At 44.7% G+C, this 120,650-nt stretch overlaps 3 protein-coding genes across 3 annotated transcripts; all 3 read left to right on the forward strand.

The window, feature by feature from the left end:
- Positions 1 to 472: 472 nt before the first annotated feature.
- Positions 473 to 92,177, forward strand: ERGIC1 (endoplasmic reticulum-golgi intermediate compartment 1). Its single transcript, XM_006270857.4, has 10 exons — positions 473 to 580; positions 35,844 to 35,905; positions 44,029 to 44,101; positions 58,096 to 58,190; positions 59,031 to 59,155; positions 63,283 to 63,387; positions 73,850 to 73,910; positions 75,164 to 75,264; positions 78,101 to 78,223; positions 90,237 to 92,177. The coding sequence occupies exons 1-10, from the start codon at positions 561 to 563 to the stop codon at positions 90,342 to 90,344; spliced, it is 873 nt and encodes a 290-aa protein (XP_006270919.1). The 5' UTR covers positions 473 to 560; the 3' UTR covers positions 90,345 to 92,177.
- A 2,283-nt stretch (positions 92,178 to 94,460) lies between these two features.
- Positions 94,461 to 103,142, forward strand: RPL26L1 (ribosomal protein L26 like 1). Its single transcript, XM_006270856.4, has 4 exons — positions 94,461 to 94,563; positions 95,870 to 96,042; positions 97,508 to 97,648; positions 102,811 to 103,142. Exons 2-4 carry the CDS (start codon positions 95,875 to 95,877, stop codon positions 102,937 to 102,939), a joined length of 438 nt encoding a protein of 145 aa, XP_006270918.1. The 5' UTR covers positions 94,461 to 94,563; positions 95,870 to 95,874; the 3' UTR covers positions 102,940 to 103,142.
- A 1,140-nt stretch (positions 103,143 to 104,282) lies between these two features.
- ATP6V0E1 (ATPase H+ transporting V0 subunit e1) lies at positions 104,283 to 116,607 on the forward strand. Its single transcript, XM_006270855.4, has 4 exons — positions 104,283 to 104,436; positions 104,831 to 104,878; positions 112,276 to 112,406; positions 116,086 to 116,607. Exons 1-3 carry the CDS (start codon positions 104,333 to 104,335, stop codon positions 112,367 to 112,369), a joined length of 246 nt encoding a protein of 81 aa, XP_006270917.1. The 5' UTR covers positions 104,283 to 104,332; the 3' UTR covers positions 112,370 to 112,406; positions 116,086 to 116,607.
- Positions 116,608 to 120,650: the final 4,043 nt, after the last annotated feature.

A 120,650-nucleotide genomic window follows, 5' to 3' on the forward strand; every position in this document is an offset into this window, starting at 1 on the left:
CTTCTCCTTGGTTCCACTTTCCGATGACAATGGACGGGCCAAGAGATTTGCAAGTGGGGGAGTGATGGTGGGAGCCAGACCGCGCTCGAGGCGGCGTCCAGAGGAGCTCTGTAGGACGGCAGAAAGACATCTCTGGACACAGGCACGTGTCTGGTTGCTCACTGGTCCCACTGGGACACCGGTCTCCAGGAGGGGAACGGGCTGCGCTGGCCTCGCACGCCGCGCACACACCTGCAGCGCAACATCTGCCCAACAAAACAAAACCTGAAGCCTCCACTCTGCCCGCGCACCCGCCCGCCCTTTGGACTTGAAGACTCTCCACGCACCCAGCTCTCTTGGGCGCCACGCCCCTGCCCCAGCTCAGAGCCGGCCTCCGAGACCCGGCGGTACCGCCCCCGTGCTGCTCCACGTGGGCTCGTGCGGCTCCGCCTGTCCCTTTAAGGGGGCAGCGGAAGCGGCGCCGAGCGCCCAATGGGGCCGCGCTTCTAGGACGTGTCACTTCCGGGCCCTTCAGCCGGCACGCGCGGGACCTAGAGCCGGGCCGGGGCCTCGCCACCACCATGCCCTTTGACCTCCGCCGGTGAGTGCGCCCCGCCCCGCGTCTTCGGCTGCGGAGGAAGGCGAGGAGGCGCGAGGGCCCCGGGCCCGGCGTGTGGAGGAACTTTGTGGCCGGCTTCTCTCGTGGCCCGGCCGGCGATTCCCGGCTTCCCGAGCGCAGAGGGGCCCTGGACGCCCAGCAGCTCGTTGCTGCTGCCAGGCTCCGGGGGGTGTTGGAGTCCGGGGGTGTGCTGGGCCCCTAGGCCGGGAGCTGGAGCCGGGCTGCACTGTGCCCCCGCCCCTGGGAGCTCCCAGCCGGGGGATACTTGCTGCTTGCTGGCTCAGGGGGAGCCCAGGATGCTGATGGAGCACCAGATCCCCTCGCGCCTCATTGCTGGTGCAGGGGGATCAGGATCCTGGGCTCGCCCTGCCCCAGTAGCGTGGCGTGATGGGGTCTGCTGCTCCGACCCACAGTCATGCTTTTCGCCACGCACGATTGCATGTCCGATCCCGTTGCACTTGTAATTGCACCTCTGCCAGGGCCAGAGTAACTTGGTTAATGTGGAGCTGTGGGTGCAACTGCTAAATAGTTTTCTTGGGGTTTGTTGTGTCTTTCTGAGCACAAGCGCTGAATCCCTCTAACTCCCTAAAGAAGCAGAAAATGTGCAGTTAAGATTCCCTTCCCTGCTGCACATGCACGGCTTCATCACGCTGCTTAGTGTTGTTATAATAATACTGCAAAACAAGTATTGGCGAATTGGGAAAATTGGCAACAAGAAGACACTTCCCATGTAAATTGATCGTGGAACTTTGTCTGTGATCCCCTCTGAAATGTCAAGATGACCTGGGAGAATCACAATGAATTAGTCCTCCCGTGCAAAATGGTTTCTTTGTGCCCGCTACTGTTCCAAATTGGGCCTTTAAATTATGCAGTTCGACAGGATCCTCTTTATCCATAAGGCAATACTGGTCCCGGGGATATGTGTTTGAATGAGAATGCTTGCTGAAGCACAACATAGCTGAAAACGATACGATTCATTATATCCACCTAATTTTTTGGTGGGGGTTTGTAGCTTCAGATCAGCTCTAGGCTCCTGTGTTTGCTGTGCATGAAACTAGGTAAGAAAATTCTTCCTCTGCTCTGGAGATGTTCAGTCAGTTTCAGTTCCGTAAGTCTCCATCTGCAGACTGCAGATGTCACGAAAAACTACAGTCGCTCTATAATAGTAGGTGAGAGGAAGTGAATTGCGTGCAGCTGGATAAATGTGTTTTCCTTTAAGGTCTCAAAATCCTTTTGAAAACAAGTTCACTAAAATGAATGGAAGGGCTGTTCATAGCAGGGCTCTGAAACAGATACATTTAATGAACCCCTCAAGCTGTAAGGCTTGGATCCATGTTTCATGAAAATACAGAAGTGTCAGCTTATATCTTTGTTTGAGAGATGTCAGAGTCATGGATAAATCAGTTTCTTTGTTTCCTTCAGCTAGAAGGACTAAAAATAGATTTTTCAAGGCATCTTCTTACATAACAGGAACTGGAAAATAAATTGTTTCTTCTCGATCCAAGCAGAATAGCAAAGATGCATCTAACCCTGCACTTAGGAGTTCTGATCCAGCGAACTTGCATCGTGTGTGACAAAACTCATCCCATTTTGGCAGCATGACCTGGGGTTATGGGCAGAATCCTTGTAGAAATTAGAAGATTTTGACATACATTTACATTGGCATGATAATTGTGAAGTCTGTGAAACAATTATTTGGGATTAAAAAATTATACTGGTACAGATCAGGCATGGTGAATGTATTCAAGAACAACAGTTGTCACAACCATATATCCTGTGGTGTGGTGTTCTGGAGAAAGTCATGTTCCCATCATTAAGAAGTCAGAGACAAAGAGAAAACATCAATCATCATCATCCAAGATGCACCATTTTAAAAAAGTCTTTAATGCTCCATGAGGCAAGTGGCTTTTTGTTTGTTTGTTTTGCGTTATCTTTTATTGGATGAACTACTACTAGTGTGTGACCCACAAAATCTTGGGTTTGTTTTGTATTATATGGTGGTGTCTGTGGCAAGAAATGAATAATCAGGGAGTTGTTTCTGTTTAAATTGTGCCCACACAGTTGGTGCAGATGGAAAAATAAGGTGTGAGAATGGAACGTTGTGGGATCTGTTAGACCTTTTGTGGGTATGAACTGCAAAACTGAAACCATGCCACTGCAAACACCAGGCCACAAACATTTTTGCCAGCTTTAAGTGGAAGGGGCATGTAAAGAATGAGTACACTTGAAGCTTTAATGACATCAAAGATGATAAGCAAGAACATTAATTATTCCTAACAATGAATTGGCAGTGAGTACAGACCTAGTGCAGTATGCTTTAGATAGAAGTTTGGGAGTTGAGTGTTTTGCTAACTAGGTCACCATGTAGTCTACCTCTAAGTAGAAAGGGTTATATGATAGTCTGGACCCAAACTGATCAAGGCACACATGACAAGCAGTGAGAACTGCATCTAACTGAAAAGGTTCAGCTGACAGTGAAAGAAGGCATTTCTGGCCATGGAGGATGGGTAGATGTTGAAGGACAGACCAGTGATGTCAAACATGGCCTGTGGGCTGTATCTGGCCCATGGAACTGTTGCATCCAGTCTACTGGTAGTCCTTTGGGCTACCAGAAGCTCACTGCCCCTTGGCTCCTCACTGTTGTATGTCCCTGGCACTGCTGACCAGCTAGAGCCCTGTGTTTCTGGGCAGCGACATCGAGTTGGAGGTGTGAGGCTGCATGAACGTGGCTCTGTGCAGCTGTATGCCGCCAGCTCTGTGCCACTGTCTGGCCAGAGCGCCATGCTGGTGCACAGTCCTGGCTCTTCATGAATGCACGCCCCAGACTCCATGCTGCCTGAACGCAACATGGTGTAGCTGTGCACTCCTGGTTGCATGCTGCTGCCCAAATTCAGCCCCACAGATCCAACCCCGGAGAAGCCCCCAAATGTTGAAGTGTAATTGGAACTCTGGTTGGAACCTTGTGATAGAATGAACCTTCTGTCTCTTAGGCTGCAGGTTCAAATATGGATCAGATGAGTAGAAACCAAAAGATTACTTCTTGTACCCAGTCTCAAATTAGTTGACAAGTATCAGTTTAGTTCCTTACCAATGAGAATGCATGTAGCAGATGGTAGGAGTGCTCAGAGGCCAAAGACTTAAGAGCCCGTGACACTTAAATATACCTCTTACACAGCTACAGGTAATCTTTCCAGCTCAGGGGTGGGTCCATGTTGGTGGGGGTCAATGGATGGAGAAAGCTCATGCTACTGCCCAGGCTGTATCTGTTGTATATAAGCACATAAGAGTTCGCTTTCATTAAGAACAAATTCAATTCATCTTAAAATTTAAGATGTGCTTCCAGCCTAAATGAATGTAGAATAAAGGAACAACCACCCTGGCCCAAAGATTCTTCTTGTTTAAAGTATGCTTACCACTTATCTAGTACTTTAATTCTTCAAGACACTTCATATACACTGTTTAATACCTTCTTTTCTGAAGTGGGTGAGCAGTTATTAAGATCATAGTTTCTAGGTTGAAGTCTTTGGTATGTCTCTTCTTGGATCTGCATGGCACCTGAAGCTCATGCCATTAAGTGTATGCCCTTTTACCAGTACAAATTTTGGCATCCATAAAGCACAGAGTTTTGCTGTTTTTTACTCTTAAAGCCCAAATTCTACCCATTCTTTCTTGAGCTGCATCCTAAATTAGGTTTGGATTGTGATGTGCAGGGTAGAATTCAGAATACCAGGGTTGCCATGTTTTTTACAGGAGGTGCGGGTGTCATTAAGATCTCAGTATGTCTCTGGGATGCGTGCGCTTTTGCATTTGCACAAGTTAAACTGTAATGCTACATGAGCAGTTCTCAACTTTTTTAGACTTGAGACATCCCTAGATAGACTCAAGAAAACACTTGGAAAATGCCAGCATTTAATTTTCACTTTTTTCTACCTACATAAAAATAATAGAGCAGTTTTTTGTTGCAAAGAACTCAGAAAGGCCAGAACTCTGGATTTCTATTTGAAAGCTCCAGCTTTTTTTGTAAATCATGTTTGTAAACCTAACAGTGCTAAACATTGTGTTGCCCCCCCTATGACATCCTGGTTGAGAATCACTATCCTACACCATCTTAAATGGGGATTGTGGGGCCAAATTGTATATAATTCATTCTAATTACTAATTAGACTTTGCTTCAGTAGCAAATGGTATCTCTGCTATAAAAAGACCCTTGCAATTTGAAAGGTCAGCTTCACTGCATTGTGAAGAATTATGAAGGTCAAAAACATGAAATAAGTGCATCACAGGCTGTATAATAAAGTGAAGAGAAACTTTGCCCCAGGTTTTATTTCCCTTGTAGTTGATGACTTTTCTAGCATCAGTCGATTTGTTAGTTACATTTGATTCTGTGAAAGCAACCAAAGCTTCCAAATTCTTTCAGTACTCTTCACCTATTGATGTGTAGCCTGAGAGAAACTAAAACAGAGTAGTAGCAGATTTCAGTTCTCATTCTAACATGAGGCAATTCCGAAGTTGTGCCGACTGATCATTTTGCAAAAAAAGAAAGGCATTGCCATGCAGCCTCTTATTTATAGTTAATTGAGGAATTTAGAATTATTTCTCATCATTTAATCACCTTGCTGGTTTTATGTTGCTTAATGCCATGAATGGAGTATTATAGCCTACTAATACACTGTGAATGGATTTTAGAGGTCATGGGGGAAGGAGCTAGATTTAGAAGAGATTTTGATTTAAATTGGAAATTGTAGCAGTGACTCTTATACTTTTTTTGTACAGTACCTAGTCAGCTGGGGCCCCATCTTTGTTACTCAATCTTAATAAACAGGCACCATCTTAATAAACAGGATTTTTTTTAAAGGGACTGTTTGTGGGGATGGGAATTGTAATCCACACCTCAAAGTTTCTGTTTTTGGGGGCATAGGCACATCCTTGCTTCAGTTCTTATTTATCTTTCCTGAGCTAGTTGGTCAATCCCTAATTGAAGCTGACATACTTTCAACCTAATTGCTTTGTAGCAGAAGGGGGGGCAGTGTCTGAGTTTCTAGTTTAAACACATCCATTGTGATTGGTAATAGGTGAAGTAATGCTTAAAGTACCCGGTCTGGAGTCCGAATTTAGTAATGTAAACCATCTCGGGAACCATAGAGTACTGTAATGTTGTGCTTTTGTTCATACACCCTGAATAATAAAAAACTAGCCTTAAAGCAGCAGATTGCTAACCACTTAAAAACCTTATGAAACATTTCTTCTAAATTCTGAGATATCAAGCAGTAACTTTTGTATTCAGTTCTGGGCACTGATGAAAGTTTTCTTTGTGATCCTCACTCTTAGGAGGAAAACAAACATAGCTGTCCTACCTGTTCCTTTCCCCGTCTTGCCCCTTGTGAGAGATTTATGAGGATTGAAACTCCAAATCCTGGTTTTATGACCCTCAGCATGGAAACTAGATGAACACACACCTTGCATAAATTCAACCTGGCTATTTGCTTATTTTAGAGCAGAGATTGTGACCAAATGACATGCCATTATTACAAGATCAATATAAAATGTTAATGGAAATGTACATATTTGGTCCTGTTTTAATTGGAATCCTCAGGACTTTTTACAGATTCAAAATGAGTTTGCAGTGCTGATAAGCCAGTAGCAGTTCGTACTGCACCAGTCTGTTTGTTCTTTCTCAGTGTGCTGTTTAACCAGCTGAATTAATACACAGTCGTTTATTTGCCAAAGTTACTAAGTGAACTTCTGCAAAGGAGCTTTGGATGCCTTTTGTGTAGAGCATAAGTATTGGTGCTGGGAATGGCCGTGTATTTCTTCAAGGGTAGTGCTTTATTTCTTGATTTAGCACCACTGTGTGTGAACACATGTGCCCTATACTAAATTATGCGTACTGGGACACTAACTTCAGTAGCAAATAAATCCTGATGTTCGTATTGTGCCTTTATGCAGAGGTCTTGGTGAAGTTTATTTATAGACTCTTGTATATGATCTGGTTGGAAACTGTATTCTTCACTTCCTGATCTAATTTGTATAGGCATAAATAATAACTGTAAATGATGGTCTATGTCAGTGGTCGGCAACCCCGGCATGCGTGCCGAACGTGGCATGTGAGGCCATTTTGCTTGGCACACCACAGCCAGCCCCGGCTCCGGGTAGCTGCTGCCAGTGACGGAGCCTGGGCTGCTCCCAGCAGGGCTTGCAGTGTCCCAGCTGCCTGCTGGGAGCAGCCTGGGATCCCGGCTGGCAGCAGCTCCCCAGAACCAGGGCTGGCTGCAGCCGGGAGGCTCCAAACAGCTGTGCTGGGCTCTGGCATCAGCTCTGCACCAGCAGGCACACCTTGGAGCGGGCAGTGGGGGAAGGGCCTGAGGCAACGCAGCTGTGGTCTCTCCCCCCCCCCCCCCCCCCCCCCCCCCCCCCCCCGCTCCCGGCATGGAGGTGATGAGCCCAGCGCAGCTGTTTGTAGCCAGCCTGGGCTCTGGGCAGCTGCAGCAAGCAGCAGACGGGCTGCAAACAGCTGCGCCAGGCTCCACAGCTCCAGGCTCAGCTCCATGCTGGCGGCAACTACTTGTGCACCTCAGGGCGAACAGCAGGGCAGCGCAGCCCGCTCCGAGGTGCCTGTGCAGTCGCTGCCAGCATGGAGCTGATGCCGGAGCTGTGGAGCCTGGCGCAGCTGTTTGGAGACTCCCGGCTGCAGCCGGTCCCGGCTCTGGGGAGCTGCTGCCAGCCGGGATCCCAGGCTGCTCCTAGCAGGCAGCTGGGATGCTGGAAGCCCTGCTGGGAGCAGTCTGGGTTCCAGCAGCTGCCCAGAGCTGGGGTAGCTGCTGGCAGCCACAGAGCCTGGGCTGTGGGGAGGGGCTTTGGATAGGGGGCAAGGGGCAGTAGGGCTGGGGGGCTGGGGCTTTGGGTGGGGGGCATGGGGCGGCAGGGCTGGGGGGGCAGGGGCTTTGGGTGGGGGGAAAGGGGCACAAGCAGGGCATCCTGCCATGTACCCCTTGCCCTCATTTTGTTTTTCTGCCATACTGGCACTCTGGCACCTTCTGAGAGAGGCATTGCGGAGTTTTTCAGCACTCTGGCCAAAAAACATTGCCTACCCCTGGTTTACGCTATTTGCTGGCATTTTAAACTCCAGAAGATTTTATTAGCTAATGAAGTAATAGTTATACACCTTGGAATAAAAGACACTGTGTCAATACCACTTAATATTAAAATTTAGTATCTCTGAGATGCCATGAGGCATGTGTATATTATTGCTGGTGAACAATGTTAAATGACATGTAGTTGTACCCAATACAGAATTCTCATGAAATAACCACAGTGTGTTTGTTTTTAAACCATGAAATTGTCTGGCCTATAACTTTATTTAAACAAGAGGTCTTTGAGGGAATTTAAAATAAGCAGTCACAGCAAATTAATTATCCATGTAAGACTGGATTATACTGAGAGATTCTAATGATGCTTGTGACATAGGTTGAGGTGTGTATGAGTCCAAATACAGTAGAATGCCAAACAAGCACACTCCATTCAACTGCATATCTTGTCAACCCTATTTAGTTTCTACAGTGCAGTTTTCTTCTTTTTCTCAGGGTTATGTAAAGAGTTCTTGCTCTCTTTGATCAGGAAATCCAGTGCTATTTGTGAGCACTTGAAGAAATATATTTCTAAATTCCTAGGAACATTTAAAAAGTGCTTTAAGGCACAATTTCTGGCTATAGACAACAAGAATTTTGAATTGCTTCAGAAGGGGAGGGGGCATTGGTCTTCCAGAGCTTGCATCAGCTGTTTTGCTGTAGTTTATGTCTGTGTGCTCCAGCAGTGTTACACATGAGCTAAGCCACTATAAATTTAAAACTGAATGAAACGGGGTTAAAGTTGCATTGGTTTTGCTACACTTGTAACTGTCACGCTAGCTATACAGTAGTAATACATTTTACAATCAATTCACTGGGGTGGTTTGGTTCCAATTAAAATAGGTGTTTGGTATTAGAATTATAAACAATTAGGGTTGGAAGGGACCTCCAGAGGTATCTAATCTAACCCCCTGCTCAAAGCAGAACAGCCACCAGCTAGATCATCCTAGCCAAGGTTTTGTCTAGCCAGGTCTTAAAAACCTCCAAGGATGGAGATTTCGCAACCTCTCTGAGTAACCTGTTCCAGTGTTTTACTACCCTCCTAGTGAGAAAATTCTTCCAAATATCTAACCTAAACTTCCCTTGCTGCAACTTGAGACTGTTGCTCCTTGTTCTGTCATCCGCCACCACTGAGAAAAAGCTAGCTTCATCCTCTTTCGAACCCCTCTTCAGGTAGTTGAAGGCTACTATTAAATCCCCTTGCAGTCTTACCTTCTCTAGACTAAATAAGCCCAGTTTCCTCAGCCTCTCCTGACAAGTCATGTCCCCCCAGCCCCCGAACCATTTCCATTGGCCCTGCTGAACTCTCCAATTTGTCCAGATCCTTTCTGTAGTGGGGGCCCAAAAATTGAATGAAGGACTCCAGATGTGGCCTTACCAGTGCTGAATTAGAGGGGAATAATCACTTCCCTTGCCCTACTGGCAACACTCCTACTAATGCAGCTCAGTATGCCATTAGTCTTCTTGGCAACAAGGGCACACTGCTAACTCAGATTCAACGTAATGTCCACTGTAACCCCCAGGTCCTTTTTTGCAGAGCTGTGGCCCAGCCAGTCGATCCCCGGCCTGTACTGGTGCATGGGATTGTTCCATCCTAAGTGCAGGACTTTGCACTTGTCCTTGTTGAACCTCATGAAATTTCTTTTGGCCTAGTCCTCCAATTTGTCTAGGTCACTGCCCCCATCTTGGTGGGACTAGCCCTACCCTCCAGTGTATCTCCTACTCCCCCCAGCTTGGTGTCATCTGCAAACTTGCTGAGGTTGCACTTTATGCTATCTTCCAGGTTGTTGATAAAGATATTGAACAAAACCGTCCCCAGGACTGACCCCTGGGGCACTCTACTTGATACTGGCTGCCAACTAGATATTGAGCCATTGATTACTACCCTCTAAGGCCAGTGGTCCAGCCTGTTTTCTATCCACCTTACAGTCCATTCATCCAGCCCATACTTCCTTAGCTTGCCTGCAAGAATGTGGTGGGAGACTGTATGAGAAGCCTTGTTAAAATTAAGATATGCCACATCCACAGGTTTCCCTGCATCCACAGAGCCAGTCATCTCATCAAAAAAGGCAGGCAGGTTGGTCAGGCATGACTTGCCCTTGGTGAGTCCAAGCTGACTCTTCCCAATCACCTGCTTCTCCAGGTGCTTAGAAATGGACTCCTTGAGGATCTATCTGCTCCATATTTTTTCAGGGACTGAGGTGAGGCTGTAGCTGGTCTGTAGTTCCCTGGATCCTCCTTTTTCCCTTTAAATATGGATACTATGTTTGCCTTTTCCCAGTCATCTGGGATCTCCTCATTGCCATGAGTTATGATGGCCAGCGGCTCTGCAGCTATACCAGGCAACTCCCTCAGCACCCTCAGGTGCATCTCCTCTTGCCCCATGGATTTGTATACATCCAGTTTTTGTAAACAGTCCCTAGGCTGTTCTTCAGCCAGTGTTGGACTGCTTACTTTCTTCCCTGCTCTGCTTGGTGCAGTAGTCTGGGAGCTGACCTTGCCTGTGAAGACTGAGGTGAAAAAGGCATTGAGTACTTCAGCCCTTTCTGCATCCTCTGGCATTAAGTTGCCTCCCCCATTCAGTAAAAGACCCACACTTTCCTTGATCTTTCTCTTGTTACTGATATACATGTAGAAACCCTTCTTATTACCCTCCATATCCCTTGCTAGCTGCAGCTCCAGTTGTGCTTTGGCCTTCCTGATTTCATCTGTGCACGTCCAAGCAATGCTCTTATACTCTGTGTTCTACTTATTTCTAAGTTCTTAGTGCCTCTTTCTCCTCCATTCTTGATGGAAAACAATTTGTGGACTAAGCAAACAGGAGACAAATGTCTCCTGTAAAGCTTAGTCCAGAAATTGGACTTCAGTAAATTGTGGCTCATTTCTTCTTGGCTTCACTTTACCAGCGCATCTGTCTTGCTTGATTCGTTTGCTAATTGCCACAGTCCTCTCCTCATGATATCATAATATGTTGCCCTGCAACCAAAGGATTGTAGCATCACTGAGCCAGCAGCTGTGGATAGTAAGCAGTCAGAGCTCATGGCAGTTTTGCATGTGTGTGCACTACTTTAAGTTGCTTTTTCTTTAAAAAATATCACAGACATTTTTTAAGGTCAGAAAGAACAGTTCGATCATCTTGTCTGACCTCTCGTATAAACCTAAGCTATTAAGCATTTAATCCAGCTTTTCCTATATTCATGGAAAACTTTATCTTCCAAAGGCCTGTTGAAATCTTCCTTTCACCATATACACTGCAAAACCTCCTATGTACTGAAATGGTTTTCTAAATGCTTTAATATATACGTAGTGATCAAGGCTCTGAGAATGGTCAACTTGTTACACTGAGGCAGTTTAATTACTGTACTGCAATTTAATCATTGTGCATGCAATCTGTTGGTTGGGTGTACTATTGTAAAAGGTGACTTCAGTTGGAGTGATGGTGTGATGAAAGTCGAACTGCTTTTGAACTGGTTCTGCAGGTGTTGCAGTGTTAAAGGAGGATTTTCTTAAATGAAGCATGTCTTATACTTATCAGGAACTCACTCAAGGAGCCAGAAATAAGAATTGGTTTTATAATGAATGGACATCTTGTAATGTGCACACATCCGCATTAATATAACATAATTACTAATTATAATGCTCAGCTCTACCTTTTCAATTTTTTAATAGTCAGATCATGAGACAACTCATTTTCCTGCCTGCCTGCCTTCTGTTAACTGCCTTAGGCCATTCTGTACAAGAGAGAAATTGGGTTAGGAGCCATGCTAAACATTGGTACAACTCATATATATATGTGTGTGTGTGTGTACACACTCTCTCTCTCTCTCTCTCTCTCATTATTATTATACTCATTTTATATATTCTCTGATATCTCTCTCTCTTTCTATTTCTTACTCCACTTACTCCAATGCATAATCAGTATCTGGTGCCCCAAAGACCTCATCCTGCTTGGCATATTCTCAGAACTCGCACTCTCTCTCTCTCTCTCTCTGTTTGTGTGTGTGTACATATATATGATCTGAGAATATGCCAGCCAGGATGAAGTCTTGGGTGCACCTGATACTGGTCATGAATTGGAGTAAGTGGGGAGCCACTCAACTGAATTGGGTCTGTGAACTGTTATAAGATCTGTAGCCTTATATGAGAGCACTAATACTGTAATTTCTTGCATGAAATACACAATTTTGAGCTAAACCAACTGGGGGATATTAGGGTACACATTATATTTGAGAAACATAGATCCCGGGGGTCCATAAATTTGGCTGTGGGGGAGTGGTGGGAGAGTTAATTGCTGTGGCCCTGGGAGCCAGAATAATTAGCTCTGCCACCACTGACCTGCCACCATGTTTCTGCAACTGTGGGGATCCCCCTGACCAGATGATAAGTTTTTGTGTGTTGGTTCAATATGGCACATGGGGTCATTTCACAGCCAGACCCAACATGCCACCCCGGACCCGAGTTATTTACTTGTACTACAAGGTGAGATCTCTTTTACCTCTTGCTGATATCCAAAAACAGTGTGTGTTTGTATTCCAGGGCATGTTATATGTGAGAAAAATACAATATAAACCTAGCTTATCTGTAAGCTGTAACTGTTTTTTCTCTCTCATGGACGTTCCTGTAAATTTTTCTGGAAAACTGGATCAAAAACAGGAAGCCAAATGCTTCATCTGAGCTAAATTAATCTTTGGGTAATGTAATCTACAAAAGAAATCAAAACTACTCCAACAGGCTCTGCCCACGCAACAGTGACAGCATTTGAACATAAATGGAATCTACTCGGAAGCAGATATCCTTGATGCAGCAAAATGTTATTATGGAAGTGCTACCCTAAGTCCATACCACATGGGTATGTACCTGCTGTGAGCTGGAGCAGTTCTTCATGTTCTGCTGGCTTCAGTGAATGAGTGCAGTGCAGCAGGTTCACTGGAGTGAGTTAAAGGTATGTGAGTTGTAGATTTGGTTTCAAGGCTTTGTAAAGTAGAGGACAGCAATGTGGAATCTAAAACTCTTTAGTCTTAGCTCTTAAAGGCCAAGTGCAAATCCTGCCTCTTGATCATGTTCTTTGAATCATTCAGCTACATTCTCTTGCTTTTAGTCCAGCAATGGGTTGGGTCCTTTTAAATACCAGTCACTTTACTTGAACATTTTTTCTTCGTGACACTTTTCTCCTGTTTTGATGAAGGCTGGTATGGTTTGCTCACTTTATTAAAAATACGTTTTTCTTCCATCCTTCATTTTGACACCTTAGCCTCACTGCCTAAAAGGGGAAAAAAACATGCTTGTTGGCATGAATCCACAGCTGACTCTGAGGCTAGAAATACTTTCATCCTCCCCCTAATTTCCACTGAAATACATTTATGCCTCATGCTTTTCTTGAAAAATGTGTGTGCTACTGTTTCCTTTTTCTCCTTTTCATTCTGTCCCACCCTCTGAAAGAGTTCGCTCTCTTGGCAATGTTGTGACATCCCTTTAGGATTGAGAGCAGTCTACGTGCTTGGATCAAAATTGCCAAACTTAGAACAGCTCTGACCAACCAGGCATAATGGAGAACCTGTGATGGGTAGAGATGTACCAAAATCGTGATTGAATGGATTTTGCAAAATCCAGCGTTGCCTAATCAAGTCCACGGAGGGGTGGGGAGAAGAAAACTTACTGAAAATAAAATGCTGACTCCCCAGCTAGCCAGGGGTGAGGGGCCCCTTGGCCAATCAGAGGCTGGGGGGGCATGGGGGAGGTTTCCATTGCCCACGAAATAGCTACTGGGTCCCATGTTCTGCCATGAAATCTTCAGGCAGCCGCCTCAAATTCACTCGGTCCCTAATAATGGGGCTGGGGAGTGGAGGAACAGAAAGGGAGCTAATTTTTGGCTGAGAAATCAGTTCAAGCAGTGAACAGAACTTCCTTTGCTTTTACAGCTTCTTCCTTCAAGTGCTGTGGGGGCAAATGTACTATTCTAAATGCTAATTGTTTGGTTATGTATTTTTTTTTAAATTCGTTTAGGCAGGTAACATGCCCCCATGTTGACTGGACAAAATGCGTGCCGCAATAGTATGTAGGCAGACAAGGTTCCTTGGGTGAATTTGATATCTTTTATTAGACCAACCCAAATAGTTGGAGAATAGTTATTAAGCAAGCTTTCGGGTTCAAAAACCCTTTGTCAGGCTAAATAAGTTTCAGCAGTTGGTGTGTGCTGTTCCTGGATGGACTTTTCTGAAGAGGCTGAAGAGTCCCATGGCTCTCAGCCTTTCTTCATAGGGCCTATTCTCTTTCCCTCTGATCATACATGTGCCTCTCCTCTGGACACTCTCAAGCTTCTCGACATTCTTCTTGAATTGCAGAGCCGAGAATTGGATCCAGTACTCCAGCTGCGTCCTCACCAAGGCTGAGTACAGCAGGAGGATGACATCCTGAGATTTACCTGAGAAGCATCTATAGATGCAAGCCAGGGTTTTGTTTGCTTTACCAGCTGTGACATCACATTGGTGGCTCATGTTCATCTTGTGGTCAGTTATGACGCCCCAAAGTTCAGCGTCATTGGCGAACTTAGCCAGTGCACTTCTGACACGAATGTCCACATCGTTGATAAAGATGTTGAAGAGAACTGGTCCAAGGATAGAGCCTTGGGGGACGCCACTGGTTACGAAGTGCCATAATGACTTGCTACCATCGACCACTACTCTCTGGGCCTGACCTTGGAGCCAATTTCCCAGCCATCGAACTGTGGTGTAGCCGAGCTACAGTTGGCCAACTTTTCCATCAGGAGGTTGTGGGACACCAGATCAAAGGCTTTTTTGAAGTCCAGGTATATGACATCAATTTCTTCTCCCTTGTCCAAGTGATACATCACCTGGTCATAGAAGGAGATGATATTAGTCGGGCAAGACCTACCCCCAACAAATCCTGCTGGCTATATCCCTCAGGATGTTGCCCTCAGCCAGCTTATCCTGAAGGGTCTCCTTGATAATTTTCTCGATAATCTTACCAGGGATTGAGGTCAAGATGATTGGCCTGTAATTCCTGGGATTCACTTTCCGCCCTTTTTTGAAGATGGGTGCCACATTGACTTTCTTCCAATTTTCAGGTACTTCACCTGAGCGTCACGAATTTTTGAATATTTTTGCCAGTGGTTGGGCTATGACTCCTGCCAGCTCCTTGAGTACCGTAGGGTGTAATCTGTCAGGACCAGCTGACTTGAAGTTGTCCAGCCTCTCAAGGTGATCCTTTACTACTAGATCAACACTGATGCTGGATATAAGTACGCCCTCACCCTGGCCGTCCTGCGTCTTGCTAGGCAGGGTGGTCCCACTGGACTGATGAAAGACTGACGCGAAGTATCTGTTAAGCAGGTTGGCCTTTTCCTGGGTGTCAGTTATCAGCTGTCCCGTTTGGTTCAGCAGGGGTCCAATGTTACCCTTGCTTTTTTTCTGACTCCCTGTATATCTGAAAAAGGACTTTTTGTTATCCCTGATATGTAAAGCCAGATGGAGCTTGGTTGCAGCCTTGGCTTTCCTGATCTGCTCCCTGCAGGTATGGACCAGTGCTGAATACTCCTCCTTGGTGGTAATTCCAACCTTCCATCCTTTATAAGTCTCTCTCTTGAGGCGTAGGAGGTCCTCGAGTTCCCTGGTGAGCCAAGGGGGTTTCTCACCGTCCTCAATTCGATTTGGCCTAATCCAAATCTGAACATTCGATGCTGATTCAGAGAATCAGCCATTCAGACAGACAGCTTTTAAATGTTTTTTCTACATACCTTCAGGTACCAGCGAGGCTTGTGAACGCTGTGATGCTAGGGTACATGGAGTGTCCCACAGGAGTGCAGGGGGGTCTGCCACATGCTCAGTGGCGAACCTGGAAGTGGACCGGAAGCACTTCCAGTCCACTCCCTGGTCTACTGGGGAGCACGCTGGTCCACTGCTGCCAAGTGTGCTGGGGAGCCTTCCCCCCCCCCCCCCCCCCCCCCCCCCCCCCCAATCTATGGGACACTCCATGCTCCCCAGCATTCGTGAGGTATGTAGGAAAAACATTTAAAGCTGTGTCTGAATCGCCGAATCTTTCCGATTCGATTTGGAGGGTCCTAATTCGATTCGGAGAGATTAAAGGGTCCTCTGAATCTATTTGGATTTGGAGATTCAGCCACCGAATCAGACCAAATCTCCACCGAATTGAATTGGGGACGAAAGCTTTGCACAGCCTTATTAAACGCATGCATTAAGCATAAGTACTGATATGAATGGGGGCTAGAACTTATATAGTACAGATATTATTGATTTTACCAGCTCTTTCCCTTTGATTTTCCCCTTTCTCCTCCTCCCCACCAAATAATTCTTCAAAATTATTTTTTAAAAAGGTTAAACTTTGGATTGGCAACTTTTTGTACACATACAGTGTTTGACTTGTAGACCTCAAAGTGCTTTACAAAGGTGCTTATGTAGCATCACTGCCACTTTACAAATAGAGGAGCTAGAACAGAGCCTCACCATGAATCTGTGCTGGGAAAGGCATAGAATCCAGATCTACTCGCTCCCAAATCCTGCCTGCTGTGAAAACAACTATATCACATCTACGTGTCCCAGCAGCTGTCCTGATCCCTTGCTTATACGTTACATTCTCATCTGCTTTTGGTCAAGAAAAACAGAAGCTTCATATAAACAAAGAGGATTGACACTTGGAAAATGAAATATTGACAACTAGGAACTTCTAGGTCCTTATCATGCTACTGACTTTTTGTGTGTTATTGGGCAAGTTACTTAGCATCTCCATGTGCATTTCACTGTCTGTAAAATGAAGATGACAATCTTTACTTGCTTCACTAGAGGAAGAAGAGTTTGTATTTATGCAGGGTTATGTCTAAGTCCTAAGCATTCTTCCCCGGATGTCAGAGCTGGTTGCTGCCATTGGTTAGGAAGAGAAGGAACTTCTTGTGAATAAAAGATCTCCAAATAGAATCTTGAATTAATGTTTTCCTTAATATATTGAGGAAAACGGAATTTCCTTTTGATGCACTGTTTAAATGAAGGCAATCGGGTTAGGCATTTACCATTTTCCTGCTGACTTTAAAAAAAATGAATACATTGCTTTCAAAGCTGTGACTTATTTGACAGTTCTGCAGAGTGAAAGCCTATATTTATCTCCTGAATAGGTACACATGGATAGTAGCAGACTGGAAAACGCATCAACAACTAAAAACAGCTTTTTTTCATGGAAGAGTCCCTCTATTGGCTTTAAAAGAAACCCCGTCTTCCCACTTAAATACAAAACAGGCTAGGAATAGTTCAGACACTCCACCTCTTATTCCTGTCAGATTGTGGTGTATTTACCTCCTGTTCTGCCATGGAAGGGAGAAAGTAGCTGAGCTATGCAAAGCAATGTGCAAATGAATGTTGCTTTGGTCTCCCCCTTGTGTCTCGGTCTGATCCTGCAGGCATCCTGACTCGATTTCCCCTTTAGCTCCTGGATGCCAGGTGCCAGAGGTTGAGGAGAGTATTCTCCCTTTTGTGCGAACTGCTTTAGATAGATTGCTTCACAAATGCACCTTCCTTGGGCCTTCATTCAAGGGTCTTTGTAACAATTCAGGTAGGGTCTCTTTCCTTAATTCAGGAATCCACAGACCACCTTTTCAAGCATTGATGTCTTCTCTCTAGCCCTGGGTTCTCCAACTGAAGGACTCTCTCAAATACACTCTTCTCATTAGGCTTCTCTGATTCACTCTTAGGAGTCTGTTAGCTAGTCCTCTTTGGGTTCCCTGTGAAATCAGCATGTAGCATTCTCTTGGATCAGGGAAATTAAATGTATGGCCTGTGGCCTGGATCCGGCCTGTGGAACTATTACATCTGGCTCACCACTAGTCCAGTGGACTACTGGAAGCTGGGAGGCATGGCTAATGGGGCATGGTCTGATGCAGAATTTGGAGTCCCTGGACCCTAATGGACATGGCTATTGGTGTTAGGGAGGTGAATGAGGGCTGTGAAGATGCAACTTGCCCTGTTGCTGCCTGATCCCCAACCCATGTTGTTACCTGAATGAACCTGGATCCACTGCATCTGCTTCTGGCTCCATGGATCTGGCCCAAAAGGAGCCTCCATGGTCCAGATGTGGCCCAGGACCTGGGGTGAATTTGACCCCTGTCTTAGATGATGTCTGGCTGCCTAATCACCCCCTTAGTTTTCCCAGTTCATCTGGTAGTAGCAAATACCTGCCATGGTTCACTGAGGAGAGAGGGGAGACTTGCCCTGTCAACCTGACAAGTGGACATGGGGCCTCTCTTAACGAGTTTTTCTTTTCTTTTCTTTTTTTTTTTTTCCAAGTATTTCTGTCCGTCTGCCTGGGTACAGACAACCGTGTAACTGGCTTTGCACATCAGCTCCTTGTCTTTAAAGGGCTGGTCCATTGTACTTGCTGTTGAATTTGTAAAGTGAACAACCAAAACCAATAGAGCAGTGGTTTTCAACCTTTTTTCATTTGTGAACCCCTAAAAAATTGAGGGGTGGTGCAGACCCTTTTGACTTGTAAGTGTGGGTATTCATGTACTTTTGATTAATCATGGTCATCTATTGCCCTTTACACACATGACCACAGGTTGAAAACAACTGCAGTAGAACAACCTTTTTCTTTTGAATTTTGGTTAAGTGATGTTGGGGGAGAACTTGTAAAAACGGTAGGCAAAAAAAGCTTCAGACAGAATTCTTTTTTTAAGTGATGATATTTTAATCCAAGTGAGTGTACTTGTGAATGGCAACTTTAAAGCGAATTTGATTTAACTGCTTTGTTTGAGATATTTATTGCCCAAATTGAGAGGTGCAAAATATACATTGGAAATATTTTTAAGTGCTTTGCAACAATGGTAAGAAATTTGCTTTTTGACATCTTTTCTAAGCACGTCTCTGATGTGCTCTGCAATTGGAATGGTATTTGTAAGAAGTAGCTAGGGAACTATATAATGGTGATCGGGTATTGTTCACTTGCATCTACAGTAGACTGAAAGAGCTTGCAGGCTTGTGTTTACAATAAATGACTTGAAAACTGAGGATGATCACATGGTAGACGATATGATGACCCTGGTTATTCATGTGGTATTGCTGGGCTTGCTGTACGTGTTATTCAAGGACACTTAGCCCAGAATTACTGAGAAACCAAATACGAATTGTCCTAAAGTCGTTGTTTCAGATCAGTGACCCAAAGAAATGGAGGAATTCATAGATTCAATCTATGAATCTATGAATTAGTTGCTGGCTACTAAACAATGTATTTGTCTAGCTATGAGTTGTGTGGCTTTTTTATGGTAAAACTTGCAGTTCTACTAGCATAAGAAGATTGTGCATATTCTTATTCATTCTTGTGTCTCTCAGAATTGTATTATTTTTCTAGTGCCGTGTCATTTCTTGGTTGTTTCTGCTGCTGTCAGAAAGGGAGAGGCAGCTGTGATGGTAGACTCTTCCTCCCCCGAGTTATTCCATGAAAATCTGCTGTATATTCCCAAGGTGGTGATACTGTGGAACAAGGAAGCCACTGTTTTCATCCAACATGCACACTGAGCTGCTTTTTCAGAATATGTAGTCAGGAAGAAGGCAGGACAGAGTAGCACCTTAGAGATTAACTCATTTATCTGATGGAGTAGGCTATTGCCTACAGAAGCCTTATGCATTTCTGAACAAGTTAATTTCTAAGATGCTGCCCTGCCATGCCTTCTGCCCGACTTCAGACTAACCTCTTTCTGCTTGGGAATATATAGCGTCAGACCTTTTTCTCCTTGATTTTTTTTTTTTAAATGATGAACATCCTGTTCCATCATGCCTCCAGATTTTGAGTAGGCAGGCAGGCTTGTTTGTCAGGTACATTATACTTCTCATAAGGTCATGAGAACAAAATAATTCTCTTTGCCTAGATAATGGATGAACATAGAGATACAAATGTCACTCGGTAAGCTAGCTAAGGCAAAGCAAGGTAAATTCTAGTGGGATGGCTGCTGCAGAAGCACCATAGAGAGACTGGAAGAAGTGTGTTTATGTTGCTCCCATTTTTCCACCAGGCCCTGGGGCTGACAGAGGAATCTTCCCTCCCAGCTTTAACCCATTATGATTCTGTGAATGCACATAGGTGATGGCAATGGCAGGCAGTGTGGCCCTTCCTTCCCCAAATCACACTGAATTTGGGGGGCATAAGAGGAGGCTTCTGCAAGTAAATTGGTGACTTACTTGACTCTCCCTCATGCAGCCTCAACCTTTGCTAAAGATTTCCTGCAAGGAGAACTATTAATGGAGCCTTTAGCTGCCAGGTCCATCAGTTTGAATCCAGCTCAGATTAACATTATTTTGTCTTTCTGCTCCCCATTTCTACCTCCCAAGTGATATAGCTGGGTGGTTTATGTGAAATGTGTTGTTGGGCTCTAAATTTTGAATGGACAGGTGTCAGCATAAATGTTTGGCATCTCAGTTGAAATTCAGAGGGGTTGAGCGGACCACTGAGAGGTTGCGCCAGACAGTAGTGAGGAAGGAGAACTGTGGCATCCTGTTCTGCAGAGAGAGAGAGAGAACTGCATGGCTAGGACAGTTGTTCCCGTTTGCTTCACCTGTGCAGAATTGCACGGGTGAAGCGAACTCCCTGAATGAATATTTTTTTTCAAATGTACTTTCTAGAATGAGATGGGAATTGCTCCTTCTTGTTGTCTGCTCTCCCTTCTCGGCACTTACTCGTGGACTTCTCACACTTGCTGAATTACTAATGTCTCCCTCTGCATTGTGAAATGGCAGGTATATAAAAATAGGGAGAGCCAAAGGCAGATTAAGTGCTCTATGACTGAGCTGCTCAGTTCTGCTTTCTGAGATAGAAATGTATGATGCAGTGCTAGAATAGAAATTCTTAAATGGGTAGCAGCAGCGATGGGGAGGATGGGATGTTTAAGTAAACTCCAAGTTTCTTTTCTTGATTCCAGGTTAAATTTAGCCTATTTGCTTTTAGTTTTAAAGATAAATTTTATCTTTCCTGGCAGCTGAATAGAAAGTATGTGTTGACTGAATTGACCAACAGTTGTGTTTTTGCCTTTACAAAGATCTTCTCTGGCAGACGTGCCAGGTCACAGAATTTTCCAGGCCTTCTGAACAAGTGTTTATGTTGACACCCATCCACTCAAAACAGCGATCGTTTCTGAAGGCCTGATATAATTGCAAATGGTTTTGTTGTCAAGAAGGATGTGATGTAAAAACTAACCAGAAACAAATGGAACGGTGATGTTTGCAGAGCCACTAGTGAAAGGCAGCATTTGGATGCTGCCTGGTTTATTAGGAGCCAAAGGCATTGCTTGCAAAATCTCCATGTTTAAAGCTGCAGCTGTATGGGTATGGCAGTTAAAAGCTGTTTTTGAGTAGCTCTACTCATTCTTTGTGTCCTTGGCATAAATATTTACCGTCCTTCTTCAAAACAGCCTGCTGGCCTTTGGTCTTGAATGAATATCTACTCTGGCAGACGCCCCAGGTCGCAGAATTTTCCAGCCCTTCTGAACGGAGTGGAACAGTTGACGCCAAAATTTGTTTTGCTTTATTGTGGCAGAATGAAGTGTTTTTCTGGGAACAGCGAGGTCTCTTTATAATGAGTATCTGTGTGTATCACCATATATACCTTGCATAGGTAAAATGTGTATGTTAGTCTCAACCCCTCCAGTTATTGGGAGCACTTTGTCTAAGAAATGAGACTGCCCTGTATAGTTTTAGTTGAGAATTGGCATGTGCGTTGGGAAACATTAACGTCAGGCTTTGCTGGTGGTTGAGGTCTGTGAACCAAACAGCCTGGTTCTGTGGCCTGCAATAAGCATCTTGCTGTTGGAGGTTTCTTCGCTAATCTGGCTGTCAAGGGTGGTCACAGCTGTGTGTACGTACACACACATCCTTTCTGGTTTGTGGGAAATGTGTTAAGCAGTGAAGGAGCAGTCACAAAAAGTCAGTATTGGAGGTGGGTGCATTTACCCAGTTCTGTTTAACAGGCCACTGCTGGCTCAGTTATGTACCTTTGTATTTATCTTTAGTTTCACACAGGAACTATAGAGATTAATCTTCTTTCTCAATATCAGGATCAGTCAGAAAAGCAATGCAGATACAGCTGGGTGCTTCTAAGGAGGACTAGACACCTTAAGTTAAAGGGAAACTATCAACTTAAAAGCTGCTTTTGTATCCGAAAATGAATAATGTTCATAAGTCAAACAAGCAGATCCCAAGGTATTTTTCAGTTTTATGTTGTGCATTGACAACATATTGGATTTTTTGTTCATTTCTCCATTTTTATAATAGCCCCTCTTGTCCTCAAGGCAGAGACATTTGAGATTTTCCTGTGCATTTCCTTCTCCCCCAGGTGTTTCTATAAATAAAGTAACTGAAAAAGGCAAGGAGATTCAAAGGCAGCATATCATGTACCTAAAACTGTGTAATGTTTTTTCTAGTAGTTAAAATTCAAGTTGATCGTGTCCCAATTAGGCTTTGTTTAAAGCAGCATTCTGTGTGTTTGTTGGGTTTTGTGAAATGTTCTGTTGTGCAGTATTATGAATTTATGCAGAAACATAATTTTTCTTGACAACTGTTTGTTCTCAGTATAGCTATAAGTAGTACAGTTCTGCCCATAATTTGGGCAAAAGCCAAAGGGCAGACAGGTTTTGAAAATTGTTTTAACCATGTTGTATCCTCTCAAGGCTGCCAACAAAATCATAGTTGGACAAAATTGTTTTTAAAATAGACTGGCACGGTATTTCTCAAACCGGGGTAGATGGAATGTAGCAAACTTCTGGAGAGTTGGCAAGAAGAAGAATGGAAAAGCCAAAGAAGGGAAAGGAGAAATATAAGCACATGATGGAGGGAGGGGGAAATAATGAACATCTCTGCTATCTCTTGGTGTTGGTGAGATTACAGCATAGTTACAATAACATAATATACGTTTTTCTATGATGTCTTGATTTTATGGCCTATTAATCATGTCTTAAATAGAAATCTGGCCACGCATCCAGGCAGTTAATGGCCCAAAAAAATAGGAAACCAGCCACAGAACTGTTTTACAAAATACATGTAATATTTTTGTGGCTGATTTCTATCGCACCTTAAATTGAATGTGTGGCAGGATCTCCTCTGTGCAGGCTGCATGGTGGAGCCTGATTGACAATTCCCTCCATTGGCGGACTGACAGCCATGTGGTGCAGTCCTGCAGTGGGTTGTGTCCTGCTGTTTTCAGTGTGAAATTACAAACCCCAAAACGGTTGAGAACCACTAGGATTGCAATACTTTTATTTTGTATCATGGATAGCTAAGCTTAAACTTTCAATTACAGCCTTCAGGGCACATTTTAGAGTGCTTTGTAAACATATAAATGGACCTGTGGTGTGAAAATGATGCAGCCTTGTTGGTGAGTGGGCTCAGAAAATGCAGTGCTATTCCTGCTCTGGTACTCATCTGCTTGACTTAGGGATAGAATAACTTCATGCTGCGGGCTTTGTATGATTCAGTGATGTGTGAAAAGCTCCTGGGCCTCTTGTTAGCAAATTACATTAACCAGCTTGAGAGATCCAAGTGTGCCTATCATAATGGACAATGGTAGTCCACTGGTCCTACAGTGAATGGGCTCTGAAACACTCTTTCAGTTCCCTCTTGATTGTGGATATGTCATTGTATAGCGCATTTTCATTTCTCCCATCCGTTGTGCATGTTTTGCTATTTAAGCTCTGGCTGACTTTTGCTGGAAAGACTCAGTGTGATGATTGTAGCATTTTATTTTCTCTTTAAAAAAAAAAAAAAAAAGGAAGCAAGCAAGGAAGAGGCAAAAAACAGCCTCTGTGTTTGACTGTTTGTGGCTACTGTCCTACCTTCCCTTCTTTTCCTCCCCCTTGCCTCCTCCAAATGCCTCCTTCACAGCACTGATTTGTCCTCTTCTTAAGATTAGCAAACTTTGTTAAGATGGGATGTAAAAAGGAAAGTGATTGTTTCTGAATCCAGAAGTTCTTTGAGACAGTTCAAAATACCAGCCTCACCATTTGGCTTTTACTTACCATTCTTTTCTTCCATGTCTCAGCAACTCTTGAAGACCACTTTTTCTCCCAGAAAACCTCATGTCTCAGCACCATAGTTTGGATGGAGGACCCATTTCTCTGCCCAGAATAAGTAGGTAGCTCTTTTTGCCATGGACATCAAGAGTGCAATGTGCATTTTTTGATATACACTTACAGTGAAGCTCTGTCTTGTTAATACAGAAACATGCAGACTATTTAAATTGAGATTGCCCCCAATAATTTTTATGTTGAAATATCCCCACACAAGTGCTGATGAATTCATCATGCTGTAATGATTGTACTATACATTTTCATACGACAGCTCAGTACAACCCTCCATTTTCTAATTTACTTGCATTGTCTGTAGCATTTCCATTTCAGTTCAGCCAGCATAATGTTTGGTTCATATTCTTTGAAGATAAATGTTGATGATATCATTTACAGCACTTGCAAGTCATGTGATCTGCAAACCAAAGTTACCTGCTATTGAAATTCAAAAACTGATTCAATAAGGTTTGCCTTCTGCTACCCCCCCTATTTAAAAAAACAAAAAAACCCCAGAAAACAAACAAACAAACAAAACTGATCCCAAGGTTTATTTTGAAGTTTGTTGCATATTTTTTTCATTCTCTGTTGGTTTGAAATTCAAGCGTGATTAAAACCATCAGGAATTGGTTACTTGCATATTTATTAATTTGGTTGCTATATTCAGTCTTAATTTATTTTCTGTAGTGTGGTACTCTTGACCAAAAGTATTTAGGTAGTTTATCTGTGAGAACGAATTTACAGATTAGGGGTTGTCCTGGATGGGGTAGTAATGCTTGACTGATTTTCCAGGGGCACCATCAGGCTTTAAAAACCATAGTTCTGAAAGATAAACTTGCAAATAACATCTTTGTCATAATTTCTGATATTTAATTGCACTATGCAGTGTTCATTGAATCGGAAATTGGTAAATTGTTTTGTTTGTTGTGCAACGTGACTTTGGATGGGTCGAGGAAAAACAGCATTGATCAGCATTTAGAGTCTGAATCACATGTAAAGCAAAAAGCTGCTGCAGCGGCTGAAGGTCAAAGCAAGCAACAAGTGACTGTGTCCTCTGTCTTTAAAAGAACCACTGAAAGCAGTTTGACAGGAAGAGAGGCTGCATTTGTGCTAGTGGAGGCATTCATGACCACCAACATTCCTCTGGAGAAAATTGATAACCCTAAATTAAGGGACTACTTGAGCAGACACGTGCCAAATGCTGGCAGTTTCCCATGTGTGAACAAGCTTTGCCAAGATTATCTACCAGGACTAATTGTTTCTTCTCAGCCTCTTGAAGGCTCAGATCAAGCATAGTGGCTGCTTAACCTGGCAGGGGAAATACCATGTATCTTTATCCAAGAAGGCAGCTTTCCTGAACTGCATCCCAGGAGAACTGCTCTTTTGGTGTGGTTCAGTACCTGCCTTAAGCCCAATTTATAGAAATGGGAGTCTCCTCCCTTGCTTGCTCCAAGGGCCTTATGGCTAAGGGCAAGCACAACTTGGGGGGGGCATCCAAATCCCAGGCCTCCGGGCTTGAGCCTACAAGTAAGATTTAGAAACATCTGAAGCCCCAGGTGCGGGTGGGAGATGTTTGCCAGTAGTAGGGCCGCTTATGGTTCTGGACTCTTGGATTTGGAGTTAGTTTTGGTTAATTTGGCCTCAGATAAAAATTAACAAAAAAAAACACGTTTCACCTGTTCAGTCTACAAAATCTGCAATCTCAATTGTAGCAGATGCCCAAGATAACTATGTTGTTCACATTTTGGGAGCTGGGTAAACTGTGACCTGCTTATTTTTGAAATGGAGCTGGAGCATTTTGTGTCTATCAGTTTTTCTACCATGGTACAAGTTGTAGTAAAGGCTGTTGTAAACTGTGGCTTAGAATTTAACAAGATCTCAGCATTTCTTTCCGATAATTCAGTGTATATGTCTAAAGCTTTCTCTGATGTGCTCCATGGATTGATGCCCAAGGAAGTTCATGTCACCTGCAATGCATGCATCGCATCCATTCTTTAGTAAGTGACATCTGGCGCGCACATTTTCCTGATGTGGGTAGCCTGGTTTCCTCTCCTTTAAAATGTTCAAACATTGTCCAAGCCATAATCTTCGATACAGGGAGTCCATTGCCAAACAAAGTGAGGATCTACATGTGACCATGTTACTTCTACCAGAGCCGTTGCTTATAAAGTGGAATTCGTGGTTTAACGCAGTTTGTTTCTGTGGGAAGAATATGAAGTATTATTAGCAATTTGTGAGGAGCTTGAAATTGCATGTGGTGCACAATGCATGATTAAACAACATGATCTCTTAAGACAGGGTGACATTGAAGATCAAGTGAAGTTTGTGGCTGAAAATGCAGTCGGGTTCATGAAGCTTCTAACCTGGTTTGAAAGTCAGCAGGCTTTGATTCACCGAGCACACAAGCTAATGGATTTGATAAGTTGGGTCAAAGACATGGTATCACAACAACTTCCAATCTGAAAACCAGTGGGGACAAGAGTTGTTCCAGGCAATGGCTGTGAAGTTAAATCAGTACTACAGGTACAAACAGTCACTACCACCGTGGTTTAAACAACCAGCTGCCGCCGCCTCGTTTGCATTTTTTACCCCAGTCAGGTGCCTTTTCTGAGTTTAGACTCTTAGCTACTGGGTGGCAGTCGGAGCATGTCAAGGAATGTGTTGCTTACATGAACTTTGTCAAAGAGTGCCAGATGCCTGTGACTGACTATTGGGAGTCTGCTTCTGATTGGTTTCCACATCAGTACAACTTGGCAAAGCGCTGCCTTACCATTCCAACCAAGTCAGTGGACGCAAACATACGATCTCAGTGTATGGGCAAGTGTTCACACTGCAGAGACAGGATGTCAGCTGCAACTGCCGGTAGATGCTGCATGCTAGCATTTAACATCTAATATGAATTGTTTCTATCAAGATTAGCATTATTTAGTATTACCAAACTTTTTGTAGGCTGCTAGTAATGAATTATGATTATATTAGGTACAATTCATATTGTATATACATTTTTATTCATAATATTTAAATTTAAATATAATACTTAGATTTATAATAATGCAGTAATTTATTTGATTTTTTTTCCTCAGACTTTGCTATTTAATTATGCTACAGTTTTTGCCTTTCAGCCAAACAGCAGCAAGGGGTGGGGCTGCTAGGGCCCCTTGGCTAATCAGTGGCAAGGTGGGGAGCGGGGGGGCGCTCTGTGAAAAGACTGCAAAATCAGCTCCGTACACTGTGAGCAGCTTGCAAAAATCCCTTTGTCTTGCCAGTTTAGTTAGATCCCTACCTATGATTCTTTCAACACCCATGTTCTTTTGTGTTGGCACAGACCCTTGTTCAGTGCAGGTAGCGTGACTTATGCTTCATTGACTTGCCATGAGTGACATGTCAGCTCTGATATCAATTTTTTGTTCATTAAATGACACCAGAATAGTAGCTGGTTCCAAAGAAATGAGGAAGGCTCTTATAGCATGGGGAGTGAGGGAAGATGCCTTGCTCTGACCATGTCTCCTTGGTTACCTCCTTTCTTAGTATGGGCTGTGCTAATGCAAGACCAACCACCCAGAGGCCAATGTGCTTCAGAAATGGGTTGGGAGAGGGGAAAGCTGCTGTTTCTATATATAACGATTCTTGGGAAAATATATTTTGTCAGAAGAGCGCAAAAAAACACTGTGACCCTTACGGTCAGATCTCTGAGTCATACCACATAGGAGTGGGAGGGAGGGTAAATCATCTCTTTGCAGATGTCACTGTTGTTGCTGACTGGCAGTATTTTGGTGGTGCCTTAATTCTCTTCTGGGGCTGAGTACTGCAGTTTGCTTGGCTCCTCAGATAATTTTGTTGGATCTAATCTAAAACAAAATCCTGAAGAGACGGTGCACCCCTCTCACTCTTTACAATCCAAGCTAAACAAGCATAGATTTTTCCAGGATGTGTGTGTAAATCTGGCTCGTGTCATGACATCAATTTTTTTACCTGCAACTTTGCTGAAAGGTGGTGATTTAAAGAATTTTGTATATTTTCATAGTGATTCCCTAAAACATGGATATGTGATTGAAACAGGTCTGAGAACCAGCTGTTGTGCTGTGCTGTGTTGAGTTATGCTCCAAAAGGCTGGTTTGGGTAGCACGCTTAGCATCTTTGTTCTGGAGGCAGGCTTCTCTTCTTCCCACATACTCCTCTATGGGGTCTGAAGGCATGTTGCTGTAGGCACTGACAAGAGTAGCTCCTGTATCTTACCTCTTCAGGCACCTGTCCAGACATAGGGAGTGGATAGCCTGGGAGAGCCTCTGCCACTCCATCTTTAGCCTTGCCCAGAAGGCATTGCTCTTCCTCATGCCCCTGAAATGAGCTCTTCCAGATACCAACTGTCAGTTTACCAGTGTTAAGCCACTAGTCAGCTAATGTTAGGCCCCGGATTATTTTCCTTTGCTGCCACCTTGTTTTCTTAGCCCTGTAGGTTTTTTGTTTTTTTGGTTTTTTTTTTTTGCTTGTGAAGATGATCATGGTATCTGAGGTATATTTCTGCTGTATATTGTGATTCTCTCAAGGTAGAAGGTATGCTACCTCAGAACTATGTCCACTATGAGTTAAGTTGCCAGTTTCCTTATTTGTACCTTATTCTTAAAATTGGAATTTAAAATTAAGAGGTCCCCACTCTGTACCTCCTGGTATAGCTGGTAAGGCACCATGCACCAGCCAAACATGGTAGACTGCAAACCTCCACATTTAAACAGTGACCTACCTGTTACAAGCTCATCCTTCTGATCAGTGAATACTCAGTATTGGCTTATGCTGTCTAAGTAGGTGTTCACTATGTAAATTGTTCTCCTCAAGAACCTGGAAGTCTTAGGGTGCACAGTTGAAATTGCATCTGTTCACGCTAGCAGCATGCTGCTTTAAATCCAGACGTCTTCAAAGAAGGATCAAAAAAGTCTTCATCAGCAAGTGCTCTCTTAGGCACCTGCCACATCCCTGGAGAAAGACGGGGAAGAAGCTGCCATCAAAAGTGTCACTGGCTGCAGTGCTAGTTGTCTATGCCTTGGCACTGACAACAGTGGCTGAAGTTCTAGCTCTCCAGTAACATTGGGCTTGGAGTTGCACTAGTTTCCTAGCGTAACAAAAGGGTGAGGCTGAAAGTCAAAGCCAACTAGTGCCCAAGCACAACTCCAAGTATCTTGTCAGGAAAAGCAGCTTTTGCACCTCTGAGATCAAGGCATCAAAGTTTGACACTTAAACAGGGACAACACATGGCACAGACAAAAAGCATAGATGCCAGTGATCATGCCAGTTATGGGCTCAAGGTATGTCCTTATAGACTTGTCAGTTTCACCAGGGACATCCTCAGTGGCGAAGTGGCATTCAGTATTGGGATCCAAGCTGAGACACTACTCTAGAGCAGTGCATCTCAACCTTTGTTATACCAGGACCCATTTGTAAACATCAATGGCTAATCCCAGCTCGGTGCCTCTCATTCCTGATCTGCTGTCCCCAGGCTGGCAGGCGGAGGGGGGGAGGGGACAAGCAGCCCCTTGCAGGTTGGAACTTTGTCAGGCTGCAAGGGAAAAGCCACAGTTTCCCACGTTTTTGGTTAAAGGAGAATCCATTTTTAAAATTTGTTCATGAACCTTCATATATTCTTGCTACTTTTGGGTTGCAACCCACGGGTTGAGAAGCGCTGCTCTAGAGCAGTACTGCTGAGTTTCTATTAATGCCAAATTACACCTTCACTTCAGCATTGCCTCCCCTCTATCGCATGGTGTGATATTTAGGCTCTCTATCATATTACCTAGAAACTCAGGGACCTTGAAATAGTCACTTCGGGGACAGGGGGGCTGTTATCACATGAAGAAACCAATTCATGCAAAGGAAATCTTGTGAGCCCTTAAATATTTTGACTTAATTGGCCTCTGCAACAGTTGTTGTCCCCATCATTGAGCACGGAGTTAGCTTAGGGGCTCTGGCAAGGCATAGCAACAACTCAGTCAACATGTAAATAGGTGGAGAAATGCTATTTGTACCTCTGGAAGGTTTCAGACTGCCTTACGTGCACTCACACGCTGAAACTTATGTGGTTGCAACAATATGGGAAAAATTGAATCTGCAAATGGCAGGTCTAAGGACAAGAAACTCTAAAAGCCAGATGTATGGTTTACTTTCTTGCTTCACTGCAGCTCCCGCAAAAAAACTACCAAGCCATGTTTGCCAAATGCAATTTCCTAACGTGGGAGACGGTGACTCCTTTCCTTTCAGCAATGCCAGAGAATAATAGGAAGGAACTGGGGTGGATTATTGGAGAACGCCAAATTGTTATAGACAGCTCGACACACAGCCATTTCCAGCACAGCTGCAAGGATTGTAGCCAGGGCTGTGACCTTGAGATAAGGTTTTTGGGCCTTCTTCAGTATTCTAGACTCCAAAACATCATGTAGGACTCCTGGTTTGAGGGGGCAAAGCTCTTCAGCAAAAGAATGATGTAAATGCTCTAATCCCAGAAGGACTGGAAATATATTCACCAACCACTGACAGAAAGCCCTACAAAATCAGCCCCAGGAGAAGCAGTAAGTTTATCCGTATTCTCAGGGCAATGCTATAGATCCACTTGAAAAAGATCACAGTACTCGAGTAGATGTCCTGTGCCTGCCTGTCACTCTCTTTTCCCACACACCCCATCAACTGGTCCCTGGTTTTAATGGGAAAGTTGGGAGCCATTCCATTTTAGAGCCACTTAAGAGCTAGCTGCTGTCTTCCTCAGCCAACTTGCTCTGCTTGCATTGGGTTTGGTCTGATATCAGCTCAGGTAAACGTGTTGGGCCCATAACTCTTCACAGTGATCTCATTCAGACTCAAAGGTGCTATACCTGACTGCATTGCATGAGTGATTAAATACCATGGATAAAGTGTTTGAGGTCCAGGAAACCTGAAGTTTATTCCTAACGTAGTTTTAGATTTTTATCTAAACCTGTCAGTCATTGTAGCTGTTATCCTCCCAAAACTACTCTCCATGTAGAAAAAAAATGCACATGCTTGATGCATCCAGGACTTTGCTTTGAAACCAAACTGTTCAGATTCACCAGAGTCAGGAGTTGTAACGATCAAGCCCTCTCTCCCATGTGAATATTAAATAGGCTACCACCACGTATCTCTCTGCGTTAGTATTTGGCTGATGGGTCTGCCTCTCTGAGTATCATGCTCCAGTGCAACACAGGTAACATCATCCTCTTGTTTCAGGAATGTGTCTGTATCTGAAATCTGTAAGGTGACATCTGTAATGCTATGCATGAATTCTTCTTTGTGCTAGGAGAGCAGAGGCATAAACATTCTTTTGAATGACCCATGCTGCAGGAAGGTTGAAGTTTATTGGCATTTTTACTGCAGGTGCATTCAGGCATCTCTGACCTGAAGGCATTTATTAGAAAAACCTGTTCCCCTTTCTGGTGTGTGCAGCCCAGAAACCTCCTCCCGTATTTTGTTACAGATCTGCAATTCTCATTCTTCTAATCCTCATTCTTCTCTTACTCATAGCATGGTGATAGTGTTACATGGCCTGAAGCTCCCTGTTAAAGTGCACATGATCCATGGTAGGAGTGATGCCCCATAAACTCTATGTAGCAAAGGGGGGCCAGGCAGGTAGGTGGGTTATAGCTAACTGTTAGACCATGAACAAAGGAACTTTTGAGTTAAACTTCAGAGTTGTAATTTCCAGCTCTGCTGGAAGCTTTGTAGCTTTGCTCGAGTCTCTGAAGTGGAGCTTCTGTGTCACGTTATGAAAACTCTGGGCAGCTTTTTGGAGGTGGTGTGAGGCTTTGTTAATTAGTATTAGACCCAATTAGCAAAGCTGCCCTTAGGGCTCCATCCTTTCTACTGGGATTTCACTTTCGCCTCCCAAATCTATCTTTCACTTCCTCAGGAATCCTGTGCAACTCACTTTGCTTCAAATTTAGAATAATTTCTCTTTTCCAGCCCTCTTCTCTCTTGTCACTGTCAGCACTGTCATTCCCCATTAAGTTCACAGCCATTAATGTCCTGCTGGGCTCTCCACTTTCTCCTGTCATCAAAGCCCTTTTCAAATCCTGCTGCTTTTATAAGAACACAATAATCACTATATTGGATCAGACTAGTGATATCCTGAGTTGGTACTTCTGCCTTCAATAATGGCTGAAGCTAGATGCTTGATGGAAACTTGTAAAGAAACTGAGCAATTCCATCTATGGCTTGGGAAGCTTCTTCCTACACCCTGTACATAGTTGGATTATAACACCCCCATATCCCTATTGCTATGGAGAATCTCAGTCCCTTTCAGCTTCTCTTATGTGGACGAAGGCTTTCACAGATAAATTTGACTTAGGTTTGCATACAGGTGTCCAATAATTCTTTTTAATTCTGTCAGTCTCTTGGCCTCGGTGCTGGTGTATGTGAGTTTCCCCTGGCTAATTATGAGTTTCATGGCCTTGATCCTCTTGGGTTGCTGCTTTTGCTCTGGATTACTGCAGCATGCTTAAGTGGCCTGTTTTGTTTTCTCTTTTTGTCAGATGTTGGCACTTGAAACTTCCGTTCCCTCCTAAGGTGTCCATTACCTTCTCTCTGTTGCCCAGCTGTACTCCTGTCCTCCTGTGTTTTTTCTCCACTCTTTGTGTTGCCTCGTATGCACTCCCTCTCCTCCTTCTAAGAGCTTGCCTGTTCCAAGAACCATTCCTGTTATTGCTTTATGCAGTCCATTTAGTTTGTTCTGTACGGTACTTATATGTGGTTTTAGGCTGTAAGCTCATCAGTCTGGTACACTGCGTTGCATGCTTCACCTCTTGTACCATGTTAGGTAAACACATTGTACTGGAATATTAACAGATGATTATGAAGTGCTCTGGGAGTCTCATGTGACATGCTCTGTAGAAGAGTTGGGATTGAAGAGAAAGGCCTGAGGTCTGCAGTATGGATTAAGGCCTAAAATATTAAAAGTTCGGGACTGTTCAGATTCAGAGGTTTGGCTTAGATCGCTGGTCCTGGAGAGGCTGGAGCAGGTGCTGTATGCACAGAGCCAGTCCAGCGCACACTGCTTGTGGACTGTGGATCAGCTCTGTACCCAGGGGCAACATCGTGGGCTGGATGATGGGGCTCTGCAGGCCATATCTTTAACACATAACCTGGCTTAGATGTGTCTCTACTTGTTGAGGAAATTAGAAGGAATAACTGTCTCCCACACACAAATCTAGTCCCTCCATTTGTTTTCTTCTCCACTCACCTTCCCCATCCCTTCTAAGTGATTGCAGGTTATAGGTCAGTTGGTTTGGGGGGTTTTGTCCCGTCAGCTTTGACACAATTCCTCTTTGGTTTGCTTCCTTATATACATCTGAAAATATTTTTTTAGAGATGCCTGGTGGAAGTACAAAGTGGCCTTTCTGAGCCAGGGTAATTGAAATGAGAGCCTCTGAGAAGAGAGGACCCTGATGTGAAAGAGAGGACTCAGCTTTGGTATGAGTTTTTTTTTTTTTTTTTTAAAGTAAAAGACTATATATTCTGTATTTATTTTATGAATGGGTCATAATTTTTAAAATCAGTGAATATTCCTCCAAGAATGCGCTTCCTTTTATAGTATCCCCAAGTGGTGTTTTTATTGAATTCGGCTTAGAGCCTTTTCCTATTTCTAATTGTTTAGTAACAGCCTGAGTGCTTGATTTGTCTCCCTATCCCTTGGCTTTCTTGCCTCGTCGGTGCATTATTATGATTTCAGTGAGACGACGCCAGTGTTGAGTGTTTAATGGGCTGTGTGCAGGAAGTTCAGCTATTTCCTCTGGCTGTGAGACTGTGATGTCATCAGCTGCTCTGGGTTGTTTTATCATCCGCTGCTGCTGTTGCTTTGGTGTATGTGAAAAGAATGTAAACAGTACTCTCCAGATGTTCTCTGGGAGGCTGCAGACCCATAAATGGGATGTTTGGTTCAGGAATATTAGTAATATGTTTAGGCGGTGGCAATGAATAGCAGCATAAAAATGTATAGCTCTGTAAGCATCTCGGGCAGCATACCCTGTCAGTTATATCATGTATGAGAAAAAGTTGCTTATAGTTGGCAAGTGTGACAGTTTCCTCTGTCTACTTATATGGTACCCTCGAAGTAGAATCTGAACACTTCAGACATTAGTAAGTACCTTGGAAAGCAGTGGTCTCCCCATTTCACAGTTAGGCCCAAATCTCTTTTGCATCATATTCAGGAGCTGAACCTAGGCACTTGGAGTCCCAGCTCCTAAAATACCATAGTTTATTTATGGCATTATCCCATTTCTTTCCAGGTTACCTCCACTTAGCTTCAACTCCTGAAAAGCGAATAGAGGATTAAATTTTTAAAAAATTTTTAAAAAATTAGCCTGGTGTCTCCCCTGACTTAAAAATACAGGTTATAGTGGCCAGCTGGGAGCTGAGGAGGTGTTTTATTTCACTGCTGCTCAGGATGAAGTTGGGAACTCATGGATCCTGAACTGGAAAAAGCATCAAATCTAATTTACTGATAGCACATCCAAAAAAAATAGTCTATTTGTGGTGAGAGGGATGGGGGGAAATTGGTTGCTTGCCACTTCAGGGTGTGTGTGTCTTTTTAATGGACTAATTAATTTTTATTCGGCGTTGGAAAAACTGATGTCAGAGCTGCATTGTGGCAGGGCAATGTAGAGTGCAAGGTGATAGGAAATAATATAGCTAAGATCATAAGGCCAGTGAAAGTTTAACCATGGGGAGTTTAAAATAGCAAAGCTGAGCCATGCCTATATTAAAAGACATGACTGAATTGAAATAACAGTCTAATATTAAACTGCTTTTCATTCTTTGTGGGAGGCAACAGAGAGCTTGGCTAGCTCTGTCCCCGTATCCAGTGTCCTGGGCTAGGCTTCATAAAAAATACGTTAATCTTTTTCCACTGGTGTTTTTAGCTTGTATCCAACACACCATAGATTTGCTGACAGCAGGTCTCTTGCATCTCATTGCAACATGTAAACTTAGTATAATTGCACTGACTGTTCATCTTTGAGTTTTATGGCAGCTAACACCAGAGTTTCCTGGAGCTTTCACCATACTTCTATGAATCAAAGTTGCCTTGCTGCCATGTCACCATTTTTTGGTTTTAATTATGGTATTTCAGCAAGTGTAGGGTTTGAATAGTGTGTTTCTTCCATCCAAACCAGCTCAGGGAAGCATGTGAAAGGGGTCTTTCCTGTGTTCCATTGTAGCAGGCCAATTTAAGCAGGTCTCCTTTCTGCTTTTTCCTTGTTGGGGAGCTATAGGATTGAACAAGTTTTGCCTTTTTTTTTGTATATTCCCGTAAGACCTCACTGTTCCTAAGCATCTCAGTTTTGCTGCTGGGGTGCTTACTTTCTAAAAACATGTTTTGTGGATTCTGTCACAAAAGCCAAAAGACTGAATACAAGTGGGTGAGCATGTTAGACCATTAACCTCTAGGGATCAGAGTTTTGAAACCTGTGTCCCTGAGTTAAAAACAGGCAAGCAGGCAGTGGTCTCCTAATCCCTAGGGTAGGCTTGCTTATGTCTTAAACCTGCAGTTCCATGGCACTGTTAGTTTTAAATAGTTCATCCCTGTCCACAGCAGGTACTACAAATAGAGGTGCACTGGTAGGATTTCTGTGTGCAGAACTTGCCTGGTCTCTGCTGGCCCAAGTCCTTGCATTCATGAGTTGTTATTCATACAGAAAGTTTTAAGAAGGAAAAAGCTACTTTTCCTGTGGTAATCCTTGAGTGTGAGTTTGTCTGTAAACCTGTCCAACATAATCTCTCTCTCTTCCCAGCACTAACCAGCTAGCTGGAGTGCTCAGACCCATGAGAACAAGGAATGGGAGGTGAGGGGAAGAGCTTGTGAAGGTGCAGCCAAAAAGCAGCTCAGTTACATAACTGTACAAAGGAAATGGGCTTTTTTCGCCCCCCTTTTCACGTCCTTCTGCAAAATGAAAAATGTTGTTGGAAGCCTGAATGGAAAATTTTTTAGCATTATCCAGCCCTGCAGGGACACATAATGTATTGACATATTCCACCTGTTTTATGGCTGCTGTTTTTCCTCTTTCAGGTTTGACATCTACAGGAAGGTGCCAAAAGACCTTACGCAGCCAACCTACACAGGAGCTATTAGTAAGTACCAGCCCTCAGTGCTGTCCTTGCATACTCCAGTCTAAAATTAGGGGTCCTTCTGGCCTCTGTCTCTGAAAGGCTTGTTATTTTAAGGCATATGAAACACAAGCGAAGGCATCCCATGTAGCTGAGAGAACTTGCTGTGTCCAGTCTATGTGAGCGTACCAAAGAGCTGGGTAACCCATGGTTTTAACATAAAATGGTGGTGATGTTTTGTTAAGAGGGAGTTCTTGAGAGCAGGGTCTAAACTTCCCGACAGTTAGTTCGTAAATGCATTGAAATAGGTGGGGGTGCAGGGTGCTTCTTGTTATCTCCTTCCCTTAAACGAGGTGTGAGTGCCTGCTCTGAATAGACCCCGTAAGCCTTGCTATGTTTTACTTTATTTTCTGATCATATTAGACACTCCCTACCTGAAGCTGACAGGGAACTGGAGTAAACGTGGTTGCAGCCTATGAATGGTGGGGGTGGGGGGGGCGTTCTACCCAGAAGGATTTTCTGATTAGGTTGTTTGAGGACCCATCCCACCATGAGGCACTTGGGAACATAGTGGAGACACTAGGCAGGAGTGAAGAAGCCTCTGATGGTAGTTGAGGGACCTGGGACAGTGAGGTAGGAGTGAAGAAGGGTTTCTCTCATGTCAGGGATGGGGTTAGTAGGGAGAGGCAATATATTTGATGCTATTCTCCTTTGTTTTTATTTTTCACCTTGTTAGAAATGTCCTACAACAAGGATGTCCAACCTGCAGCACAGGTACCACAAGTGGCATAGGCAGGCTCTGTGGGTGGCATGTGGCAGACTGAGAAAGGGGACAGGCAGCCCTGCAGCAGGTAGGGCAGAACACAGAGCAGCAGTGATTGGCCAGGGAACACAGGGCAGCGAGGAGAAGGTGGAGCAGTAGATGAGGTAGGGAGCACAGGCTGGGAGCAGAAAGCAGAGTAGCAGATCAGGCATGGGAAGGGGATTGGAATGACATTCAGAGAGGGTTTGGGACCAACTGGTGTCATGCCTGCCGAAAAGGTTGGCCCCCACTGGCCTACAGCAGTCCACTCCCACTCAGTGTCTCTATGCATAGTTTTTGACTGATGTAAATTTCTTGCCTTGGGCCTCTCTCCCTTCCTTCCTCCTTCTGCGACTGTAGTCTGCTGGCTGAGTAATGCAATTTCACACCATCATTACCTGTGAGTGTGCTGCGTAGAGTGGTAAATACAGATCAAGCTGATCCTGCCAAGTCTGTAATTAGATGCCTAATGCAGCTTTCCTGTTCCTTTGCACACTGACTTCCTTTGATCACATAGCTGTGCCCCATTCACTCAGCCTCTTAGATTGGGTCTGTAGTCCTGTATGTCACTGCTGACGTGGGTGATGTCACTTCCCTTGGTGGCAACAGGTGCTGAATGGAACTGAGTTAGTAATAGTGAATCAGTAGGATCCAAAGCAGAGGCATTTTGTGATCTGAAAGAACTCCTGATCAAAGATGGGTTGAGATGCTATACCAAGCATTTGTCGTCAGAGAGTCCATGTACCTCTGCTTTCCTGACCACTCAGTGAATCCTGTTTTGACTCCCCTTTAGTCATGCTGAAGCTGCTAAGACTACTCAGGATGTGGTAGAACAGTACCTTGCATAGATATGGAGACTAAATGAACCTGTCTACTGGAAACATGGACATGGACATAGAGAATAAGTTAACTTGTGTATCAGCTCAGCGGCAACTTAAGATTTATTGTTTTCAAGGGAGTCTTTGAACTTGTTGAGGGCCCCAGCACTTCTTTTCGGGGAGAAAAAAATCCCCCACAGTATGTTCACTGTCTCTTGGAGTTCATCCTGTAGGGAAATTACTCTTATTTCTAGGAGAACTTTGAAAATCTGCTTTTGCAGCTGGACTAATATACCCCTCTCGAGTCTCATGACCAGAGGAGTAACTTTGTCATGGAAAGTTGTGGATACCATGAAGTTTGTATAAATGATTGACTGACTGACCCCTCCCGACAGCCTGTGCTGTCCCTTTCCCTTTTGCCCACACTGCTTTCCCTTTTGCCCACACTGCTTTCCTGAGCAGTTCCTCTAGCTGCTGCTCCTTCCCACTGCCTTGGTGGCATGGAAGGGGATATGGTCTACTTTCCCACAGACATCCCATAAAAGTAGTTGGCACTTCTGCTGGTTCTGTACATGCAAATCTCTGAATGTAGTTTTCTCATTTCACTCAACCTGTAATTCAACCTAAGCAGTGCAGGAAGTCATGAGTGAGGCAGGCCCATTGCTGTATGCAGGCAATAGTGTACCAGTTGGCTGCCTGTTTGGCTAGTAGAACCGTGTCCTAAATATGTCATGGAATTTGGGTTGTAGTTATCTTACAGGATGAAGGAAGACGCCTCACTCAGAAAAGACCCTTCAGGGTAGTAACATTGGTGAAATGGCTAGCTTACATGAGACTTCAAGAGAGGGTTCATGGCACAGTTTTATAAGGGTTGGTAGCTGCTGATTTACTCCCAAACAAGTACTTCCCCTGGTGCTGCAGATGCTTAGTCCAGTGCTGCTTCTGGAAGGTAACTTGCCTGCTGCAGAAGGCTTCCTGGAATAGGAATGGGGTCATCAGACAGACTTGCACAGTTGCTTTTGGGTTGCAGAAGGCTGTTCTGGAACGTTTGTGCATCAGTCTACCCATGCTGCCTGCATAAAGGAGTAGTAAGCCAGCCAAATGCCAGGGGACAGATGTGTTGGAAATGGGAAGTACCAAGGTCTATCATTGTTCTTATTATCTAAGGAAGCTAGCTAAGAGTTGCTAGCTCTTGACACATTCTAACACAGAGCTGTTCCAGAGTCAGCCTGTGAGTTTCTTTGGGGGTTTTCTATCTATTGGCCCTTCTCTGTGGACCAAAATGAAGGTCTTCCTTCAGGAAGTGCTGCAGGGGAAGCATTTGGCATGCTCCTTGGATATACCTTTAAGTAAAGAGTAACCAGCTTCATGACCTTCTTGTACATGTTGTAGTATGGCTTGATCCTGCTTGCATTGAAGGACTTCACAACACTTGCACTAACTTCACTGGGATTGGTGTTGGGCATATAGTGAGCTAATAGTCTGTGAATGCCACTTTTGTGGTGCTGTTTGTTAAAAGCTGCTTGTGTACCCCTAAGGAAAAGCAAGTGTCCAGGCTCCTGTAAAAAGCACCAATGTCTTGTGCTTATCAGTGACTAGCTCAGCTGAATCTTAAGCTTTCCACACGTTGAAGGCTTTTTTCTGAGAAGCTGATCTACCTGCACCAAACTGGAGTCACCTAGAAGTGCTGTCCAGACTGGTTGGCTGCAATAAAGGAGGAGGAAAAAATATTATAAGCACCTTGTCAGGGGTGTCTGGTGCAGAGGTAGACTAGTTTCTTTGTGGTCTCTCGCATAATTGCAGTAGTTGCTGTAGTACTGATGCCCCAGGAGTCCTTATTAAAACAGATATTCCCGCCCAGAAGCAGATAGAACACTTCTGTTTCTTCCCATCCACTTCCTTCTTTATTTAGTGCTCTTTGATTCCTGGCATATTAGTATCTCTGTAGAATAAGGACCTGGAATTGAGCATAGGTCCTCCTTTAGCAAGATATGAGGATACAGAATACTGTGTCCCTTGTATCCTGAAAATAAGGAGGGGAGTCCCAAAGTAGGTGGAGGAATCTAATCTGAGTCCTGCAGGGTGGTACAGCAGTCTAGCCACTAGATACTTAAGGATTGGGAAACAGGTGAAGTGGTATAATCTGATCTATAGAGATTTGCAATTGCAAGGGATATGATGAGTACCACGCATAATGATTTAAGGATTTGCAGCACGATCCCATTGGCAATAACCAATGTTTACTATAAATTCAGACTTCAGTGCAACTGGAGGTTCTGGCACAGTCCACTAAGATTTGATGGGGTGCATAGACCTATGCCAGGGATTCTCAACCAGAGTGATGCAAGATCCTTTTAAGGGTGTTGTGGGATGCCATACCGTATTGGTACTGTTAGACATGCAAACACCTATATGTCATTCTCAAGATAAACCTGGAGATTTCACTTAGGATTCAATTAAAGTGTTAAATCCCTCCTGCGGGCTTACTGAGTTCTTTGCAACAGAAGAATTGCTCTAATATTTTTCCATAGTAAAAAAAACAAAGGGAAAGTGAAAAGCTGGCATTTTCCAAAGGGGAATCTAGAGTCTACGAAGGCTGAGAACCATTGACCAGCAAATAGTCATTTCAGTGGACCTGGAATAACAGTGTGGCAAACTTGCCATGTTTGGGTATGTACACTGCAACAACACATGACCTGGCAATTTGACAGCTGGCATCTGACTGGACATGAGTAGTCAGACGTCTTGAAAGGGGCCTTCAATCCAGACAGCTGTTCTTCTGATCCCCAGTCACTGAACTGTCAGCATGGATGCATAGTGGACTTGTTCATATTGTATTCACATCTGATAATGTTCTTTAGAAATTCTGCAATGCCATGTGGAGGTTGGAGTTTGAAATACACATCAGGAAATATCAAAACCATGATTCACGTGGTCTCTGAAATGCGATATCCCCCCCCGCACTTCATAGGAGCTTGTTTCATTGAACAATAAATATATTTATTTTTTGCCTTAATATAGGCATGCACTTATGTTCCCAATTAGAATGTGTTAAAGGAAGTTCAAAGCAAAAAGCATATTAATTTCTTTAGGAGGGATGAAAAATAAGGGGGTTACAGCAATCACAGATGCAGTGACATCATACGTAGACTGTGTTAGACTGGAGACGCTGATGCTAAAAAACTAAACAAGCACCTTGTCCTAAAGGCTTCTGACTGGCTTATTGGCAGCATGTTCCCACACAGCATGTTCTGATATTAGGTAACAACTGTAAATTTTAATGTACTCGATGGATTTACATTGGCACAGCTCTATGAAAATGAATCTAGGATGGTTCTTGACAGCTCTATGGGGACATTTTAGCGCTCCTGCTGTTAAGTTTCATAATAAAACATCTAAATCTGTCTCTATTGTTTAAACTACTGCTCCAGCTACAACACGTCTGCCAAACATGTGACCTAGGTTGTTGCCTGTTGATGGTGAGACAGATAAAGTACTCCACTATGAATAACCTCCATGAAGCAAATTGTTCATGACTTGGTTGCAGGAGCACTCTGTATGTTTGGGGATTTATGCAGTGTAAAAGAACACATTTACTGCATGTGAAAGGGCTGCTGTTCTGCATTGGAGAGAAATTGCAGGTCAGTTGCATGCAGGATGAAGGCCCTGTTTCCAAAATAGCATGTGTGCACATGCATGTTGTTATGTAGTATCTATAATGGTTATATAGCACTTGTTCTCTGAAAAAAAGACTCTTGTAGAGTGTATGAATTTGGACTCCTGGATTTGCTAGTTTGCTTTTTGGTTTTTTTAAACCATTTAAGCTAGTGCCAATTAGTCCTACTCTATTTGGCAGGTATTGTTGCAAGTCTTTAGTGGAAGAATAGATTTGAATGAAGAATTTGAGGGAGAGCAGATGTTCAGCATACAGCACAAGGGGAAGTTTAAGATGTACTAGTCATAAGGGCGTAGAAGAAGGTGTAAAGAGAGAAAAGAAAGAAAGGAACAAAAGAGGTGTTTCCAATAGCAGCTCAGGGTTTGAGTAGGAGGAAATGAAAGAGGAATGGTGGTGTGGCATTGTGGAGGGCCTTTGTAGGAGAAGAATTTTGAATGGGATATAGAAAGTGAGGAACTGCCACTGAAAGGAGTTTGTGGGGCGGGATGGGGTGGATGGACTCTTACAAGCATTTCACTGTGGTCTTCTGTGCAAAAAAAAAAAAAAAAAAATTAAAAAAAAAAATTCCTGAGGCTATGGCTGGTGTGTTGTATGTACTATGTAGGGGAAGACACTTTCCTGCATACTGCCAAGGATCAGTGACCCAATCTTTCTGTTGTTGGGTAGTTATGACTAAGAAGCATCCTGATCAACTGGTCTGGTCAGAAACAATCCCCTTTTATGTTCTTCGGTGCGTAAACGTAAGTCCCCTGTCCACTTTTCATAGGAATTTCCCCCTTGCCGTGTGCCCTGGGTAGAACAAAATGTTGAATTCTTATCTCTTCCAAAGGTACAAAGATGGAAGGAACTGTGTGCATGCATCCAAAGAGAGCTTTTCCCTTCAAAGATTTAAATCCCCTCCCTCCCCTGTTTTCCTGCTATTCTTTAGCTTTAGTTTTCCTTTTCTCTTTCTCTGTCATTAAAATAATGATTGACTTGATAGCTTCTGGCATCTCTCTTGATCCTTCCACTTCTGAGAGGGTTAATGAGTGAGTCTGCCCCTGAGATGACACTGATGGAAAAGTGGGGAACAAGTCATTAATTTGCCTCTCACTAAATGTGTAGGTCTGACCAACTGGAAGCATGGGCTACTGGTGCCGCCTTAGTCAGGGGGGTACGTGCAGCAACCAGTCAGTGACCGTGGGAGGGGGAGAAGTCCCAGTGTGGCTGATCTCGCTGACTGCGGGGGGGGTCCCCCGTGGCAGATTGCAAGATGGGAATGCAACGGTGCTCCACTCCCTTGCTGGTGCTTCTGGTGGGGGGGAAGACACTGGCACTCCCACCTGTCCCCCCTGCCCTTTGCCTAGGTGGCAAGTGTGGCAGGTCAGGGGGTGCGCTAGTGCTCTCGGGGTGCACGTGCACCCCCTACACATCACTACTGGCTGGAAGAATAAGGCATAAAATTTTGGGCTGTTTTTGGTATCCATTTTGACATTCCCCTTGGCTATGCCCTTCCTCTCCTTGCCTCCAAATGTCTTTGTCTTTGACAGGAGCAGTATCACTTTGATTCCTTGGGAATTCAAGTTGCATTGGTCATGCGGAATAAATTAGAGGGAATGAGCGCCACCCCTCTCCTTCCCCTCCCCCCCCATTCCCTAGTGTAGCTGTCCATGCTCCTTACTCGGTTTGTGGCGAGGTGGTCATTTCCACATAATTGTTGGAAATGCCTTGGAAGTGGGACTGACGAGTGGGTGAGCCAGGGTCACATGCCTGTCGTCATGACCTTGGGAATTATGTGCTATTTCCTAGCTTTGGCTTATGGTGATTCACTCTGGAGTCGGAATGTCTATTTGTTTTTTAATACAAATGTGAATTCCAGCCTTGACCCCTCAGTTGCCAAAGCCTTGCCTTGTAACCGTCCTAAGTTAAGCGTTTACAGCCTTTCTAGCACTCCACCCCATCTCTTCCTCCCACCCCCCCACACTGTGATCTCATGATGATTTCATGAACCCGAGTGCTTACACAGTGTGCTGAGTGGGTTCCTGGTGAAGAGTAAACAATAGCGCGAAAGCTTACGGAGTTCCTGTCTTCTATCCTTGTACATACTCGAGGTGAGCTGGCTCAAGGAGAAGACACGGAGGTTTGCTGTCAGTCGCCATGGGAATCTTGTTCTCTGGGTTACTGGAAATCCTTCATCACTAGAGCTGAAGCACCTGATGATGGGGGCGCTTACACAAATGCACGTCTCAGGCCCGTCTGGTTGGGCATTCCCAACTCCACAGCATGCTGTCTAAAGCCGTTGGTCCATTTGATCTACAAACCTACCCCTGATGGTGATGTAGTATTTTACAGAAAGGCAAAACTCTTCCACACCTCTGTAATGTGCTTGGCCAATTATGTAGTATGGTATTGGTGTGGGGAGAGGCTTATCCTTCCTGTCCCTGCAGGAGACCCAAGTACCCTTCCTGACTGCAGCATGCTGTTAGCTGGGGCTCTTTAGAAGTCATGTTCATTGAAGAAGCTGCCCAGAGGAAGTGAGGGCTGGAGGATGGAGAAAGTGAGAGTCAAAGGGGCAGGGCAACTGCAGCTTGGGTAAGAAAGTGACCCCAGGATAGAGACATCAAGCAGGCACCTACAGCTATATCCAGCTTAAGATTTCAGGCTGTCAGGTCATCCTAGTTCTGTCACCAGACTCCAGTGGCCTAGTATGAATTATTGTTGCTGGGGGGAAAAAAAAGAAAAAGTAAAATGTAGCTCCCAGGTTGTCTTAGGGGACAGAATGATGTTGGGGAATCCTGGTGTGTGTTTGAAAACCAACCAAAATCTTGTGCAGAGTTAAACTAACCTTTTTCCACACCTGGGTCTTTTCCAGTCTCTGTTTGCTGCTGTCTCTTCATACTGTTTCTCTTCCTGTCTGAGCTCACCGGATTCATAGCCACTGAAATGTAAGTAAAAACCTTTTGAAAGTATTTGAGGAGTTTTTGTTTTTCTCTCCTCTTTTATCTGCTGCTTTAGCCAGGGTGTCACACTGGCCTTGGATTCATGTGTCTGTACTTACATTACCCCAACTAATTGTTCAATGGCATTTGGACTTCCTTCTTGCTGAAACCAGAGTTTCCAATATTCCCTCATCTTTTTTTAATTTAATACTTACCTTAGAAATTAAGAACTACATTTTCTTTTCTCCATGGAAGGATGCTTGTATCCTGTTTACTCCTTTGTCAGCTCTATACTGCTTTTACATATTGAACATGGTCGATATTTCAGGCTGACTGGAGGTTTTACATCAATCTGGCCTTTTCATAGTATTTAATGATCAGGAAGAAGGTAGTGCAAATGCTTAAAATAATAATTTTAAAAAAGCCAGCTGTAAATTAAGTTATAGATCGTCTGTCTTGTCATATGCTAAGACGCATTTCCCATCACCCTGGCCCTGTGCTTGGGACAGAACCTGGCTTTGTTCATCTCTATTTTGAGGTGATTCTGAAAAAGTGATGCTCGCCCCAGTGAGGTCCCATGTATTTAAACATGGTGGTGGCAAGTGGCTGGAGCCAACACTCCCAAATTAATTTTGTGCTTGTTGTTACCATTAGCAAAATGCCTTCTTTCAACTTGTTTCCCCATATATGAAATGGGGTTAATACTTTGCTTGCCTTTGTAAAGGATTTGAAATTGATTGTTTGAAGAAAGGGAATATGGCAGTACAAGTAGTCTTTAGCAAATATTTAGAATTTAGTATTCATAAATGTGATATATTGATGGCGGGAGACTTGAAACCTTTCTCCTTTTCTTTGCTCAGCAAGCCTTATTTGGAAATGTAGTTAACAACTTTTCTTTTTCTGAAGAGAATTTCTCCGTAGGTGATCTCTTGGGACCTTGCTCTGAGCATAAGAGGAACAACTTCCTTTATAAAAATTGTACGCAGGCTGAGTGCTTTAATACCTCAGTCATCTCTTCCTGTTCTTGTGTTCCTGCTATACTAAAATAAACTTTCTTTAGTGACACGGGTGCCAGGAGTCATTCCCTGTCATCCTGCGAGTGTCACACTGAGCTCACTCTGGTGTCTGGGGCATTGAATTCCTGGGGAGTTAGCACTGTGGAATTTCCACTGGGGAAACAACATTTTAATGAGGAGCCCAGTTGGGCTTGTGGGAAAGTTGGAAAATGGATGAGATTCATTAGCCACATTTTACTTGCACAGCATGGCAGGCTTTGAGGAATTTGTGGTAGTGTGCATTTCCCCTATAGCACTCTGTTTTTATGTGACTGTCTTAGTGTGAGGACCTTATCCCAAAGGAAACCTTGGATGGCAAAGACAGCACTGAAATACTAATTGTAAATTTCTAACATGTCTTCCTTGCTTACTACTTTAGGGTGTCTTCCATTTCTGCTCTAGCTCACTCTCTAACTTCGATTCAACACCATCATGTTGCTCAGTGAAATACGCAGGATGTCCCTAGAGCTACTAGGGAGTAGTACCTACTCCCACTCAGTGAAATACTCAGGATCTCTCTAGAGCTGCATCTTCAGGATTCTCGTATGCAAACAGAGAGAGAGTACTACATCCACAATACTACTCACTTCTGACTCCATATTTCAAAGATCCTGTATTGCAAATATCAAAGAAATATCTTACATGAAATATCTTTGATACTTCTTGTCTGATTTCAGAAAATTACAGATTCCAGGGGCAGTAAATAACTTCTACCTTGACCTTAGACAAGAAAATGGAGCAAGGTGGTGGTGGTGGAGGGGAGAATGGGGGGAGGCAGTATAGTCTAGTGGTTTGGAATACAGGTCTGGGAGGATGGAGAACAGTGTCCAACTTCTAGCTCTGTGTAATTTTGGGGCAGATCACTTGCTGCTTTTTCCACGTTGCTTTCTGTAAGCTGGATGCAATAATGCCCTACCTCTTAGGGATGTTTGGAGACTTTGTTGATTTGTAAGATGTTTTTGAAAATGTAAAGAATTATTTATTAGCAAATTTCCACTAGATTTCATTATCTATTTGGCTTATCTCTCTATAACAGGAATCCCCCATATCACATCTCCTTCCCTGCTTGAAATTTCATATTGGTGGTTGTCTTTATTTTTTGACTAACCAGCATGTGCAGATACATGGGGTAAGTTAGCTTGCTTTACATCAGCCTGTCTTCTCTTGTGCAATTCTTAAAGCAGCAAAATATCTCCCTTTGCAAAATGAGGTTGCATGGGGATATCCGAACACTTTGGGTGGCTGCGAGAGAGCCAGAGAACTTGGCTTTGTGCTGCATAGCACAGCCAGAGGCATACCAGGACACACAGTGTTAGTGTTCACCTTGTTGCATGTGGATGTAGACGAAAAGAGAGCCTGCTTGAAGGCAAGTTAGCCTGAATTTTGAAGCCAGTGGAATACTTGCCTAGTTCTGACTGTGATAACTTGTTTTAGAATTATACAAAATTAGGGTTGGAAGGTACCACAGGAGGTCATCTAGTCCAGCCCCCTGCTTAAAACAGGACCATAGGCAGCTAGGTCATCCCAACCAAGACTTTGTCTAGCCAGGTCCTAAAAGCCTCCAAGGATAGAGATTCCACAACTTCTCTGGGTAAACCTGTTCCAGTGTTTTACTACTCTCCTAGTGAGAAGATTCTTCCTAATATCTAACCTAAAATTCCCTTGCTGCAACTTGAGACCTTTGCTCCTTGTTCTGTCATCTGCCACCACTGAGAACAGAATAGCTACATCGTCTTTCGACCCCTACTTCAGGTAGTTGAAGGCTGCTATTAAATCCCTTCCCAGCCTTCTCTTCTCTAGACTAAATAAGTCCAGTTCCCTTAGTCTTTCCTCATAAGCCATGTGCCCCAGCTCCCAAACCATTTTTGTTGTCCTCTGCTGGACTCTCTCCAATTTGTCCATATCCGTTCTGTAGTGGGGACCCAAAAACTGAACACAGTACTCCAGATGTGACCTCACCAGTGCTGAATAGAGGGGAATAATCACTTCCCTTGACCTGCTGGCAGCACTCCTACCAATTCAGTCCAGTATGCCATTAGCCTTCTTTACAACAAGGGCACACTTGGCTCATATTCAGCTTATTGTCCACTGTAACCCCCAGGTCTTTTTCTGCAGAGTTGCAGCCCAGCCAGTCAGGCTTCAGCCTGTATTGGTGCATGGGATTGTTCCATCCTAAATGCAGGACTTTGTGCTTGTCCTTGTTGCACTTGTCATGAGATTTATTTTGGCCAAATCCTCTAATTTGTCTAGGCCACTCTGAGTCCTAGCCTTACCCTCCAGTGTATCTACTACTCCCCCTAACTTGGTGTCATCTGCAAACTTGATGTGGGTGTACTCTATACCATCTTTCAGGTCATTGATGAAGATATTGAACAAAACTAGCTCCAGGACTAACTCCTGGGGCACTCCACTTGATACTGGCTGCCAACTAGACATTGAGCCATTGATTACTACCCTCTGAGCCCGATGCTCCAGCCAGTTTTCTATCAACCTTACAGTCCACTTATCTAGACCATACTTACCTAGTTTGCCTGCAAGACTGTTGTGGGAGACCATATCAAAAGCCTTGCTAAAATCAAGATAGACTACATCTACTGGCCTCCCAGCATTCGCAGAGCCAGTTATCTCATCATAGAAGGCAATCACGTTGGTTACGCATGGCTAGCCCTTGGTGAATCCATGCTGACTGTTCCAGATCACCACCTTCTCCTCCAAGTGCTTAGAAATGGATTCCTTGAGGATCTTCTCCCTGATTTTTTCCAGGGACTGAGGTGAGGCTGATTAATCTGTAGCTCCCTGAATCCTCCTTTTTCTCTTTCTTAAATATGGGCACTATGTTTGCCCTTTTCCAGTCATCCCAGGACTTCTCCCAATTGCCATGAGTTTTTTTCAAAGAAGATGGCCAGCAGCTCTGCAGTCGTATCAGTCAACTCCCTCAGCATGCTTGGGTACATCCTATTTAGTCCTATGGACTTGTATATGTCCAGCTTTTCTAAATAGTTTCTAACCTGTTCTTTTGCCACTGTTGGCTGCTCCCCTCCTTCCCAAACTGTGCTGTCAGGTGCAGTACTCTGGGAGCTGACATTACTTATGAAGACTAAGGTGAAAAGGATGCTGAGGATTTCAGCCTTTTCTGCATCCTCCGTCACTAGGTTGCCTCCCACATTCAACCTCCCTGACTTTATCCCTGCATGGCCAAGCAGTAATCTTATATTCTTCCCTCATTGTTTGTCCAAGTTTCCACTTCTTATAAGCTTCTTTTTTGTGATTTAGTTTACTGAAGAGTTCCCTACTAATCCAAGCTGGTCTTCTGCCATACTTGCTAGTCTTCCTGCACATTAGAATGGTTTGTTCCTGCACTCTCAGTAAGGCTTCTTTAAAGTACAGCCAGGTCTTCTGGACTCTTCTCCACAGCAGACTAACTTCCCAGGGGACCATGAGTTCTCTGAGTGAGCCATAGTCTGCTTTGATGAAGTCCAGGGTTCTTACTCTGCTGCTCTCCATCCTTCCTTTCCTCAAGATCCTGAACTCAACATCTTGTGGTTACTGCTGCCCAAGCTGCCATCTATTAGTACATTCCCCACCAATTCATCCCTGTTTGTGAGCAGCAGGTCAAGAAGAGCACAGCCTCTAGTTGGCTGCTCCAGCACTTGCACCAGGAAGCTGCCTCAACATACTCCAAAAACTTCCTGGATTGCCTGTGTACTGCTGTGTTGTCCTCCCAGCAGATGTCAGGGTGATTGAAGCTAGGGGTGTGTGAAGCAAGCAGTATTCAATTCGGATTCGGCCCGATTTGAGAGACAGTGATTTGATTTGCTGATTTGCATCACTGTCCTGATTCAATTTGGCCGAATCTGAAGATTTGATTCTTATTTGGAGAATCAGCGATTTGGCCATAGACGGAGCTTTATATGTTTTTCTTACATACCTTGAGGTACCAGGCACAGCTCGTGAATGCTGGGATGGTGGGGCAGATGGAGCATCCCACAGGAGCTCAGGGAGGTCCCCTGCATGCTCAGCAGTGGACCAGAAGTACTTCTGGAAGACCCGAAAGTGTAGCAGGGGCTGTGGGCAAGCCCTTGCTATGACCTGCAGGGCCAGCTGTGCTGGCAACGGATTCACCCAAGCAGGTTCAGAAGGGCTGCGTGTCTCTGGCGTGCCTGGGAAAATATTCAGGGAGAACCCAGGAGGAAAGCAGGTCTCCAGAGGCACCGAGCTACGTGCCCCAGGGAGCTGGCTTCGATTGGCTGGGGGAAGAGAGCGGGGAACTTAAAAGGGACACTTGAGAAGACCTTTGTCATTCTCATGGGAACAAAGAAACACTGCAGCCTTGGGAGCTGGACAAACAGTGAAGCAGAAGATTCACATTGCCAAACCCTCTTGGAACACTGAGATCTGGACAAGTCCGAGAGAAGAGCCACTTGTCCCTACAAGAAAAGCTAAGTAAAGTGGGCACCAGGAAAAAAGGGAGTTGTGCTGGCAGTGCTCTGGACATGAGGTCCAGAGGGAGGTGTCTCTTGGGGAATCAGCAGAGGCTGAGGGGACAAGGAGCCCAGAATGTGGAGGTAGTGACATTCAAAGACAAACCTCGGTGGGTGAAGATCTAGAGAACTTAAGGACAAGCCTTGTATAAAAGAAGGAAAAGAAAAGGGATGAAGCCATTTCCCGTCAGAAGTTACTGGGGAAAGTGAAGAAACTGTGGTTAATTTAGGAATCTTGGGGGCACAGCTGGGTCTGGATTGTAAAAGGGACTGTCGTTTATTTGAATAAGTTAATTAACTGCGGCTAAGAAGGTCAAACCCAGGGGATGTGGATTTGGGGAATGCCCTGGCACAATACCTGGGATCCAAGGGGCATCAAGTGGATTTAGTTGTACAGCCTGAAGAAAAGTTGAAGGAGTTATTATCTTTTCTTTTGGTTCATAAGTTGGTCTAAATAAGTTCCCACCATATATGAGGAAAGACGTGGAGCTACTAAGGGAGAAAGTATAATTAAGGCCATTCATGTGAATTGATGAGTAACTTAACCGTGGATAGAGAATTCGCAGGAACCAGGACAAGAACCAGAGAACAATGCATGAGAGGCACAGAACAATCCAGAGATATAATCCAGAGAGGCCTCCCACACAAGACCACATGGGCTTTGTTCACCTCAGGCCTGAGAGGAAAGGGGCAGGGTGTAGGGGTGGTAGAACCCTGTGGAAGAACTGGAACCTAGTTGGAAAGTTCTTCTCCCAACCAGTCATCCAATCTTTCAAAGAGAAACAACTCATCAAAGACGTGGCAGGAAAGCAGGAGAGTGGGATGATGACCCATAGCATTACAGTATAACAGAAGGGTTGGAATACCTGCATGCTCACAGGCAGCTAAACTCCCATCTGCTTCATGGCAAGCCTGAGTGCCCAAATACCCTTCCAGAGTCTGACAATAAAATGCCTTTGGTAAGCAGAGTAACTTAGTGCACACTAAGAGCATTTGCAAGGGCAGTCAGCATGGGTTGACTAATGTTCTATAAATTCATATTCTCCTGCCTAAATTCCCTGTGTAGATAAACCTTGAAAAACCTCCTGATCTTTCATTTCCTGGATGCATTAGGTGGTCCTGGAGGCTAGTGCTCTATACAGGCATGTGGAAAATCCAGGTGATTCCTGTGTAGGGTTAAATCTCTGGCAGAAGCAGCATTTCTAGATGCTGGTGAGAGAGAACACTTTTTACATTGGTCAGTGATATCCCCTCACCCAATTAAGGGGATGTCTGCATCAGGCCTAGAGAGCCCTTGTAAATTTACAGGAAGCTGAGGAAGCACCTTCTTTCTGTGGTACAGGAAAGGTAAAGAAAAGGAGGTCATTGTCCCACATTTGGGCTTTTGCTAAGTTGGCAGTCCTAAATGCACTCTGTCCCACTAAGCAAGTGACTCAAACTGTTGGGAAAATAAAAGCTGTTAAAGAACTCTGGTATTTCCTGGGCAGGATCAATAGTAGGTTGAGTTTCCAGGAGTCGCTCATCATAACTTTTTAACGGCCTCCCTAACTCATCCTGCTCTTATGTTGCACATCAAATGTAGAATTAATTTTTTTTTCTAATTTCCCTGGATCAGGTTCTGACAAGTATGAATATTGTAATCATAACTGATGAGAGAAATCCTGTATAGTATGACCTAGTTAATGCTTTGCAGAACCGATAAGAGTATTTTCAAGTATTCCCCTATTAAAGAGGGAAGAAGTAATTATAATTAATGTAGCTGACATGTCACTAATTGCCAGTTGTGCAGTTTGGGATATCACTAGGTTTGCATTGTGAATGTGGCAAAGGCATTTATAAGTATGGCGAATCAGTTATTGACCAAATACCCCCGTGCTTTTTATTTATGCATGTATTTTTTGTATCTGCACCAGGAGCCATTGTGGAGGAATTGCCTTTGACTTGATAGAAGTGGCTCTTTTCCCACTTGAAAGGTCATAATCTATTGCGCAAGAAATGACTTTGGGTAGTGCATCTGTAATAAAATGGTGACCTTCAGCAAAAAATTCACTGCTTTTATCCCAAGCCATGAGACTTTCACTGGAGACACTAGATCTTTTGTCTGTCTACAAGATGCAGCACGTGGGTGGTAGGATTGATATGCATCTTGAAGTGAACAGTGCCCATATACACTACATAACTAACTGTACAAAGGAAGCATGGAGGCTAGAACTCTGACCCTTTGGTCCAAGTTCAGGTCAGTGAGTTACAGGTACAATTCCACTTGTTGGATCATTTGAGGGAATGGAAATACTGGAGCAAGACAGACTAGGTGAGGGGGTGTGATTTAATAGCTGGAACAGAATGACAGTCCAAGATTGTAGTCCTGACTCTATCACTGACTGAGCAATACACTCAACTTTTGTGTGGAAGAAGGTAATATTTAGCTGCCTACCTCCCAGGAGTGTTGAATCTTAATTAATGTTTGCCTAATGCCTTGAGATTACCTAATGAAAGGCCTTCGGTTGCGACGCATTATGCCATTCATCCCATCGTGTGTGTGGGTTAGCAGGAAGCGGAAGATCGTGGTGTGATGTCATTCACCACAGTTGACTCAAGTGGATGTTGACATCTTTAATGTCCATCTCCCTTCTCTCAACACCCTGAGAAGTAGAGTTCCTTCCTTTGTAGGGCAGCATGTTTTGTAGGTCTCTCAACTGAACAAAGATCAAAACTGGGGCAATGACATTTTAAAAAATGAGGAAGCGACCAAAATGTGGGGCACAGCAGGAAACTACCAATGGCAGAGCAATACTGTGCATCTGGCTTATTTTACATGAGAGAATCTTTGGTTTTACTTCTCATTCCTTGGAAAGATGTGATATTACCTTCCTGTGTCAGTGGAAGGAAGAGGGTAGTGTAGGTCTGGGGTGACAGGAGACCATCAGCTGTTTTGTCAAAAGTCAGTAAGTTCAAATGATGTCTTGAACACTAAGCAGCTCTGAGGAGGTCTGTGAAAGAAATTTGCCTGAGCAGGATGGAAAATCTTTTGAGACGTTTGAACTCCCGCTCTGAAAGGAGGCAGCCTCTTTCTTTACATGTTGTTTGAACACGGAGGAGGGAAACTGACCCTCCAAAACCATACAAGACAAAGCAAAATAAAGCCCCATTGGATGCAATCTGTCTTTTTTCAGGTCATTTTGGGATGGTACAGAGTCTGTGGTATATGAGCAGCAAGGTTAATTTGGGGGTGAAAGAAGCAGCAAAAGGCTGGTTTCCTGTGAAGGAGGAAAAGAAAACAGGAACCAAATAAAAAAAAAAAGAAGACAGGAACCAAATAAACTATGCAAGCCTGGGACCAGAAAGTTACTGAAGCGAAGAAGAATTAGGTCTCTTATTCTGTTATTCAGAGGTCACAGGCTTTATGACACCTGTAATTGGTGTGAGACACTTTGCAGAGGCTGAAGTCATGGAGTAGGAACAAAGCTGTTGTCTCTGGAGTGTCTGAAGGCTACAAATAGAGGAGTAGCTCATACTTCTTTAGGTGAAACCTCTATGTGAGGCTGAATTCCTGCTACTGTATCCTCCCTCTCCCCCTCACTGTGTGCTGCTTGCACAACCTGCAGCCTTAGCAAAAGAATCCCTGACATCTTTCTGTGCAATGCTGCAAGCGTGCGAGCACATGGAATGAGTGAGTGAGAATCCCAGCAATAACCTAGGAATCCAAAGTATTTGAAAATGGCTCTTTCTAGAAACAAAGCAGATTGTTTCTGGGTAGGTCACAAATCATGCTGGGTAGGGAAACTGTTTCACTCTTTCCTTGAAACACTGACTATAGGCCCTTGGGGTGAAAGGTGTGTAACTCACCCACCTGCTCTCATAGGTTCCTTTTATAAGCACCTCTATAGTAGTGGAAACCAGTAAAATGATAACCTTTTCACCTGTCTTGAAGTTGCACCTGTTGTGCTCCCTTTGTGTCTTTAGGTAGAGTGGGTTTATTCTGCAGCCATCTCTGAAGAACCCAACAATCAGTCTGTATTTGCACTACTCCCCCTGCCTGAGATTGTATTGCCCCTGTGACTGTCCCAGCCCTGCAGTCAGTTGGTGGCACAGGAGTACTCAGATATTCCCATTGTCTGTCATACAGGGGCAGCCATATGCGTAAAAACCAACTGCTTTCTTTTTGAGGCACGCTTTATCCTTCTAGCACCCGTTGCTAGACGCTGCATTGCCAAAACTGTTCCCAGTACACTTGCACCAGTTTTCATTGATTGGAGAAATACCATGAAATCCCACTGTTTGGCACTTGGGAAAGGATAATGCTTAAGCACAGAGTGCCTTTTATTAAAGGCACTAATCATAGGTGCCATGTGCATGGGGGGCCCTGAGAGCCCTGCCCTCTCTCAGGAAGAGGGTAAGGTCCCATCTGTCCCTAATTGAGTGGGACAGTCCCAAATGGGAACATCAAATCCTGGTCCTGGGCTGCATGGCTCCAGGACAGCATTTGTCCTGGATTCTCAGCATTGTGCAGGGATCTGAGTTTTCTGTTCACCACAAAAAATGCAGGAAATGGCAGGTTTTCCCTTGCAGGCTTGCGGAGTTCCAGATTTGTGTATGGGGCAAGGGTGGATGTGGGCTACCTGTCGCAGACTCAGGGCTCCCTGCCCTGCTCCTGTCCCCCCAGGAGCCCTGAGCCAGCTGTGTCATCATGGCAAGTCACCTCCTGCCCACCCAGCAACAGCAGGGGCAGTGGTGCAGAGTTGTGGCCCCTGCTGCTGCCAGGCAAGGGACATCTCACCATGGTGGCATGGCTGGCACAGGCTCCCAGGGTGAGGGCAGCAGGGCGGAGACCCCATAGCTCACAGTTGACAGCCTGCATCCGGCCCCCCCCATGGACTAGCTTGATTTTGCTCTGGCTGTGCGGCCAGGTGAGGAGGAAGGGGCATGTGTTCTGCCTTTCAATTTTGAAAAGGTAGTCACTAGGGGTGCACTGATTTTAAATCTTGTTTAGTAATAGTGCCAATGTTTAGTAATAGTGTAAAGCATTTTAAACTACTGACATAAATAAACCTTTTTTTTTGTTTGGTTTGCATTTATAACACACACATGCACATATTTCCTGTCTGTTCCAGCTCTCAATGGGGTGACCACCTTATTCCTGCACGTCGCCCCCTCACCCACAGCTCCTCCCCGCAGCCCTGCTCCCCACATAACCCATGCTGCCATCCGCACGGGCAGGGTGGATCCTTATGTGGACAGTAGTGCTAGGTGCATTTGGAGCCCCAGAGCATGCTGCTGTATCAACACTAGTGGCCTCTGCACGGCTGAGCTCCTGTGGCCACTGGTGAAAAGCTGCTTTTGCAAAGGTGTCCAGTTCCCAGCAGAGCAGAATGTCCCTCTCAAGGTGCCTTACCCCATGTGCATACAGCTTAACATCTTGGTGGCAGCCCTGGCACTCAGGCTCCTGCTGTGCACACGGTGTTGCGATGGCAGCAGGAGCCAGTAACAGTCCCTTTGTTGCTGAGCATGGCACCCTGCAACCCCTCCTCAGTGCCCCTTCCCACTCCTGCTACTCGCTGGGACCTGCAGTCTGCCATGGGCTCAGGCTGGCTGTGGGGTGCAGGAACCAGACTACACTTGCCAGGGCGTTCCGGGCATGCAGCTGTAATTATCAACTATGATGACCAAAAAAAGCTGATAGCTGATAACATTTTTCTACTTTTATTGATGATGATCAATATATCAGTGCAACCCTAGTGATCGCCTTAGAAGAGGGCTGTTGAACATGTCCATCAGCTTAGCCTCCCCCCTCCCAGCAAAAATAAAAGTTGGCTTTATGACACTAATGCAAGAACCTGCTAGTTCCATTTCTACCCCAGTAGTGGCTTGGGGTAACCTGATGGAAAGAGTGATCATGACACCAGAGCTCTGCTTTTACCTGCAAATTTCCAGAGTATCTTCTGGAAATTAAATTTCCAATTAATTGAAAGTAGATGTACCTAGCAAGCCCTGAACCTTGTGATTTTAGCCTGTAGTCCATTCTTGGGTGTGCAGCTGGGGTCTAGTGAATGAGCTTACGATAGGTAATGAGAAATCCAAGATTTGGTTACTGTGCCACTGACTAGATGCGTGACTGAGCAAAATTGCCATGCTCTTCTTGCCTCTGTTACCCACTCTGTCAAATGGGCATGCTTGCCTGTCCTTGCAAGAAGCTTTCAGAGCTACAAAAGAAAAGTATGGCGATTACAAATATTATCATTTGGGTGGTGGCTGTAGCTAGATCAAAGCTGGGTTGGGTTTCTGGCTGGTTCATGATGGCAGAATTCCCAGTAAAAGGATGATGCTTCCAGAGTGTACCATGGCTCTTTGAAGTGACAGCTGAGCTTCTGAATCGGATGTATGCTCTGTTCTTAGTCTTGGCATGGAAGCACCTTTTCATTGGTAATGCTAAGCTTTCCAAAGTAGTGGCAGGGCATGACCCAAATCTCGGAGAGCAGAAAAAAGCTGGGAGAAAGCCAGAGTGTGTTATGAAATAGACTGGCTGGCAAATAGGATCTGGCTGGGAATTCTCCAAGGGTGCAGTAAGGTGCATCACCATTGGGGATTAATCTCTTTCCTGGCTGAGGTCACTCATAAGAGCCATATGTGAGGTATGACTTAATCCTTAGCACTGTATAATCTGTCCATAATAAATACGTAGAAGGCTTTTAATACCTTCCATCAGGAAGGAGACCCAGCCAAGGAGCTTCTAACCAGGTCACTGATGAGCAGGCTTACCCCTCCCTCTGTGTCATTTTTATTAATCACTTGAAATGTACATTGAGTAATGATTACAAACAGCATGGATAGCAAATTAACAACAGAAGGGAAGGTCGGGCTGTGAAACTGAACACAAATGTTGGATTGATTTAATCAAGATTCCAATCAAACTCACTGACCTCGTGGTAGTTATTCTTCCTCTCCCTCCCATCCCCTCCACCAAAAAGAGGTAAAAAAAAATGTGGTGGCTGTTTGCTTCTTCATTTGAAAACCTGGATCAATAGGACATGTGATTCACCAACTGAAAATTGATGGCTCAGAGAGAGTCTGTCCAGGTCTATCTCAACCATGCAGTTGGTCCAATAAAAGTTATCACCTGCAAAAATCATTGCCGCCTCGGAGGAAAAGCACTTTTGACCCATTCTTCATCTCTCCTTAATCTATATGGTCTGTTATTGTGTAAACTCCTCTAGCAGACATCTTTCATCTACATACCTGTCAAGCCACTGAGCACCCTTTAATCACAGGTAAAAATAATATTGAGTTCTTACTGGTGAAGGCAGCTTATTTGATAGTTCCCATAGTTTTGCCACAGAATGTATCAGCATATACCTTATCTAACATGCTTATCTTGTGTCTGGATACCACAAAAGTTTGAGATAGGAAGGATCTATTAGGTAATCTTATCTTTCTCTGTTTGGTCCAGTGAAGGATTTTCCCCTGCAGGATATATTCCAGGGCTTTTTCTGAATTAGTTCTTAAATATCACAAGCATTTGGGGTTTTAAACTGTGTCTGCACTGGGTGTTTTGGGGTTTATTTTTAAGTGTTCATAATAGGCATAAATAATGGAACCAATAAGATTTGTAACGATCATGAATATTCATTTGATTTTTTTTTTCTTGTATTCCTTCTATCCTTTTCTGTAGGGTTTTTTTTTTATTTTGTTTGCCGATTTAAATATACGGTACCTTTTGTGGGAGCTACAGAATGATTCTCTTCTCAGTTTCATTTTGCTGTTTTTAATTACCATCCAGAATTCAAAGTGAAGCTATCAGGGAGACACAAGTGTGGTGGAGAGAGGAGGTGCAAGGGAAGTCTCAGCAGCCAGAAAAACAATGTCAAGAGATAGGAACTGGAGAAGCTTGTGAAACCCAAACTGCTTTCAGTTTGGGCAGGGTTATTCACAGGGGTCTTGATCCCTCATGTTCTTTTGTGCAAACTACCTCTGCCTCTGCTGCATAAACTAGCTAGCAGTAACAGACGGCAGTCAGCTAAACCAGTGAACCTTTTTTCCTATGGAATAAGCAGGACCTAGCAGTTTCTAAAACCTTTTCTCCCCTACTGACTTCCCCCTTTACTGAAGGCTTTAGGAACACAGAGGTCTAGACGTACACTAGACGTTCACGTCTGGAAGCAAGAGGTTCATTGCTTACATCAAAGGTAGAAACCCATTTTGGAAGAGAGGAGATCATGTTAGTCCTGCAGGTGTGAGTAAGGCAGGCAAAGCTCACTTATATGACATGCATCAAGTCACTAGTACTTTAGCCCCATATCATTTTAACTCTCCAGAAGGACTCCTCTGATTTCTGTCTTTGACCCAAACTAACCCAAACCATTTCAAAGTTTTTACTTTGTTTTCCTGGGCAAGTACTTTTTCCCTTAGTGGAAAAGAGCCACATGCGTCAGTTAGAACTTGAAACCATCTGCATTCCTCTCTCTGGCAGAGTTAACGAGCTCTACGTAGACGACCCAGACAAAGACAGTGGAGGGAAAATAGAAGTGAATTTGAACATCAGTTTACCGAATCTGCACTGTGAATGTGAGTACCTTCTTTGAGGCCATAATGTTTCCCATAATTTTAGAGTTGGCTGCTTAAGGCTCTGAGTCTACGCATTCCACGTTTCAAGGGCAGGGTGCAGTCCCCATCCTGTGTTCTGATTTTGCTTTTTTTTTTTTTTTTTCAGGAAAAAAATAAATCAGTGCCCTCCTAATGAATGTTTCTTTTATAGAAGAATAAAGGCTCATGCAGTTGGGGCAGGAATTAGAGATGCAGTTTTACTGTGTCAGTCCCTTCACTTAGGAGTTATTTCTGCCAACAGTGTCACAGACCCATGACCCTGCTTCTGAGGTGGGAGAGAGAGGTCAGGTTCCTGGAGCCTCTGTAGATGCCCCATTATCCCATATTCTAAGCTAGGTCTACCCTTTAGTCTGACCGTGCCTAGCAGTGGAACACTATTTTATCACTGCAGCTTTGGCTAGCATTCTGGCTTCTATACCTAAGATCTGTCTCATTCTTATTTCATCAGGGCCTCTTTTTTGTGTCTAGGAGTCAGAAATCTCCTGAGTTTATTAACAGTTCTGAATCCAGGTACCACATGTGCCCTTTAGTAAATCACTTAACTTGTTTGCCTCAAGTTTCACCCTCTGGAATACATTTACATTGCAGGGGTCTGCCATTAAATTTATCTGTCAGACACTGAGGCTTAAATGTTTTGTTGGTTAATCTATGGATTTTAATGAGCAGACCAGATGCTTAGTTTTTTAACAGGTGAATGAAGTGGTGTGATTCTGTGCAATGTCAGGGGGACACTGTATTTTTCCATACAAAGAATTCTTTATGCAATCCCCTGTTCTTATCTTTTTCTTCCCATCTGTGTAGTGGTTGGACTGGATATTCAAGATGAAATGGGAAGGCATGAAGTTGGTCACATCGATAACTCGATGAAAATCCCCCTCAATAATGGAGATGGCTGCAGGTTTGAGGGCCATTTCAGTATCAATAAGGTGAGTGTCAACAGCAGCTGGTGGGTGTTTGAGGGTTCAGGAGCCATTAGCACAACCAAAGCATAAAGCACACTTACCAAACCCTACATGTGAATGGCCCTGCAGTCAGCATCTTTACTGCTTTATCAGTAGGCTATGGGTTCAGATCCCACATCAGGTCATGAGTTCAGCTTGATGCCATGGTACTGTACTAAGAAAATGGCCGCAGAGTTAGAAGTGTGGGAGATGTTAAATCATGGTTCCTTCTTACCCCTTTGCCCTGGAGGCAGCTCTTGAATACTGGTAAATAGCCTTGTTTAGCAGCCATCATACTGCCTTTCAGTAAGGCAAGCTCTAATTTCTAAGGCTCTGTATGAGCTATTGGCAAAAACACAACAGCTTTTGTGTTTGCCCTTCACAATCATGGCACCTCCAGTATGTGACTCATAGCTATGCAAAGGACTTTGGCTCATCTTTATCCAAACCCTCTCCTGTTCCAAGAGCCACATAGCGGCTGAATGCTTCTTACTAAGGGATGCCAGTTTAACAAAGGTAGCTTCATATAAGGTGTTTGGAATGTGCATGCACATGTCTGCTTGTAGAGGTGAAGCTCTGTCTTTATCTGAGGGAATGAAAATTCAGGCCTAGGGTAGGTTCCCGTCTTTGGTGGGTGTGTCCAGACCTAGATCATCTTGCTAGTAATATTACAGATGAACTGACTAGCTGGGCTGGGGGTGGGGACTGAAGGTGTGGCATGCTGGTGTCATAATAAGGGTGCAGCCTTTATTTACGCCTCATCGAGTACCACAGGCTACATAATCCTACTTCCTTCTCCTCCTACCAGGTCATGTTAAATCACATTTTAAAATAACAGTCAAAACCTCTTGATAACACTGCAACACAAAGAACAGTTTGGGGCTTGAAGTTGAGGAGCTTTCACTCACCTTTAAGCAGCCAGTGATACTGTTGACCAGGGATCCTGGTTTTCTCTGATAAAAAACATTGCAAATTCTCTAATAAAACCCCCCAAATCCGTGATTAAACTGAAAGACCCCCCCAGCCCCCCTGGTGCCCCTCACTCCCTTCCAACAGTCCCTGGACCTGCTGGTGCCCCTTGCTCCCCACCCACACCTTCTGCTCCCCCAGCTCTGCCAGTGGGGGCTCCCAACTGCCAGGGCTACGGGGCCAGGGACCTGGATCTGCAGTCCCCTGCCTCTGGCAGGAGGCGGTGGCTGCTGCAGCAGAGTGGAGCCGGGCTCCCCTGGCTGCTTGCTGTGGGCTTGTGGGGGGGGTGGGCTGCTCCCTGCTGTGGCGTGCAGTCCTGGAGGTCAGGGGGACCCATGCCCTCCAGATCTGTGCATGGTGCAGGGGATGTCTACTGTGGACTCCCACCCTGCTGCCCTTATCTGGCGCCTCCGCAGTCCAGCATGTGTGACACAGTGCTGCAAAGAACAGCGGAGCCATGAAAGAAGCTGCCTGCCACTGTGAGCTCTGTGCTGTCCTGGCAAGGCATCCCCTGCCTGCATGGCTGCAGCGGGGTCAGCAACGCAGGGCTGAATGCAGGTGATGCAGGCAGCTTGGAGCTCACAGCATCAGGCAGCTTCCTGTGCAGCTAGGCTGTTCCCTACAGTGCTGGGTCACACATGCTGGGCTGCGGAGGCCCTGGTGGAGGGCAGCAGGGTGGGGAGCACAAGCCTAAAGCAGGCAGTGCACAACCCCTGAACCATGCACAGGTATGGGGGCACAGGTACCCCCTGCTGCCTTGGGAGTGTGCACAAAGACAGGGAACAGCCCCTCCCTCCGCCTGTGCCTGTAGCAGGCAACCTCTGCTCACAGGTCTGGGGGGGGCACAAGTCTGGGGGAGGGCGCAGGTCCCCGCTGAGACCGCATGCAGCAGCAGGGAGCCCCCCACCCCTGCCTCCTGGACGAGCTGCCCACAACCCAATCCCACTCCCCACTGGGACCCTGCAGCTGCGCATTGCAGCCCTGGGCCCCAAGCTTCAGGCACTGCCCGGCTGGGCAGCATTCCCAGCCCTACTCAGCTCGCTCGCTCGCTCCCTCCCTCCCTCCCTCCCTCCCTATGGGGGTCTCAATTCCCGCCCCCCCCGCCGCCGCAACTTACCTGCAGGAGCTGCTCTCCAGGCTGCCTGGTGGCCACATGCACATACATTTACATGGGGGCCCCTTGCCTGACTGGCCTGTTCCCCTCTCCCCCTGCATACTGGAACACTGCCCACCTGCAGAGGGCTTGTTGCAAAACTGCAAAATCCGTAGGTTTCTCTAGTAAAATGAGAAATCCATGTTTGCCTCTGGTAAAAAGTAAAATCCATAGTTTACTCCGTTTTTCCGTGGGAAACAGAAAACCTGGATCACTGTTGATGACTGCCAAGCTACCAAGCTGGGAAAGGGCTCAGTGCAGTCTCATCTTTCTTTTGAAAGTCTTTGGATGTCCAGAAGTGCAGGTGTGGTGTGTGTGGTGACCTGGGGCAGCTCACAGCCAGAAGGACTGCTGTTCTTTTTTCATTAAGTAAAAACAGGATGTTTCTTGTGCTCTATAATGGAGCTGGATGGATCAGTTAATTTGTATAGTATGACAGTGTGGGTCAGGTCATTGGAGATCTAATCCAAGACTTCTGCATCTAGAAGTAGGGACCTCTACTTGCAGAGGTAAAAGGTCCTATTTTCAGAGCAAAAATTTTATAAACCTCTGTGTGATCTGGCTGCCAGTAATAGATAGGGTCACAGTATGACAGTATACACAGAGCCATAATGAAGGATTTAGGCCTTGCTATGTCAGGTACTGTTCATTTTAATAAAGGTGACCCCTTCATCAGAGACCTTTAGATCATAGGGGCTGATTCAGAAAACAGGTACACATTTGCTGAATTTTGTAATAGGACCGTTGTTTTCAGGGGAATTGCTTGCGTGTATAAAGTTAAGCATATGCTTAACTGTTTTCACAACTGGAGACTTAAGTGTGTAATTGTGTGCTTCAAAACAAGCAGATGCGAAGGAGCACAAGATAATGGTGAGATGATTGTCTGTGGCTCTTGGCACTGAGTCTACTCCTCCATCGCCAATATGATCCTTCTAGTGCAAGTAACATGCTCCATCCCCAACTGTACGTGTTCCCAGGGGTGCCATGTGTTTGTAGACCATTTCAATTAGATTTGCTTTGACCAAAGCTAACTACCATGTGGGACCTTGTGCTAATTGCTGGTGGTGCAGGGTAGGGGAGATGTCCTCTGTTTGTATGAAAGTCCTCCCACTGCTGCCCTACAATGCATCAGTTGCTGCTAGATGTTGACAGTACCATTAGCATCCAAGATCCTTTTGTTTCTGACACTTTCTGCTATGACAGATTCTCTTACCCCTCCAGAACAGCAGTTGAGCTGACGAAGTTCAAAGGCTTTGTGGTGCAATTCTCTAGGAAGGATGTTTTGAAATACCTGCAAATACCAGAGCACTGCAATAAAAAGTGACATCCATGCTCACCTCCTTTACATTGTCATGGCAACTGGAGGTCTTACGTGAAAGCTGTGTATTCAGAATTTAGTGTTTCCTTTAGCTAACAAAATAAACCTGTTCTTGAGGGGGCCTCTGTCAAGGTTGGAAACTGCAGCTTTTCGCTCGCTACTTTTTGTAATCTTTTCAAACAGAACAGCACTTGTAAACAAGAGTGCAGTTAGACTAGTGCCTAGGGCTTTCCTAGGTAGCTTTGCATCAGTGAGCCTGTGCAAGTGTGAGACGTGGGTGGGAAATGTTTATTATATTGTCCCATGCTAATGGCATGGATCTTATTTTTAATAGGGAGGTGGAAGCTGTAGTTTTAGTTATTGGGAATCTGAAATGTTTAGGGAGTGATCCATTTATATTTTGGTAGCCTAAGGCAAGTGCTATATGGGCATGCAACTTTTGCCTTTTAATGTGGCACTGATCTCCCCTTTACATACAGCATTATATTACTGGCCAGGTGTGTATATCAGGCATTTCACTGACATACAAATTATTTGCTACTGTATACTAGATAGAGGATGCTAGATGAGATGGGTCTATTTTTTATGCTATTTCATTTCTCAGTAACTGGCAACATCTGGTAGATAAACATATCATTCTTCATGTTCTTGTTCTGAATGCTGGCTGACTAGGTTCCTGGTAATTTCCACGTATCCACGCACAGTGCCACAGCACAACCTCAGAATCCTGACATGACTCACATCATCCACAAACTCTCTTTTGGGGACAAGTTGCAGGTGAGTTCTTTCCTCTGTCTATATAGGACAGAATTATTTCTGTACTAAACTTCTTGATACATGTTTAGGGATGGTTGGGGCAGAGAGAGCTTATTCAGCACTCAGGGTTGAGGAGAGGGGCAGGGGTGTGCCAACCTGTTAAGCAGGTGAGGGGAGAAAAGTCTTATCTGCGTGGGTTCTGCACAGGAGAGGCAGCTGCTGCTGCAGAAAGTCATGGCATGGGCTGCCTCTTGGGCCCCTTTTGCTCCCCTTTAACCCAGATTCACGCAACCGAACAATGTGTTTGTCAGAAGCAAACCATCAATCATCCCCTGAGATGCCGTGTAGCACCACAAAGCACCCCACAAGATCTGGCAACACCAGGATTAGTGACCTGTGCAGAATATTGGGAACAGACCATATAGAAAGGTTGGATTGGAGGCATGATGAAGAAGAACCCCAAATATGCTGCTGGGTGCAAGGCTGTGCCTACTATGAGAGAAAATCCCTGGGGAGGAGCACCATTCTACTCAACCCCAGATGCACTGCTGAGTGTGGGGTTGTTCTGCCTGTCTCCTAAAGCTGGGCAGCACAGGACTGCCCCAGTCATGAGAAAAACTACTGGAGGAGATTCTGGCGCTCCTGTATAGTCAGTGTCTGGAGCTGGTGCCCTGCCTGCTGCCCCCCACTCCTGCACCCTACCTTCTCTCCTTCCTTCTGTCTCCAGTTATGCTACTTGGATGGGGAAGGTCAGAGGACCTATAATCTAGGGCAGAGGTTGGCAACATTTTTGAGCCAACTGCCAAACACGCCCCTGCAACCTGAACTTTGAAAACATTGGTATGCGAGGGGTGGATGGTGGGGGAGTTGCAAGGTGCCTGATCCTGGTCATGGCAGCACAGCTGCAGCCACAGCTCCTTCCCTGCTGTGCTCCCGAAAGCACGTACGCAGCTGCTGCCAGCAGTGGGCTGGGCCAGTGCTCTGGACTCTGGTACAGCTGCTTGTAGCCTTATGGCTGTCTGCTGTAAGTAGCTCAGCTCTGGGCAGGACCCTGCCACCCGCCATGGAGCCTGAGCTGTTCGCAGCAGGCAGCTGCAAACCTGCAAGCAACTGCACTGGGGCCCGAGGCCCCAGCCCAGCTCATTGCCAGCAGCAGCTGCACGTGTGCCTTGGGGAACATGCCAGGAAGGGGCTGGGGTTGCAGCGGCCTCCAGTTAGGGAGCTGGGCCAGGGCTCCCTGGTGCAGCTGTTTGTGGTCTCCTAAACAGATGGTGCAGCCCACCATCTGCTGTGAGCATCCCAGACTCCATGGCGGCACCCACTACACATGTGCCTTGGGGCACATGGTGGGGAAGGGGCTGAGGTTTCATAGATTCATAGATTCATAGATGTTAGGGTCAGAAGGGACCTCAATAGATCATCAAGTCCGACCCCCTGCATAAGCAGGAAAGAGTGCTGGGTCTAGATGACCCCAGCTAGATACTCGTCTAACCTCCTCTTGAAGACCCCCAGGGTAGGGGAGAGCACCACCTCCCTTGGGAGCCCGTTCCAGACCTTGGCCACTCGAACTGTGAAGAAGTTCTTCCTTATGTCCAGTCTAAATCTGCTCTCTACTAGCTTGTGGCCATTGTTTCTTGTAACCCCTGGGGGCGCCTTGGTGAATAAATCCTCACCAATTCCCTTCTGTACCCCCGTGATGAACTTATAGGCAGCCACAAGGTTGCCTCTCAACCTTCTCTTGCGGAGGCTGAAAAGGTCCAGTTTCTCTAGTCTCTCCTCGTAGGGCTTGGTCTGCAGGCCCTTGACCATACGAGTTGCCCTTCGCTGTACCCTCTCCAGGTTATCCGCATCCTTCTTGAAGTGTGGCGCCCAGAATTGCACGCAGTACTCCAACTGCGGTCTGACCAGCACCCTATAGAGGGGAAGTATCACCTCCCTGGACCTATTCGTCATGCATCTGCTGATGCACGATAAAGTGCCATTGGCTTTTCTGATGGCTTCGTCACACTGCCGGCTCATGTTCATCTTGGAGTCCACTAGGACTCCAAGATCCCTTTCCACCTCTGTGCCACCCAGCAGGTCATTCCCTAGGCTGTAGGTGTGCTGGACATTTTTCCTCCCTAGGTGCAGCACTTTGCATTTCTCCTTGTTGAACTGCATTCTGTTGTTTTCTGCCCACTTGTCCAACCTATCCAGGTCTGCCTGCAGCTGTTCCCTGCCCTCCGGCGTGTCCACTTCTCCCCATAGCTTTGTGTCATCTGCAGACTTGGACAGAGTACATTTTACTCCCATGTCCAAGTCGCTGATGAAGACATTAAAGAGTATCGGTCCAAGGACCGAACCCTGCGGGACCCCACTGCCCACACCCTTCCAGGTCGAGACCGACCCATCCACCACGACTCTTTGGGTGTGACCCTCTAGCCAATTCGCCACCCACCGGACTGTGCAGTTATCCACATCACAGCCTCTTAACTTGTTCACCAGTATGGGGTGGGATACCGTATCGAAGGCCTTCCTGAAGTCTAAGTATACGACATCCACCCCTCCTCCTGTGTCCAGGCGTTTCGTAACCTGGTCATAGAAAGAGACTAGGTTGGTCAGGCACGATCTGCCCGCCACAAACCCATGCTGGTTTCCCCTCAGCATAATTTGCCCTGCCGGGCTCTCACAAATGTGAGCCTTGATAATTTTTTCAAATACTTTACCAAGGATGGAGGTGAGACTGACCGGCCTATAGTTGCCCGGGTCCTCCTTCCTCCCCTTTTTGAAAATGGGGACCACGTTAGCCCTTTTCCAGTCCTCCGGGACTTGGCCCGTGCGCCACGAGCATTCGAATATTCCCGCCAGTGGCTCTGCAATGATGTCGGCCAGTGCCTTCAGTACCCTCGGATGGAGCCCACCCGGGCCTGCCGACTTAAAGGCATCCAGTTCTTCCAAGTGACTCTGCACCACCTCAGGATCTACGTATGGAAGTCTGGCGCCTTGCTGCTGCCTCTCTACAACCCCAGTGAGAGACTTGTTGTGCCCCTCGCTTAGGAACACTGAGGCAAAGAACTCGTTGAGGAGTTCAGCCTTGTCCCCCCTGTCTGTCACCAATTGTTTCTGCCCATTTAGCAGCGGTCCTATTCCTCCCTGGGTCTTCCTTTTACTCCCAATATATCTAAAAAACAATTTCTTGTTGTCCTTTACTTGGGTTGCCATCCTCAGCTCCATGGTAGCTTTGGCCCGCCTAACTGCCTCCCTACAAGCAGGAGCGGAGGAGGTATATTCATCTTTAGTGATCTCACCCTGTTTCCACTTCTTATGTGCTCCCCTTTTGGCCCTTAGGCTGCCCTGGATTTCTCTGGTCAGCCATGGAAGCCTCCTGGCCCCTTTCCCTCTTTTGCCTCGCTCGGGGATCGTCTTGCTTTGTGCCCGAAGGATCGTTTCCTTTAGGCACAGCCACCCTTCTTGGGCACCCATCCCATCAAAACTCCTACTCTGCAGTGCTTCCTTGACTAATTGCCTGAGTGCATTGAGATCAGCTTTCCTAAAGTCTAGCACTTTCACCCTACTAGTTACCTTACCCACTCGCCGTCTTATGTTGAATTCTATTATAAGGTGATCACTGTCTCCCAGATAGCTACCGATCTGGAGGTCCCCTATCATGTCATCTCCCGTTGCCAATACCAGATCCAGTATGGCATTCCCCCTAGTGGGACCATGCACCTACTGTGTCAGGTGGAGGTCCTGTACACAAGTTAGAAACCTGCGTGAGCGATGGGACCTTGCTGTCTGCGTCTCCCAGCAGATGTCCGGGTAGTTTAGGTCCCCCATGACTACCGCCTCTTTAGCTTTTATGGTCTCCGAGAGTTGCCTCAGGAGCCCCGCATCTATTTCTTCCCCTTGGTGTGGGGGTCTGTAACAGACCCCTACCACCAAATCCCTTTCTCCTTGCCCCCCATGTAGCCTAACCCACAATCCTTCTACTTCCTCAACCTCGGATTCTGTCTTGATGAGGGTTGATGTGTATTGCTCACTGACATAAAGTGCAACCCCCCCCCCCCCCCCCCTTTCTTCCCCGACCTGTCCTTTCTATACAATCTATAGCCCTCAATATGTACCGCCCAGTCATGGGATGAATCCCACCAGGTCTCTGTTAGCCCCAGTAAGTCATAGGTGTTTACTGCAAGCAGGAGCGCTAGTTCATCCTGCTTGTTCCCCATGCTCCTAGCATTAGTATATAGGCACTTGAGCCCTGCGACTGGTGCCTTTGCTGCCCCCCCGCTCCGAGTCCTGGGGTTGTGCTGCCCCAGGCCTCTTCCTCACCATGTGCTCAGAGGTCCACATGCAGCCAGGGCTCCAGACCTTAGTGCACCACTTGCAGCCTCCCGGCTGCCTGCCACATCCAGCCTGGGCTCTGGGCAGGTAGAAGAGAGCATCCAGTTTTTAGCTTTGTAGCCCCTCCTCTGGGTTTCTCAAGGAGAAGTGAGTAGTTTTCCCCTTCTTGTAGAATGAACTGGACTAACCCCAAAGCTGTCTTCCCCCTGCTGGCGAGAATGAACATCAGCACTTGCCTTGTGGCTAGTTTCACTGGTGCTGTGTTATATAAGCCCTGGTTTCTCAACTGGAACAGTTCAGAAGAATGCACATCTGTAGCTGCCTTGTGAAGAGGTGCTTCCATAGACCTGTGGTGATACATGTGCACACCAATTTCATAATTCCAAGTGTGGCTAAACCAGAGTCTCCCTTCATCGTCACAGACATTACTGTCCTGTGCCCTGCTTCATGTATGTCTACTCTGAAACACCTTTTTAATGCTAACAAGTCCAAAAACAATTGCTTTGTAGTCTTCTGGTTCTTCTCCCGACTTCCTTGATGAAACAACTTGTGTGGGAGCATTTAAATATTAGCATATGAATGAGTCTGTTTAATGTCTGTAAAACATGTTTAAGATACTGAAAAATGTTATGTAAGTGCTAACAGTCACTGCTCGTGCCTGTGTGGGAAATGAGTCCCACAGGGTAAGGTTCCTGTCACCAGATTCCACAGTCTTTTGAGTGCCGTAACTGAAGAGCTTGTCAGCCTGATGGAGATGGGCAGACAAGGATCTCTGAACATGGAGTGGAATACAAGCAAGATGTCTGATCGCAGATGTTTCCTGTGCTGGTGAAAACCTGTTTAGCCTACCACGTTGACGTGCACCACGTTGATAGGTGGTATTCAGTTACTTCCATTGCTTTCTTGTGTTGTGTATAAATGTCACTTGGTTCAGCAGGCAAAATGCAAGCTAAAAAGCATGTGATGTAGGTGATGTAAACTCATCTGCTGCTAGCTAGACTAAGCAAGCTTTGGTTAGGAGCCACTGAATCAATGTATGGGTTTCTTTGGAGATGATCCTGATATAGGTGAACTTTTCTGTTGATTGTTTGATTTTATTTATTCATTTCTTTTTCTTTTGGTTTCACTGCCCTTGATCTCAATATGTATCCAACCCTCAGAAAGGGATTGTGTGCTGAAAGGCTTTGTTATGCAAACTCTTACCCCCACAAACCTACTAGCATATCCCAGTGGGCAGCCCACCACTACCTTCTAGCAGAACACCAGGAGAATATTTATCCCCTCTCCCAATGGTGATAGATCACTGGAGTTGGGTGGTTCTGCCTCAGTCTTCAAGAAGTTTTGTATCCAAAGTACAGAGGTAACAATGCAAAGGCTCGTTCCCTTCCATATACTGGATGGAAGTGTTTTTTCTGGCTATAAAAGGAGAGTGGAATTCGGAATATCAGGATCACTATTTTTATTCTTCCAGCTTCCATGAGCATGGATTCCTCTCTGCGGGGCTCCAGCGTTCAGAGCAGCGTTCCCTCTAAGCTGTGCAGGCGTGCTCATGCCGTGCTGCCAGGTGCGCCTGAGCAGCTGCTCATGCTATGCAGCTTAGAGGGAACGAACGCTGGTTCAGAGTACTTGGTTAGGTGATGTGCATTTGGCCTCTACTTGATTTTTACGGTAGGGAAAAGGGGAAGCTGTTAGAAGGGGAGCTGGCAGTGGTTTCTTTCAAGTGCCACCCATTGTGGCATTACAAGGAGCCATCACTCACAGTAAATTGTTCATTTCTGCAGCCATCCCACTTCCATTCTTGCATAAGGAATGAAATAATTAATAGTGCTGGCATTTTAAATGATCTTGCCTGGGCAGCAGGTCAAATAGAGATTCAGCAACCCATGTTCATAAATGCTTCAGCTAAATCAGCTGAAAAGGAAGCCTCGCTGAAATAATGGTTTAAAGATTAGGTTGGTTGAGACTTGTTCAAGTTTCAGTTCTGACTGGTTTTGCTTCTGGTTCAGTCTGATCTTAGAATATTTTGTAGATGTTCCTGACATAGAACCAAAGCGCCAAGGTGAATATGAAAGGTGTTAGGCTGCTCTCTAAGGACCAGATCAACGAAGGCAGAAAAACATACGCAATTTTTTTCCCCCTAGAGTCTCTGTGGAGTCACTGATCTTGCTCTGCTTTTTGCTTTTCCATTTTAAACTGAACCTGTGGCCCTGCCAACACCTTAGGAAAGGGTGGGTGTATGTGGAGTTATATAATGAACAGACACTCCCCTGAAATGAACGTTTGCATAAGCTAGTTCCTTCTGAACTGGTTTGGAAGTATAGCAGCTGCCCTTAAATATTCTGACCCAAGCTAGTACACACCTACCCTACTATGACTGCTAATCATGCATTCAGATGTCTCCTTTTTACTCCTTGTGACATGACAATGCCAGCAGAATGCCTAGTTTTCATATTGCAGCAATGGGGCCTGAAGACACTGATTGCTTGCCTGTGGTGCAACCACTAGTTCATGTAAATTGAGCATGTGTTCTCCCCCACTGACACATGCCCCCTTTAAATTATGTGGTATGCAGTCTGCTTGAGAGGTCACCTTTATTAAGCAAACTTTGGTCCTGATACTTCTTCAAAATATCCCCTTACATAAGGATCACAATTTGTTCAACCATTAAAGGTATGTCTTCAATGTGAACCCAAAGCTGGCAAACTGCCCTTTCTCAATTCACACTGCTTTATCTAACACACACCGGGCTCTGGTTACCTGTGTCCACACCATGCTTACTGCTTCTGCTCCTGCACCGTGCTTACTGCTCTGTGCATAGGCTCCTGGTCAGGATGGCCCTTCATATTTCAAAGTGCCTGCCAAGGAAAGCAGAGAAACTGTTTGGTATTTTGTTAGAAATGTAAAGAATGAATTTCCCTTGCATTACTATTTAATGATGAGGCCACAATTTACAATTTTTATTATTTTGGAATACCACCCTTTCTCATCTGTGCATCTGACCAAATGGATGTAGCAGGTGAAAAACTAACAAGATGACAGCTGAACCCAGAATGGTGAAATCTGTTTTTCTTTTAAAAAGAATATAATTTTGAATGTCTTAGTAACTCTAAGGGACATTGGAATGCCTAGTATGGCACGACTCTTATTAGACTGGGCCCCCTGACTTTCTTTCCAGAAAGCCATGAAGGAGACAAAATGTGGGAGTCTCAGAATGGAAAAGGAAAGGAAGCATTCTAGGGCACTGAAGGGGTTGGTTCCTTCAGTTTATACAAAAGAGATTAAGAGCCCAGTGAAAGCAAAGTATAAGGAAATGTTATGGGGCTTATCAGTTACAGGGATGGACCAACAAAGTTTGCTTGCCCAGCTAATCTGACTGTCCAGAATTCCTACCCCATGTCACATTTCCAAGCATCATGGAAAGAGGAGGACTCTGGAAGAGTACAGGTGATCCACAGGCCCTTTTTTTCCCCCCTTCCCCACAATCACCGCAGGAGGAGGAGAACAAAAATACAAATGATTTAAAATTTGCCATTAAGGGATTCAGTGACTTGTCTCCATGGAAGCTGCTAGCAAACAGTGGCTGTTTTGCTTGCAGGGTGACTTTCCTGGAAGAGATGCGCAAAGACAGAAGTTACTTACTGTGACCTTTAATGCTGTGAAATATCCACTGAAGCAACCATGTAGCTGTTGTTGTCCGAGGTCCATTTTTTAATAAGCTTTCTAAAATTGTAATCCTGGAACACTGTGCTGTTACAAATCATAATGAAGCATTGGAGGGGGGTGTGAAATCTTTGATCTTGTGTATCAGCTTCTAAGGTGTGTGTGTCTAACTCAGTGTAGTTAGAATTGGTAAGCCACATCTATGAACATTTCATACTTGGCTTGCGTATTTGTTTTATCCCCTCCCGAGATCTGTCTTGGAATGCATGGTGCTGGGGGTACTAGGGAGGAAGGAGGCAGAGCAAGCTGTTGCATAAACCCTTTACATATTTTTCCATCATTCAGTAAAACAGATGGTGCCCAGGAGACTCAAATTCCTTTCTGATTTGTGAATTCACTGGCCATCTTCCAAGAAACCCCTCCTCATTAACAAAGAAAGTTACCACCAAACAACAACAAGCATGTCAGGCAGTGCTTACTATCCTAAGGTTCTAGTTACTTTGCTTCCACTTCTGTGGGTTTATACCTGAAAAGGTCCCCAGAGATTTTGTCTGGGATACTTGGTGGGACAGCTTTCTGAACAAGCTGCTGCATATTCATTGCGAGCCAAGGTGCCATGATCACAATTACACCCTCTGTGCCTGATTTCACCCTGCCTTATTTTCCTTCTTAAATGCCATCTTCTATAGAATGGGCAGAGTGGGTTCAGTATTTGGAGTACTGGCAAATATAGCCCATCAAGCTCCACGTAGCCCAGGCACAAAATGTGGGCATGACCTGGTTAGCATCTTTTGCCCTTCAGTTCTGCTACCCGAAGTACCAAATTTGATCTTGGCACTGCAACCCTGTCCTGTGAATGACCTATTGAGTGTGTTGGCGTCAAATTCCATTGTAAGGGCAAACATGTCTGCTACCGGGGCCCAAACTGTATTGCTGCTTTCCAGATATTTGTCAAGGTAGGACAGATTCTACAGCATTAACAGCATACACTCCTGGCATGGTACCTCCATGTTGGGAGTATGTCCTCAGCTTGATAGAGTAGAGGTTGGCCAACAGTCTGAAGCTAGCAGGTGTTAGGCTGTTGGTCCACAAGGAGATAACAGGTTAGCATGCCAAACAAGTCATTATACAGCACCATGTAGCTTTGAGGAGTAGAGGAAGAGGTGTGCACAAGATCTGGCACACTCAAAAACAGGGAATTGTAGAAATGTCAGTGGAAGGCTGCTTCTGTTCAAGCCCTGTAACTTGCAGCTATACTGCAGATTGGTTTTGCAGTGAGGTGAATAGCTGGCAGGCTCAGGTGCTAGTCATCCTGACAAATGGTAAAGGGGTAGCGTGGTAGAAAGCCTTGTTATGCTTTTATTTATATTTGCCACGCGCATATTACTTGCTCAAGAAATAACAAAGTTGTCTTGCTAGAATAGTCTTTCCCGGAACATAACATGAGGGAACTGATTACCTTATCTCGCCAGCAAGCCATTTTCCTTGTAAACGTTGATCAAGAAAACACCTGTTAGGTTCTGGTAGGTGTTTCCCAGCTAAAAGCTTTTGAGAGAGGTGTGCGGTTGTTGAAATTAGTGGAGAATGCAACCCATCCCCAGTCTAGACAAAACTCTTCTCTGCCTGGCTTTAAATGTTCAAGAATATCCTAGCTGGGGGAGTTGTTCATCCTTTCTCCTTCCCCTGTCTGCTGCTGTGAGTTCCCTGTATGGCTTTCCTGATCTTGATGTTTCCTGACTTGATTGTTTTACTGGTGGCCGTTGATGCTTGCTGTTCTTGGCCATTGCTTTTATTTAGATTCTCCTGCACAGGAACAAGGAGTAATCCAGTTGATTAAAGATGGGTGGGGTGGGTAAAGAGTGTCTAATTTTTTCATGCCTGCATCCAGCTGTTAAAGAATGGGTGGGATAGCTGGTATTTCTCCCTCCCCTCTCTCAGGGCATATCATACAGGGTGGTAAGGATAGGCCCTAATGAGTTAATGCTGTAGAAACCAGACCACTTTAAATGAACCTGCAACAGAGCTCTGGGTTCTACCTGGAATTCAGATCTTCAAAGCATGTTTCCCAGCTGCTTTCAGTTTTTGATTGCATGTGATGGAAGAAATGTGCTTATCCTCCAGTGAGAAACTTTTCCAATTCTAGTGTGATGTCATCAACCACCAACCCAGCCTGGTGCATGATGTCACAGTTTGGGATGGATAGTCACCTCAGAACTTCACACTGACTTGTTTCTTAATCAGAGCTCCCCTGGATGAAGCCATTTAGTATGAATTATAATGGTAGATCCTTGGAGTTTGATCTTACAACCTCATTAGTTGGTGCCCATCTCTCTGGGTAATGATTACCAAGAGAGTAATTTGGGACCTTTCCTATTGGGCTAAGGCTTTGCCTTTGGGAGAACTGGGTCAGGCTGGATTCTTCATTAAAAGGAAAAGTGGGAAATTAAAAGCCAAGAGTCCTGTATTAAAGGTTAGTCACTAAATGTGCCTCCTTCCTCTCCAGGTCCAGAACATTCATGGAGCTTTCAATGCCCTGGAGGGGGCTGACAAAATCAGCTCAAATCGTACGTATCATCAGCTCTTTCAGGACTTATCTATCCTCTTGTGTGGTCTACATTTGGTCTTTTCCCACCAGGGTTATTAATAGAATGCTAATGGGAGGGGGGGTGCAAATAAGTATCCTTTTAAAGCAACCAAAGGGACCCAGGCATCAGTGAATTAAATTTTCATTCCTGCTTTTGGCCCCTGGCCCTCGGGAAGGCCTAGTCCAGTGGGCCCTTTATTCACCTCCTGCAATTCTAACACTCTAGCCACTGCTATTCTGTACAGATGTCACGGTCACCTGCTAAAGAACGTGCTGTTTTGTCTGCTTGACGTTACACAGAGTAACAAGTCTGAGTGGGCTGGGGTTACAGAAGAGTATTACTCCAGTAACCTCCACGCTGTTTGCTATTGCTTTTTCTACCACCACTAAAATATTTCCCCTGTTCTTTAGTTGTTGTCATGCGCTCCCACACCAAGGCTGCTCTTCTGTGTGACCAGTCATAGAATAAGGGTGAAATCCCAATGCATGCTGCTGGTCAGCTAATTCTTCCTGTGCCTTCAAAGCTGGAAGCATCTTCAGCCTCTTCCAGACATGAGATTTCAGAGGTTGCTTCTGACCCTAGATTTTTTTCCTCCCAGGAGGTAACTAAGCATTGTGCTTTATACTGGGAGTCCCTGTTGTGGCTTAGTGATAGTCTTCTGCCTTTCTTAACTGTTCCATCATCCAGGAAAATGCCCAATGCCTGTGGTACCCCACAAAATAAATTAGTTATTGTTAAGCTACTGTGGGAGGTGTTGGGAGGAGAATGCCATAGAACAATATTATTCTCCCAGTTCAGTTCTGTAGGAGTGTGTGGCCACTCAGCCTATAATGTTTGAGGAACTTCCTTTCATGAACAGTGCTGTGAGCCAGAGCTGCAAGAGCAGCACATCACTTTTAACCAGTGTTGATCCCAAGTGCAGCTCTTTTATTACAGGTACAGTGGCTTGTTAAATGGTATTTGAGCTGCAAAATTGGCATTTTTAAATGACCCTAATTCTCATCCTGGGGTTTTAGAGAAGTGGGCACTTGTTGGAGCTGTTTGGGTGGTATGGGTTGTCCTATATGTAAAGAAGTACAAGTTTGCAAGGATGAGTTCAAAATGGAAGAGGGGCCTTCACCTGGAACCTACTCGCATTAAAAGGTTTTACACATTTTAAACCTATCAAGCAGGCTGCAATTTCTCTTCTTGAACAGTGGCTCATTCTGTTTTTTTCCCCTTTGAATCCACAGCTCTTGCATCTCATGATTACATATTGAAGATAGTCCCCACAGTGTATGAAGATATGAATGGCAAGCAGCGATACTCCTACCAGTACACTGTAGCAAACAAGGTAAGAAAGAGGCTGTTTGTCAGGTGAGTCTTGCTGTTGGGCAAACAAAGCCCACCGAGTGCAGAAGACACTTTGGTTACAAATCCCATTCATGTTGTACTTCTATAGGTGCGCAGTAGCCCCTGCTGGAAGAGTGAGGAACTGAAATGCTTTAGAAAAGACTTGCCATCACCTCTTCTATAATTAATAGCAGCGGTGTTATGGTAGCACAAGGTTTGCTTTTTTTTCTTTCTTAACCTGGTGCTTATTTTTTTTCTCTAGTGGATTGTTTCCATGCAGATGACCTGTACACAAACTTAAATGACACAGCTACTTATATGTTTTACCAAAAATCAGTACAGCCTGAAATAGGTTGAATTGCAACTCAGACTCTTGCTGAAGGGATCCAGGCCATACTGATTTCTATAACAGGAGCTGGCTGTGCCATTCTGAGTGACAGGTCTTGGCTGGTGGCTATTTTTTTCCATTGAAGGGTTTTTGTTGGATGTAAATAATTTTTGAACAGGCAGAGGAAACTTAATGTTTGCTTAAGTGGGCACTGCCCTTTGCTAGTCAGCTAAGGCTGTGACAAGCACAGGCACAGCACTTCTAATGTTCTGTTGATGTATCAGTGGAACATCAAGTGCTGTTTGCTGCCCTTAGGATTTTACGTGTGTAGTTTTCTGTGTTTTCTGTCCTCAAAGTAGATCAATTGTTTTAATATCAAACAGAAAACCTTGATTTGAATAATACATATTTATCTTGTTTTCTATTTATACTTTTCAGTTATTTTCCAGGGAGGTAAATTCTTATTGGTTGGTAGCAATAATATTTAGTTGCAATCAACCTATTGTAAAAAAAAAACCAAAAAACAAACAAACAAAAAACCCAACAACCCCCCCACTACATTTCCTAGCCAACAATATATACTGTTTCAGTACAAGTGTATTTAAGTTATTATATATAGATAATATATAGATGTTTATATACATCTATTCAGATGCTTAATTTTTACATTATTGTGGTGGAAAAAAGGTAAACAATGTAAAAAATTAATTTAGTAAATGTACAGGTGACGTGCCAAGCTGTGTTTGGATGAAAAATGTAATTCAGTTAAATGTACAAAAACAGCATTTTCAAAAAGTCTTCATTAAAAGCTATCATAAAGATGCAGGATGCATCTTTATGTTTGGGGGCTGGACTCGATGATCTTCGAGGTCCCTTCCAGCCCTAATGTCTATGAAAATCTATGAAATAAGAGAGAAAGGAGGTTTATCAAAAAATATTTTGCATTTTAAGCTATTTTCTTCTTAAGTTAAGAATTGCTAGCTGTAGTTAGTGAATAGAACTGCTTTTCTTTCTACTCACCTGTATCCTTCAGAATTTTAGAACTATTAAATTATTTTTTTCTCACCTATTTCCTAAATCTGTAGAATAAAACATTTCCTTGTTCCCTTCCCCTCCCTCTCTTCCCCCCCCCCCCCCCAAAAAAAAAACAAACCCAAAAGAAAACCCAACAACTCCTATTAGTATAATAAGTGTGAATCAGCTAATTAGTGAACTGGAATTAACTGAATAAACTCAAAAGGAAGAAGATGCCCTCTGAGCTTGTAGAAGAGAAGACTGCTGTCAAAAACTGATTTAGCATTTCAAGAAATGCTGGTTTCAGGTGTCTAGCCAGTGACAGCAAATATGGACTCTTTGAATATTTATTTAATCTAAAGGATTTTTAAAAGATGATCATAAGTTTAGGTCTTAATGCAAGTTTTATGGTCAACTTTAATATTTAATTTTGTAATTAAATGATTTAACTTTAAAAAACAAAATAAAAAAAAATTTTTTTTTTGTTCTCTAGTCTTCCTTGAGGCTCCCTAGGCTGCTACTGTCTATTAAAATATGTAAGAGTTTGTCCTGACTGCCATGGATGTGTGCACGCGCTCTCGTGAGCTAGCGCTCAGATGATTGATGCTCTCCACTGATTTCAGATCCTGCCTGAACACAGTGTCCTGAGGTTTTGGATATCTTTCTGTCCCCAGACAATAGTGTGTTTGTTCTGTTTAATGTCACAACTGCTGTTCTGATAAGAGTCTTGCGACATAAGTTCTAAAAGTCATTTAGAAAATGTACAGCCAGAGCTGCTGCTTTTGACACCTCTCTGAGCAGGGTTGCAGTCAGGGCATTTGGCCAAGACTGAATCAGTAGGGCTGTGTTGCCAGGAGGTGGAGAGAGGAAGGAAAAAAAATGAGGTCAGGTCTGTCAAAACTGTTCCCTTCAAAGCTGGAGTGCAGGGAAAGGAGCCGTCTTTGCATTTTTTCTACGAAAAAAAAATTATCATTGCTTCAGCCCTAAACTCTCACAGAAGCAGGAAACTATTGGAATAATCTGGCACAGATCCCCTGGCACAAAGTGGGCAGGGTTTTAGTTTGGACTGTCTCCTCTCTCCCATTATCTCTCTGATCCTTTGCTTCCTCTGTGCCCCAAAGAGCCACTACAGCTCAGGCACTAATTTTCAGTCTGGTAAGAGCCCTGATGCTATTCTGGTCAGCATTCTGGTCTCCTTTTTTTTTTTCATTGAAACTGAATCCACTCCATATTGAAAAACAGGGTTTCTATGGGGTGAATGGAGCAGGGCTACTTCATTTTGTTTCCTCTCCTGTGCTGAGAGGAAAACCATCCCTGATTGAGAAACTAGCAGTTTATTCTTCTTAAGTCTAATCTTAACAAAGAATGGCTCTTGAGGAAACAAGAAACAGAGCCAGGCTAATGAAAAAGGGAGCATGTGAGACAACAGGATTCTAGAGAACATAATCTTTACAGTACAGTTGCTGAGACTTTCTGTTTTTTCTCTCTCTTCTAGGAGTACGTGGCCTACAGTCACACTGGCCGTATTATCCCGGCTATCTGGTTTCGGTACGATCTGAGCCCCATCACAGTGAAATATACAGAGAGGCGACAGCCTTTGTATAGATTTATCACATCGGTGAGTTGTGTTAGGCCTCTGGTTCCTTCACTTCTTTTCCTTCTCTTCCCTGTCCTTCCAGCCCAGTCTTTGAATCGAGTTTCTGCTTTCAAGCACTGAAATATGCTGGAAGTAGAGCAATTCTCCACATTTTGAAACGATTTTGTCTGTATTAAAATCGGGGAGGGGGAAAAGCAGTGTGTCTGCTAAAAGAGGTCCCAAGCTTTAGTTCAGTTTAATACATTGACTTGGAGGAGTGGGGGTATAAAATATGCTACACCACACACATTGTGGAGCATTATGTACTAGGGTATGTTAAGTTCCACATGTCTTCAGTTCTGTAGACAAGAGCATATGAGCCGTATTATCAAATTCCAGAGACGGCCCTCCTGGCCACCCTGTCCTATGTTGTCAGAATGTCCTGCTGTCACACCTCCACACTGATGCTAAAACAGTTCAGTTAAGGCTGTTAGTTGAGTAAAGTGCTGTTAGTGTTTTCAGTGCCTTACAAGAATGGACAGGTAGTCCTCGTACTTAAGGCGGGTTATGTTCCTGGAAAAGGCTCTGTACATCGAAACGATGCAAGTCGAATCTGATTTTCCCATAGAAACAATGTTATAAAGGGGGTTATGTTCCTGACCAAGGGCCTGATGCCCAACTTTTTATAGAAATGATCATAAACACCATATTTAAATCAACTATTTAATAAACTATAAATGATATACACTGTACAGTACAAAGCTTTCTAAAGTGTACTGTATATAAATTGATTAAACAGGGCAATATAACTAATCACATAAAATTTTATTTAATCGGAAGGTGAAGGAACACCTTCATCAGGGTCATGGAATTCAGAAGGGCTTCTTTGGGAGGATTTTGGGGAGACTGAGAAACTGATCCAGGGATGTTTGTTTTGTTGCTCTTTTTCTCATTCCCTATAGTGCCGTAGTGTCATAGAATCATAGAAGTAGGGCAGGAAGGGACCTTGTAGATCTTCAAGTCCGACCCCCTGCCTGGGCAGGAGGAAAACTGGGCTCAAGTGACCCAGCCAGGTAGGCATCGAGCCGCTTCTTAAAGACCCCCAGGGTAGGAGCCAGCATCACTTCCCTTGGAAGTCGGTTCCAGATCCTAGCCGCCCTAACTGTGAAATAGTTCCTACGGATGTCTAATCTAAACCTATTCTCCAACAATTTGTGGCTGTTATTCCTTGTTATCCCGGGGGGCGCTAGGGGAAACAAGGTCTCCCCCAAACCCTTCTGGTCCCCCCTAGTGAGTTTATAGACGGTCACAAGGTCCCCCCTTAGCCTTCTCTTGTGAAGGCTGAACAGGTTCAGGTCCCATAGCCTTTCATTGTAGGGTCTGCCCTGCTGTCCCCAGATCATGCGGGTGGCCCTCCTCTGAACCCTCTTGATGTTGTCCACATCCCTCTTGAAGCGGGGTGCCCAGAACTGGACACAGTACTCCAGCTGCAGCCTGATCAGTGTCACGTAGAGGGGGAGGATCACCTCCTTGGTCCTACTTGAGATGCACCTGTTGATGCACAATAGGGTCTAGTTAGCCCAGCCGACCGTGACCTCGCATTGTTGGCCCATGTTCATCTTGGGGTCAATGATGACCAAGATCCCTTTCTGCCTTCGTGCTCTCAAGAAGGGAGTTTCCCATCTTATAAGGTTGCTGCCGGTTACTACTGCCCAAGTGCAGCACCCTGCACTTGTCCGTATTGAAACGCATCCTGTTTTTGTTAGCCCACCCTTGCAACCTATCCAGGTCTTTCTGCAGTCTTTCCCTCCCTGCTAACACGCCCACCTCACCCCAAATTTTGGTATCATCAGCAAATTTGAACAGGTTGTTTTTCACCCTGTCTTCCAAATTGCTGATAAAGAAATTGAACAGTGCGGGCCCAAGGACCGAGCCCTGGGGGAGAGCCCTGGGGGACTCCGCTGCCCACTTCCCCCCAGGTCGAATATGACCCGTCCACCACCACCCTCTGAGTACGACCCTTCAGCCAATTAGCAATCCATCTGACCGTGTAGGCATCGATGCCACAGTCGCCTAGTTTTTTAATGAGGATGGGGTGGGAGACAGTGTCAAAGGCCTTGCTGAAGTCCAGAAAGACTACATCCATGGCGACACCTGCATCCAATGCTTTTGTGACCTGATCGTAAAAGGCAATCAGGTTGGTCTGACATGACCTGCCCCTAATAAAACCGTGCTGGTTGTCCCTGAGCATCATCCCTGATGCCGGCCCATCACAGATGTGCTCCTTGATGATCTTCTCAAAGAGTTTCCCCAGGATTGAGGTAAGACTGACGGGCCTATAGTTGCCCGGGTCCTCCCTCCTCCCTTAAAGATGGGGACCACATTGGCTATCTTCCAATCATCTGGCACCTGGCCCGAGCACCACGAGCACTCGTAAAGCTGTGCCAAGGGCACAGCAATAACCCCTGCTAGCTCCCTCAACACCCTGGGGTGGAGAGCATCTGGACCTGCTGATTTGAACATGTCCAGCCCCTCCAGAAGCACTCTAACCCAGTCCTCCTCAACCTTAGGTCTTGAGGCGTTCCCCTCGAGTCCGTCTTGAAACACGGTGGGGGAGTCCCGGTCCCTGCACAAGAAAATGAGGATCCAGTGCCTTAAGTAGTAGCATGGGTGTAAATGGCGAAGCGCCGTAAGTGTGAATCGCTGTAAGTCAAAACGCCATAAGTCAGGGACTGCCTGTACATATCCAAACACTGTGCTTATACTACTGTAAGTTGTAGCATGTTGGGCCTTCAATGCTTGATAAACTTCCTGGTGCTCAAGCTGGGTTGAGAAACTAGGGATTTAGTGTTTAACTGGCTTGAATGGTTGAATTGTGTATGACACGAACAATGCTTTATCAGCGCTGCTGACCAAACCCTAAGGGTTTGATTCAGGGGCTTCAAGTAAACATCAAATTCCTTTCACTTAACTGTAGAGATGAGTTTGAACTCTTTTATGATCCCAAATGTGAGGCACAGGTATAAATCCAGATCTGAATGTTCTGGTTTGAACCCTTTACTACTTAACCTACCTGCCTGATTTGGAATACTGTTCTAAAGGCCTACATTTACTGACCTTGGCTGTTAATGCTTTATTTCCTTTTCCCTCCCCAAATATGCTCCCAGGCTTTTTTTTTGTTTGGGTTCCAAACACCTTTCACCTTGTTGCTCTCTGCTATTTCCATTTGCTAATGTTTCCCTAATAGGCAACTTCCTGGATGGGAGCAGCTTCCAACACGCACACACCAGTTCACTCCATGCTTGCATTAGGCGGGTAATTGATGGCTTTTGGTTTCTCCAGCCACCTCTTTGAGTGCCTTACATCTATCTTTGCTTGGGCTGTTATTTTTCTGATGTAGATGGCTCATGGCTGTGCTGTGTCAACATTTGTTCTGTGGAGGCCAAGGTAGTTAGATCCTTGGCAACTTTAGCCCTGGCCCTGGAGCAGCTGATGTAACCTGGATGTCAGACCTTTTGTACTAACCCTACCTTCCACGTAGATCTTTGCTTTGTACGTGCAGCAAGATATGTGCAGTCGCTATGTCTCCTTCACATTTATCTAGGCTGAGAACCCTGTCCTCTCACCCTTCGCTCTGGATGAGCTGGTCGGGTTGGCTTTTAAGATGCCTGGGAGACATATTACGAAAGAGTCAGGGGGGAGCCGGACTGCTGAGGGATGAAGATGGCCCCAGGTTTACTTGTCTAAAGGCATCTCAGTGACACTTGTTTGTCATTGTTCCCATTGCTGTAACCTTTTCTGGTCTTTTGCATTGTGGTAACCCTGGAGACTAGCTTGCTGTCATTGCTGTGTTGAGGCTGTGGCTTTCTGGTCCAGCCAGAGATTTATCTGCTTGTAGCAGCTGGAGCCATCGTTGAGTGGGCCAGGCCTTGGAAACAGGTTGGTTCTCACTAAGCAGCAGCTGTTCAGTTGAAAACCACAAAAGGGTGCCTTGAAGGGAGCACCTGCTGCTGCTGCTTTTGTTGAGCAGCTTGTTTACTAGGCTGTGCCCACGCGATTGTCACACAAACAGGACCGTATTTAAATGTGCCTGTAGAGAGATAGGTGTCAAAAGACCCTGTTGGTTTGTGAGAGGCTTTGGCAGGGGTGGAAAATGTTATTTAAAAAAAAAAAAAAAAGTTTGTTACCAAAAAAGCAGCTGAATGTTTATTCTTTGAGGCTGTGGTAACCCACAGTGTGGGGGAACATGCTCATTGAAAGGCAGAAGTTGGTGGCTGCTGTGGAGAATCATATCCTATTCCTGTGTGTAGGATGGTGCTGGGGTCAGGTTAGAAGAGGGTCTCGGTAGGTGATGAGGGGTGCAACAGCAATGTAGGGGCAGAGAAATCGTGTGCTGTCCTCCCACTGCTGTGTTTGTTCTGTGGATGAAGGAGGGATGTCTGACACCATTTAATAGCAGGGGGTTTCCCATCTAAATTTCTAAAGGAGATGAGATTGATAGACCAGCATGCAAGCACTTTTTGTGTATTACAGCCTTTTTTTTTCCTACCAGTCTAACTCCTAATGCCCTGCACTGCAATGTACTTTAGCTTGTGACTGCATCTTTGTTCCCTTTGATATTAAGAGGTTTTTTTTTTCTCTATGCCCTGCAAGAAGCCATTTTTATACCAAGGAGAAGGTATTGCCTTAGAAAATGCTTTGTGTGTCAAATTTTATCAAGTATAATATTAAACATGACTTAACAGTCACGGTAGGCCAGAGCTGCCATGGTTACTGTCCTGCCAACTGATCCTCATTTGTAGGGTTAACCACAAATAGCTGATAAAATGGCAAACATAATGGTTCCAAACTCTCTTCAGAGTATTTAACATGACAAATTAATGTATGCTGGTTAACACAGTGATATTTCCCAGTATAGCTGAGTGTGCGTGTGCATGTGTATGTGTAACATTTTGGACCTTAGTAGCTCTTCTGAGAGATGAATTCTAGTGCCCGGGATTAATTCCAGGAAAAGTGAGCAGATGACATTACAAAGGTTTGGTGCGGCAGTCTACAATGCAGATTAGAAATCTCTTCAGACTGTCAGACACTGACATTGAGACCTGACAGGTAGAAACTGAAGCTAGAAAAACTCAAACAGGTAATAAGTTACAAATGTTAGCAATGGGATCAGTTTCAGTATTGGAACTGCTTACCAAGGGGTGTGGTGGACTCCTCATATTCTGTAGGCTTTAGATCAGTACTACAGGCAATGGCAGACTGACAAATTAGACAGAAGGGAGGGGATTTTACCACATGTCATCTGATCTTCTGTAAGTGTTTTGTGGATCCACTCCTATCCTATGGTAAGTAAAAGCTAAAATTGGGGCAGTTTACCCCAGTTGATTTTGTTTTTAAATTTGGTATAATTCTTGTCTGCCCTTGCTCTGGGTGTCTAAAGATATATTGTAGCTCAAGTAAGAATTGTTGAGCTGAAAATAGAAAGTGCTGGGTGAAATTCTGTGGTCTGTGTTGCAGCAGGTGTGACTGGAGGATTGTAACAGGCCCCTCTGGGTCTTAAAATCTTAGAAAAAACCCAAAATATAGTATTTTGCTTTGGGAAGAGAGAGGCTCCTTGCTATCTGTCCTTCATTTGTTGCTCTCTTTGTAACCATACAACCTTGCTTTCTTCTGCTGTTTTCTGTCAATTGTCTATTATCAGTCTGCATTCTGATCACTATCCCCTAATCATATCCTCTTAAAAAACTAGTATGTACAGTACCTTGCCATAATCTGATCTCCTGCTGCTGCAACCATTTACTCCCATACTCCCTTCCCTTTGTTTATCTGCCCCTTTTGGTTGTTAAGTCTAAAATAGTTTAAAACCTCCTGAGATTTAATCTAAGTCAGTATATAAATCTCCATTGAATCCCATGGGGCTACACAAGTGGAAATATGTGCATGGTGCCTGAATCTCGCTCTAGAACAGGGGTGGGCAATTATTTGGGCTGGATGGCCACTTAAGTAGTTTTAGTGAATTGTTCAGGGCCAGGGGGCAGGACTGGCCCGTTACGGGGAAGGTAATTGACCCTATCTGGCCCTGGGCTCATCTGCCCCATGCCCACCACTGGGGGTGCTGGAGGGAGTGGGCAGGTGGGTGGGGTCTCTATGGAGATGTGCCCTGCTCATGGGGGTCCTGGGCCAGCTTGTTGAGACAGATGGGATCAGGCTGCGGGTGGGTGGGGAGCGGTGTCCAGGAGCAGGACAGGTGGGAGGGGCCAGGATCATGGGGCAGACAGTGCGGTGCCTGGGCCTAAGGCAGAGCCATGATCTGCTCCCTGCACATTCCTGTGATGGGCAGTGTTTCCACAGGCAGGGACACACAGGGAGCAAATCGTGGCTCTGCCCCATGCCCTGTCACCACTCTGTAATTCTAGCCCCACCTGCCTGTCCTGCTCCCAGATGCAGCTCCCCACCTGCCTGTGGCCCCATCCTGCCCGATCGGCCAAGTGTGTGTTGCCTACAGGGCTCCCGGCCCGGTCTCCATTGCGTCCCGGTCCATTTGCTTCATCTGGCATCCCCAGCTGGGGTGCCCAGGCATCAGGGTTGGGTCTGGTGGTGGAGACACAGGTAGTGGCCACTGGGCACATCGAGCCACTGCCATGGGGGCTGTGAGGAAGCCGAGTCTAGTTGCTGTGCTACTCGCACTCCGCCACATGCCGGGGGGCAGCCGCACATGCCATGGCCCTGGCTGCCCCCCAAGTCTGGGTCAGATAGGGTCAAGGGACCTGCCACAGGCCAGATAAAATCCCGTAGCAGGCTGGATGCAGGCAGTGGGCTGTCTTTTGCCCACCTTGCTCTAGAACAAGGCTGTATGTATATACAAGAACCCCAGTGATGGAGCGGTTAAGTAAATGTCACAGGGCAGCTTCTGTATTGACCCAGAGAGAGATCCTGTGTGTGTGTTCGCAGCAAACTTGAATAGCGTGTTGGGAAGCAGAGTCCAGGCGAATTCCAGGTGTGTGCGAGTCATAAGCACTCAGCAGTACAGAGCTGTACAGATGAACATATATTTTTCTTTGCTTTTTCCCCTCCTGCACTGCTACACTGAAGTCAGATTTTCCTACCATTTGATGCAAACTCTAAAAATGTTTTTTTTTTTTTTTTTTTTTTTTTGTGGTGTAAAATCACCTGTCAGCTGATCCACTGTGGACCGAAATAACTCGGCTCCTCTGCCGTCACTTTCCCTGAAAAGTCATCCTGCGTCATGCTGGGGCAGGGGGTGGAGGCTGTACTTGCTCCCTAAAAATATAAACTAAGCCTCAGGCTGAGGTTCCGGTTTGGAAGGCTTTCATCCTCCTGGATGCCAGCTGTGGTGCAAAAAATACGTTCACCCAACCCTGGCATCAGCGAAGTATCTCGTCATTACACTGAGCTCATGAGATACAAATATCGTCGTTATAAATACATTTATAAATTAGCAGTTTCTTCTGCCTTTGTTCATCATTAATGAGCTCTTTAGTTTGTTACTGCTGTTAACTCTCTAGCCCAGTTAACCAACGCTGTTTTTCTGTTGGGTTTTCATCTGCGTGTTGTGCCGGTGGGATTTGTTCTGTGCCAAACTGGATATGATGCAGCAGGTCTATGCAGGGGTTGTGTCCTTTCATAAAAGTAGTGCTAATAACTTTGCTATGACTGATCCTTTGTCCTATGGGTTTAAATAACCTTGTCACTTGTTTTATTCCCCATCCATCCCTATGACGTTGCAGTCATCAAAATCCTCCCTCTTCCTAAGCAGGCGTGCCGAGCAGTCCAGCATTGTAGCTTACCCTTTTCAGCTATGCTCTAAATTTAAGGCAACATTAAAGGAAGATCAAGTTTAGGTACCATGGGTAAGGAAGTGGTAGAATTAAGGGACTCCTACAGCCTGAATCTGGCCCTGGTGTAGGTGCATTGTGGTACATTCTTTTTCATAGTTTCATAGTAGCTAGGGTCAGGAGAGACCTGAACAGATCATCTAGCCTGACCCCCTGCCACAGGCAGGAATAAATGCTGGGTTCAAAAGACCCCAGACAGGTGATCGTCCAACTTCCTCTTGAATTTGCCCAAGGTAGGGGCAAGGACCACTTCCCTGGGAAGTTGGTTCCAGATTTTGGCCACCCTAACTGTAAAATATTGCATTCTGATCTCTAACCTAAACCTATTCTCCATCAGCTTATTACCATTGTTCCTTATCACCCCAGGTGGTGCTGGGGAGAAGAGGGCTCTACCTGTTTGCTGTTGATCTCCCCTGATGAGTTTGTAGACAGCCACCAGGTCCTCACTTCTTACCTGCATGCTGTTTTTTCCATGCAAGCCCTGCCTCACTTTGTGCATGGAATGGACAGGGCAAACTGAATGGGTAGCTGCTGCTTATTTCTTTATATCCCTATTTAGCTTGCTTACTGCCATCCCATTTAAACCCTACACTAAATACTGAATGATTGATTTTTCCTATGGACGTCTTATGGCAATAATCATCATTATGGTTTTCAATGCTTTAAAAATATTAATGAATTTACTGTCACAAAATTCCTGTATGGCATGGTTTGTATGATCCCCATTTTGCAGATAATGGAACTGAAGCAAAGAGACTGAGACCAAACTTGTGCCTACTAATTTTGGGTGCTCAAGATAATAAGACTTCTAGCACCTGATTTTGTGGAATATGTGGGGTGTGAAGTGCCTTAAAATTGCTGAAAGAACAGTTCCTGCTGCCTGTTAGCTGTGTTTTTGAATGTTGGTCACTTCTACAAAGCAGTCTCTTGGGCTGTGCACTCAGGAAATGAGAAACACACAATTAGTGGCCAACAGCATCTAATGTGATGCTGACTCACCCAGCATCACATTAGACGTTTGTGGCAGGGGCAGGGAGAAGAATCAGTTTCTCCAGGCTGACATTAAACTTCCCCAGTCCTAAAGGACATTTTTCTTTTCCACAACTCCCTATGTTAAGCACCCCACACTTTCTCACTTCTTTAACAAAAAGGCAGGAGCTTCTAGCAGCCTTCTTCACTACACAGCCCCAGAACGCAATCTAGCTTGTATGCTGAATGAGATTGAAGTCCTGGGGGAAAATAGTATGTGATTGTGTAACCAAAGACTACCAGAATTCATAAGCAGGGGAAAGAGGAATTAAAATTGTGGGAGCAACTTTTAATTTCCAGACTTGTGCAAATATGAGACCTAAATGTCCTTTAAACATTGTTCTTTTCACGTAATTTTCAAGGTGTACGTGTGGGCATGTGTATGTTTAAGCAATAGGAAAAGATGGAACTTACTGTGTAGAACCAAGCTGATCTACTCGCTTTCTTTGGTCATCAACACAACCTTTAAGTCCACACCAGGACTTCTACTCCTTTGAGCTGATATAATAATTGATGGAGGATCACAGCCTGCTAGTGGTATGTAGATCTGCCGCTAAAGGGACGTGATGCGCTTATTTTGCCAATAGATTTCACATGTATTTATGGAAGGGGGTTGTTGACTTAAGAATCTTAGATGTTATTCCAGACTTTAAAGTGTTCTTTAACAGTAAAATTCTCCTGCCCCATCCCCTACCAGGTCCCCTGTCCTCCCCAGACTTGTCACCTTTCTCATCTGCTCTTGCCTTCGCTTTGCTCCTTGCCTCAGTTAAGAGACTCCTTCTTGGCCATACTACCTGGGCACCAGTAGCAAGAGCATTGACAGCACAGGAGGGGCAGTCACTATGCTCTTGCTTAGCATTACAATGACCCCAGACAGCTGAGAAGAGCAATCATTGGGAGGGATCTGGTTAGCCCTGGTTGAAGGTAAGTTTGTATGCATGAAGTGTGTTCAGTGCTGTTGCTACAGAGCTCTGTGGAGATGGAACTGTCCCAGTGTAGAAGGGGCTGTTCAGAGATATTTCCTCTTGGGCATTAACAAACAGCTACTGAACTTGTACAAAGGTTTACCCTTGACCTAAATTTAAATGGATTTTTGTGGCATTCTGAAAAACAATCCTGTGACTCCAGAGCAGCTCCTCTGGCAAACTTCAGGCCTTTCTTTAAAAGCCTGGACATTCAGTGAATAAAATGAAACGGATATAAGAAGTTTTATGACACTGGACAACACATTTTCCCTGACTTTATTCCTGGAAATGGCTGAACTGTTTTTGTTGAAGTTCAAATAATTAACGGCTGAATAATTAAGCATGGTAATCGTCCCCCAAACAGTTAGTTTGTCAGTGTTACTAGGAATTGAAAATGGGCTCTTGTAATGGAAAGTGTTAGCCAAACTTAACTACAAGGTGTTTCTGCCAGTTCTTCCTTGTTAGTTTATATCCACAACAAACTGAATGATGCACTCTGCTTTGAGTGCCTTTTGTCTCATCTGCATTGCAAAGTGCTGTCCTGTGTTAAATCAGGGAAGGCAGCCAAGATACGCTATCAGTGATAGAAGGCAGATGTGTAAATGCGTTGCAACGTGACACAGTTTAAAAGGCTTAAAGGTAGCTAAAGGTGAGGGAGGGAAGATTTAAGAGCCGTAATGGAGCAGAGAAATGTTTTCGGGAGAGGCTGTTTCGGTCAATGACAGATGCAATAGGAAAGGATCTTGTACCACTACAAAACTGTAGAGGCAGAGAGGGAGAGTCTGGATGGCTATGCTGGTTGTCTAAGGAGACTGGTACCTGTTCTGTTGAATCCTGGAAATTAGGATTTGTGATTTAGTAAGCCTTTTGTCATCTCTTAGGGGCCAATTCAACTTTGTCTCCTGTGGTACACTATGGAGCATTGTGTCAAGACAACCTTGTCACGTGATGAAGTTTTTACCACTTCCTTGGGAAGCTGCTCCACAGCTTTGAGTCTCATGGGTAGGGAGTGGAACCTACCTAATCTTCAGTGAGAGAGAGCAATTTTTGCAGCTTAGTTGCAGCCAAAGAATTGATTTTTGTGACCATTCTGACTTCGTGCTGCCCTGCCATCCTACACTTCTCAGGTGGGCTGCAAGGCCAGGCCACAGCAGCAGCAAGGATCATTGGGGAGTCAGCATTTTATTTTTATTAAGTTGGGATTTTTTGGATGGTTTCCTGGGAAATTGTGGCCAATACTATTTTCCCCAGCATTTATGGAGGTTTCGGTTTTTCATGGTTTCCACAAAAATTGCAAAACTACCATTTAAGTAGGTCCCTACTCATGGACTATAGTGACTACTTCCCCATTTTAACCCTTTAAAACTGGTGTCTTTCCTTAGTGTGCATCTCCTTCAGATATTTTTGGATTGTACAGTAGTGGTTGAAATATGAAAGGAGGGGAGGAGGGGTCTTCACATAGGGTTTGGGATGTGCTGTGGTTTGTTAGGACATATGATAGAAATTGGGATTCCACTGCATAATTTTTTTTCTTCCTGGTGTGGTATGTGACCACCTTCCACAGAAGGGAAAGCAGGTAGGGGGGGATGAGAACTGCATGAGGGAACGATGAGGGCACAATTTGGAGCTTCCCTGCATAGCAGGTGACACTTCAAAAGAAATGATTGACCTCTCTATGTCAGAACTCCTCATGCTTCTTTGATCTAATCACTTATATCATTACTGGATTGAAGAAGGCTATTTAAGTAGATTTTTCTCTGCCATATTATGCATAAACCAGGAGCTGGAAGGGGCTGGTCTCTTTATCCAAGAAAATAAGAGAGTTAGGAAAAGCAGATGTTATATGTACAAGTGAAACATTCCAATAGAAAATCCATTTGTTTTTTGCGATGCTAGAGATGGTGATGGGACTCTTATAAAAATCTATGCTGTGTGAATGACACTTTAACTTGGTGATCTTATCTTTAAGTGGGCGTTTGGGAAGAATAGGCTCACGCCATAGTGAAAGTTGTTTCATTCCCTTTCACCAGAACTGATCACTGTGCATTGGCACTTAAACATCTGTTCAGCACTGCAGCATTTGGGGGCAAGAGCAGTGTTTCTTAAAAGTATCCCAGCAGCAACTGCAGCAACTTATCTTCTTTTCCTGAGCTGTGTAATTTTTTTTGTTAACAATCTCCTAATTTCTCTCTCTGTAAATTTCAGATTTGTGCCATCATTGGAGGAACATTTACTGTGGCTGGGATCCTCGATTCCTGCATCTTCACAGCTTCTGAAGCCTGGAAGAAGATCCAGCTAGGGAAAATGCAGTAGCAATGAAATTTTTACCCAGGTCTCCAGGGGCAGGAGTGAAGAATGAGAAACCTACCACTACCTGTTTTTTGTTTTCTCTTTTCTATTTGATTGATTTAAAATGATATTTTTTTCCTTTAGTCAAGTTGTTCAGTCAAGACCTTTACAGCACATAAGTAATCCCCTGTGTTAAAATTCCAAAAGTCATCAGCTGGGCTTGGATTTCCACCCCTTGTCCCAAAGAAAGATTCATAATATAACCTTTGGCATTAACAAAATAACTTCTCTGGATCCTATAGTATGATGACAGTTTTAGTGTCTGGGAGGTTCCTGAGGCAGTGTGTGACTTAGTAGGGGGCAGAAAGGAGCTCTTTCATTCTGTCAGAATTGCATGAGAAAGCTATTGCTTTTTAATGAAGCAAAATTATGTATTTGGAAGAAATTCCACCTCTTGTGCCAAAAAATTGGGCGTATGCATTGATAGTTCCCACAGTGAACTTTAGTAGCAAAGGGAAGAAGTGACTTTGGCAAGTGGCTTTTTGGCTTATTTCAAAAGCTCTTCTCTGCAGGTGTTTGCCCCCTCTAGTGAAACAAGCAAATATGACAGACCCTCCCCTGGTGGTAATGCTGGTGGCTGGGGGAAGGATTAGGCCTTTCTTGTACCCTGGATGAAAAATGTTTTCATTTTTCCTCATAAACTGAATATCCAGTCTTGTGTTTACAGGTGGCATGAAGTAAAAACCAAACTGAATAACACTATTTTATGTGGCCTTTGTTTTGAAGGGGGATAGTTTTGTCTTTTGTAGCACTAGCTTATACCCTTTCTCCTGCCTTTTTTTTTTTAAACATGGAGTACCCGACTGTCTAGCCTGCGACTTGGTTGAATTTGGAGTGGTCACCCATGCTTGCTCGGACAATTGATGTATTCAACTGGGCTAGCGCCCAGCTTCTGGCCTTGCTCTGTGTGCATTCATGTGTGTATGGTGCACATCTGCAGAGCACAGGGACCCTGTCCTGTAGGGGCTTGAGGTGCCTGAATTCCCCCTTTTTAAAAACTGTTTAGCACTTGTTATCATTCCTAGACTGACTGTTACTGGCACCTTCTGTTTGCCGGTACAGCAGGTGGTTGCAGGGCAACCTTTTCCCCACAGACTGGTTCCTGCCAGTGTTTGTGTGTACAAGGGAAGATTCATGCTCACCCATTCAAGCCTTGACCTCTGAGACCTCCAGCAAAATGAGGCATGAGGGGAGATTACTGCCAGATGCAGTTTCTATGTGTTGTGGACATCAGTCTACAAGGAATTAAACTGAAACCTACAGGCTCATTTTCCATAGGCTGCTGCACATGCCTTCAATAGTAATGATCTTTGCATGCTTTGTAAATTATGCAACCTGAGGGGACACATTTTAAGTGTTCTTGAATTGATGCAAATCATGAACAATAAGCCCTAAGGTTATTATCAAGTTTTATCAATTCTACAAGGGGTTTGATTGTTTTTTATCTTCAGCCTCAGACTTGTCCAAATCCTACATAAATGGATCTTGAATATTCAGTATTGATTCCAGAAACATTTCAGCATCCCAGATATTTGTCTGTTGAAATCATGTCATTGCTTTTGAGGTAGGGAAGATAGCTGCTGGTTTTTATTTTATTTAAAAATATATATATTTTTTGCCCTGTAGTAACTTCTGTAAACTGACAGCATTTGAATATGTCCCTGTTCTTATGGACTGATTGCTATTGTTTTAGGTGTAAACTTGATCTTGTAACTTCTGTATCTGTTGATGTATGGGTAGATTTTATACATTTTTTTCATTTACAGAATCAACTTGAATACGATACTCTTGTCTTCATTTGTGTGTGTGTGTATGTTTTGCCCTATTGGTGCTCTAAGGACTCTAGACGTATCTTAAACAGTTAAGGTTACAGAACATTTCCATTATAGAGCTGTTTTACAGTTCAGTTTGAAAATTACCATTTTTATTTCTCTGATTCCTGCCACCCACTCTCTCTTTTGTAAACTTCAGATAAATGTCTCAGTAAGTGAGGCAATGGGCCATGTGGGGAAATATAGTGGGTATATATGTAATCATGTATTATGATGGTGTCATTTAATTACATATGCTAGATAGCAGGGGGTCTTGAGAAGATTGTGCAGGCAACCTGGATTCTGGCAGTTGCTTATTTCTGAGCATTTGTCTGCAATCTTATTAAAAGAACTGTACTCTTTTTGGATATAATTATAAAGAGAACCATTTCCAGTGGCTGCTTGTTCCACAAGCTTTGCGAGATGAAGTCTTGTGGGCTTTTACTTTGCAAATAGTTTATGTTCATTTTAATGAGCTATCACAGATCTCACAGTACAATAATTGTAGTTGCATTGATCTGGATGGAAAGTTGAAACATACAGTTTTCATGAATTCAGTTGACACTGATTTGCTTCTGGGGCATAAGACAGGACTTGATCCTAGAAAATGGTGAGTGGCCTTAACACCGCTGGCCCTGGCCCCCACAGTGGGAGATGAGTGCTAAGCACCTTACAGGTTGTGCTCAGAACTTTCCACGTTTCTCTTCATGTGTTATGCACCTTGCTGTTAAAAGAATAGAAACAGACCCACCTATCCCCCTTCCCCCCAAACTTTTTGTCTGAATGCCTAGTAATGCCAGCTCACAACCCTCTGGGTTGACCGAATGAGACTGTTCATCAGAATGAAGGGAAGGGGAATGTGAGAAATAGAATGACTTAAATGCTACTCATCTGCATTTCCCAAGTTACGAAATTTCCATTAACTTAACTTTAAATTTTGTTTATTAACAGCCAAGTGTCTTGCACTGTGTACAATACACTGAAAAAGGGCCAGACCCTGCCAACTGGCAATTGATCTCAAGCCTGTGGTTAAACGTAGATTTTCCAGAAGGGCAGAGCTGTGTATGAACTCCTTAAACTCCTTTAAAGAAATTGAAAGTAGTGCAGAAACTGTTTTTAGAAATCTGTGTATTGCAAGCCATCAGTTTAGAACAAATGTTGCCTATCCTTTTTGTGTGGGCCAAAATAGCTACAGTGTGTAGTAGTACTCATTTGAGGATTTCCCCCACCTTACAAATCTTTATTAGCTTGACATGATAATATTTCCCTTGATATTGAGAGTATTTGTATCAGGATTCATAAGAAGAACTCGACTGCAGAAAAATCATAAACTGGATTTACTGACCATGTCTCTGGCCTAACTGTGTTTGTGCAGTGTTAAGGTAACAGTGGCAATCATGGGAGTGTTGGTGAAAATATCACTTCTAACTTTCTTTAAAAAAAAAACAAAAAACTTGGGAGAAGGAGGAGTTAAACTCAGCAAAAGCAGGAAGAAATGGAGAACCTGGAGCAGTCCCTTACTTGCTTCATTCTGCTGGGGCAAATAGCTTTCTGCTTCTTGATTGGGGTGGGGGCGAGAGGCTAGAAAACTCTTTTTATTTTATTCCTTATTTTTACGCTGTGCTGGCCAGTCCCCGGGAGCGTTCCCACAACTTTGCCCCAGAGCTGTAGTGCTGTCACACGTCCCTGTGCTCTGTGGTGCAGCACCCTTGTCATTCTATGCCGGGGATATAAAAAGGTAAGAGGCTTGGCTGCTACTACCACTCAGTAACCTCTCCACCAACAACCTGTATGTTGTTGGACTGTTTGTTTGTTTTTTTTCTTCCCATTCTTCCTCCATGTTCCTATACTTACATTTTCCCTTGTGCTGCTTCCCTTCCTTCCCTCCCTGGGTACAGGAGTCCCAGTTGGAGCAGCCCTGTGTATGATGAAACTTTGCCCTAGGGTTGTTGGTTGTAGCTACATAGGCAGACAAAGGTTTTTGTGTAGATGTGACATCTTTTATTAGCCCAACTAAACAGTTTCTATGCAAGCTTTTGGGCACAAACACCCTTCTTCAGGCAGAGGGATTTTCCCTCGTCCTGAAGAAGGGTGTTTGTGTCCAAAAGCTTGCAAAAAAGAATCTTTTCAACTGTTTAGTTGGGCTAAGAAAAGATGTCACATCTACACAAAGGACCTTGCCTGTTCTGGTCCCGGTAGCCTCAGCTGCAGATGGCTCTGGCGCCCGCCAGGTGTCACTATCCGTTTTACTGCTCCGCCGAACCTGGGCACTTCCTGTTGGCGAAGTCTCGCGAGAGCTCGGCGTTCACATGGGCCGGCGGAAGCCGCGTCCGCTCCTCTTTCCGGGCGGCCATAGCGGAGCCTGCAGCGGGGTAAGGGTGACGCGGGCGGGGCGGCTTCCATCTACCGCCATCCTCCCCGCGGGGGGCCCGGGCGGTGCCCGGCGCCGTGGTGGGGGCTCGGGGGCGCGACACCGCTGGGAGCTAGTGGGGCCCGGGCCGGGCTGGGCTGCAAATAACCCGCCCCCGGCGCTCCCCGGCCCAGCGATCCGGAGCTTTGGTCGCTTCCACCCTCGGCGTCCCCGGCTCCGGACTCCTCTCGCCTTGCAGAGGCCTAAGGCCGCTCCCGGTGTCCGGAGTAGCCCGAGCTCCTGCAGAGTGGAGTTTGGCCAAGGAGCGGTTGGCTGGTTGTGGCCCGGATCCCGGCGCCTTGCAGAGCGATTCCTGTGGCACCCCGGGTTGCTTGGAGATCCTCCCAAGGGCCCTTCCTGGGAGCCCTGGTCGGTGTGCAAGCACGATCCCCTTGTTCGACCCAAAGGCTTCTAGTAGGAACTTCTTCACAGTTGAGTGTCCAGACTGTGGAATAAGCTCCCTCCAGGGGCGGTGCAATCACCATCCCTGGAAATCTTCAAGAGGAAACTGGATGGTCACCTTGCTGGTGTCACCTGAACGGTTGACTTTACTGCCTAGTGCAGGGGGGCTGGACTCGATGATCTTGCTAGGTCCCTTCCAGCCTGTACAGTCTATGAACCCGCAGGATTAAAGCGCTGCCCCGGTGCGGTCTGTCTCTTGGCAAGGGAAGAATTGCATGTATCATTTTTCTCTAGTCAGAAAAGCAAGCAAATAGCAAAGCTGGCCGTTTCATAAAGCTGCTTCACAGGTATTGAGAATAAAATAGTTGAGAAGCACTGACGTTATAAAACTGATAATTTAGGGTGTTAAAAGTATTATTCTAAAAGCCCATGGACAGAGCTGAGTTTAGCGCATCTGTTATTCTCTTCAACTTAGTCTGCTTTTTAGTAAAAGTTTCTACATTGTATGGTTTAACTTTATGGATACACTAATTATAATTGTACTTAAGGATAATTATTACTATATTTTCCTGTCTTATGTGTCCAGTGAGTTTTGAGCCTTGAACCTTGTTCTTTAGTAGGGCTGTAGACTACCTGAGAAATTATTCACTACCTGGTTTCTTGGGCAGAACGTTTTCTTTGCATTAGTTGACAAACTGCTAGAGTCGGGATTGCACATTGCAGATTTTTAGGTGAGAATTTAAAGAAAACATTTAAAGGAACCTTTGAGATTATGGGTCTTGTTGCATTAAATGTAGGCCAACTTGAATACTAGCAGACTATTATGTATAGAAGCCTTTACATTTGCATTGTGTTTGTTTATATAGTCAAAATGAAGTTCAATCCTTTTGTGACTTCGGACCGCAGCAAGAACCGCAAGCGGCACTTCAATGCACCTTCTCACATTCGCAGGAAGATAATGTCTTCTCCCCTTTCCAAGGAACTGCGGCAAAAATACAATGTCCGCTCTATGCCCATCCGAAAGGATGATGAAGTCCAGGTAAATGCCCATTTTGCTCTCATGTAGTGTTTGAGCCTTGGAAATACTTTGTTTTCATGCAGTAGTAGAGTGGGGCCAGTTTCAGATAGATATCAGGCCTTTGCTGTTAATCTGCATCAGGCATGAGCAAGATCTAGTCCATGAGGCTTCCCATGGGTTCAGAAGTGGTGGCAAAGTTAATTGCTGTGGCTCTGGGAGCTACAGCAGTTAATATTGCTGCTGCTTGTCCTGCTACCAAATTTCAAGGCCTGTGGGAAGTCCCAAGGACCATGTGATGTGGCTCTGCACACCAGATCTGGCCCACGGAGCAACACTGCACTGCATCCAACCTGTGGAGATACGAATTGAGCATCACTGTCCTGCGCTGTAGACATTCATGCAGTTGTGGTATCAGGCTGACTCTGCTCAGTGCTTGATGGAAGTTCTCCAATGGAAAAGAGGCAGCATAAGTATTTTGAACACTAGACACTATGGGTATTTATACAGGCAGTCCTCAGACTTATCTGAATTGGTTCCTGAAAAAACTGCATCTTAAGTCGAAACGTTGTAACTCGGAACCAGTTTTCCCATAGGAACAATGTTATAAATGGGAGATTGGTTCCCTTATGATGCTCAATACAGGTGTGTCCAGCTAGTAAGTCTGTTTGGGGGGGGGGGGCGGCAATCAGTGCCCCTGCAGTGAAGGAGGGATTGGGGCTGGGACAGAGGCTGGGGCAAGCTCTGCGCAGTGGGGGCAACTCCTGCTGCTGTGCACCTTTGGTCTGAGAGCTGCTTGTCTGGCTCTCGTCACTGCTCTCACTGCTTACCTAGAAGGGTACAGGGGGGTGGGGGCATGTGCACCCAGATCTGTGCAGGTCTGGCAAGGCTGGGGCTGCACCATGCTGCACTCCGGGCAGGTGGCAGGGGCTATGGCGAATTTTCAGGTGACTGCAGCCCCTAACACCCCCCCCCCTCCCAAATCTCCACTCCATCGCCCTCCCCGATTCACTGCCATTTTTAAGCATGGGGACACTGGTGCACGAGATGGTGGAAGACTGCTGGAATGCAGCAATTATTATGCTACAGCAGACTCAATTAATTGTAATTACAGTGCATCGGAGCAACCTTACTGCTCATGTATAGGTGCCCTATATTGGAAGCTTCATGTAAGACAAACTTACATTGAAGGAGCTGCTTTTCCTTTCAGTTTAAATCATCAGATACGTAATCTTTCTTTTTTGGTACTGCACCTGCAGTAAAGATGTAGTTTCCTACCATTTTTGTGCCTTGCTGAACATTATGTTGTACATTATGTTGTCTGGAGTTTGACTGCAAGATGTTGTAGTGTACACGTGCAAGGAGCAGAACTGGGATTTCAACCTGGGTAGTTTTGAATCTTGCACATTGTTAAGATCATGATTTTCATGGAGGTGTTATTTCCAATAGCGGAATCTAAAATTGTAATAATGCTTCTGTTATTGTTCAGGTTGTCCGGGGACATTACAAAGGTCAGCAGATTGGCAAAGTAGTCCAGGTATACAGAAAAAAGTACGTCATCTATATAGAACGTGTACAGCGTGAGAAGGCCAATGGCACAACTGTCCATGTGGGAATCCATCCTAGCAAGGTATGGTACATAAAGCAGAGGAACTGAAATGCCCACAGGGGACTCTGGAAGGAAATAGGTGCAGCCTGCTGAAATAGAATGCTCTCCTAGCATAGAGAATGGCCTGAGAAGTAACAGCTTCAGCGTAACTGAGCAGGAAGGACATATTAGCATGGTCAAATCAGGGAACTAAGAGCTACAGCTCCTAGGTCATGCGTGCCAGTTAGTGGCGCACACAGATGTTTTTCTTGGCATGCCAGGAGGTGTGAGAGGAAATTGTTTTAAAAAAAAAAATTTTTTTAAGTTGCTGCTCCTGGCTCTGTGGAGCAGCCACAGGTCCCAGTGTCACGGCAGACACCGTGTTAGGACTCAGAAGAACACAGCCAGGGACGCTGTCTGCGTTCTGCTGACCCTGTCCCCAGGCTGTGCCCCCCAGCCCTGCCCAGCCCCTGGAGGGGCACTGCAGGGGGGGGGGCCCAGGCAGGTGCTGTGGAGGGCTGCTGTGCCAGAGGCTCATAGCTGGCTCAGCCCTGAGTGCTGCCCATGGTGACTGTTCCCAAGGCCCAGGGGGCTCCTGCAGCCAGGCCCCCTTACCAGGGGTGGCTCTAGCCCGTTTTTGCTGTGCCAGGCACGCAGGGAGGCTGACCCAGGAGCCCCCCAAGCCCGGTGTCCTGGCCCTGTCAGGCAGTGTTCCCTCATGGGCAGCCCATCCCTGTGGAGCTGCGCAGGCCGGACTGGGTGCCTCTGTTCGCTGTGGCCTGAGTTCTCAGAGCCCTGGGGCAGCTCCCACTTCCTGCCTGGCCCCACTCTAGCTGCTGCCTTCTTGGGGGCCTGCAGCACCTACTTCTTTTTTCACTGCCTGGACCTGACCTCAGTGCTTGGCACCCCGGTGCTGCCCACACTGTGGTGGGACAAGGCATCCATCTGCCTGAGGTGGGCCCAGGGCTTGCCCACCTGCTTGGAGCCTCCAGCACTGCGGCCCTCTGCAGTGCCTGCCCAGGCCCCGGCTTCGCCCACCTGCAGCTCCCCTCCAGGGGCCAGGGCCTGGGCAGATGCTGCAGAGGGCCACTAAACTGGAGGCTGCTGACCGGCTCGGCTTTGAGCACTGCGCACGGCAGCTCTTCTCAGGGCCTGAGGGGCTCCCATAGCTGGGCCCTTACACTGGGGGTGGCTCTGGCCCACTCTCGCTGTACCCGGCGTGCAGGGAAGCTGAGGCTGGAGCTGGGGGCCAAGCAAGCTTGGCATCCCTTCACAGGCAGCGGGACTGCAGCCTCTCTCTGCAGAGCTGCATGGGGCTGGGTGCCCCCACCCACTGCAACCCAAGTCTGCAGAGCCCCGGGGCACCTTCTGCCTTCCACCCATCCCCCTCTGTCCTCTAGCTGCTGCCTTCTGAAGGGCCTGGCTGAGCTAGCCTGCCCATATCTCCCCCTGCAACTGCTTCTCTCCATTCCCTTTCCCCCACTCCAGCCCGCCTGGACCCTGCCCCAAGTGCTCAGCCTCGGCACTCCAGTGCCACCCCTGCCCAGGTGGGACAGGACATCTGGGGGTCAGATTCCATGATCTGTTGAGGTCCCTTCTGACCCTAACATCTATGAATCTGTGTGTCCAAACCCCAGCCGGATCTCCCCTCCCAGCCCTGGGCTCCCCCACCTCTAGAACCGTCAGGGAGGCTTGAGCACCCTGGTCACAGTGGCTGCTGTTGGGGTGTAACTGTCTCCCTCTGCCGGACACTGCCCTGGACCAGTGGGTACGAGCTGCAGTGGGTAGTGATAGGAGACATGGCTGGTGAGGAACATGCCCTCTTTTTCTTTTTTCCTCTCCTTTCTTTCCTTGTCTTTGTCTCATCTTTTTCTTCTCTTCTCTCCTTTTCTTTTGTCTCCTTTTTTCTCTGTCTTTTCTCTCTTTTTCTCTCTTCTCTTTCTTTTCCTTTTTCTCTCCTTTTTCTCTTTTTTCTCTCTTCTTTTTTTTGCTTTCCCTTTTTTCTCTTTTTTTTCTTTTTAGCCTCATTTTCTCTCCCCTTTTTTTCTTTTTTCTTCTGTCTTCTCTTTTTCTACTACTTCTTTCTTTTTCTCTCCCCTTTTTTGTCTCCTTTTTTCTTTTTCTTTTTTCTTTTCTCTCTCCTTTTTCTCTTTCTCTTCTTTCTCTTTCTTTCCCTCTTTTTTTTCTCTCATCACAGCATGCTTAACAAAAAAGAATACACAACAACAATAGTAGTATATGCAGCTTTATTTATTGTCACCAGGTTTAGAATTTTTAGAAAACCTGGTATTTACTGTAAAAAAAAAAAAAAAAAAAGGCAACCTTTATGATGATTAACTATATTAGCATGCAGTGCATCCTGCCACGCGCCGCCCCCTCCCTGTTTTTGTTTTTCTGGCATGCTGGCACTCCAACACCTTACAAGGTAGACATTGCAGTTTTTTCAGCACTCTGGCCAAAAACATTTCCTTCCCCTGTCCTAGGTTGTTTTCTGTTGGGTGTGATATGATTTTAGAGAAGTTGCCTAAGGTGAACTGCGGGCTCTTAGTAAAGTGGAAAAGGCCCTTAGTAGAGTTTGGCTGTGTTGAAAGGCAGAGCAAAACATTAGTCATATATTTCTTTAAAATATCATTGATGAAGCTAACATTTTGTGGGAACATCTCTGCAGTGGTTCATTCTTACAGAGTGGACTGATCTGCTACTGGTGATGTTACACATGAGAAATGTCTATTTAGACACTCCCTTAAATGAATAATGCAGACTAAAAACCACTGGCTAAATCTGGCTTCAGCTTAGCAGGGTTTATAAAGATGTCAGTGAAGACAAAGCAAATGCTTGTTTAGTTTATTATGTATAAAATAAAAAGGTAGGGAATAATAGAACAGGCCAGAACCTAGTTTGAATGGGATATAACAAGATTAATTTTTTGCCTGGACCACATTGCCCAGGCAGGTGTACAGAAGTTGGTGAGTGAAACCCAGTTCCAGCAAGTTGCAAAAAGCCCTCCCACCAGGTTTCATGTACAATACAGAGAAAACAAGGTCATTTCTGAAAGAACACACAGACTTGTCCAGTAATGTTGCCTGAATTTAGGTGGTGTTATGATGGGAATCACATGTACCACAACAGCACCTGCTGTAGAGGTATTATATCTGTTGCAGTGTATAAGTTCTTAATTTGTACTCATTAGCACAGTGTCTGTGCATCTTTCAGAGCCACATCAAGCATTGTGTCTAATGTCTGTCACATTGGTTCTGTCATTTTTCCCTAGCTGTGGGACAGATGCATGTGGTGGAATATTTTATTAAATGTAAATATTTTAAGCATTTGCTCTTGTTCAGAGAAGACAAGGTCAAAAAAGTGCCTAGCACTTTAAGTAGGAGGAAGAGTGAATTTCTGCGGAGGTTCAATCCAGTTTGAGCCAGCCCTGGGACTGCTCTTTTTTTCCATAAAGTGTCAGCTGTAAACATGAAAGGGGGAAAAAGGACTTTCTAACTGTGCTGTGACCTTGTAATAGAATAACTGGGCAGTTTACTTACTGCCTGGGTGTCAAGCAGGAGGTTTCCTTCATATTTCAGTTATGCTACATTTTATGCTTTCAGAGTTAGCAGGAACAGAATGAAACAGGCTGGAATTATACATCTTTACTGTAGATCTGTTATGCAGTTGCTTAAAAAAAAAATCAAAGATCTAGACCTTGCAAGTGTCAGTGTGTTGCATGCTAGGAGAAATGGACTGCATCTCAATAGCTCACCTCTTTTGCTTCACAGATTTTCCTCATGGCTTTTATAGCACTCCTTCCTGTAATATCCAGGCATTGTAATTCCCTGCTAATTGTGGAGGGAAGCAAAATAGTGCAGGGGTGCAAGTAGGCTGGAAACGAGTCCAGTCTATTGGAAAGCCTTGTGTTTGTCACTCTTACTATGAAATAATTTTGGGAATCTAGAAAAAAATTAGTCTTGTCAAGTAGTCATTACTGTATCCCCAGGTTAACAAGTCTTAAGTGCCTGACTAAACTATAATTATAATCTGCCTGGCAACTGACTGCCCAGCCCAGCCCCTGGCTTGTTTACTTTTCATTCCATCCAGGAAGAGCACGCAGCAACTGCTGCAGCGTCCTTAGCCTGACGAAGGGTTTTTGAACCTGAAAGCTTGCTTAATAACTATTCTCCAACCATTTGGGTTGGTCTAATAAAAGATTCACCCAAGGAACCTTGTCTGGCTAAACTATAGCTCTTTGACAGTAGCCATGTGTCTTTTAGCAGTATGCAGGGGCTGGTGAATTTTAGCTTAAGCTAAGAGGATCAGTAAAATGGTAACTGGAATGTCACTTGCTGTTATTAGCAAGAATCTTGTAAGGGGTCAGCGTAAATTTATATTTTGAAAATAGTCTGCGTGTTAAATAAGTGCATGGGCTGCACTTTCTTTTGCTATATCAGTAGCATTTTAACAGCCATTGGGTACCCAGTTTGGGGGGGCACTTTGGCACTTGACAAAGGAGAAATCAGTATTGTGAACCTTCTTATTTTGGTACTTATACTAGGTTAATAGTGATGGAAGCTTTCTCAGAAGGTTGTTACACATTCTCAGACCTGCAGCTGATCATATAGATTGTGGTGTGGCCCCTGGATCAGAATTCTGTGCTGCATCCCACTTTGATACAGTTAGTTAGTTTGATTGGTTTTATCAGGTAACGTTCTTTATTGGAGAAATCTCAATGTATTGGAGCAGGTTTAGTGACAGATCTTAAAGGAAAGGAAGGGTGCATGCTCTGTTTTCTTATCTGAAAAACTACTGTGTTGGTATGACCTCTGGTACAGTGGAGCTTTGATCTCCTTTTCTAGTTTAATTCCTTAAGTGGTTGGACATTTGATCTGCAACCAATTCAGCACCAAGAAAAATCCTGGCTGCAACTATAGCAAAACCAGTTTAAAATTAAAATAGAGTTTATTCCAGAACAGAGGCGTTGTCAGTTTCTGAACACTAGTTATTCTAGAATCCTGTGTAGCTTGATGGTTTGAAATGTGCGTGGACATCAGTATCTGGGCTAAAATATTAAATGTAGGTGGTAACCCTGGGAAATGAAGGTTGGATGCATTGGCATGAGAGGGGCCAGTGGGTTCACCATTGCTCTTGTCACATGTGCCATTGCATTGGCACTATTCTGCCAGATTGCAGGTACTTAAATTTATCTCGTCTTCTAGGTGGTGATCACGAGGCTAAAACTGGACAAAGATCGCAAGAAGATCTTGGAGCGTAAAGCGAAATCTCGCCAGGTTGGCAAGGAGAAGGGCAAATATAAGGAAGAAACCATTGAAAAGATGCAGGAATAAAATGGTCTCCTGTGTGACACCATTAAAAGAAACTGCTAAAACAAAATCTGTTGTTGTGTGTTCTGCTTCTGGAAATCTTTAATGCATGAACTGGTGTTCAAATCCTACTGTTCTAAATTTCAATACTTGGTACTAAGAAGAGTTTCTATTATATTACAAAATACAAGCTTTCAAAAATTTTAAATAAAGATATTTTTTCATAATGTATTGTTCTTTGAAAGCTTTTACAAGTAATTGACCACATTTAGTACTAATGTAATACTTTGTACATAGTGCTATGTACAGCTCTTGTATTGTCAACACCCCCCCAAAAAAAGTGTCAATAAAGACAGGCTCCCCGTACTGAAGATTTTATGATCAAAGCAAGAACAGCTCTCCCCAAACTCCACCATCCTCTGTAGCAGCTGAATTAGAACAAGCAGGAAGACTGGTACTTAGACCCCTGCACTAATCAGTTGTTTCTCAAATTTATACTTTTAATAAAAGTTCATTACAAATTTGTAAGACTTAGAGTAGCAAAAAACTATTTGTTTCTGACTATGGCCTGTACTTCCTGCTTTCACAGGTGGGTGAAGCAGGCTACAATTTTACCTTACTAAACTTTGCTATTTCCTTTCTCTCCTCATAAAGGAGGCAAGACCAACCCTGTACCCTCGTGTGCCAGTATTTTGACTAACTCCTTTCTTTAGAAATAAATAAATATATGCGTATAACAAATTGCAGAAATCGATACAACGGATATAACAGAAATCGAGTCCCGTGTATGTCCTTGAAATGCATGTACTTGAATGAATAATGAGTTTTCTGCCGGGGTGCAGAAGAAAAGGAAAACACCAGGCAAGTGTTGTGCGTGCAAGTGCCATGTCGTTAGTGCTGTGCAGTGACTCGGTTCTGGAGAGCCTGCACGCTGCTTTAAAACGCACCTTTGCACTGAGCAGTTGTTTGATCGCAGGTATTTGCCCGATTCCTCAGAAAACGCTGTCTCAGGACGGGGTTCCTGTAAGCAAAAGCCTGCTCGGAGCTGCGCCGGGGCAGCGCGACGGAGCTGAGCCGTGGCCAACTCGCGCCTTCGACCCCCGACCCACGTGCAGCCCACGTGACATCTCCAGGCTCCGCCCCCCGAGGCGTCTCCCTTGGGGGCGGGGGGTCGCAAAAGTCAGCGCCCTGCCCCTCCCCCCCTTTCTGCACGCTCAGGAGGCGGGGACGGCGGTAGCCAATGGCAGAGAAGCAGGGAGGATGGCACCACCCCTTTCCCCGGTCACGTGGGCTCCTGAGCGGCCTCACGCTGGCGTGACGCACCGGGCACAGATTGGCCGGCGGCGCGGGGGGCGGAGCGCCGTGGCATAGCTGCGGCGGCGGCGGTGGGGAAGGAGGAAGGGGAGATCGCGCAGCCATGGCGTACGGCGGCCTGGTGGTGCCCATCATCGTCATGAGCGTTTTTTGGGGGGTCGTCGGCGGCGTCCTGCCCTGGCTCGTGCCCAAGGGGCCCAACCGCGGGTGAGTGGCCCTAGGCCAGGCCAGGCCTGCCCGCGGGTCCAGCCCAGAGGGGGCGCGAGGCCGGGCCTCAGGGCGCTCGGCCCCTCGGGGGCGGCTCTAGCCGGGGTCCCGAGTGCCCTCCTCGGGCCCGGGCGCTGAATTAGTGCTCTAATTAAAACGTTGACAAATAGTGTAAAAACTGTGATGTTATTATGATTTAAAAACGCAGCTTTGTCTTATGGGCAGCAGCTTGCCCTGGTGCTTCGCCCTCCCTGCCCACGCGTGGCTCAGGCCCAGGCCCAGCGCTCGCCTTCCTAGCGTGCCCGCTGGACTCTTCCCGTGTCGTCGGTCTCTTTCCTGGGCGCGGTGCAGAAGTGACTCCTCGTCACCCACCTCTTTCCTTCTTCCCCCGCAGGGTGATCAACACGATGCTGGTGACCTGCGCCGTTTGCTGCTACCTCTTGTAAGTACCCGCATCACGTCGCACCCCCCGGGGCGGGCACCGAATCGAGGCGGTTCATAGGGAAGTAGGCCTGGATGGGACCTCGCAAGGTCATCTAGTCCAGCCCCCTGCTCACGGGACGACTGTCTCTGACTAAACCATCCCGGCCAATGTGTGTCCAACTTGCTCTTGAACATTTCCAAGGGTGGAGTTTCCACAGTTTCTCTAGATAGCCGGTTCCAGTGCTTGACCACCATCTGGTGCTTGAGTCACTCGTGTAGTGGCTCAGCAGAAAGATAGAGCCTGGACACTTGTGCCAAGGGATCTGTATGGTGGCCTGCTTGGTCCTAGAGCTCATTATTTTTTAAAACTGCAGGTCAGCTTGGTGTTAGTGTCTGAAATGTCCCCCCAGCACTGCTGCCGAAGTGCCGTTATGCTTCGAAACCCAGGTAGAAGGCTGCTGCATTCACCAGCTGAGTAAATCTTGGGGAGAAGGAGTCTTGTACAGGTGCCACAGACTTTTAAGAGACTTTGCAAGTTGGAAGCTCCCTCGGTGCTCTCAAAAAGCCTCCCACTGGATGGGCATTGTGTTCAACTGAGTCTAGATCAGTGCTTTTGAACTTGACTACTCATCTGCTGACTTGGCATTCTTCAGCACACGCTTCCTGAGGGCTTCTCAGTTCTGAAATATCTGTTGACTGCAATAGGCGATTTATACATAACTGTTGTGGCAGTGACAGGTCACCAGTGCTTAATCTTTACGATGTTAGGGACCCTTGACTGTTGAAATCAGTTTCCTGCCCCTAGTGTAAGAAGGAATTGTTGTGATAATGCCAGAATTGCTGAATGACTGGTTTCCCATAAGATCTTTCCTTGCCTTGGTTGTATCAGAAAGGATCCCAGATCCTATTTCCCATCCTCCCTGCCAACCTGACATTGGCTGCGCCACTAGTTTAAAGCCTGTGTGCCAGGTCCTGAGCACAAGCAGCATCTAGAAAGTAGGTTAGCTTGTAAGTAGAGTCTGCAATGAAAAGCCTGAATTCTGCAAAATGTTTGCTGCTTCTTAAAAAGGGCTTTTTGAGTGAGATTAAAGTATCAGGCCATTTTGGCTAAGTATTTTGTTTCCACATGAATATCTGCTGTTATGGAGATTAAATTGGCATCACTTTTTATGGGCATATTTTGCCAGGTACTTTGTTCCTAGGTCAGTGGTATGACAGGTATGCTTGGGAGTGCTCATGCAAACTTTTGCTTACAGTGGTACATTGTAATGAACTTGCAATAAATACCTGGAAAAAGAGAGAGGGAGATATCTCAATATCTGAGGCACTAGGTCCAAGGACTGGCAGCACAAAGCCATCCTTTGAGTGTCTAGTTACAAATAATGCAGGACAGCTTGCTTCAAGAAAGGTCTGTCTTGTTTCATTGTGGTCTGGGTTGAGGTTCAGGCTTAGTGGTTTTGGCTTGGTTTACTGCTGTGTTATCCAGCATTGTTTTGGTTCAACCTTGTTTGTGGTTCAACAGGTTTCAAGTCTGTCTATTCTAAAAATGTATTTACAAAGAGAGGTCTGTACAGAAACGCAGAGTATCCTGACAACTGAATTTACAGTGTATTCATCATTCCTTTGTGATCTTTAATAGTATTGTACTTGGCCACAAAATGCATTAACTTAACTAGTTACTGCATCAGCAGTAGAACACAGCTCAGATCCCCCTGGTATCATCAAATAGATGGCTTGAAATCAATCTTAAAATACTTCTTGCTTGGAGATCTAATTTAATGATTGGTGCATATGGCTTAGGCCACTTCTACTGTTTTGGTAGAGGCACTAATAGGTACTATGATGCCAAATTCTCAAAAATGTTATATGGGATGTTTCTACTTAAACCAGTTTGTGCCTTGGCTGTCAGGAATTAGCAGATGCAGTATATTTCCATTGCTTTGCTTTACAGAATGGCTGAGGCTTATATTATGCAAACCTTATTTCATTAAATGATTCCCCATATACGCTCAATTGCTATGACTTCATGACTGTGCACTTGTATACACAGTCAGTAGAAGTGTTTTCCCAACTTCCTTCCTGTGTCTGAACATATTTGCCAAATCAGAATTCTTAAGTATCCCTAATGTGTTCCTCTTATTTTACTGTTAAAACTTCCTCTGTTTAAACTATAAACAAAGGAAGTCGATGTTATGCTTTGAAATAAAGGGATCATAGTATAGCTGTAGGGATTTTTGATTATGATAAGAACCATATAAATATAATAAACTAAACATACTGCCTCTCTGTAGGCAGGCATAGTAACTTGGGTGCTGTTTTGGGGTGCCTGTGAATATATACTTGAGTCTCCTTCCCTGGTGAATGGGGCTGTATATGTGTTGTGGAGCAATCACTTAAGCGACCTGGTAAGATGGCTGGCTGCTATGCAAGTGCCTGGGTGAGACTGGGTAGTGAGATACTTTCTTACTAATGAGTCATTGCTGAGTTTGTCTTGAAGGAAAGCAGTGGTTCTGCATCTTGAGGTTTGGAGCACTCTGCCCAATTCTTGCTCTCCCTGCCAGCCTGACACTGTCTGTGCCACTAATTTAACGCTTGTGCATTTGAAGTCCTGAGCCCAGGCAACTCTTAGAAGTTGGTGGCAGCTGAGGATGTTTGGCATGCTAAGAAACAAGGCATAAAGGAGTAACTGATCCAAACTTCTCATCTGTAAAAGGGAAACCTTTATCCCAGTCCTCAAGTGGAAGGGATTGGTTCAGGTATTGACATAGCTTAGCACAGGGGTAGGCAACGTTTTTTGGCCAGAGTGCCGAAAAAAACCACAATGTCTACCTTGGAAGGTGCCGGCATGCTGGAGCCTGGAGCAGCTGAGCAGCTGGCCCACGGAGCCCGGTCTGCTTGCAGCAGGGCTTTCAGCCTCCCAGCCACCTGCTGGGAGCAGCCTGGTCTCTGTGGCTGGCAGCAGCTGCTTAGAGCTCGGGCTGGCAGTGGTGTGCCGAGCAAAATGGCCTTGCGTGCCATGCTTGGCACACGTGCCAGGGGTTGCTGACTCCTGGCCTAGCAGTTGCTGTAGTGGACTGGCCAGTGAAAGATCTACTCTCTACTGTTAAAGAGAGGTAGATAAAGGAAATTAGCTATAATACAAGAAAGCCCAGTGTTTAGGATTATTCTCTAGCTTTCTCCAGTTGCACCTTCACAAGGAATAAGAGAAGTAAAGTACTGTGTGAATGCTTCAATCAAGTATTGATTGCTTGAATGCAGTCAATCATTTGGAATTACATATTTGGATTCAATTCATAGAAATGTACAGGAAAGAACCTGTCTCTTGCTGCTCCAGGTAGCATTGTCTTAAACCTTTTATATGTCCCTGACTAAGTGGAATGTATTAGTCCCATTGCAGTGTTAGGAAGCAGCTATTGCAAAACCTATTACTGGTATTAAAGTGACATTGATATTAGTGCGTTGTCTCAAGGGCAGTCTTCTGCCCTTGAAACTTATCTGTGGGTGACAGTGGCTGTCACTTAACTTTCATGAAACTTTTTTTCTAACTTTTAAATTCTGAACTAAGCAAAATAGCCTTCTTTTGTGATGGCTCCAGCAGATGCAAAAAAACTTTAAAATCTTCTGGCTAAAAATTATTTGTCTCTTTGGAATTGGTCAACTGTATCCATATTAATTAGGTGTATGTTAGTTTAATCTCTTAAATAGCAGTTACTGCTCACTGCTAAATAGAGGAAAGCCATTTACCCTCTTGTGGTCATTTATGTTAAGTTGGTTGTGTGAAATTCCCCATCAAACAGCCTGTGTGCATGGATGCCTGCACATAGCAGACTGCCAAAGAAGAGCAACCTAAACCTCGGGAGGTGTGCGGGACATACAGAAAGAATAATGATAATCATAACAATAATACTTTTTGTAGGACCTCCCATCTAGAGACTAAGCTTGTTTTTTGAAGGCTGGTAGGCATTTGAAAGCATAGTTAGAAATAGTATTTGTTTGTGCAAGGTTTTGGGCCAGCTGAACCTTGAGGTCTCTTCCAGTTGTGCAACTCTGTACATCAGGTTTTGAACCCCTTGTGAGGCAGAAGACTGCACCAGTATAGGAGCACACAGCAGCACTACTCAGATTCAGTGCTGAAATTTAGGAATAATTAATCACTTCTGTCATTACAGGGGAATTCTAGGTGGGCTGAATGTAATTACTCAAACTGAATCTAAACAGATATCGGAGCTTTCACTCTTAACCTGCAGTAGCAGATGGTATGGTCATCCTCTTAGTAAGAGCCAAAGCAGCTAGGATCACTCTGAAATTGATACACTAAAGTGATAAGGTTTTGCTTCCTTTGGTAGAACAGGAGGGACTTTCAACTCCTTGCATGCACTGGTTAACTGATACAGATTAAGGCAGGAGGTAGTCTGTGGAATTTGTGGTGGTTTGAAAGCCGTACCTCCATTTAATACTGCTAAAACAGCACATGGTATACACAGAGACTTGCTTTGTTGTGCACCGAATGCCCCATTTTATTGGGATACTTCATAAGGTAAAGCAACACTCTGCAACTGAAATGTGGGGGGAAGTTTTCCATAATCCTGTCTTGGGAGAGCGTTGAGTTCATTGCCCTCCAATCTCCTACTCTGCTCTCAGCAATCAAACTCCTACATTGCAGGGAGGTAGTGGAGCTAAAGATTCATCCATCTAAGTGTTGATTGATAATGCCACTATGCCTCAGAACTGTGTTTATATCCAGCCTGGTCCCGGCAGAGAGCTTTTGAAACCAGCTCAGTGTTTACCTGGTGATACAGCTGTAGACATGGCAATGTTCAGAATGCACTTCCAGCTCACTTGGTTCGCAGCAGTGCTGGGTCTGATCTCTGGAAACCTAGGAAGAGGCCTCAGTATGTGTGCTAGTACAGACGGTTCCTTTTTCTGTGCAGCAGAAATAAACAAATAATTCTCTTGGAGGAATGTAGTGTTCCCATTCCAACTCCCTTGTTTCAGAAAGTTAATGACAGATAGTACAGTGCTCGGGCACCTTTCTCATATGGGTTTGTATCTAAAAAAAAACAACAACTTGTAGGTGGGCTCCGAACAGTCTCGCTGAAGGTGGGAGGGAACTTGTCAAATTGCTACTAAACATTTGTGCAATTAGTCTGATGGTAGGAAGGATTTAATATCCAAAAGGGATTGGGCATTTTACTTTTTACCGGGTAAGTTCAACTTGATGTCTGATGCTTAACAGTGTCACCAGAGATGGCAAGATAAAAGCATTGCAGTTCGTAAGTGAGAGTGAATTGGCTGCTTTTTTGGTGTTCCCTAGTACATGTTAACACACTTTACACAACCTGCCACATAGTTTTAGCATGGATGTTTGATTTTTGTTTGTTTGCCTACAGTATTCCCAGCATATTGGGACGGTTAGGATGTTGCAGGTACAATGCTTGACTCAAGCTAGCATACTCTTTGATTTTTGCACAAAGCTATAAAAAATAAAAATGTACAAATATTTGTTCTCTTAATGCTAAGAGGATTGACATTCCTTTTATCTAAAGCAGATCTCTGTCTCTGGCTGTGGTAGCCATTTTGCAGCTGCCGTGCACTTCATTCATTGGTCAAAGCATCCAGGTTTGCATGGAATTTTCCATGACTGCCTAAGCAGTCTGATGCATTTGTGGCAGCTCCCATTACAAAGCTGCTGTGCTTTTTCTTCTCCTTACAAAGCATTCTAGAAATAGCAGGCAGATGAGTTGGTGCATTCACTAAACATGCTTATATAGTTTGGATTTAGACCTACGTAAAATACTTACAAGCGTCCATGGTTTTTTCTGAATCTGTAACATTTACAAAGCAAGTGCATCTTGTAATGGTGAAGTATTTCTGTTAAGCCTTTCTGGATCTCTTCTGCATCCCAAATTCCTCCTCTTTTCTGTTCTGGCTATGGCTTCTGCTGGGTTAGTTTGTCACTGCTTTAAGGAAGCTGTTCCTGCTGATGTAGGATTTATCCTATTGACATTGTTCTAGTACTTTTGAACCCTCTTGCTCTAGACATCCATTTTTCCTAACCTTTGATCTAAGTCTACATTTTTCCTTTGCTCAAGTTCTTCTAGCCCCAACAGTTTTCACAAGAAGGTAAAGATGGGAGAACAGGGTTACTTTTTTTCCCCTCTGAATATGGCAACAAATGGCATCAGTTGATACATATGATTTTCTTAACCCTCCCTTTTAGTGCAGGGGTTTCCATCCTTTTTGAATGTGGGGCTGGATCATCAACTTCTTATCACCCAGTGGGCTGGCCAAAGGGCACCTTCCCCCCTCCCCTCCCTTCCCCCCCCCCCCCCCATTAGGAAGCTGCTGAGGGGCTGGTGGAGGGACAAGGGTGGGAACCGTTGCAGCACCTTGGGCCTCAGAAAATGGCTTGGCGGGCCACATGGCAGCCCGCGGGCCGTATGTTGGACAAGCTTGCTTTAGTGGGTCAAAAGGTGCTTAGTAAACATCAGGCCTTGCATTTCTGATTCATACCAGTATCATTTACCTACGTGAGGGGAACCTGTTATTTGGTGACTTCTTGCCAATATGACAAAGTAACTCAAGAATTATCTCCCAACTCCTCTTCCTGTGCTTTAATTGATAGACTCTATTCTTTCACTTGGGCTTTGCCTTAATATTTATTTTGACAGGCATAAATAAGGCTGTGGTATAAGCTTCCTTTTGTATTATGAATAGCTAATGCTCGGCATAGTTATAGTTTGATTGAATGAGATCAAAAAGCTTGTTCATTTTGGAGTTGGCCTACTTTAGTGACATGCCCTGTCCCACACTTCTTAAGAGCAGGGGTTCCCAACCCCTGGGCCGGTGCCGGGCTGCGAAGGGTTGGCTACCGGACCGGAAGTGACTGTGGACTGGAAAACTTCGGACTGGAAGCGACCAGCATACTGTGGACCGGCAGCCAACCTTTTTTTATACTGAGTACTAAAAAGTGTTGGTTATCTGCCCGCAGTATGCTGGTCACTGCTGGTCCATGGCTGGCTGGTCCACAGCTGGCCGGTCCTCAGCACAAAAAGGTTGGGAACCCCTGTCTTAGAGGTTTTGAGTGGCTCTCAGGGAAGACTCATGTTATGGTCTGGGAAGATGATGAATATGTCCTGGGGTACTTGCTCTCCAAAGGAAAAAGTATATTAAAGAGAATTTCCATTTGCCTCTAACAGTGTCATTTGAAATCAGACAACAGCACTGACACCAAACATAGTTTTTAGCAGCATATGATGCTTGAAACTTGGATGAAAGTTGGAGGTTTAGGAGCATGGGCTGTGCCATGTTTTGATTTGTTGTTAGGCCTTCAGTGTTGTCCGTCCATTGCCCTCATAGCTTTTGGCCAAGTTTCCATCGTCCACATTCCTGATGTCTCCTATGTTTTGTCTTCAGTTGGCTGATTGCGATCCTGGCCCAGCTCAACCCTCTCTTCGGACCACAGTTAAACAATGAAACTATCTGGTATCTTAAACATCACTGGCCTTAAGGTCCTCTGTCTTCTGCCACAGCTGTTTGTGGATTAGGTAAGTGTGGCTGGAGTCCTTTCATTTTATCTTTAGGTGGGGAAGGCTCAAGAGGGGGACACGTGGGGGACAACTACCCTGTGTTCTGGTGATTCTCAGCCTTTTTAGACTCAAGACATTCTTCATAACTCTGTGAGTTGAGCAGCACCCCATTTAGAAAACAGTAGTATTTACCTGCTTGAAGATAGGCTGGGAAGGAAGAGCAGCAGCCAGCAGGGAAGAGCCTGCTCTAATAAATGGGGGCAGGAGAGTAGCTGTAAGGGAAGAGTTTGCACTTTTCTCCTCAAGCTTATCTTGCTTATCTCCTGTCTCCCCAATGGCACCCTTTAAAAGCTATCATGGCACCCTAGTTGCTAATCACTTCTTTATTTATTAGGCTGTCTTTATGTGGGCTGCAACTATGATGTATTTCAGTACTCAATGTTAATCAAATTTGGAGACAGTTGTTACAAAACTGGGATGCTGTCTAGACTGCACTCGCTTGCTGGAAAGCTGCGAGAAAAGGGTCGTATCATGGGAGAACAAATATTGGGAGAGCATCAAAAGGAGTATTTCCCCCCACCCCCTTCTTTTATGTTCAAGTGTTAAAGGAAAAATAGGAAACGGAAAATCCAGTTGAGAAGCCAGTTTCTCATCAACTTGAGGCCCATCTGCCTGTTTGGCAGGTAATACCCTTGTTCTGACGCTCTAAAGTAACACCTCTTTGGGGAAGTGGTGCACATGACCAAAGAGGTCTGTCTTGTGTCAGTGAAGTGCCAAATCTTGTAGGCCACCATATTGTTTTAGATAGCAGCCCACAGGCAGTTGTAAGGAGAATGGTTTATCCTACTACTCACTCCCATAACACTGTACAGGTCTTGTTCTTGGAAGCTTATATTGGTCATATTGGAAACCGCCATCAAGGCCGCCTGCTGAAGTGGCACATTGGCTTCAGGTGCCATCTTTGAAGGAATGGATTTGGAAATGGGTGGCATAAGTGGAGATTTGCTGGGCAGAGGCATAAAATGGGAGACTAAGTCCATGGCTTTTTTATGTTGACGAGACGGAATTATTCAGAGTGCTGTGCTTTTTCGATCTGCTTCTGTCTTGCAAATTTAATTCCTGTCCTAATTTAATATAATTTTCTGTGTTTTGGAAAGAGTTGAACAGCAGTTGACAGATGATAGCTGACATTATAGCTTGATTCGACTCTGGCTATAAAGCTTCCTGAGCATTAGTGCTGAAGCAAAGCCTTAGTGTTTCAAATTAGGTTCAGCCTGAACTAGGAGTTGTCAGACTACGTAGGTCTCTCTCTCCACTTTTAATAGCTAGTAGAAGCCAAAGTTTTGTTTGGCTCTGCTACAAATATGGGCCTTGGATAGCATGAGGCAGCCAAACTGGACTTAGTTGGTGCGATTTATAGTGCTGTTTCTGCTGACTGGTGACCTTGACCACAAGGAGAAGGGCTGGCAAACTTTGAGCAGACCACAGGATTGGAATTGGGATTTACTCGCCTAGACAAAATGGTCACTTAAGACAAAGGATGGGGTCTGCTTTTAATTAAGTGAGCTGCCTGCTGCTGTTAGAGGCACAAGCTGGAGGCAAGAGATGCTCCTAAAATTCAGGCAAGCTATCCAGAGAATATCTGTCTGTTCCAATTAGTGAGGAGTGTTCCAAAGCTTTGGAGAGAAACTGGTCTTGAGGAGGAGAGGGGATATTAATACCTGATAAAATGACCCTCTAAAGTCTGTTGTGTATGGGGAAGGTGAGACAGCAAGGACAAATTGTTTAACCAGATTCTTACCCAAGAATCTAAATTACAGGCTGAGTGCTTTCCTGATTGTCTTGATGGGTACAGCTGTCTGTGTCCTGTGTTACTTGTGGTTTTCCTTGCCTCTCTGAATGTTGAACCCATGCTCCAGGGGTATAGGTTGTACCTGTGTTGGTCTAAGGACTAGGCAGATGAGGTTATTTGTGTAAATCTGATATCTTTTATTAGACCACCTCAGTTGGAAAAATTTTTCTTTGCAAGCTTTTGGATGCAAATACCTTTCATCAGGCTGAGGAAGCATCTGCAGTTGGTTTGTGCTCTTCCTGGATGGAATGAGTATTTGCAGACTGTGTAGTTTCTTGAATGTCTTTCTTTTGCCATTTAGAAAAGAGCAGTGCATTCAGGCTGGCCCCCAGCTGTCCTGTTTAAAGATGGTTACTCTTCTGATTGTTGACAGGACCTTGGACTGCTGGGAATATCAGCTTTGAATTAAGCTCTTGGAGTTTTAATCCTTTGCTCTCTTGTCCTACCCCTGGTGCATCAATACAGCCACACAGCTGTTAGTGATGCTTCTTGCTCCAGACTGAACTACCCAAGTAGACTCCAGCTGAAATCTCATATGTGCAGCTTTAGCATTGTCTTGGAGAATCTGTGCGTGTTGCTAAATTTTTAGAGCACCTGCCAGAATTCTCACCTGTCTGGTTTATTTTGATTTTTTTTTTTTCTGAGATGTGCTTGTCCAAAATCAAGGCTAATACAGGAAAAAAAAAAATTTTTTTTATCCATCATCCATTTTTAGATTGAAGATTAAGGACAGAATACAGAGCTAAAACAAAGAGGGTGAAATACTAACTTTTTAAAGCTCAACAATTAATCAAAAGTATTTAAAAAACGATATGCATGGTACTAGGGGAAACTTTCAAGTAAACCATCTCTTCCATTGCATGGAATCAGATGGGACTGATACATCTGATGGGACAAATTAACCTTTGTCATTCCTGTCTCTCTGGTTCAAACAATAATACCTATTAGTATCAGGATAATAATAGACTTCCCTGTACAACCCAGTTAATGGTTTGAAGGGGCAAGTGGTTATGGGTTGGCACTCAAATTATCAGCTGAAAATGTGACTTTACATAGTTTTTGTATCTGCCTCTGAAGCCACTTGTATTCTCTATAGCTTCATCCCTGTGGTGGCCAAGTGCCTCCCAGTAGTGCATTTAGAAATATCCCTATACTTCTGTTGCATGTTCGCTCCTTCTTATTCTTCACGTTACTTGTCTTAGTTCCTAGATCAAGCAGCAGAGTATGTCTCCGTGTGCCCTGTGCTACTATCCAGCAGAATAGTGGGCCTGATCCAGTTTGCTGGCTCCCAATGTAATAGAAATAATTTTTAAAAAATAGAACTCTCCAGGGCAGAGCTAATATAGTTGCTTCTAATGTTGCAAGCAAGTGGATCTTTACAGCCAGTGTGACAGCATCCTGTCCTAGAGCAGACACTCCTGAATTATATCCGTCTTGTGTGCTGCAAGCTAGGAAATGCACTAGGGAAGTCTTTCCTGAGTATTATTCGCCATTCTCAGAGTGCTGAAGTGGCCACTAGAGATGACCCCAGACTAGCTTCACTGGTGCCTTGCTGCTGGGGCATTTGGAGGTGTCCCAGCTGGAACATTTTGTTCCTGAGATGTAGATGCACTAAATCTTGTAAATGTTGGACTAATACCGTAGATGGTACAAAGTGTTTGACCCCTGTCTCTCTCAAGATACAAGTAGACAGATTTTGCCTGGTGGTACTCTGGAGTTGTTTGGCGACAATTGCAGAGCCCTTCTATATAGTGCTGCATCTTCTTAGGAAGTAAATTTCCCAAGCAAGTCTATCTTAGTAAAAATCTATGGAAGGGAATAACTAAATTGCCTCTTGCTTTGCAGGTAAAGAAGAGATTTCCTCCAGATGAAACACTCCATTGAGCCAAAGATGCCATTAACATAGCTGGTTGGATACCACACCTACTTAATGCCTTAATATTTGCCTTGCATTCAAAATGGCTTATTTTTTTCCTACATTACTACTTACACTAACAATGTGCCTGTGAAGAATTATACCTCCTCTTCTTTGCTGTAAACTTTTGTGTGTTAAATGTTTCCGTAACAGTGGAAATTCATTAATTGTTCATGGGATATGGATTTGATAGCAGCCCCTTGTTCACTTATGAGCTCTAGGGATCTTCCCCACACACTAGATGCAGTTCACAGCTATGTTCCATGCGACTGCAGTAGCAATAAAACCCAAAAAAAGTATGCACTAAAACCGTATGAGGAGAATAAAAATGTTGCCACAGGTTGATGGCACTTTTTTTTACACAAAGGGTTGTATTCTTAAGAGGCTTTGTCTTAAATTTCTCATTGTTGTACTTGAGAATAAAACAATCTGTGGCTTTATAAGAAATGTTATTTTGAAGATTGTAAGAGTGTTCTTACAGCTAACTTTCTGGTTCAACTTTCTACAGTGTTTAAGCTGGCAAGCTATGCAAAAAGTTAATCTTCTGAAATTTCAGAGCTTCTGGTATTCCTGTATTATCTAATATTACTATTTCACCATGGCAGCTTGAGTGTAAGTTCTTACCTGGTCTACTCCAGGACCTAGTTGGTGTTCCAAAGTAGGATTTTGAGTGAGAGTAGTTAACTTCTCTTTTCTTGTAGCATTCAGGTCTTAAAAATCTCTGTGGTTGGACTCTTACAGTGTAGCACAGAATTATCTGGCAACTTGGAGAGACTGGGATTTAGCCTAACGAAGCATTGAGAATGTAGGAAATAATTGTACTGATAGTAAAATGCCTTAATTATCCTACACCAAGTAAAGCATATAGCTAGGATTAAGCCACTTTATGAATTGTGTGCGCCTTGGAAATGTTTGATCTATGAAAGATGTTTAAGGAAGTGAGCTCCAGAGCTATTGATCCCACCCCAGAGGGGACCTTTTGTTGCCTGTGGATTCAGTAGCATATACAAGATTACTTCCTTTACCAGAGTGTAAAGGAAGATCCCATGACTAGGTTAACCTGTCCCAGGCCCTCTAGGGCAGAGATGTCAAAAGATGCAGCCCATTGAATCCTATCATTTGACCCACACTGCTGTCTGTGGGTCTTGGACCAGCCATGCACACTGGATCTGGTGTTCAGGGCCAGCCTGTGGGCCTGATTTGGCACCTGGATCAGCCCTCTGCTATTTGTCTGGCCTGTGCAGTGTGATAATTTTGACAACCTGTTCTAGGGTATTGATATCAAACCATGTGGATTGACCCAGGACAGGGCAGAAAACGTAAGGATTGCACGTTATACCAAACAGTGCTTCTTCATAGTTTTCCAGAGTGTTTTGACTCCAGGTAGAGTGCATGACCCTTTGGGTCAGAGATGAAAGACAGGGGTAAGTAGTGAGGGTCCTGAAGATCAGCCAGGACTCCCCACAGCGATTGCTTCAATAACACTGATGCTGCAAATACAGAGTTGGAACAGGGTGGTAAGTACCCAGTTAGGCTGTGGTCCAAAATACCTAGTTTGTGTCTCCACAAATTTGTCCTTCCTATTGAATTGCTTCTAGGGTCAACTTAATCACTCCTGAAACAGCGTAACTGTGGCTCTATCTCCATTATATATAGAAGGCCTAAACAGAGCTGGTTACAGTTATTCAAAAGGAGAAACAAAGGTGGTATTTTGCCTCATCACAGAAAATGTGCCTTTGTTGCCCCAAGAAACAAGGCTAGGCCACTGCATAAAGAGGCAACATCCTAAGCAGCATAACATAGGATACAGAGGAAAATATACAGAAATAAGAGCTTTTACAAAATTATGAATGAGGGAAGTGGTGGGTTGGTGAGCTGGACTTAGGAGATAATGGTTCTTTTTTGGGTAAACAATGTTCCTTTGCTACCTCAGAAAGGACTATTCAACTTGGTTCACTTCATGCAAATACTTGAGGCATACACAAAACAGTATGCGTAGGTGTTACAAGTGGAAATGCTCTGTTTTCTGAACAGTGCTAACCAAGGTTCAAACCAGTTATAATAGCCATGACTAATAACTGATTGCATGTTGTACAAAATATAACTTACGGATTTAAGGATTTATCTGAAATTTGGTGCATGTTAAAGTGAAAGATTTAGCCAGTGAGCAGTGAGGTTGGTTTCATCCTGAACCTTGTTTTTAATTTTGGATTTGTTCTCATTGTGCCACAACACTGTAGAACAATGGTTGGCAATGTTAACTCAGCCCCTGCTGCAGAACAGATCTCCAAGGGAAGGCTCATAAGAAAGTAGGACTGGAAGGGACCTCACAAGGTAGGATCATCCCTGGTTCCAACCCAGCCACGACTTTCCTCCACTGCCTAAGTAAAGCCCTTTGCCACTGAAACGCTGCAGTCTGTAGGTTGCTGATTCCTGCCTTAGACTGTTTGACAATGTAGGTACCCATAGTTGCAAAAATCTAGTCATCTATGACTTGCAGATATAGGAAAACAGATGTGGGGTGTACAAAGCAATTATCTGAGCAAATTAGACTTCTAGCTATTTAATTTGTACACGCAGCTCAGATTATGCAAGTGCAAGGAATGATGTTATGCCCCCACCTTCCTACAGAACTGAAGAGAAGAAAATCTTTGAAGATAGCCACCTCCTTGCTTTGTTCATCTGCATAAAACTACTACTGTACAGTGGTTTCAGGGCAAGTTGTACCACTGACCCTGTTCAAAGTGACACCTTTCAAGCAAGAGGCCCCATGCCTGCCCTTCTCTCCACAGTGATTCTTATAATTTGTCCCACTTTCAATTGGATCTCCAGGTTTCAGCATCTCTTACTGTCTGTGTTTAGGTGGAAGGTCTGCTGTGATTAGCCTTGGCAACATGCTTCCTTTGGGATTTGTATCAAGGATCCAGGTATAGATCTGAATGGGATTCACTTCTCTCTACTCTGACTTTGGAAGATGTTTCTTTTTAAAACCAGACAGCCCAGTTGTTCTTTGTATTCACAAGTTGCCCACCATTCTGTTGCCATTAGCCAAGAGGTTATGCCCAAAACGATACAGAAACGAGACTTTGGGAGCTTTAACATCTGTACCGTTTGTTAAGCAGCAGTGATTGAGGCTGTCTACTTCAGTTTCCTACATCTATGCAAAAAATCTGTTAAGAATAGTATGAAGTCTTTGCACCCATGTAGCAGATGGCATGATATTAATCAAACAGACTAATCAGATAGCCCCATACTATGCATAAAAATAATACAGGTATGTCTCAACATTCTTGGACTAGTTTTCTGAAAACTGTTTCGGGCAGAAAAAAATTAGTTTGCTAAGTTGATGCTTAAGATAAAGAGAAATTTGTGACACTGGTATGTATAATTTTTGCAGCTCATGCAAGTGAACTCTGGATCTTTCTCTGCATCGGGGTCCTCAGAAGTGAGATTCGTCCCATGAGCTCTATTCTGTCTCTCTTATACTTTTACATGGACATGGTATTTGAAGCCTAAAATGTAAGCTTCATTACAAGAAATTACAAACTGCATACAACTATTTTTTTTTCTTCTGTTGTTGAGTATGATAGTCTAAATTAGACTGGTTAACCTTGGCTGTTTCTTCTCTGCAACTTCATTTACAAAGCAGGTGTCTATTAAAGACCCCCGAGGACGTCTTAAAGACTTTTCTCTTTGAGCACTGATTTTTATTCTCTTTGAATATTGTTAGTATGTCTATACATCTTGTCTGGCTAACTGATGTTTTTACAGTAAGTTTTGAAATTAAAAATAAAATTATGCTTAAGAAATAATCACTAAAAATTGTTTGATTGGATTTGAATTTTCTTCTCGACTATTTATGAGTCCTACAATATAGCATTATAGGGCAAGCGAATGAAACCTTGTAAGTGTAAACCAACTATAAAATGACTCTTACAGTTGCTTAGAAGCTGGAAATTATGCTTTTAAAACGTATTACAAAATTTGCCTGTTTTGAAATGGAACAGCCCATCCAAATATTTCAAAAAATTTAATGTAAGATATTTGAGAATTTATGTTTCGTCAATTGAAATGATTGTTTTTGAGAGCGACTTTTAAATATATAAAACACAAAAGAAAAATGAATTTTGAATGAAAAGTCCTTTCAAAACTACTAAGCACACTTAAAAATGAGATGTTTCGACACAGTGGAACCTTCTCCCCACTTTTATTCCAAGATCAAATTTTAGTGGGATGGGGCCAGTTTTTTAAAGGGTCAGGATTTTGATGGAATACAGCTCCACTAAAGTTTCTCTGAGCAGCTCTACAGCTTGGTGTTGCTTCCCTTTCTGCCTGCTGTGTTGACCGCTTCTGGACTTCTTTGCCCCTACGATTCCCCTGCACGAGGCATCCTCTTTCTGAACTCATCTGCTAACCCCCCCATCCTCGGCTATGTGATAACAGTATGTATGTGTGTGTGTGTGCGCGTGCATATAAAATCGTAAACCCCCAGCTG

Source organism: Alligator mississippiensis, chromosome 9 (assembly GCF_030867095.1).
Source record: "Alligator mississippiensis isolate rAllMis1 chromosome 9, rAllMis1, whole genome shotgun sequence".
NCBI lineage: Eukaryota > Metazoa > Chordata > Crocodylia > Alligatoridae > Alligator > Alligator mississippiensis.

Bases quoted from the DNA above. Each gene is read 5' to 3' on its own strand.
- ATP6V0E1 (XM_006270855.4), top strand. From the start codon at position 104,333: ATGGCGTACGGCGGCCTGGTGGTGCCCATCATCGTCATGAGCGTTTTT. The intron at 104,437-104,830 runs GTGAGTGGCCCT...CTTCCCCCGCAG, and splicing joins CCCAAGGGGCCCAACCGCGG to GGTGATCAACACGATGCTGG. The intron at 104,879-112,275 runs GTAAGTACCCGC...TTTTGTCTTCAG, and splicing joins GCCGTTTGCTGCTACCTCTT to TTGGCTGATTGCGATCCTGG.
- RPL26L1 (XM_006270856.4), top strand. From the start codon at position 95,875: ATGAAGTTCAATCCTTTTGTGACTTCGGACCGCAGCAAGAACCGCAAG. The intron at 96,043-97,507 runs GTAAATGCCCAT...GTTATTGTTCAG, and splicing joins GAAAGGATGATGAAGTCCAG to GTTGTCCGGGGACATTACAA. The intron at 97,649-102,810 runs GTATGGTACATA...CTCGTCTTCTAG, and splicing joins TGGGAATCCATCCTAGCAAG to GTGGTGATCACGAGGCTAAA.
- ERGIC1 (XM_006270857.4), top strand. From the start codon at position 561: ATGCCCTTTGACCTCCGCCG. The intron at 63,388-73,849 runs GTGAGTTCTTTC...CTTCCTCTCCAG, and splicing joins CTTTTGGGGACAAGTTGCAG to GTCCAGAACATTCATGGAGC. The intron at 78,224-90,236 runs GTGAGTTGTGTT...TGTAAATTTCAG, and splicing joins TGTATAGATTTATCACATCG to ATTTGTGCCATCATTGGAGG.